This window comes from Vigna umbellata, chromosome 1, assembly GCF_029865625.1.
Source record: "Vigna umbellata cultivar VRB3 chromosome 1, Vumbellata_1.0, whole genome shotgun sequence".
NCBI lineage: Eukaryota > Viridiplantae > Streptophyta > Magnoliopsida > Fabales > Fabaceae > Vigna > Vigna umbellata.
Genome location: NC_142165.1, coordinates 602,374 through 716,249, shown reverse-complemented (window position 1 = coordinate 716,249; position 113,876 = coordinate 602,374). Strand labels below are relative to the sequence as shown.

Here is a 113,876-nt window from a genome sequence, read left to right as displayed (position 1 = left end):
CAATTCTTTTTGACCTTGTTTGGGAGTTGGGGTGTGTGGGTAAGTACAATTGGGGCAGTTTAGTTTTTCAGTACTTTGTTGAAAGTGTGTGTAGTGCTTCAACAACAATGAAGAATGAAACAAGCAAAAGCCATTTTCATGTTCAAGGATGTGCTTACCTATTGCAGGTACATGTTTTTTATGTAATTGTTAAATGAAAGAAGAATGATTGTTATTGTTTTCATCATTTTTATTGTCATTGTTGATGGATTAAAAATTTGTAGGTATGGTTTTGTCACCATTTTGTGACATCGAAGTCCATTTATAGTACACGGGTAACAAAATTCCCAAGGTTGTTGAACTGGATTGATATCAATATTGGGGAGAAGTTTATCAAAAGTGCTTTGGCAAAGGGATCAATGAGTAGTTGTTGATTAGACGAATGTGTTGGTGCAAAGTAATTTATGATTTGTGTTTTTATGAAATAAAATTTGTTAATGACATTGCAGGTTGTTATTGATGTTGGTGTGTCAAAAGAGGAGCTTTGTTATGGTATGGTGAAAGACGCTTGTGAGAAATTTCGTATTCCATTTAAGAAGCAAAATAGAGGAGATAAGGAAAAATTAATTTCTGTTGTAGAAGAACAAACACGGGTTATTGCGGACATGCAAAGTAGTATTAATGATTTAAGAAAGTTGGTTGAAGCAAAAAATAAAGATAAGGGTGAAGATTTTGTGGAAGAACCTGTCAATACCAAATTTCGTCCGGATTAACCTTTTGGACTTTACTGTAGTCTATTATACTATTTACTTATTTTATTTCTATTTCATATTTTCGTTTTTATCTTTTATTTATTTATTGTTATTTATTTATTTATTTCTTTTCTTATTTTTATTATTATTATTTTTGTGTTATCCTAGTTTTATTTACATATATTATCTTATTTTTCTCCATATACATGTATATATATTTTTCTTACATTTTTATTATTTTATTTTCTATTGTTCTTTTATCTTATTTTTTAAACTTATTTTGCTTAATATAATATGATAAAAAAAAAAAAAAAAAGAAGCTGAGAAAAGAGAGAATGTTTTCGGGTTGGGGGACAAGAAAAGAGCAGTACGCGTGTTGGAGGGGGAGGGGCAGAAAACCGTTTCTGCAGGACGCGGGGTGATGGCAGAGGCGCGATTTGGGTGTACGGTTTTGGTACAGAGAATGGCACAAAAGACAAACACAGAGAGAATTGCAAAAGCACAGAGAGAATTGCAAAAGCAGAGGGAGAGTAGAGAAAAGGAGGATTCTGGTTTTGGGACAAAAAAGCAAGGAGCAAATATACACACAGCGGGGGTTGTTTGAGGGCATCCATCATCTTCGATCATTGGTGGAGAGCTTCAGGGGACCTTCAACTTCACTGGATAATCATCCATTGCCGAGAAGGAGCCATTGGCACCTGCAAAGAAGAACAAGAGACATTATTTACAACAAAGAAGAAAGGGAGCAATCGAAGGAATAGGAGGGAGAAGGTTTTAATCAGAAGAGGAAGGTTACTAGAAATTACAAAGAGAAGAAAACTTGAATGCAAAAGGTAAGTTCCTCTTCTTAAAGCTTCACTGCTAATGGTAGACGTTTTGTCGTATGTGTATGTTGGGTGATATGTGCTCCTATTTATTTCCATCTGATGATGATGATTTGGTCTCACATCTGTTTATGCTTCGTGATGTCTGCTTTTGTTTGTTTCCCTTTAAGTTGATTTGGCCTCGTATACTGCTTGTCACCCATCCTAATAACAAAAACATGCCTCACCACCAACCTGCAAACTGATATCCCCTCACCCAATCTGCAACCGTCATCCATTCCCTGTTGCTACAGCTGCCTTTCATCTACAAGAGGCAAAGAAAACCATCCAAAGCCATAACCACGTGAAGAAAACCAAAAAAATTCAGTTTCTGAAGCCATATCGTCATTGGGATAGTATCTGGAATGGTATTTGTTTCGTTGCATTTGGCTGTGTTCTGTAACTTCGTATGGATGCCCTCCCTTGCCACTCATTCATCCCCAACTCCAACACCATGAACATGGTTTTTGCTGTACCCCATCACCTGAAAAGTAGAGAATCAATTATCACATTCCCACTCATACGCACACAAACACATTCCAATGCATATCCTGTACAATGAAGCTATAAAAATCCATTTTCGGTCTCTCCTTTTCGAAGACATGGAGCAGCGAGCTCTCTGATTTTCCATAGTCTTCAATGTTTTTGTTCATCAACCAATTCCATACAAAATCAGATTTGAACCAGTGAATAGCAGCCAATAAGAAAACCAGGACGGAGAGGGAGGAAAGTGACACTGGTGGCGCCGGTGAAGAAGCGCGCTCCAACTAGAGGCGACGGTGGCCGGCTCTGGCAGAGGCGGCGGCAGGAGGTGCCCAAGGTGGAAAAGCCTCAACCCTAGGCTAGTGCGAGAGAGAGAGGGGGAGAGAACGCCGTGGCCGGCCGTGGTTCCGGCGGTGCTTGGGGTCGCCGCCGACGCCGAGACGGGTGGAAGGTGGTGGCGCGGTGGCTGGTTGGAAGAAGTAGTGGCGTAGGTGGCGGGGCGTGCCTCCCAGCCCTAGCTTTTCCTGGTCAGAGAGAAAGAGACCTGGGTCTCGATGGAGGAAGGCAGCATTGAGTGTAGAGTGAGAGAACCCCTAGGGGATTCTAGGTCAGAAGGGCCACCCTGGGCCGGTGCTAGGCCAAGCCCAAAGGTGAACGCTCGTTTTTCAATCCTTTACGAACGCTCGTTACTCCCTCTTTTCTCACGTTCGTTTTTCAACTCTTTCCGAACGCTCGTTATTCCCCCTTTTCGAACGCTCGTCTTTTAGAATTTCCGAACGCTCGTTTTTCAACTCTTTACGAACGCTCGTTACTCCCTCTTTTCTCACGTTCGTTTTTCAACCTTTTCGAACGCTCGTTACTCCCTCTTTTCGAACGCTCGTTTTTCAATCCATTCTGAACGCTCGTCATTCGGCCCCCTTTCCCAGCGTCCGTTTGCAAACTCCCCAACGAGCGTTCGTCATTCAGCCTCTTTTCCCGGCGTCCGTTCGCGAATTCATCAACGAACGCTCGTCCCAACGAGCGTTCGTCATTTAGCCCGTTTCCCAGTGTCCGTTCGCCAATTCATCAACGAACGCTCGTCCCCAACGAGCGTTCGTCATTCAGCCCGTTTCCCAGCGTCCGTCCGCCAATTCTCCAACTAACGCTCGTCCCCTGACGAGCGTTCGTCATTCAGCCCGTCCCCCAACGAGCGCTCGTCATTCAGCCCGTTTCCCAGCGTCCGCTCACCAGTTCCCCAACGAACGCTCGTCCCCAACGAGCGCTCGTCATTCAGCCCGTTTCCCAGCGTCCGTTCAACAATCGCCCAATGAACGCTCGTCCCAACGAACGCTCGTCCCCAACGAGCGTTCGTCACTCAACCTCCTTTCCCAATGAACGCTCGTCATCTACCCTCCTGTACTCAACGTACGTTCGTCATATCACCCACGAACGCTCGTCATCCAGGCTATTTTTCTCAACGTACGTTCGTCAATTCCCCCAACGCTCGTTCCTCCTCATTCTCAACGAACGTTCGTTAATCCACCCAACGAACGCTCGTTCTTTCTCCTCACTTTCAACGAACGTTCATTAATTCCCCCCAACGCTCGTTCCTCCTCCTCATTCTCAACGAACGTTCGTTAATCCCCGAAACGAACGCTCGTTATTTCACTTCATTCCCAACGTCCGTTCATATTTCCCCCAACGCTCGTTATTTCACTTCATTCCCAACATCCGTTCATAATTCCCCCAACGCTCGTTATTTCTCCTCATTCTCAACGTCCGTTTATGATCCACCCAACGCTCGTTATTTTTATTTGTTTGTTTTTCTTATTTCATTTTATTCTATTTCATTTATTTTGTCTATCTTATTTCATTTGTTTTATTTATTTCTTTTATTTTTATTTTATTTATTATTTTATTTTCTTCTATCTACTCATTCTACATATTTACTTATCCTAAAATATATATTTAATGATGCAATATTTACAATTTAAATAAAGGAATTTATCAAAATACGTTTTAAAGGTTTAGGCACATGTGTGATCGCACGCATCGTCCTTGTGCTGAAAACCTTTTCTCTTTCTTAATTAAAATTACAAAAAATACGTTTTAAGGGTTTAGGCACATGTGTGATCGCACGCATCGTCCTTGTGCTGAAAACCTTTTCTCTTTCTTAATTGAAATTACAAAAAAATGTTTTAAGGGTTTAGGCACATGTGTGATCGCACGCATCGTCCTTGTGCTGAAAACCTTTTCTCTTTCTTAATTGAAATTACAAAAAAATGTTTTAAGGGTTTAGGACATGTGTGATCGCACGCATCGTCCTTGTACTAAAAACCTTTTCGCTTTCTTAATTAAAATTACAAAAAATATGTTTTAAAGGTTTAGGCACATGTGTGATCGCACGCATCGTCCTTGTGCTAAAAACCTTTTCTTTTCCTTAATTAAAATTACAAAAAAATATGTTTTAAAGGTTTAGGCACATGTGTGATCGCACGCATCGTCCTTGTGCTAAAAACCTTTTCTTTTCCTTACGTAAAATTAACCAAAAAATATGTTTTAAAGGTTTATGCACATGTGTGATCGCACGCATCGTCCTTGTGCTAACAACCTTTTCTCTTTCTTAAACAAAATACAAAAAAAGGTATAAAATCTTCAAAAAACCCGAAAACATCAACAATTTTAAACAACAAATAGTCTTGCTACCCAGAACTACGTGATCCTTGATTCTCCATCAAAAGTGGAGATACGTAGGAGCAAGGTTAGCCCTTGTCAGGTTCACTTTCCCAAAAATCCAAATTTATCCGTAATCATTTTCTCAAACAAATCTTTCAATCAATTTCTCAAACAAATCTCTCAAACATTTTCAAAAAGAACTACGTAACCCTGATTTCTCATTTTGAATGAGAATACGTAGGAGCAAGGTCAATCCTTGTCGGGCCCAGAAAACTAAAAAATATGTTTTGTTTATTTTAGAATTTTATTTTGGGGGATAGTTAAACATTTTGAAAATCACATCATATTCGTGCATTTAGTTAAAGGTACTGCCTTAGGGCAGGCGTTGTGGGGTGCTAACACCTTCCCCACGCGTAACCGACTCCCGAACCCAATCTTTGGTTTTCGTGGACCGTGCTTTATCGTTTTATGGTTTTTCCGTAGTTTTCCAGAATAAACTATGGTGGCGACTCCAAAGTCTCTTTTCCAAAACCGCGGATTTCTTTTTGGATCGTCGTCCCGTCGCGATTCCGGTTGCGACAGATGGCGACTCCGCTGGGGACTGTCGAGAGTCAGGCCATTTAATTAGATGCGCGAATTTGACATGATTTTTCTTTGTGTTTTTCTTCCCCTGTTTTTTTTTTCTCTATTTGTGTTTGATAGTTGGAATAACTGCATGTGAATTGTTGAATATGGAACCCTAGGGTAGACAATATGTTTATATCTGCCTGGGAATTTTTCTGGTTGTTTTGCAGGTGAGGGTTTGGGTGTGCATAATTTTCTCCCTTCACACACACACTTTCAGCATATCATGAGTGGGGCCCTATACCCGGGTCTGAGCGTAGCTTAGAATTAGAGGAGTTGTGTAGCGGTGTCATTCTGGGATGTACTTCCTGTCTGGCTATCGTGAGAACTCCAGCTAGAGTTTGTTCTCTTCACTTGTGTCTCCTCATCTAGTTGATTACTCGACTGTTGTGGAGATGCTATGAAGGGGACCATAGCTCTAGTGACCATTGACCTCTAGGTTCAGGAGACCATCCTTGTGAGATTGCATATACTTGACATCGAATCCAAGCCATTGAACCTTTATTAGGGCACAAAGGGAGAAACGTGTATTCTTGTAATCCTCACGCTGTTCGTTCTCTTTCGAAAATTATGTTATTGCATTTTCATACCATGCATGCATTTGATTCATTGTGTTGTTTTATTATCATGCATCATTTAGTAACATGTTGGTTTTAGGGGAAATCACAGGTATACACTTGACTTCACACGAGATGGATGTTGACACCAGATCCGATGCTACACTGCATACCAACTCCGCCATTTTAAGAAAGAAGTCTAGCCTAAGGACACATGTTGGAAATTCGACCGGGTTGATAAATTTAGGCCGAAGACTCAAGACCATACAGAGAGAAGCCTTCGGGAGGAAATATGGGAATTTGTTGAGTTTAATGGAGGTGAAAGTACAGTTGCCCGCTATTACAGCTCTAGCTCAGTATTATGATTCTCCCCTGAGATGTTTTACCTTCCAGGACTTCCAGCTGGCGCCAACTGTAGAAGAATTTGAGCATATTCTGGGCTTGCCATTAAAGGGTACCAAGCCATATCAGCACTTGGAGCATCATGCCTCTGTTTCTACCCTTGCTGTTATAATGAAATTACAGCCCAATGAATTGGAGAACCGGTTGATAACGAGACATCAAATTCGGGGGCTGACACAAGGTTACCTTGAACAATATTTGCACGACCTGGGCGATAGGGAAGAATGGGAGACCTTCATGGATGTACTAGCCCTCACTGTGTTTGGCATTGTCCTGTTTCCCAAGCTGGAAGACTTTGTAGATTACACTGCTATTGATGTCTTCGTGGCAAAAAAGACGAGATCAGAAAACCCCGTAACAGCAGTCCTCGCAGATGTGTATGGGACTATGAGTTTTTGCCAGGAGAGAAAAGGGAAGAGGATTCTTTGTTGTTTGCCGGCGTTATATGCGTGGATGACGGCACGAGTATTTAAGGGGGTAGTCGATGTTAGAAGTTCACCTGAGAATCTGTCGCATCAAGGAGGTAATGGGTGGGCTCTTTTCTTTGCCGGTTTGAGAGAGGGAAACGTAAAATGGCGCCTTCCTTGGCTTGAGACTAAACCATCTATCCATCATTGTGGCAACTTCCCTAACATACCTCTAATTAATTAAAATAATAAAGCAGTACGCGTGAGAAAAAACGACGACCAAATTTCCACGACATCCCTACCGGACCCGGGCAAACTCAAAAGCCATGGCAAGCTGGGAGGAGTCACAAGAGTCTCTCAAAACGGATGTTGGCCAGTTGAAGGACCAGATCGGCCAGATCTTGGCGACGCTTGACTCCATGAAGACTGCTGGAGAGTCTTCATCTACGCATGTTGGGGGGAATGCTCACCCTTATCCTCCAATGTTCAACGTTGCGAGCCAATCAGTTCCTTTCCCACTGTATGGTTTACCTCCGGGTTACGCTCCTCCTGTAGGAGAGTACTCAGAAGCTGAGCACGCTTCATTCTCGTTTCCCGCGACTGTCAATGTACCACCAATCGACACTCAGGGACCTGTCTTAGTGTCGGCTCCCATGGTGGGCACGGGAATGAATGAGACCAACACCACTGATGGAATTCGGGTGACCCCAGTACCGCCTGTGGTTGCTAGGGAGGATTTTTCAGCCGAAGCTGCACCACACGCCACGGTGGTTGGGGGATTCGGTAGCCTCGTTGGAGCTACGGGTAGGTTGGAAAGTCTGGAGGCGAGGTTGAGAGCTGTTGAGGGAGTTGAGAGCTACGGGTTTGGAGATGCGGCCAGATTAAGTTTGGTTCCGGGCTTGAAAATCCCGCCTAAGTTCAAGGCGCCGGAGTTTGAAAAATATAGGGGTAACACTTGCCCTAAAAGCCATGTGACCATGTACTGCAGAAAGATGGCTGCGTATGCTCATGATGAGCAGCTACTCATCCACGTTTTCCAGGAAAGTTTGGCTGGGGTGGCATTGAACTGGTACACCCACCTGGAGCCATACCGAATTCGTTGTTGGGCGGATCTAGCTGACGCCTTCGTAAAACAATATGTATACAATACTCATGTTGCTCCGGACCGTCTGCAGCTGCAGAATATGACAAAAAAGGACAATGAAACTTTCAAAGAGTACGCCCAGCGATGGAGAGAGTTGGCTGCGCAAGTTGAGCCGCCGTTGTTTGATAAGGAGATGGTGTCGATGTTCGTAAACACACTCCAGCCGCCATTTTATGAGCATATGGTTGGGAATGTATCTATCAATTTTGCTGACACCATCATCATTGGAGAGAGGATAGAAATTGGATTGAAAAACGGGAAGATAGCATATGGCCCACCTGCAGCTACAAACTACAAAAAGCCCAGTTTCAATCAGGGGAAGAAAAAAGAGGGGGAGGTACATGTTGCGTCGGTAATGCCTGCGTGGAGAGGACGAGCTCCCAATCCTAATTATCGACCATACTTAAACCCACCTCCTTATGCTGCTAACACCACGTTTGTTCACCAAGCTAGGCCTCAACAACAACAAGCGTATTATCCACCGCAGCGTATCCCAACCGAAGCTGCAAGACCGGTCGCAAATAACATGGGCCCAAATCTGAATGTGGGTCACAACAACAACCCAAGGGGAAATCAATTTGTTAGGTTCACCCCAATCCCTATGACCTACACTGAATTGTTACCTAACCTAGTCAAAAAGGGTCTGGTCGCCATTTGTCCGATGAAGCCTGTACAGCCGCCGTACCCTAGGAGTTATGACGCGAATGCCAGGTGTAGTTATCATGCAGGAGGCGTTGGCCACTCGACCGAAGGATGTATGGCTCTCAAATACAAAGTTCAGGCTCTGATAGATTCGGGTTGGTTAAAGTTTCAAGAGGACCAGCCCAACGTCAATACTAATCCATTGTCCGGGCACGGGAGTTCCTCGACGAACGCCGTCGAGGTTGGAAACCAGGATCTGATAAGAGATGTGGGCGAAATCCGAAGTTCTAGGAGGTTTATCTTTGAAGCTTTGTTGAAGAAGGGCCTAGTGAAGGGCGATTATGATCTGGGTATAGCGTGCGCACTCCATCCGGAGGCCGGGCACTCTATTGAGGAATGTATGGAATTCGAGATTTTTCTACAAGACTTACTTGATAGAAATCTGATGCAAGTGTGCCGCAAGGTCAGAGAGGAGGAAGTATTTGCACAAATTGGTGGAGAATCTGATGTGACTCTACCCGAACCTTTGGTGATCCATTTTACTAGGACCACCCCTGTAACACCCTAATATTTTAAAGGGTATTACTAATAGTAGAGACTAAATTAATTTGATATCTCATATAAACAATCAAACTTTATTTCAATTACTCCAAAGTACAGTACCAAACTTACAAACTTTAAACAATATAGTCTTCACCATTGAAATTTCAACTTATAAGTTTTACACAACATAATCTTCCCAATACAAATTTATTCTTTTTACAAAAATCCCTGAAAGTTTTTTCCCACATCTCTCTCATCTCTAATTTTTTTCAACCGCATCTGCAACATTATCTAATCACATATAACATGAGTTATATGATCATAGTACAAACAAATAAGGGTAAGCCAACCATATCATAAAATCATTAAACTTGTAATAAAAATATTATAATCATGTATTTCTGCAATTGATAAAATATCATTATTCCGATGTCATTAATTCATCATTATCAAAATCATCTTTTCCATTTCCATAAATCTTACAAGTGTACCATGCTTACTCATGAAGCCTTATGGTCAGACCGCTCTCTGCCTGCTTCCTTAAGCCTCACTTATATACTATGTCTTACTTTCTGAAGCCTTATGGTCAGACCCCTCTCTGCCTGCTTCTATATAACTTACGAATCATATGTTTATGTCAAAGCCTTATGGTCAGACCACTTTCTGCCTGCTTTCATAAACCTCAGGTGTTACATTGCTCATACCAAACTCTCATGGTATAACTCGAACATACTACTCCCGGTAGTAAACATCATTTCATAAGTAATGATTTCTCATATCCACTCCAACATTTCATAAAACCAACAATTCATACCCTCTTATCCACCTAACTCAATCATGTTCATTCTTTAATCATGAATTCATAATAACCCGTTTTGGTATCAATAAATTAAACATATTGCCATATATCATGCTTCATATTATAAACTCATTTTGTCCATAACGAGTATAACTCAACATATTTTCACCAAACAAAGATCATGGATCAACCAAAATATATCAACATATCGTAGGAACTACATATTAAAGTCTGGGCTCAATGTAATGATAAATAAAATATATATGAAATTTTTACCATGATAATATTATGCATCTACAATCAACTTGTTTTATTTTATTTTCATCCTAGTAGAGATTTTTCTTTACCCCAATTGGTCACCGGAGAGGACCCAGATGTCTGAACGCATCAAACTCACCTTCGACGCCAGCACATATGACTAGTCACAACTGACTGGACCAGACCAGGGCTGCTCTATGATCAGGGATGTGCCAACTCAGGTTTTTAAGGTTCCTCTATCCTACCAACAAAGGGAGGCCCTCAATAATTAATCAATTTATTTATTTAATTTATCTACCTTGTTGTCTTATGCTCTAAATCTAAAATGCCTAATTTTAATATTTTTACTTCCTCTCACAACAACCTCAAACAGTATCTGTATATCTATTTAATACTCATATATAAGCTATTACAGAACCCTTACTCCAGACCTTCTAACAAGATCAATTTCAGCCAACAAACTCATTCAATAAATTCATCACATCAGAACATGTACAATTTAACAGTTTCAGTTATAACACCCAATATAATAAAAGTCATAAAACAGTTTCGCAAGAGAACACCAGTTCAACATTCGTATATTTATAAATTCATACAAAAATAATTAGTTGCCCTTACCATCAAAATAATATTAATATAAAAATTCAGGGGAAACAAGAAGTTGAATCTGGCAGAGCCGGTTAGACAACTTCTCATCCTTCCACAAAGATGAAATAAAAAGAATAGATAAAACAATAAAATTTCTGGGGAAACAAGAAGTTGAATCTGGCAGAGCCGGTTAGACAACTTCACATCCTTCCAAAAATACAATATAAAGATATAAAAAAAAAACAACAAAAGCTTTGGGGAAACAAGAAGTTGAATCTGGCAGAGCCGGTTAGACAACTTCTCGTCCTTCCAAAAATACAATATAAAGATATAAGAAACAACCAAAGTTTTGGGGAAACAAGAAGTTGAATCTGGCAGAGCCGGTTAGACAACTTCTCGTCCTTCCAAAAATACAAAAGAAACAAATAAATGTTCTCATTCAAAATTCAAGACCATACAGCAACAAAATACTACATATTCAAGATTTAGGATTAGAGAAAAGCAAAGTATAAGAGTGGCTTCCCTTACCTCTATTAAAGACTTAATCTCCTCGCTCTCTGAAAACTTCCAGAATATCCCCTTTGCAGTTAGAAATTCTTCCAACTCTCTTCTCTCAACATTTTTCTAAGTTCTTTGGTGTAAATTTTCAGCCTCCCCCCTTGGTTATTTATAGTAAAAAATTTTACTATTCATTTGTACTATTCATTTTTACTATTCATTTGTACTATTCATTTTTTTATTCATTTTACTATTACAAAAATAATTTTTTATTTGCAAATTGGTGAATTCTGATCTCAAAGCTACGTGTAACACTTATCCTTTCCAAAAATAATTTTTTTTTTTTTTACTATTCACTTTTTACTATTTACTATTCACAATTTACTATTCACTATTTTTTTTTTTTAAAATTTTTTTTTTTTATCTAGTATCTAACTTACAAATATTTTCAAGGATCTTACAACCCCTGCACTGGTAACTGAAGGAAATCCGTCTGTGGTCATCCGAGTGCCAACTCCTTTCCCTTATAAGAACGAGAAAGCCGTCCCATGGAGATATGGGGCAACTGCATTAGACGAGGGAGAATATGCAAATCCGACTGTGGAAAACATATCAGGCATTGGTGGAATGACCAGAAGTGGTCGAATCTTTACACCACCAGAATTGGCGAGAGAAAGAACCAATGATAGGGAAGCATCAATGGCTGCAAAAGCAAAGGAGTTCTTGAGGGGGAAGAACGTGGAGGCCGAGGAGACCCCCGACACAGAGGAGAAGAGGGAAATATCTGAAGAAGAAGTTGGTGAATTCCTAAAGTTCATACAACAGAGTGAGTACAAAGTGGTGGAACAGTTGAATCGCATGCCTGCCCGGATCTCCTTGCTAGAATTACTCATGCACTCTGCCTCGCACCGAAAGTTGTTGATGAAGATACTCAGTGAGGCTCATGTGGAACAAGGTATTTCTCTGAACAAGTTCGAGGGCATTGTTGGCAACATCGTCGCTAATAATTACCTCACCTTTACTGATGAGGAGATACCCACTGAGGGGAGAGGGCATAACAAGGCTCTTCATGTCTCTGTGAAATGCCTGGATCACGTTATAGCGCGTGTCTTGGTGGACAATGGCTCCTCTCTGAACGTCATGCCAAAATCGACATTGGAGAAGCTCCCCTGTGATGGAATGCATATGAAGCCGAGCTCTATGATTGTGAGGGCATTTGACGGCAGTAAAAGGGTAGTGATGGGAGAAATTGAATTTCCCGTTCAAGTCGGTCCTTGTGTCTTTCAAGTGACCTTTCAGGTTATGGATATCCTCCCGGCTTATAGCTGTTTGTTGGGTCGCCCGTGGATCCATTCTGCAGGAGTTGTGCCTTCCACACTACACCAAAAGCTGAAATATGTTATGGGAGATAAGCTGGTGATAGTATCAGGAGAGGAGGACCTCCTTGTGAGCGGACCATCATCCTCCCGTTATATTGAAGTAGCCGAGGAAGCTCTCGAGGCAACTTTCCAATCTCTGGAGATCGTGGGAAACACCTACGTGGAGCCATTCGCGATCAGCCCACATCTGTCGCGTGCTTCTATCATGATGGCCAAAGTCATGTTAAAAGAAGGTTACATGCATGGGAAAGGTTTGGGTAGGTATGGACAGGGGCGAGCATTCCCTCTGGAGGTCGTCGAGAACAAGAATAGGTATGGCCTGGGATACAAGCCCACCAAGGAGGATAGGAGAAGGTTGATAGAAGAAAGGAGGGAGCGCAGTCTGGCTCGGATGGAAAGACGGGAGCCCAAAGTGGGAAGAATTCGTATCTGTGACCTCAAGGAGAGCTTTCGCAGTGCTGGTTGGGTTAACACTGGCCACATAGCAGCTGTGGGAGATGAAGATGGATCGGAAGGCTCCAGTTGCGTGTGGGCCTGCTCCCCGGATGCACGACTCGACAACTGGGAGATGCTGGATTTGCCCGTGATGCTTAATTTGAATAAGATGTAATAACTTTAATTAATCCTATAGCTTTACCCGGGGCTTTAGGATTCATGACTTACGGGTTGACGCTTTTAGTTTGTTATGCTCAGCGCGATAATCAAAGTGTGTTTGTTTGTGTTTTATCATCATTTTGCATTCCTCGTCGTTTTTCGTTTATTTATTTTCTTTTCATAAACTCAAATAATGCAGATATGACAATGAATGTTTTGAAAGTAATTATGTTGATATTCCTGATTTTGGGCGCCCCGTCAATAATACGGAAGATGATTGTGATGATGACCCGGAACCCCCTCCTGAACTGTTGAGACTAGTGGAACAAGAGTGTAAGGAGATGAAACCTCACCAGGAAGATGTTGAAGTACTCAATTTAGGGAATGGGGATGAGGTAAAGGAGGTGAAGATTGGTACAGCCATGAAAGCAAAAGTGAAAGAAGAATTGCGTGTCTTATTGAGGGAGTTCAGGGATGTGTTTGCTTGGTCTTACAATGACATGCCAGGCCTCGATACAGATATTGTACAACACAAGCTCCCGCTCAAGCCGGAATGCCCACCGGTAAAGCAAAAGCTAAGAAGGATGAAACCGGAAATGTCCTTGAAGATCAAGGAGGAGGTACAGAAGCAATTCGATGCAGGGTTTCTAGCTGTGGCGAGATACCCAGAATGGGTAGCAAACATTGTACCGGTGCCTAAGAAGGATGGTAAAGTTCGGATGTGTGTCGATTATCGAGATTTGAACCGCGCAAGCCCAAAGGACAATTTCCCATTACCACACATCGACACCCTGGTTGATAATACAGCCAAGTATTCACTGTTTTCGTTCATGGATGGTTTTTCGGGGTATAACCAGATCAAGATGGCGCCAGAAGATATGGAAAAGACTACTTTTGTTACATTGTGGGGCACATTTTGTTATAAAGTGATGTCTTTTGGACTCAAGAATGCTGGGGCAACATATCAAAGGGCGATGGTGGCACTTTTCCATGATATGATGCACAAGGAGATTGAAGTTTATGTGGACGACATGATCGCGAAGTCCGAATCAGAAGAAGAACACGTCCTCAACTTGAGAAAGTTATTCGAGAGATTGAGGAAGTATAAGCTTAGGCTGAATCCCGCCAAATGTACATTTGGAGTGAAATCCGGGAAATTGTTGGGCTTTATTGTCAGCCAGAGGGGGATAGAGGTGGATCCAGACAAAGTGCGAGCGATAATGGAAATGCCTGCGCCTAAAACGGAAAAAGAAGTTCGAGGGTTTTTGGGTAGATTGAATTACATTGCTAGATTCATCTCCCACTTAACTGCTACTTGTGAACCACTGTTCAAGTTGTTACGAAAGAATCAGGCTGTGGTGTGGAATGAGGATTGTCAGGCCGCTTTTGAGAGAGTCAAACAATACTTACAAAACCCTCCTGTATTACGTCCACCGGAACCAGGAAGGCCACTCATTTTGTATTTGACTGTATTGGACAAGTCAATGGGTTGTGTGTTGGGTCAGCATGATGAGGATGGCAAAAGAGAGCACGCTATATATTACTTGAGCAAGAAGTTCACAGACTGCGAACAACGATATTCATCGTTAGAGCGGACTTGCTGCGCATTGGCGTGGGCCGCTCATCGTTTAAGGCAATACATGTTGAGTCATTCCACATGGTTGATATCCAAGATGGATCCTATCAAGTATATTTTTGAAAAGCCTGCTCTTACTGGAAGGCTAGCTCGATGGCAGATGCTATTGTCAGAGTATGACATCGTATATGTCACTCAAAAATCTGTCAAGGGTAGCGCACTAGCAGAATACCTGGCTCATCAACCCCTTTGTGATTATCAACCAATGCAACCTGAATTTCCTGATGAGGATATCATGGCTCTATTCGAAGAGAGCAAAGAAGACCGAAACGAAAAAGCGTGGACGGTGTTATTCGACGGAGCCTCGAATGTGATGGGACATGGAATAGGGACAGTGCTTATCTCCCCAGAGCGTCAGTATATACCAATGACGGCAAGGTTGTGTTTTAGCTGCACAAATAACATCGCTGAATATGAAGCCTGTGCCATGGGTATTCGAGCAGCAATTGAGTCTAAGGCAAAAATTCTGGATGTGTATGGAGATTCGGCTTTGGTCATCCATCAACTGAAAGGAGAATGGGAAACTAGGGATACAAAATTAATTCCCTACCAAGCTTACATCAGGGGATTAATGGAGTATTTCGATTCCATCACATTTAACCATATACCTCGAGAAGATAATCAATTAGCAGACTCACTGGCCACCTTGTCATCAATGTTTGAGGTTGATCAAGATGCAGAATTACCAAAAATCAAAATGAAAAGCCATGCAGAGCCCGCATATTGCCACTTCATCGAGGAGGAGTTAGACGGTAAGCCTTGGTACTTTGATATCAAGCGTTATCTTAAAACCCGAGAATACCCTGAGGATGCGTCTGAAAACGATAAAAGAGCACTAAGAAGGTTGGCCGGCAGTTTCATCTTAAGTGGGGATGTTTTATACAAGAGAAAGCATGACATGGTTCTCCTCAGATGTGTGGATGCAAAGGAAGCCGAGTTGATATTGAAAGAAGTGCACGAAGGTACATTTGGTACACACATGAATGGACATTCGATGGCTAGGAAGATCTTAAGAGCTGGTTACTTCTGGTTGACCATGGAAAACGATTGTTGCATACACGTGAGAAAATGTGAGAAATGTCAGATATATGCAGATAATATCAATGTGCCACCCACTGCTCTGAGCGTGTTGTCTGCACCATGGTCGTTTTCGATGTGGGGAATAGATGTCATCGGAGCTATAGAACCAAAAGCGTCAAATGGACATCGCTTCATACTAGTCGCAATCGACTATTTCACCAAGTGGGTTGAGGCTGCTTCGTATGCCAACGTGACTAGAAAGGTTGTGGTTAGATTCATAAGGAAGGAGTTGATCTGTAGGTATGGGCTACCTAACAAGATCATCACTGATAACGCTACCAACCTGAACAATCAGATGATGGCGGAGTTATGTGAGGAATTCAAAATTCACCACCATAATTCCTCTCCTTATCGTCCAAAGATGAATGGGGCAGTAGAGGCTGCTAACAAGAACATCAAGAAGATTGTGCAGAAGATGGTGGTCACCTACAAGGACTGGCACGAAATGCTTCCTTTCGCTTTGCACGGATACCGCACATCAGTACGAACATCAACTGGGGCCACGCCGTTCTCGCTAGTGTATGGGATGGAAGCGGTACTTCCATTTGAGGTCGAAATTCCCTCCTTACGCGTGTTAATGGAAACTAAGTTAGAGGAAGCTGAGTGGGTTCAAACCCGATTCGACCAACTCAACCTTATCGAAGAGAAAAGGTTAACAGCAGTGTGTCATGGACAGCTGTATCAAAGGAGAATGAAAAAGGCGTTTGACAAAAGGGTGCACCCAAGAGAGTTTCATGAGGGCGAACTGGTGTTGAAGAGGATTTTGCCCATCCAAAAAGATCATCGAGGCAAGTGGACCCCAAACTATGAAGGGCCGTTTGTGGTGAAGAAAGCATTCTCTGGTGGGGCACTAATTCTCACAAGGATGGATGGGGAGGAATTACCGTTACCGGTTAATTCTGACGCGGTCAAAAAGTTCTACGTATGATGATTCTGTGATAGGGGTTGTCGTTAGCGAATATTAACATTGTCTTTTAAATTGTTGTAATCTGTGTTATTTCGTTCAATAAATACCGCATATTAAATTTTTGTTCATACTTTCTGAAATTATTGCATGTCGCGCTGAGCTGTTTAGGTAAATAAAGAGGAATGAAAACGAAAATAATTGAACGAATGTCAATAGAAGCATCACGGGTATTCAGTCGGTTTAGCTCGATCCTGGTGGGTGTCGTAAAAAAGTAAAAAAATAAAAAAAATAAAAATAAAAATAAAAAAAAAATAGAAAGCAAAAGAAAGGACACATGTTGAATTCGTTGTCAATGAGGTTGTCAAGGGCGTAGTGTTTTCGAAAAGCAAAAGCAAAATAAATTTTGAAAATACCAAAGTTGGGTCTTCTCCTGATGCAAGGTTTCGGGGGTAACCATCGTTCTTTTCCAGCTAGAGCATCTGCATTCATACTACTTGAACCCTCAACCTTTTCATTTCCCATTAAAACAAAGGGTTGTCATGAATACAATACTGGGGCAGTGTTCATCATGGTACACATCCCCAACGATCTGTTGATTGGGAAAAAAAAAATAATAAAAAAAAATAAAAAAAAAAAGAAAGAAAAAAACAATGAAGTCGATGTGTCAACCACTACCGAGTTTTATTCCAGGGCTAAGGTCGCGAGAAAGTAAGGTAAGCAAAGATTCAGAGTGACGTGTGGCCATTTTTTCTTTATCCAAACGTTAAAAGAAGTTTATCCAATTGCACCCCTTTTGAGCCATAAATTATATTTGTTTTCATCACCCCCAACAAGAATCATTAGCACATCGATGTCAACCTAAAGGGTACATCAAGGGCATCCGAAATCAAGGAGGGGATTTCTGAAAAAAAAAGAAGAGAAAAGTGAAAAGAAATATAAAATATATAAAGTCTCAAAGAAGTACACAACAGAGACAACGAAGCAAGCGACCCAAAAGGGGAAGAAAAGAAAGAAAAAAAAACAGCAATGAAAATAAAAGGATGCCCGAAGTCTCAAATCTTTAGGGATAGTTGACTCGACACCTTGCAAATGATTCTTGTTGAAACAATTTAACCGCCAAACACTTATTTGAGCCTTCATTATCCATTTCTTTCAAAACCCTTTGACCTTTAGCCACGGTACAAGCCAATAAAAGTCCACGCTGACTGAAGACTGTTTGTCCTAATCTTTCTCACGAATTTAACCCTGAAACGAAATGATGTGGTGAATGGCACAATCACTCAAAAGAAAAGAAAAAAAGAAGGAAAGGACAAAAAATGTGAAGTCTCCCCGTCAATCAGGAATCGCCAAATTGGGGCAATCCTTCCTACCCGAACCTTTCCCCCTCTCCAAATCAAGTTTACTATACGCAACAAAGTTGGGGCAGCCCTTGCGGGCCATGCATGTGTAGGTACTAACAACACCTCCCAATGTAAGAAAAATTCAAATGCTAACGTTACCCACAGGTAATCATTCAACCATCTACCTTTCATACTCATCTCCCGCACCTTTTCAGGTTCAAGCTAGTGCTAGAGGGAATTTGAACCCCTAGTTACGTTCTCTTCCTTTCATCAAAGAACCCACTGCTTCTTGACATTATTTTGATTGAATGCATTTCGAACGTACATCGCGTTTGACGTCAACATTGACAACGGATTCCAAGCATAGAATTTTCGCCAAAAAAAAAAAAAAAAACAAACAGAGAAAAAAAAAAGGTGTAAGAAAGGGAAAGCGAGAGCAAAAGAAGGGAACGAAACCAATGGCTCATATGCATTCATGCACCATCATAACATAACATCATTTCATAGAAAGCAAAGAAAATTGTTCAAAAATCCGTAAAGGGAAAATGAAGTGGTGAAAAAGGTTAGCAGACCTTTATATCTAAATCTCTCTAATGTTTTGCTCAGTTTTTACCAATGTTTCTTCAAAAAAGATCTGAATCCCAGAGTTGTTTCTTCGATAGCACACCTCAAGGCCTTTGTCGAGCCTATTGATCCTCATTTCATTCATCCATAGAGTTTGTACACCCTCCACAAGGTTAGTACACCTCGTATCATTCGTTCAGGGTTTGTACACCCTCCACGAGGTTAGTACACCTCATAGCATTCATACATAGGGTTTGTACACCCTCCACGAGGTTAGTACACCTCATAGCATTCATACATAGGGTTTGTACACCCTCCACGAGGTTAGTACACCTCATATCATTCGTTCAGGGTTTGTACACCCTCCACGAGGTTAGTACACCTCATAGCATTCATCCATAGGGTTTGTACACCCTCCACGAGGTTAGTACACCTCATATCATTCATCCATAGGGTTTGTACACCCTCCGCGAGGTTAGTACACCTCACATCATTCATCCACAGGGTTTGTACACCCTCCAAGAGGTTAGTACACCTCATATCATTCATTCCACAGGGTTTGTACACCCTCCACGAGGTTAGTACACCTCATATCATTCACCCATAGGGTTTGTACACCCTCCACGAGGTTAGCACACCTCACATTATTCACCCATAGGGTTTGTACACCCTCCACGAGGTTAGCACACCTCACATCATTCGTTCAGGGTTTGTACACCCTCCACGAGGTTTGTACACCTCGTTCCCCTCAAGCACGGTTTTGGTTCAGCGTTTCAAGCCCAGTCTTGTCTGGCGCCTCTAGCTTTTCTGTGATTTTAGGCCCTCTGCTCGGCAATGGTCAAACCCTCTGTGTTGCATCAAGACACTTTTCTTTGAATTCAATTATCGTATCTACTCGGATAAGTTTTTTTTATTCTTCCTTCATTTCGCCTCCTTTGAAATCCAGACGAAATTAGTATTTCTATCTTTACTTATCTTTTACAATATAATATGAAAACATCACTTTGTCATATTATCTAGTAAAATTTAAGTAAAGAGGGGCAGCTGTCAATACCAAATTTCGTCCGGATTAACCTTTTGGACTTTACTGTAGTCTATTATACTATTTACTTATTTTATTTCTATTTCATATTTTCGTTTTTATCTTTTATTTATTTATTGTTATTTATTTATTTATTTCTTTTCTTATTTTTATTATTATTATTTTTGTGTTATCCTAGTTTTATTTACATATATTATCTTATTTTTCTCCATATACATGTATATATATTTTTCTTACATTTTTATTATTTTATTTTCTATTGTTATTTTATCTTATTTTTTAAACTTATTTTGCTTAATATAATATGATAAAAAAAAAAAAAAAGAAGCTGAGAAAAGAGAGAATGTTTTCGGGTTGGGGGACAAGAAAAGAGCAGTACGCGTGTTGGAGGGGGAGGGGCAGAAAACCGTTTCTGCAGGACGCGGGGTGGTGGCAGAGGCGCGATTTGGGTGTACGGTTTTGGTACAGAGAATGGCACAAAAGACAAACACAGAGAGAATTGCAAAAGCACAGAGAGAATTGCAAAAGCAGAGGGAGAGTAGAGAAAAGGAGGATTCTGGTTTTGGGACAAAAAAGCAAGGAGCAAATATACACACAGCGGGGGTTGTTTGAGGGCATCCATCATCTTCGATCATTGGTGGAGAGCTTCAGGGGACCTTCAACTTCACTGGATAATCATCCATTGCCGAGAAGGAGCCATTGGCACCTGCAAAGAAGAACAAGAGACATTATTTACAACAAAGAAGAAAGGGAGCAATCGAAGGAATAGGAGGGAGAAGGTTTTAATCAGAAGAGGAAGGTTACTAGAAATTACAAAGAGAAGAAAACTTGAATGCAAAAGGTAAGTTCCTCTTCTTAAAGCTTCACTGCTAATGGTAGACGTTTTGTCGTATGTGTATGTTGGGTGATATGTGCTCCTATTTATTTCCATCTGATGATGATGATTTGGTCTCACATCTGTTTATGCTTCGTGATGTCTGCTTTTGTTTGTTTCCCTTTAAGTTGATTTGGCCTCGTATACTGCTTGTCACCCATCCTAATAACAAAAACATGCCTCACCACCAACCTGCAAACTGATATCCCCTCACCCAATCTGCAACCGTCATCCATTCCCTGTTGCTACAGCTGCCTTTCATCTACAAGAGGCAAAGAAAACCATCCAAAGCCATAACCACGTGAAGAAAACCAAAAAAATTCAGTTTCTGAAGCCATATCGTCATTGGGATAGTATCTGGAATGGTATTTGTTTCGTTGCATTTGGTTGTGTTCTGTAACTTCGTATGGATGCCCTCCCTTGCCACTCATTCATCCCCAACTCCAACACCATGAACATGGTTTTTGCTGTACCCCATCACCTGAAAAGTAGAGAATCAATTATCACATTCCCACTCATACGCACACAAACACATTCCAATGCATATCCTGTACAATGAAGCTATAAAAATCCATTTTCGGTCTCTCCTTTTCGAAGACATGGAGCAGCGAGCTCTCTGATTTTCCATAGTCTTCAATGTTTTTGTTCATCAACCAATTCCATACAAAATCAGATTTGAACCAGTGAATAGCAGCCAATAAGAAAACCAGGACGGAGAGGGAGGAAAGTGACACTGGTGGCGCCGGTGAAGAAGCGCGCTCCAGCTAGAGGCGACGGTGGCCGGCTCTGGCAGAGGCGGCGGCAGGAGGTGCCCAAGGTGGAAAAGCCTCAACCCTAGGCTAGTGCGAGAGAGAGGGGGGGAGAGAACGCCGTGGCCGGCCGTGGTTCCGGCGGTGCTTGGGGTCGCCGCCGACGCCGAGACGGGTGGAAGGTGGTGGCGCGGTGGCTGGTTGGAAGAAGTAGTGGCGTAGGTGGCGGGGCGTGCCTCCCAGCCCTAGCTTTTCCTGGTCAGAGAGAAAGAGACCTGGGTCTCGATGGAGGAAGGCAGCATTGAGTGTAGAGTGAGAGAACCCCTAGGGGATTCTAGGTCAGAAGGGCCACCCTGGGCCGGTGCTAGGCCAAGCCCAAAGGTGAACGCTCGTTTTTCAATCCTTTACGAACGCTCGTTACTCCCTCTTTTCTCACGTTCGTTTTTTAACTCTTTCCGAACGCTCGTTATTCCCCCTTTTCGAACGCTCGTCTTTTAGAATTTCCGAACGCTCGTTTTTCAACTCTTTACGAACGCTCGTTACTCCCTCTTTTCTCACGTTCGTTTTTCAACCTTTTCGAACGCTCGTTACTCCCTCTTTTCGAACGCTCGTTTTTCAATCCATTCCGAACGCTCGTCATTCGGCCCCCTTTCCCAGCGTCCGTTTGCAAACTCCCCAACGAGCGTTCGTCATTCAGCCTCTTTTCCCGGCGTCCGTTCGCCAATTCATCAACGAACGCTCGTCCCAACGAGCGTTCGTCATTTAGCCCGTTTCCCAGTGTCCGTTCGCCAATTCATCAACGAACGCTCGTCCCCAACGAGCGTTCGTCATTCAGCCCGTTTCCCAGCGTCCGTCCGCCAATTCTCCAACTAACGCTCGTCCCCTGACGAGCGTTCGTCATTCAGCCCGTCCCCCAACGAGCGCTCGTCATTCAGCCCGTTTCCCAGCGTCCGCTCACCAGTTCCCCAACGAACGCTCGTCCCCAACGATCGCTCGTCATTCAGCCCGTTTCCCAGCGTCCGTTCAACAATCGCCCAATGAACGCTCGTCCCAACGAACGCTCGTCCCCAACGAGCGTTCGTCACTCAACCTCCTTTCCCAATGAACGCTCGTCATCTACCCTCCTGTACTCAACGTACGTTCGTCATATCACCCACGAACGCTCGTCATCCAGGCTATTTTTCTCAACGTACGTTCGTCAATTCCCCCTAACGCTCGTTCCTCCTCATTCTCAACGAACGTTCGTTAATCCACCCAACGAACGCTCGTTCTTTCTCCCCACTTTCAACGAACGTTCATTAATTCCCCCCAACGCTCGTTCCTCCTCCTCATTCTCAACGAACGTTCGTTAATCCCCGAAACGAACGCTCGTTATTTCACTTCATTCCCAACGTCCGTTCATATTTCCCCCAACGCTCGTTATTTCACTTCATTCCCAACATCCGTTCATAATTCCCCCAACGCTCGTTATTTCTCCTCATTCTCAACGTCCGTTTATGATCCACCCAACGCTCGTTATTTTTATTTGTTTGTTTTTCTTATTTCATTTTATTCTATTTCATTTATTTTGTCTATCTTATTTCATTTGTTTTATTTATTTCTTTTATTTTTATTTTATTTATTATTTTATTTTCTTCTATCTACTCATTCTACATATTTACTTATCCTAAAATATATATTTAATGATGCAATATTTACAATTTAAATAAAGGAATTTATCAAAATACGTTTTAAAGGTTTAGGCACATGTGTGATCGCACGCATCGTCCTTGTGCTGAAAACCTTTTCTCTTTCTTAATTAAAATTACAAAAAATACGTTTTAAGGGTTTAGGCACATGTGTGATCGCACGCATCGTCCTTGTGCTGAAAACCTTTTCTCTTTCTTAATTGAAATTACAAAAAAATGTTTTAAGGGTTTAGGCACATGTGTGATCGCACGCATCGTCCTTGTGCTGAAAACCTTTTCTCTTTCTTAATTGAAATTACAAAAAAATGTTTTAAGGGTTTAGGCACATGTGTGATCGCACGCATCGTCCTTGTGCTAAAAACCTTTTCGCTTTCTTAATTAAAATTACAAAAAATATGTTTTAAAGGTTTAGGCACATGTGTGATCGCACGCATCGTCCTTGTGCTAAAAACCTTTTCTTTTCCTTAATTAAAATTACAAAAAAATATGTTTTAAAGGTTTAGGCACATGTGTGATCGCACGCATCGTCCTTGTGCTAAAAACCTTTTCTTTTCCTTAAGTAAAATTAACCAAAAAATATGTTTTAAAGGTTTATGCACATGTGTGATCGCACGCATCGTCCTTGTGCTAACAACCTTTTCTCTTTCTTAAACAAAATACAAAAAAAGGTATAAAATCTTCAAAAAAACCCGAAAACATCAACAATTTTAAACAACAAATAGTCTTGCTACCCAGAACTACGTGATCCTTGATTCTCCATCAAAAGTGGAGATACGTAGGAGCAAGGTTAGCCATTGTCAGGTTCACTTTCCCAAAAATCCAAATTTATCCGTAATCATTTTCTCAAACAAATCTTTCAATCAATTTCTCAAACAAATCTCTCAAACATTTTCAAAAAGAACTACGTAACCCTGATTTCTCATTTTGAATGAGAATACGTAGGAGCAAGGTCAATCCTTGTCGGGCCCAGAAAACTAAAAAATATGTTTTGTTTATTTTAGAATTTTATTTTGGGGGATAGTTAAACATTTTGAAAATCACATCATATTCGTGCATTTAGTTAAAGGTACTGCCTTAGGGCAGGCGTTGTGGGGTGCTAACACCTTCCCCACGCGTAACCGACTCCCGAACCCAATCTTTGGTTTTCGTGGACCGTGCTTTATCGTTTTATGGTTTTTCCGTAGTTTTCCAGAATAAACTATGGTGGCGACTCCAAAGTCTCTTTTCCAAAACCGCGGATTTCTTTTTGGATCGTCGTCCCGTCGCGATTCCGGTTGCGACAGAACCGTTGTGGGAAGTGAAGATCGTTGTCAAAGTACACCGGTTCAACATGAGCAGCAAACCCCGGTGTTTGAAGGTGGTTTTGAAATGAAACAAAGTACAATGTATGATCGTATGAAAGCGCAACCCCGAATACGACTTAAGAGTGTCGTAAAAAGAAGTCCTTATACTGCAGATGGTAGAAGAAAACAATGAGTCCTTCAATAAGTTGTATTACAATAGGAATTTAAGTGTTAGATAATGTTATGATGTTTGGAATCCTGTTCAATAACTTGGTTGATTTTTGAAAACATTGGAATCCTTTTTTGAATTGTCATGATTTGATTTTTGTTGTCTGTAATGGTTTATGACAGAACCAGGGAGTTGAAATGAAGTGGGATGAACATCAAATATACTTATTTCAAATGAAGTTTTTATGGTAATGATGGTGAATTTGAGGCATGACTTTGGAGTTTTTGGCATGGTTGTTGAAAGAAATTAGGTTTTGGAATTGGTTCTTGTTTTTGTTAGACCGGAAATCATAACAAAGGAATTAAATTGAAATATATTGTTGGTCATACAGCATCGTTGTTCAAACTGAACATTAGAAATTGATTACGTTGATGTAGAAATGAGGTTACCGTGCTGAGCATAAGTAATGACGTTAGTCCCCACTTAATTGAACTATGATCCCATTTGTGTTTTGATAGGTGCATGTGTTTTTGTTAATGCAGTGTACACTGGTGTGCATAAGTTATAAAACAAGTACCCAATTATATGAACTTCGATCCCAGACGTTATTGGAACGTACATTTGTTCTTCCTGCACAAAATTTGTACAAGTTGTGTGTTTTTCATTATGAAGTACCATCGATTTTGAAATGTAAGGTTTATAGGGATATTTGACCTTATTAGTAGTTGGAAACCTTGATGTCGAATTGAATCTACCGTAGTGAGCATAACTGATAACATAAGTACCCACTTATTTCAACTGTGATACCGCATTGTATTTCACAGTTACATTTGTTGTGTGTTGATTATTTGGTGACTTAGGGCGTATGTTACCATTAGTGCAATGCCTTCGTGCCTTAACAAAATGTTATTAGACATGGAAGTCATTTTTGTGAGGTTGGAAGTTGTATTTACAAGTGAACAAACCCTTGTGTGCAAAACGGTTAACATAAGTACCCACTTATTTTAATTAAAGTCCCAGTTATGTACACAAGTTATACATCTGTTGAACTTTTTTCACACAAAGATCAACTACGTACACCAAACTCATTTTGGAGTGCCTTTATAACAATAATCTAAAGTGGTGTTGTAGTGTGATCGATTTGGGGTTCTTGAATAATCTGACTTGCTTGAGTGGGGACTAGTGTAGCTTCCTGGTGTTGTTGTTGACTTGGTTGAGTGGGATCTAGTGTAGCTTACTGGTGTTGTTGTTCACTTGCTTGAGTGGGGTGTGGTGTAGCTTCCTGGTGTTGTTGTTGACTTGCTTGTGGGGAATTAGTTCTTCTATGCCCTAATTGTCTACATATGGCACATCTCTTTGGGATTCCAGTTTGTCCAAGTTGTGTATCATCCCTCTTTTGCTCCCAACTCTCCAGTCTTCTTTTTTTTCTTGGTCTACTTGGCAGCACCCTATTCGGTGGAGGCAAAATATCAGGACTTAAAGTCCTTTGCCATAGATGAGGTCCATTCACAGGGAAAATAATTGGAATGTAAGTTTCTTCATACGTGGAGGTTATAAACCAATTTGGGATGTAGTCTTCTAGATTGATGTTTAAAAACCTCATGGCTGTGAGTGCATGACAACAAGGGATTCCTGTTACAATCCACTTTCTGCAGCTACAATCCCTTTTGTCTACATCAACCACAAACTTTTCAGCAATATTAGATGTTTGGAAGATCTCAAATATTTGCATCCTAGACCAACTGCGAAAGTAAAACAATGAATATTAACAACAAATCTTAAATGGAAACAGTTGAATGGAAACTTTAAGAAGATCAGTAGTTTACTTACTTAGGTATCCAATATTGTGTGTTTTGTAACTCCTTTTGTAGTGTCTTATGAATTTTGGGGCAAATTTGATGGGTCTCTCCTCCCCTTCTTTTATTTTTTTTGCAATCATTTCTGTTTTCCCTAAACCCCCACACAACCACTCATTTCTCTCTTTCCTCCCTTCCTGCTCTCCTTCTCTTTCTCTTTAATTTTTCATTTCCTTTTCTCTAAGTTGCTTCCATTATCATTGAGTTTCCTCCATTGCTTCCATTGTGATCAAGGTTTTTACAACAAAGCTTTTATAGAGACCTCACGTCAAAAATATAAAACACCTCTCTAACCCTCTAATCAAATATAGGTAGTACTATAACTAGAGTAACAGCAAGAATCTCCTCTCCTATTGTCTAAACCCTTTCAGACACCTATCAAAGTCAAGAGCGTCGCACGCTCTTCTTCCTGTAGTCACAACAGGGAACCTCAAACCAATATTCATAAGATTGTAGACTCTGATCTCGTAGTTACACCCAAATGTGCAGAATTGATCAGCCCTTTGAATACACAGCAAGCTTGCTCTTCAAGAAATCACAAGGAGATGATCACCATGGTCACTTCTTGATTCTTGGATCTCTTTTCCTCTTTCTACAAGAAACACCTTCTGAAAAATATCACAAAAACTGTTAGATTCACAAAAGTTCTTACACAAATCAAATTTGTGTCTATTTATAGTATAACACATCTCTGACACATTTTAATCGACTATGCTACTAATGCAGTCGAATATAACAATTCTGTTATAGCAGTTAGCAGCAGTCAAAGCAATTAATTGAATTCTCAATTAATGCAGTCGAATGACATTTAATGCTTGGTCAACATATTTAAAAATATGACCGTTAGACTATTATATCAAGCATTAACAGAATTTCAAAACAGTAATAGACTTAGTCGAATGCAACACGCATATAATCGACTGTGTAACAGTGTAAATCATAGTTTGGAAAAACTTTCTCTTTGAAAAATCTCACAGCACACTTTGGAAAAGGTTTGTACAAAGACACGAGTTTTAATCGACTCACCCCATAATGAAATCGACTTAAAATTGTTGTTTTGCCACACAATTAAAATTCAACATTAGTGTTTGTGGTTTTTTTCTCATCCAGAAACATGTGTCATGCATTCATGTATAAAATCACATATATAACACAGTGAAATGCAGTGAAATTCAATGAACAACACAACAAAACACAATCATGTTCTCATATACGTATATAACATGTAAGCATAGAACATGTAACACATAATACACATGTGTTATTTATTATTTGTTGTCATCATGAAAAGCTCAGATATTACTGAGATTCTGGGTTCAGTTAAACTAGTGCTCCCCCTATCAACAATCTCAACAATCTCCCCCTTTTTTGATGATGCAACACCATGATTAATAATCAACCATGTTGCACAACTCAATACAGATTATCAATCAATTACCAATCAACATAATTCTCTCCCTTTGGGCATTAACAAAAAAGGTAAGCACAATGGTATTGATATACAAATACTCAAGCATACAGAGATGCATCAAATAATCATCAAAAAACAAATAATGATGCTCCCCCTGTCAAAGATATTCACATGATTTAATATATACTCTCCCCTTAAATGTAGGCATGTGAAACATCTCAATGTATATGCAATCCTCCCCCTGTCATTATGGATGTTTTAATCTCAAAACACAGATGCACAATACAATATTCACAGTATATATCAGAGCATATATCAGCATATGTCAAAATTGTATCAGATCAGAAACAAAACAAAAATATCAATGTAACAATGAGACAATATCATTCATCAAAAGCAATATAATCTCTTAATCATTTCAAGTCAACTATAGAAAAGAGATATATTGAAAGTAAACAGTTAATAGCACATATATCAATAGTTAAAGATATCAGATATCCCAATATTGGAATGTTTAACCCTTGTTGATATACAGTTGTTAAACCGATTTTTGTCGCCTAAAATCAGAACAAACTAAGTTTCCCCACTAATGAAGTATAGGGACAACCTAGGTATCAATCCAAAGACTTGGCTAAAATTAAGCCTAAAGTGTAGAATTAAATCTTGTATTTATTTACTATTTATTAACTACTAAAGCAAAGTGGGGAAAAGAAATATGAACAATGAAATTAAAGAGAAAAGAATGAAGGAATTAAATCTGTATAAAAGAAAGAAAAGAAAAAAATGAAGAAAGAAAATGTAATTTGAAATAAAAGAAAAGAAATGAGAATAAAACTCTAAACTACCTAAACAGAAACAGAAATGAAACTACTATGAGAACTTAAATGCAACTAAAATGATCCTAAACTAATGAGCATTATTACTGCCTAATAACAGAATCTAAAGATTATCACTGCAATAGGTAAATGATGCAAGAAAACAAGAAAATAAACCTAACTAAGAATGCTAAGAACAGTGGAACATATAACAAAACTTAAATGGAAGGAAAATAAAATCATAATCAAAACTAAGACTATTCTAACATCAAGTCAACAAAAATACTGAAAATGAAGAAGAAAACTAAAGATATTGGATAGAAAGCAACAACAGAGGCAAATGTGCAATAAACTGAATGAAAGAGTCTCAATTCCTCTTCGGAAAGACATTCCGAGAAAGTTAAGCCCTCCTTGGGGTCTTTTGAGTTCGTATTTCAGAACTTCAAATGGAAATTCTCACTCAATTATTCAATCAATACACATTTCCACAAGAACAGGATTACAACACTGAGATTGAAATCACACATACTGGAAAATAGAAAGAAACATAATAGAAACAGAAAACCGAATGAATCTTTAGGCATTGGATTCAACTCTAACTCGAGAAGACTTCTCGGAAAAAAATGCTCAATACAGAGTCATTTAATTCCAAAAGGAATTATAGAATGCAGAGATACAGAATCCAATTCATTTTCTCAGAACATAACAATGGCAGAAATCAAAATCACAGAACAAAATCAACACAAACGAGAATAGAAAAAAAACTTTTATTAATATGAAAAGAAGATTACAACTATATCAGAAGTCACCAAGATTCGTGCGGCTATCACTCACGCACTTGTCTCGGCGAAATCCAGAATCAAGAACAGTATCCTATTATAAGAAAAGCGAATAAAACCCTAAACTCTAGAACAGAGAACTGTAAAATGAAAAGGTAGAAAGTGTATGAAGAAGTGTTCTCTATATATATTTACATGCAGAAAAACCCCTTTATATAGGGTTGGAGAACGAAAAGAGAAAATGAAAAAAATGGGAAAAGGGGAACCTTGCTTTACTTGAACGCTTCAATCTTCGCCCTCCACGTGGCATCTCCGGTCAGCTCCATTTTCTCGCCGGTCAGCTTCTCCGGGCAAGTTCTTCTCTGACTAAATGGCGAGAACACAAGCTTCATGATCTGGGTCACCATCAAGAGCTATATAAGCTCTCTTTCTCTTGCGCTCTCTGGAACCAAGCCCTAGAGGTTTTCTTTCTTTTCCTCCAAATGAATTTCTCGAGCATTGCAAATGAAAATGAATTTCTAGACCCCTATGGCAGCAGCAGGTCCAGCGCCAAAACGGCCCAATTGCTTTGCATCTTTAACCCAATTTTTAGGGCCTTTCTGCAATAAGAAAATGAATTAATGCCCAAAAGAAAAATAAAAGAAATATTTCAGCAATTCAAAAATTAAAAGAAAAGTAAAGAAAAAGATTTTTATTAAAAGATTTTCTCAAAAAAATATTAATATCCTAATTATTTACAAATACTAAAAATTACATCTAAAAACCTATTTTTAACTAGAATTTTATAAAACTAAAGAATTAAGAGAAAAACACAAAACTAGCCTAATTCTAAGAAATTAAGAACTAAAGAAATCTAAAAAATGACTTTTAACAAAGAAAAATATGTAAATTTAGAGTGTTATCAACAGTCAATTTGCCCTTAGTCATAATCGACTTTATTGCTTCCCCGTGAGTTGATTTTCAAGTTTTATCCATCTAGTAAGCAATGTTCCTGCAAAATCTTTCAAGATCTTTCTAGATAAAGCATTTTAGTATCAATATGATATAGGAATTAACACAAGTATAATATAAGTATGCAAATGTATGAATGTAATAGTAATCAACAGTTCATTAGCATACAAGCATAACATAATCGATTTTAATCTGTTTAATTCATTAAAAACAACCATAGAATACAATCAGATAAAGCCAAGACAAAAATGGCATATAAAGCCATCTATTACAAAAGAAAACAAGCAGCTTAAAAACAAAAACATTCTAGATTGATTAAAATTTTAGATTTTCTTCTTATTTTTCTTCAAATTGGTTCTAAGAAGGAGGTCACTATTGCTCTCTTTAGCGACATCATCATCTTCACTTTCTTCCTCTTCCATAGCAGCAGTTTCAATAGGTGTTCTCCCTTCCTCACCTGAATCATCTTCATTTTCCTCTTCCTCATTTTGGTTTTGAAACAATAAATGCTCTTTCATTTCAGTCACATCAACCCTGGTCCTTTGACACATAATCTTGAGAGATCTTATTTCTCTTAGCAGAGTTCTTTCAAATTCAGAACGAGCCCTATATGGAATTAAAGATGATTGTCCTACTTCTTCATCTTCTTCAACAACTTCATTCTTGAACTGCCAACCATCTGGAGTATGTTGCATACTCATCTTGTGTAGAGTAGACTTGTTAATCATGCTTGTTCTGCTGTAGGACTCGCTTGACTCACCAATGCAGTCAATTCCAAAATGAACAAGAATCTGGGAAATGAACAAACAATAAGGCAGCTTTGCTGATTCCAATCTGGTTACTTTCAGCATGTTGTCTGAAATAGTTGCAGGCCAGTCTACTTGGATATTTTCTTTGAGTGCTTTCAGTAGATACAAGTCTTCAATAGTGGTTTGTGCATGGTTGCTTCCTCTAGGCATTAATATCCAAGAGATGACGAAAATAGCCAGTCGGTCATCCTTTTTCATTCCACCAGTTTTGTAATGGGAGTAATCTTGAATATCCTTAGGATTTCTTAGGCTGTCCTGATATACATAGAACTTATGAAAGCCTTCCATACCCAGATGACATCTTTCTCCTCCCAGTTTGAGATCGGCTATCTCAGTCCAAATTTCATTTGTGACTTTGATGTTTATTCCTTTTACCTTGGAGCACAGCGTCCCTTCACTAATCCTTAGATTTCAGTAAAACACTTTTACTAGTTCTGGATACCAAGGATCTGCCATCTCAGCAAATTTCTTTAGCCCTTGGCATTTCAACCAACTTTGAAATTGAAAACCTTCGTTTTTGAAGAAACTGAGTTTTAAGAATTTATGCGTAGTAAGACTTCTCATTTTCCAACCGTCTAGAAATTTTGATTGCGCTTCATCGTCGCTTATCCATCCTTCAAGTTGTGATGGTCGGCTCATGTTTTTAGTACCCAAGGTTTTCGCTCGTTTCCTTTTAGATGAACTAGACGCCATTGCTATACCGAAAAAATATTGCTCACAGAGTGCTAGAAAGGAAAGATTCAGATGTTTGCTGAGAAAGTTAATGACATGCTTTTGTGTTTTAGGCTTTAATGTTACCAATAAGGAGTATTGGTAAATCTTGAAGAAATTTGTTTTGATGATGCTACAAGAAGTTTTAGTTGCAGAAGATATTAGAATTAGTTAAAAGCAATTTGTAGAAATTAAATGTAGTAGGAAATTCTTGTAAACCTTGTAAACTTGCATTTTTAACTACAATAATCGATTATGATTAAGCAATAATCGATTATCACAAGTCATACTTGAATAATCGATTATCACTTCATATAATCGATTATCACATTTTTGAAAACCTATAACGGACTTGAATAATCGATTATCACTTACAATAATCGATTATTCATGGCAGTTGGGAGCTGACCTTTGGCACTCAGTATACTTGGCTATATATTTTGTTTTGGAGAAATTAGAAAGTAACGTTTTTGAACTGAGAAAGCTTAGAACACTGTGTGTCAGAGGAACGTTCTCAGAAAGCTTTTTGTTCATTGTTCCCTTGCTTGGTCTTGTGAAAGGAGAGGCTCGCGTATCGTGTGTCGATAGTCGGAGCAGACTCTCTTCAAGTTAGCAAGGTGCTCTGCCTGGTCTTGTGAAAGGAGAAGCTTGTGGATCGTTGGTCGATTGCTGAAGCGGTTCTCTTCAAGTTGGTAGAGTGGTTCTATTCATTTTATTCTTGTTCATTATCTTGTAATCTGTTAAACAATTTTTTAGTGAAAAAGGTTAATCACTATTTATAGTGATTAACGACTGGACGTAGAATCTTTTGATTCGAACCAGGATAAAAATTCTGTGTTGATCTTCTTATTCCCTACACTCATTTTATTTTACGTATATCAACTGTTTGATTAATTTTCTGAAAGAAAATTATTTTTACTAAAAGGACCAAATTAAGTTTAATTGTGATCGAATACGCTTTCCGCTCTCTGAGTTTTAATTCCGCTGCGCTATACTCTTCGAAAAATACCCCCTCCGATACCATCAATTGGTATCAGAGCTTGCTTTGATAGTTTTTCAAAATTTGCGAAAATGGTTGGTCACAATCAAAACCATGTATATGCTGAGGGTGCTTCCATTAACAGACCTCCATTGTTTACTGGTGATAAGTATGCATTTTGGAAAGTTAGAATGGAGATTTTTATGGGGTCTGTTGATAGAGGTATTTGGGAAGCTGTACAAAATGGCCCTTATATTCCTATGAATACTGTTGATGGTGTAGAGACTGAAAAACCTTATTTTAATTGGACTGCTGAAGAAAATAGACGAGCTCAGTTTGATATTAAAGCTCGCAATATAATTTCATCTGCTGTTGTACTTGATGAATTTTATAGAATTTCAGTGTGTAAGACAGCACAGGAAATGTGGGAAGTCCTCAGAGTCACTCATGAAGGAACAGAGGACGTAAAGCGTGCTAGGAAGAACACTCTCATTCAGGAATATGAGATGTTCAGAATGCAACCTGGAGAAACGATCTCTGATGTTCAAAAACGATTCACTCATATTGTGAATCATTTAAAAGGGTTGGGTAAGACTTTTGATACTGATGAACTTAATGTGAAAATTCTGAAATCTCTGGACAGGTCTTGGCAACCAAAGGTGACTGCCATCTCGGAATCTCAAAATCTTACTCAGATGTCAATGCCAATCTTGTTTGGAAAGCTCCGTGAGCATGAACTTGAGCTGAGGAGATTGACTGCTGAAGAGGATCAAGGCAAAAGGAAAACTCTAGCTTTCAAGTCTGAAATTTCTAAAGGAAAAAGCTCTAAGAGGATCGAAGAAGATGATTCTGATGATGAAGAAAATATGAGCTTGATGATAAAGAAATTTGCAAAGTTCATGAAAGCAAAGGGAAAGGACAAGTTTCACAAAGATAGGAAAGAAAGTCAAGAATCTCCATCAAACGTAAAGTGCTTTGGTTGTGGAGAAAGAGGGCACGTAAAATCTGAGTGTCCAAAAAGCAGGAAAAGTGAAGACAAGAAGGAGAGAAAATTTCAAAAGAAAAAGAAAGCATACATAGCTTGGGAGGATAATGCCTCTAGTTCAACAAGTTCAAGTGACACAGAAGAAGAAGCCAATATTTGTCTAATGGCTGAATCAGAAGATACTGGAAGCCAAGTAAGTGATTCCAGCTTTGAATCTAGTGAATTAGACTTGCAAAAGGCTTTCTATGAATTGTTGATTGAATCTGAAAAGCTTGATGCTGCACATAAAAAACTTAAGAAAGAGCACAATGAATTAAAATTGAATTATGAAAAATTGCTTGATGATGAAGTTGTCTTAAGAAATAAAGTTAGTTCTTTAGAAACAAAATTATCTGATGCAAATGCTACTGTTGAACCTGTTGAATGTTTGTCTTGTAAGAATCATATGTTTGATATTGACATACTTGAAAACTTACTTGCAAAGGAAACCAAGACTAATTCACATGCTAAGACAAACTTTAAGAGAAGAAATGTTAAAAATAGAAATATGCATCAAATAAATAAGTCCAAAGTAAGAAGAACTCGTAGAGTTTGGGTTGAAAAAGGGACCTTTAATAAAAACAAAGTAAGCAATGCTTGTTGTTTTTACTGTATGAAGCATGGACACACATCAAACAAATGCAACATTAAACATTTTGGTGTTCCAAATGGTAAATATGCATGGGTTAAAGTTGTAAAATGATTTATACTTGCATGAACTAACCTTAAGGACCCATAATTAGATTGAAGACCTAAAACTCTTGCTAATTTGTTTTGTAGGAATCTACTAAGTCAAAGAAGTCATTGTGGTATCTTGACATTGGATGTTCAAGACACATGACCGGTGACAAGAAAAGATTCATTTCTTTTGAGAAGAAAAAGCAAGGATTTGTGACTTATGGGGATAACAACAAAGGTAGAATCAAGGGTACCGGAGACATTGGAGGAGGAAATACATTAACAATAAGAGATGTGCTATATGTTGAAGGACTCAAGCATAACCTCTTAAGCATAAGTCAATTATGCGACAAAGGTCTTAAGGTAACTTTTGAAAGTGATAAATGCACTGTTTACTTCAAAGATTCTGCTGATATTGCTTTGCAAGGTGTTAGGCATAACAATATTTATTTGATTGATATTGAAAGTGCATCTAATCATAGTATAACATGCTTAGTTGCTAAAGAAGAAAATCCTTGGCTATGGCATAAAAGAGCTGCACATATTCATATGCAACATTTAAATAAATTGATTTCAAAAGATCTTGTGATTGGTTTGCCTAAACTGAAATTTGAGAAAGACAAATTATGCACTGCATGTCAAAAAGGTAAACAAACCAAATCTTCATTTTCATCCAAAAGCATGATTTCAACATCAAAACCTTTAGAACTTTTGCATATGGACTTATTTGGTCCATCTAGAATTAAAAGTTTTGGTGGAAATTACTATGCTCTTGTAATTGTTGATGATTACACAAGATTCACTTGGACTTTCTTTTTAACTCTGAAAAGTGAAGCTTTCAAAGCATTTAAAATTTTTGCTAAACGTATTCAAAATGAAAAAGATTTGAAAATCAAAACTTTGAGAAGTGATCATGGTGGAGAATTTGAAAATGAGTCATTTGATAAATTTTGTGAAGAATATGGCATAGCACATAACTTTTCTACACCTAGAACTCCCCAACAAAATGGTGTTGTTGAAAGGAAAAATAGATCATTAGAAGAATTAACTAGAACACTTATGAATGAATCTAATGTGCCAAAATACTTTTGGGCTGATGCAGTAAGTACTGCTTGTTATGTGTTAAATAGGATGCTTATTAGGCCAATTCTAAAATTAACTCCATATGAACTGTTGAATGGTAGAAAACCAAATATATCCCATTTGAAAATTTTTGGATGCAAATGTTTTGTATTAAATAATGGAAAAGATAATCTTGGAAAATTTGATGCAAAATCTGATGAAGCAATTTTTCTAGGATATTCTTTGACTAGCAAAGCTTATAGAATGTTCAATAGAAGAACACTAAAAATTGAAGAATCAGTACATGTTGTCTTTGATGAGATTGTAGACCTTGAGGTAAATCCTCTTGAGTCAAATAGACCCATTGCAGGTGATGAGGATTACTTAAAAGAAGCCCTTGAGGAGATGTATCTAAATGAAAATTATCCTCCAGAGCTTCAAGAAACACCACAAGTCGTTGTTTCCAAAAGCTATCAACAACCAAGAGGACTATCTTTGGACAACATCATAGGAGATATATCAAAAGGGGTAACTACTAGAAATAATTTAAATAATTTTTGTCTAACTGTTGCTTTTGTGTCTCAAGTAGAACCTAAAAATATAAAAGAAGCTCTTCAAGATGACAAGTGGTGCATTGCTATGCAAGAAGAGCTAAATCAATTTGAAAGGAATGAAGTTTGGGAACTTATTCCAAAACAAGAAGAATTCCAAGTCATAGGAACAAAATGGGTATTCAGGAACAAGTTGGATGAGGATGGAAACATTACAAAGAATAAAGCAAGGCTAGTTGCTAAGGGATACTGTCAAGAGGAAGGTACAGATTATGATGAAACGTATGCACCGGTAGCCAGGTTAGAAGCAATTAGATTGTTACTTGCTTATGCCTCTTTGATGAAGTTTAAATTGTACCAAATGGATGTGAAAAGCGCATTTTTGAATGGTTTTATTAAAGAAGAGGTATATGTTAGTCAACCTCCTGGTTTTGAGGATTTTAAATATCCTAATCATGTTTATAAGTTGAAAAAGGCCTTGTATGGTCTTAAACAGGCACCTAGGTCTTGGTATGAAAGACTTAGTACCTTCTTGATTGAAAATGATTTCTCTAGAGGAAAGGTTGATTCCACCCTATTTATTAAGAAAGTAGGAAAACATATCTTGATTGTTCAAGTATACGTAGATGATATTATTTTTGGGTCTACAAATGATTCATTATGTGAGGGATTTGCACAAATAATGCAAGGTGAATTTGAGATGTCTATGATGGGTGAGCTTACCTTCTTCTTAGGGCTGCAAATAAAGCAAATAGATGGGGGAACTTTTGTCTCCCAAACTAAATATTGTAGAGAAGTGCTTAAGAAGTTTGGTATGGATACTTGTAGAGAAGCCAACACACCTATGGCAACGTCTTGCTATTTAGATAAGGATGAATCTGGTGAAGGGGTAAATGAAACCATGTTTAGAGGAATGATAGGATCCTTACTGTATCTAACTGCTAGTAGACCAGACATTATGCAAAGTGTATGTGTGTGTGCTAGGTACCAAGCTAATCCTAAAGAATCTCATCTAATTGCTGTCAAAAGGATTTTGAAATACCTAAAAGGAACCATTTCTTTTGGACTTTGGTATCCATCTGATGCTTCACTCAGTTTAATAGGTTATTCTGATGCAGACTATGGTGGCTGTAAAATTGATAGGAAAAGTACTAGTGGCACTTGTCATTTTCTGGGTTGTTCTTTAGTGTCTTGGCATTCAAAGAAACAAGCTTGTGTAGCTTTATCTACTACTGAAGCTGAATACATTGCTGCTGGCAATTGTTGTGCCCAAATCTTATGGATGAAACAGCAACTGGAGGACTTTGATATTTTCCTTGATCACATTCCTCTGAAATGTGATAATACTAGTGCCATCAACCTAACTAAGAACCCCATCATGCACTCAAGAACTAAGCACATTGAAATTAGACATCACTTCTTGAGAGATCACATTCAAAAAGGAGATTGCCAAATTGAATACATTGACACGTTACATCAATTAGCTGATATCTTTACTAAAGCCCTACCTAAAGATAGATTCTATGAGCTTAGAAGAGAGTTAGGGGTATTAGACATATCTTAGACTCCATATTTATGGTTCTTTGCAAGTTTTCGTAAGATCAGCGTTAATAATCGATTATCATCAGGTCATAATCGATTATTACAAACCTGGGCAACATCCTCTACACTGAGATAATCGATTATCCCACCCAATAATCGATTATGAATCTTCAAATTCAACCCTGGAAAATCATGAGCAAATAATCGATTATCTTCATACATAATCGATTATCGCACAATTTCTGGAAAGTGATCAACGAGCAGATAATTGATTATCACTTACGATAATCGATTATCACGCTAACAGTTTCGAAAATAAAGCCGTTGGAGCCTCCCATAACGGCTCAAAACGGCCATAAACGGCTAGTTTTTCACTTCTTCTTATAAATAGGCCCCTATAATCGATTATTAGCCATCTCTTTGCACCCAGAAACTGCTGAAATCAAAATCTTGAGCTTCCAATCTCTCCAATTTTACTCACTTTCTCAAATTATCTCTCCCTCAACCTTTCTCCATGGCAGATTCAAGGAGACATCGCCGCAGAGCTGTTGGAGCATCCTCTTCTTCTCAACCACGTCTTGCAAGCATAGATGGATGGATTTCAGATCAAGGGAAACACGTAGACTTTGTTAATTCTTGGCAAGAAAGGAAGATCATGGCGGTAAAGTTTATTCGTCTTGACTTTTTCCGCTTCTATGGCTTTCAATTTCCAAACACTTTTGCTAAGCAGGGGTTAACGCATCTGTTAGAACAAAAAGGCTGCATTTATCCTGATCTGATAAGAGTCTTCTACTTCAACTTGCGCTATCGAGATGGGATAATATCTACTAAGGTCAAGGGAGTACGCATCATTTTAGATGATGACATATGGACCAATGTTGCTCAACTTCCCATCTGGGATGATGCTGTCAAAGTCCACTTAGGACTTGAAGATTTCAACAGGATGATGACTTTTCAATCCTTCCTACGTCATCCTGAACGACAAACAAATAGAATGCAATTACTGGTTGGAGGTTTTAAAGTTGAAGAAAGGATGATCCACTACTTGATTGTCTGGATTTTATGTCCTAGAGCAACCAACCATGCTCAATGCTCTGAGCAGGATTTACTTCTATTGTACGGGATTCTAAATCACATACACATCGACTGGCCTGCTCTCATTGCTGACACAATGGTAAAAGCCAAGAAATCCCATTCATATCAACTTCCCTATGCTCTTCTTATCTCTAGGATTTTAGAATTCAAAGGTGTACCTGTTGAAGGAGAACTAGTTCAAAATATTGAAGCTGTGGGATCAGAAATTGGAGATACAACCTTTCGTCAAATGGGATTCATTACTAGAGGAAGAGTCCTTATTCACAAAGATGATGATCATCCTGATGTAGATGAAGATGATGACATGGATACTCATATGGCTGACCCAGTAAGTGCTGCTGCTCCGTCTGATGCTGGACCATCCAACATACCCTCCTCTTCCTCCACTTCTATGGAAGAACATTTTGCAAGGTTATCTAAACAATTGGAGGATATGAGTCTTGCACAAAAGACTCACTTTGAGGAGATTTATGAGTGGCAACGATCTGTTGATGAATACATGGTTGATCAATTTCTTGATCTTGATGTTCGTCTATCTAACATCGAGAATCATCTCAACATTCAACCTCCCGAGAGATCTCCTAGTCCTGAGTTTTAGATATAGGTTCTATGTTAGACTGTTTTGTTGTTTACTTGCCATTTCATCTATGTTATAATTCTGTCTGTTGTGTGTCTTCTTATAATGTAATCTTTATTTTCATAAATAAAATGATCTCTTGATTATATGCATCCTTTGATTAATTGAGGGGGAGATCATATTTAGGGGGAGCCTTTAACATTCGATCTTTTTGCTTCTGATCAAAAAGGGGGAGAAGAATAATACAAGGGGAGAAGTAAAAATTATTACAGGTATTGCTAACCTTGTTGTTGTTTGTTAGCTTGTATGTTTTGCAGGTAAGCCAAACTTGCTTTTAAAATTGAATTTTTGATCATCATCAAAAAGGGGGAGATTGTTACCAATAAGGAGTATTGGTAAATCTTGAAGAAATTTGTTTTGATGATGCTACAAGAAGTTTTAGTTGCAGAAGATATTAGAATTAGTTAAAAGCAATTTGTAGAAATTAAATGTAGTAGGAAATTCTTGTAAACCTTGTAAACTTGCATTTTTAACTACAATAATCGATTATGATTAAGCAATAATCGATTATCACAAGTCATACTTGAATAATCGATTATCACTTCATATAATCGATTATCACATTTTTGAAAACCTATAACGGACTTGAATAATCGATTATCACTTAAATAATCGATTATTCATGGCAGTTGGGAGCTGACCTTTGGCACTCAGTATACTTGGCTATATATTTTGTTTTGGAGAAATTAGAAAGTAACGTTTTTGAACTGAGAAAGCTTAGAACATTGTGTGTCAGAGGAACGTTCTCAGAAAGCTTTTTGTTCATTGTTCCCTTGCTTGGTCTTGTGAAAGGAGAGGCTCGCGTATCGTGTGTCGATAGTCGGAGCAGACTCTCTTCAAGTTAGCAAGGTGCTCTGCCTGGTCTTGTGAAAGGAGAAGCTTGTGGATCGTTGGTCGATTGCTGAAGCGGTTCTCTTCAAGTTGGTAGAGTGGTTCTATTCATTTTATTCTTGTTCATTATCTTGTAATCTGTTAAACAATTTTTTAGTGAAAAAGGTTAATCACTATTTATAGTGATTAACGACTGGACGTAGAATCTTTTGATTCGAACCAGGATAAAAATTCTGTGTTGATCTTCTTATTCCCGACACTCATTTTATTTTACGTATATCAACTGTTTGATTAATTTTCTGAAAGAAAATTATTTTTACTAAAAGGACCAAATTAAGTTTAATTGTGATCGAATACGCTTTCCGCTCTCTGAGTTTTAATTCCGCTGCGCTATACTCTTCGAAAAATACCCCCTCCGATACCATCATTTAAAACTTAGCAAGATTAAATTTGGAGGGAACAATTAAAATTCATTTTCGCTCCAAAATTTCAACTTAATCGATTTAATCCATAGTTAAATTTTTCTAAAACACACAATATACGAAACAAAGATTAACAATCGATTTTATTAAGTCAAGAGTCGACTCATGTTTGACAGAGTGTTTTTAGAAACAGAGGCATACATACTTCAAACATATTCGACTTTATACTTAATATAATGTGTTAAAACTCGAGCGAGTTGTTTTTCACAGAATACAATCACTCAGTCAATCATTCAACAAACATGCATTCATCAATCAATCATACAAACAATTATTATGCATGATGCAATGAAAATACAACAGTTACCACTTTCAAAATCTCAAGAATTTTTTATTTCATCATGGTAATTCATCCTTGAGTTGAATACTGCTTCAGTAGCAGCTACTACCCTGCAAAACGGTTAAACATTTTTTATGCTGGTACCCATTTGAATTTAGGTCCTGTCTTGTCAGTTTCAGAGAGTTGTTCCTTAGGGATCCTCCTATACTTTCCTTTTGGAACACCAACTTTTCTATAATAACAATTTCTAACATTATGATCAATATTGTTACAATAAAAGCATGCATGAGTAACCTGTTTACTAAGATCAACAAATTTTTTGAATTAGACCTATTACTTTGAGCCTTATAACCAATTCATTGTCTGTAGACAGCTCTACCAGAAGCTCTTAGAACGACATCTAAGTTTTCTCTTCCCTATGTGAATTTTGCTAGGGTACTAGCAAAGTAATCAATTTTTTCAATATGAACATGACATTTTTCACATTCTTTTTCAACTATCTTTGTTTGAGTTTGACTATCTTAGTAGACTCTAAGGCATTTTTTAACTGCTTTCTCAATTTTTCATTTTTCTCTACCAGATTATTGATTCTATGTTCATAATCCTTTCTGTCAGAGGTAAGTCGATTTACCTTATATTGGAGTCGCATAGCCTTTGCGTGTATTTCCTCAAATGCATCTAACAGTATGTCATACTTTACTTCTATCGACTCATCTTCAAATTCCTCATCACTGCCATAATTAGTCCGTGCAGATCCAGCCATGAGGCAAATATTTGACTCTTCTTCAATGCTGCAGTCCTCATCGCTTGAAAAATCTGAATCACTATTTTCCCAAGCAATGTATGCACTCTTTTGCTTCCTTCCCTTCTCCTGTGGAAATTTTTTGTTTCCCTTTTGTTTGATCTTCAAGTCTGGACAATCTAGTTTGATGAGTCCTTCTCTTCCATACTGGTAGCATTGGACAACACTAGTTATTGAACTTTTCTTTCCTTTTACAAGACTTGCATAGTCTGTGGTGGAACTTTTATTTTTCATAAATCAATTAAACTTCCTTACCACCATGCTCATTATCTCTTTGTCATGCAGTTCTGTTTCTAAGTCAGCTTCAGGTTCAAGATTCTTTGCAGCTTTCTTGCTTGTGGCCTTTAGAGCAATTGATTTCTTTTCTTCAATTTCTTCTTCCTCCTTTAGCCTTCCAAGCTCCAATTCATGTTCTCTGAGTTTTCCAAATATGGTGGCCATGTCCATGTTGGTCAAGTCTCTTGATTCAAATATTGCAGTGACTTTCGGCTGCCAGCTTCTGTTGAGGTTTTTCAATATTTTGATGTTGATTTCCTTATTGTTAGACACTTTTCCAAGAGCCATGAGGTGATTGACTATGTGTTGAATCGCTTATGTACTTCATAGATAGTCTCCCTTGCTTTCATTCTAAATAGCTCATATTCCTATATGAGAGAGTTCTTTCTGGCTCTCTTTACTTCATTCGTTCCTTCATGTGTGACTTCAAGGACTTCCCACATCTCTTTGGCGGTCTTGCATTGTGATATACTGAAAAATTCATCCATTGTTAGTGATGATGCAATCACATTTCTAGCCTTCACATCATATTGAGCTCTGCGATTCACATCTTGAGTCCAGTCAGAAAAAAATTTCAAAACAACTTTTCCATTTAAAACATGAGTGGGCTCATATGGACCGTTTAGAGTTGCATCCCAAACTCCTTTATCCACCGATTCAACAAAGATTTGCATCCTTATTTTTTCCAAAATGCATAATTTTCTCTAGCAAATAGTGGTGGTCTATTTGTCGAAGCACCTTCACCAAAGGTTTGAGAATTGAAAGCCATTTTTCAGGATCAGTGGATTTAACAAAAATAGTATTCGACTAGTTTTTCAAATATTTTATGAAAACCAGCCCTGGTGTCAATTGTTAAAATAGAATGTCTCAATTTCTCACATGAAGAGGGGGGTGAATTGGTGTAACATAAAAACAAAGTCTTTTAAAATATTTTTCGCAAAAGCTGATGCCTTTAAAGCTTTCTTGAAACGCAAGGTAAAAGACTTTCTAATGCAGCAAAAACTTAATCGAATAAGTACAGAGTACAGTCGATTAAAAGTAAAAGAGTAGGGATCAAAAAATTCAAACACTGCTTTTTATACTAGTTCGGCTAACCTGCCTACATCTAGTGTCCTTCCAAACACGGGAAGTAAATGCGCTATAATGATCAAGGTTTTTACAACAAGACTTTTATAGAGACTTCACGTCAAAAATATAAAACACCTCTCTAACCCTCTAATCAAATATAGGCAGTACAATAACTAGACCAGCAGCAAGAATCCCCTCTCCTACTGTCTAAACCCTTTTAGACACCTCTTCAAGTCAAGAACGTCGCACGCTCTTCTTCTTGTAGTCACAATAGGGAACCTCAATCCAATCTTCACAAGATTGTAGACTCTGATCTCGCATTTACACCCAAATGTGTAGAATTGATCAGCCCTTTGAATACACAACAAACTTTCTCTTCAAGAAATCACAAGGAGATGATCACCACGGTCACCTCTTGATTCTTAGAGCTCTTTTCCCCTTTCGACAAGATATAACTTTCTTAAAAATATCACAAAAAATGTTAGATTCACAAACATTCTTACAGAAATCAAATTCACGTAAATTTATAGTATAACACATCTCTGATGCATTTTAATCGACTAAGCTACTAATGCAGTCGAATATAACAATTTTGTTATAGCAGTTAGTAACAGTCAAATCAATTAATTGAATTCCCAATTAATGCAGTCGAATGACATTTAATGTTTGGTCAATATATTTAAAAATATGACCGTTAGACAGTTATATCAAGCATTAACAGAATTTCAAAACAGTAACAGACTTAGTCAAATGCAACACGCTTATAATCGACTATGTAACAGTGTAAATCATAGTTTTGAAAAACTTTCTCTTTGAAAAATCTCACAGCACACTTTGAAAAAGGTTTGTGCAAAGACACAAGTTTTAATCGACTCATCCCATAATGAAATCGACTTAAAACTGTTGTTTTGCCACACAATTAAAATTCAACATTAGTGCTTGTGGTTTTTCTCCTCTAGAAACATGTATCATGCATTCATGTATAAAATCACATATATAACACAGTGAAATACAATGAACAACATAGCAACAACACAATCATGTTCTCATATATGCATATAACATGTAAGCATAGAACATGTAACACATAATACCATGTGTTATTAATTATGCGTTGTCATTATCAAAATCTCAAATATTACTAAGATTGTGGGTTCAGCTAAACCAGTGCTCCCGCTATCAACAATCTCAACATAACCAATAATGTAATCGACTTAAAACTTGTTGTTTTGTCATACTTTAAAACTCAAATAGCCGAAGCTAGGTGCTTGTGGATTTTCATTTCCAAAAATTCATATTTTACATACACAAATAAAATCACATATGAAATATAGTGGTATGCAATGATCAACACAACACAATATGCTTGTACAAATATAACACAGTAAGCATAAGCATAAGTATATAGCATGCATAACACAGTATAACACAACATAACATGTGTAACACAGTATAACATGTGTTAATATTCATTATGTGTTGTCATCATTAAAAACACAAATATCACTGAGATTGTGAGTTAAGCAAATCTTGTGCTCCCCCTATCAACAATCTCAATAGAAGTGATGAATATGTGCACAAAATAATAAAAAGGGTAAAAAAGAAGATGAAAAGTCAGAGTTTTGAAAAAAAAGGAAAAAAAGAGGGAAAAAGAAAAGAGAAAGGGAAAAAAATCTTCCTTAAAAGAGAAAGTAATAAAGTTGTTTTTGAAATCAAGTGTCATTACTCTTTCTTTATCAATTTCATAAACTCAGAAAATCCAAAAAAAAAATTGTACCTTTGCCTTGGCCTAACTTTAAAAAACCCTTACGATCAATAATTGTATGTTTTCTAAAGTAAGTCAATGTTAGAGTCTTGTTAAATATCAAGGGTGTCTACTAACACGGGTATTGTGAGCGTAAACACAAGCCAAAAACATTTGAGAGAGTTTGAGAGAAATAGATACATTATTACTTGAGTGATATCTTTCATATTTGATTTTCTTGAGAGTTCAAAAGGTCAACTCATGTGTGAAATAGAGTGATTTCATTTGCATGTCCATGACAAAGTGATGCATAAATGATTGATGTATGTTCGGTGTTGTTCATTCTTTTAATCCAAATGCAAATATGGAATCAAATGACCCAGAACAAAGTCTTGAAAATAGTCAATTTTTCCCAGTAATGCAAAAGGATAAGTGTGGAGTTGTGATTAGTGCATATTTATGCCCAAATTTTAGACTTAATTTCAAAATTTTAGTCGATTTATTGTGCTTAAATGATTGATTTTAAAAAGATTTGTGAAGATTGATTTTATCAGGTTTGGGAATTAAAGAGGATTAAAATGTGATTTTAGTTGCATAAATTATTTTGAATAGTCTAATGTTTGTTGATGCATCTAGAATTAAAGTTTGAATTGAAATTTTGAAAAGAAAGAAAAGGCTAAAGTGCAACTAGAGGAAATTTCTGAACTTCTATGCAATTTTGAATAAAATAAAAAGGGTTGAAATGTAATTTTGGGCAAGTTTATATCTATTAGATATTTTAAAAGATAATTTGGAGAAAATATATCTTAAGATATTCTATCTGATATTGTTAAATAATTACCTTATTTAACTATATCAACAAATATCAAAAGATAATATTTGCCAAATCTTTTTAAATCTAGAAAAGATATTATCAAATATTATAAAAATCCGATTAAATCTTTTGAATGTTTGGAAAATATTATATATAAGATAAAATATCTTATCAACAGAAGATTCAAAGTCCAAACCCAATCAAGCCTATATAAAGACACCTAGGAGAGGCAGAAATCAGAACTCATTCATTCACTCAGACTCCTCTAGTGGAAGCATTCATCCACCACTCCTCTCACTTTTATTTTACCATGTATTTCACTCCATTCAGGGAGGGCTAAGCTTCTAGGGCTATTACACTCTAATTTCATTATGGATTCTAAGGTTAAGTTGAATTAATGAATTTGTTTATTTTGATTATTGATTTGAGATATTCTTCTTCTTTGTCTTTCATCTCTCAATCATATTAAAAGCAATGATTTTTGCATCATAAGGTGTTTGAATTGTTGAGATTGTTATCGCATAGTGGAAAGGATTTAAAGAGCGTGTAACAGTCAAAACCCAAGAAGGAAAGGGTGAATTAGTTCTTTTAAAAATTTTGATTTTCTTTTACAACTTTCGTCAAACAGTTTAAGTGCTAAAGTTGCAGAGTTAAAGAAAATCAACACAAATGATTTTATCTCGGTTCGAATCAAAAGATTCTACATCTAGTTTATAATCACTATAAGCAATGATTAACCTTTTTCTCTAAAATATCGTTTCAGATTACAAACAGATTAATACAAAAATTAAAAGACAGAGAACACCTTCCTTCGACACACGAATGGAAGAACCTGCTCAATCAACTTGAAGAGAACCACTTTGACTTTAGAAGCACTTTAAGATTTGAGAACTTCCTCAAAACATTTATGTACTCTCAAATAACTTAGTTTCCTTTTCACACACAGAGAGTTTCCCTTAGGCACTCAACTCTAATACTCGCAAATGAAAAGTTACCCTCTAAGAAATAAGGAGAACTCTATTTATAAGCCAAGGTTCGTGTAGGGTCAGAAACTGAAAATACATCTACCAACTGTCAGTGATGATCGATTATCGTATGTGATAATCGATTATTTACTACTGTTATGGGGTTTTCAAAAACGTGATAATAATTATCCTGAGTGATAATCGATTATTGTCTAACCCTAGACAATATCAAAACTTGCAATGATAATCGATTAATGTCGCGACAAACCTTTATTAATTTTGCATGTGATAATCGAGTATGCCTTGAGATAATCGATTATTGCCGCAACATAGCTATACTAAAAATCAATTTACAAGACTTATTATAATGTACAAGTGAAAGCAAAAGCCTAATACAAGCTTTTCTGCAAAAATGTTTTAACTATGTAAGTAAATAATTCTTCAAGACTTCAACTGCATCATCATCAAAATATCTTCAAAGCATCAATGCTTCTCATTGGTAAAATGAAGCTACAAAAAATATTAATCATATGAGTTCAAGGGTTTCTAGGTTTGATTGAGAATTTACTTTGGTTGATTTAGGAACTTTCATATGATTAAATGGGTTTTTGCTAGTAATTGAGAATGTAATTTGGTTGGTGATAAGAATTTCAATTATAATTAATTGAGAACTTACTTTGATTAATTAGCTTTTATTTTGGTTAGAAGATTTAAAAATAGACATGATTAAACACAATAGAATTTGATTGAGAATGTACTTTGGTTGAATTCATTGTGAATAATCTAAAAAGGTCTTGCATTTGATTGAGAATCTACTTTGGTTAACTGCATGATCACCTTCAAATTAATTAAGAATGTACTTTAATTAATTTGAAACTTGAACAATAATCAATTAAACAATGATCTATGCATAACCGATGATGAATCTATCTTGGAAAAGTAGTGGAATTAACCTATTTCATCATAATTGTTTCAAAGTTTCCTATTTGTTCTTAAAACATTCTTCAAACATTAACTTCGTTAGCATAGTTTCTCACTTTTATTCTTGAGCATTGCATAACATTCATGAGAGTCAAATATTGAAAAATAATTTTGTATTCACTAGGAGACAACTCAAGGTTACTTTAACCCTATCTACTTTCTTGAATATTACTTGACAATACTGAAGTTGCCTTGAAAAGTAGTATTAATTTAATAGTTTCAACAACAGCATATTAAGGCCTAACTAGGTCCAAACTGAACTAACCACAACCAAATGTTGCTAGAGCCACTACGACACCCACTAGGCGCACCCATTAGCTTCTCCATTGCTGCAAACTTATTCCACCACTATCAAACACCATAGGCAACCCCAAACGCGAGAATTAGAAACCTAAATCGCAGTTTTAGAAAAATGAGAACAGAACTCCAAAAGAGAATTCCCAAATCAAAGACCCCAAAAACTCTACAATCACCACGATCATCATCTTCATGGCTCAACTCACGTGAGTAGCGAGCCAAATCACCCGAAATAAAAGCCCCAATTCGAGCCTAACCTGTAGAGAAGAACAAAATCGCAACTCAACCGAAATAGAAAAGAACAAAGGACTTCCCAAAACAATTTGAAACGAAAACCCTATATACCAATTCACAAAAATCAGATAGGAAAATAGAAACCCCCAATTCAAGAGGTGAATCCCAAATCGCAGCCATCAAACTATAGAGAAGCAACAAAATCCCAAAAGTTTCGTCAAATCGAAACCCCTGCGCTGCAAAGTCATAGGAGGACAAGATCACCAAGCCCTGAACTGTAAGCCCTGGTCTTCTTCCCCAAGGAAATGTTGTCGAACAGGGGCCTTCGCATCGTGGAAATGTCGGAAGACCAAGCCCTCGTGTCGCGGAGGCGTCGACAAACAGAAACCCTTGCGTTGAGAAAGGAAAAGTGTTGCGCGTGAGCCACTGTCTCACATCTCCCACCCTGCAACCAGAACGAGAAGAAGGAAAGAAGAAAGGTTCCCACTACACAAACCGAGCCACATCTTGAAAGAAGGGAGAGGAAGAAGAAATGTTCCCCTACAAGTAGACTAAAACAGAAAAAAGGAAGGAGAAGGGCGACTCCCTTTTCTCCCTTACAATTTCCATGTCTTCCCATTAATCTAGACCCTTGACCACATATTTAACTTGACACCTTTAATTCAAGATGCACACTAGAATAGTGATCAACCAATGTTTATTGGTCCAATAATATAAATTAATCATGACTATAAAGCCAAAACTTGAAGAAGCATCCACGAAAAGCTTAAGCATAGTTTAAGCATTAAACATTAAATTCACAACTACATAAATAAAAAAGATAACTATGGTTAGATTCTCATACTCCACAAAAAAATAAAGAATATCCTACATTCATCATACAATACAAAAATAAAAAACAAAGGTAAGCCTCTACATACCTTGGTCAATCCTAAGGCTTTATCTACAACTCCAAAACACCACCTTTTTTCCTCTTCACTAAGGGTTTCTATTGCCCTTTCTCTTCTCTCCCAAACGTCTCTCCTATGTTTTTCTCTTTGATTTTGAGTTTTTAGGGTTTCTAAACACAATTAAACCTAGGGATGGCAACGGTTCGGGTCGGGCGTGGACAGTGCCTACCTGCAACCCAACCCGCAAAAAAAACAAAATTCACCCGCTACATGTCCGCTACATGCCCGCTACCCACACGGATATTCGCAAATATTTAAATTAAATTAAATATAAATTAAAATTTAATTTTAATTAAATTTAACCATATAAAATATAAATTAATTATAATTTTAATTAAATTTAACTTAATAAAATATAATTAAATTTTTATTTTTAATTTTTGTGGGTAGCAGATATCCGCGGGTATGGATAGTATATTACCTACACTCGACCCGTTTATAAGTCGATATTAAAATATGCACTACTCATAACCCGCGGGTATCAACTATTCATTGCAAATTTTATCCACTGTGCAAAAAATGAATTCCTCTCTCTGTATCTTAATATTTATAAATTAACCCAATTCCATCTTTAATATCTTAGTAGTTATAATAATATATTTTAAAAACAAAATCTATCTAAATCTTTATTCTCCTTAAATCTTAATTTCCATATCTTTTAATTTATTTAATTTAAACTTTTTTACTTCCTATACCTCCTTATTTAATTTTCACACCAATTAAATAAAGGTAAAAGACCATTTCCCCCTAAGCAAATTACAAATAAAACAAAGGTTTCCCTTAACTCTCTTTCTCCTCAGAATTGAACCCACTCTCATTCAATCCTAAACCACCCTTCCATTAAGAAGTGAACATATCACATTGATAATATCACACACACATAAATCACCAAATTACCAACATACCATGTTGGGAGGAAACTTTAGAGGCTTGAAGGAAGTGTTTGAAATTTGGGAGAGGTTGGAAGATTTTGAGAGAAGGAAAGGCTTGTTGTATTGAATGCTTATAATCTTTTTGGCTTTTATACAAATGATACAATCATCCCCTATTTCTACTAGTGGCACCTCCTTAACCAATGGTTAGGATCTTGCCACCACAATACTCATCTAAGGGCTATAATTCATTCTCTATAACTTTCTAAAAGATTCTTATAATTCTAAACTTATCTAGATACATCCTATGGATAACCATCCTTAGATATTTTTGTAGATCATTCTAGAATCCTTCTAGATAGGATTTTCTAGAATTCTATTTAGGCCTTTTCCAATACTGGGCTTTTATCTTTTAGGCCCAAAACACAAAATCAATTTACATTTCAACACCCCCTCTTAAATTGATTTTGTACTCTAAGCAAACTTCTCAACTTCATAAAGACTTCTTTCTTCAGCGGTTTGGTGAAGATATTTGCTACCTGATCATGCATCTTCACCTATTACATCTGCACATCCTTGTTGTTGATGCATTCTCTAATGTAATGATAACAAGTGTGGATGTGCTTACTTTGATCATGGAAGACTGAGTTTTTTGCTAATTCTATTGCTGACTTGTTGTCCACGAAAATCTTTGTTGGCTCCACTTGTGGCAAGCTTAACCCCTTCAACAGGTTTCGTATCCAAATAGCATGGCAAAAACATGAAGTTGCAGCTACATACTCTGCTTCACATGTAGACAGAGTAACAATAGGCTGCTTCTTGGACATCTAAGTAAAGGTTGTGTATCCCATGTAGAACACAAATCTGCTTGTGCTCTTTCGGTCATACATATCTCCACTCCAATCGTTATCACTATATCCAACAAGCTTGTAATCATTAGAAATTGAGTAGTATAGGCCAAAGCTTATTGTACCTTTGATATATCGAAGAATCCTCTTCGCAAACTTGAAGTAAGTAGTTGTTGAAGCTTCCATGTACCGACTTACAACTCCAACGGCATAGAGAATGTCTAGTCTTGTACAAGTTAAATAATGCAAACTTCCAACAAGACTTTTATAGAGGGTTGGATCGACTTTTACTCCCTCTTCATCCTTACTCAACTTAATGTCGCATTCCATAGGAGTACCAACTAGATTAGCATAATCCATCTTGAACTTCTTAAAGAGGTCTTTGGAATAGCTTTCTTGAGTAATAAAAATTCCTTTATATCCTTGCTTTACTTCAATTCCGAGATAATATGCCATAAGCCCCATGTTAGTCGTTTCAAATTCCTTGGTCATATCCTTCTTGAATTCCTTAAACATGCTTGGATTGTTCCCTGTAAAAATTAAGTCATCGACATACAAGCATATAATCAAAATATCTTTATCTTGAGCTTTGATCTTGAGTGCATGCTCATATGGACACTTGATGAAATTGCTTCTTTGAAGTACTTGCCAATTCGAATATTCCAAGCTCTAGGGGCTTGTTTGAATCCATAAAGGACCTTCTTTAATTTCAAGACTTTATCTTCTTCTCCTTTGACTTCATATCCTTGTAGATGTTCAATGTAGACTTCTTCTTCAAGAACGTCATTTAAGAAGGTGGATTTGACATTCATTTGATGTATCTTCAGATTATTCTGACCTGCTAATGATATAATAAGTCTAACAGTTTCTAGTCGAGTGACTAGAGCAAATACCTCGTCATAGTCGATGCCAGCCCTTTGACTATAGCCTTTCACCACCAATCTTGTTTTGTATCTCTGAACTTCTCCTTTGGAGTCCTTCTTTGCTTTGTAGACCCACTTGACATCAATTGCTTTGTGCCCTTTTGGAAGCGAGACTAGCTCCCAAGTATCATTCTTCATTATTGCCTCGATCTCTTCATCCATTACATTTCTCCAACTCTTGTTTTCAATTGCTTCTTGGAAGTTCATGGGCTCACAGTCTGCAAATAGACAAAATAAGGTAACATTGTCTAGATTTTCAGTTACCTCATATATTTCTTGGAGACTTCGAAAACATGGCGTTCTTTCACTTGAGCTTTCATCGTCTTGAAGGGTTGTATTTGGTGAAGTGGGTGGAGTAGCAAGCGCCTCTTCCGGTTTTTGTTGTTGTTCCTCGTCATCTTCTTCAACGCACAGGAAGAAGGTATGATTCTCACATTTTCTCAATCAATCCCATTCTCCTTCTTCATCAAACATTACATTCCGACTAATGACTGTTTTCCTTGTATTAGGATTGTAGAGTTTGTACCCCTTTGGAGTTGGCGTCGTAACCAATGAAGATGTATTTTTCACTTTTGTCGTCAAGCTTACTTCGTTTCTCATTTGGTACATGCACATGAGCTATGCTTCCAAAGACTCTAAGATAAGATATACTTGATTTTCTTCTGCTCCATGCTTCTTCTGGTGTTTTTCCACTAACGCTTCTTGTTGGAGAGCGGTTGGTTAGATAGACTGCACATGCAACGACTTCAGTCCAAAACTCCTTTGGAAGTCTCTTGCTTTTAAGCATGCTCCTTGCCATCTCCAGGATTGTTCTGTTCTTCCTTTCTGCCACTCCATTTTTTTGAGGGGATCTTAGCACTATCAACTGTCGTCTGATTCCATTATCTTCAAAATATTTCTGAAACTCTTTTGATGTGAACTCTCATCCACGATCGGATCTCAAAGCTTTGATCATAAGGCCACTTTCCTTCTCAACATGCGCTTTAAACTTCTTAAAGTTCTCAAATACTTCTGATTTTTCTTTTAAGAAATATACCCATGTTTTTCTTGAAAAATCATTAATAAAGAGAAGGAAATAATTACTCTTACCGAGTGATCTTGGCTTGATTGGGCCGAACACATCTGTGTGTATGAGTTCTAATGGCTTTGAGCTCTTGAGTCCGACTCATTTGGAAAACTCAGTCGAAATTGTTTTCCAAGTAGACATCCTTCACAAACTTGGTTGGGGTGAGTAATATAAGGAAGTCCTCTCACCATTGCCTTCTTGGAGAGCAACTCTAATCCTTTAAAATTAAGATGGCTAAATCGAAGATTCCAAAGCCATGATTGGTCTTTATAGCACATCATGAGACATTGTGGGCCATCACTTTGAATGTTGAGCACAAACATTTTATTTCTTTTCATTGACACCTTTGCAATGGATCTACTTGTATTATCTCTTATAGAAAGATTATTATTCTTAAGTTGAATATCATAACCTTTCTCTAAGAGTTGTACTAAGCTCAAGATGTTGCTCTTCATACTTTCACATAATATACGTTGGAAATAAATTGATGTTCTCCATTCTTTAGTCGGATGAGGACATTACCTTTTCCTTTCACCGCCACCTTTGATTCATCTCCAAAAGTCGCGTTTCCCTTTACTGATTCATCAAGCTCTACGAACATGCTTCTTTTCCCACACATATGGTTACTTGTTCCACTGTCAAGGTACCACTAATTATCTTCGCCTTTATCTTGGCCCTTGTAAGCCAGTAACAAGGTACCATCTTCTTGAAGCCTTTCTTCAGCATAATTGGCTTTCTCTTCTACTTTATTTTTGTTAAGGGCTCTACATTCAGAAGCATAATGTCCAAATTTATCACAATTGTAACACTTGATTTGTGACTTGTCATACCTTGAATTCGGATTTCCTTTCCCACGACCTTTGTTAGATCTTTCTCCTCTTTGGTTATTGATGTTAGGCCTTCGTCCTTGTCCACATCCATATGCATGCCCTCGTCCTTGTTCTTGACTATAACTTCGCCTTGATTGGTTGTGTGCATTTTCTTCTTTTCTTGAATCAACGTGTGCCTTGAGGACTTGCTCCACAATCTCTTCCTTCTTCTTTTTCTTTTCTTCATAAGCTTGCAACAAACCAAGAAGTGGCTCTATTCACATGGCCTCCAAGTCTTTTGTTTCTTCGGTAATGGTGACAATAAAAAAGAATACAATAGGTTTTCTTAGCTTGTATTTGCCTCTTTTGTTTTTCGTTAATTCTAGTTGCAAAGAAGCTTATAAACTCTTCTTTTCTTTATAGTACAAGCAATGTGGGACTTCACATAGCTTAGACTTAAAAGAAAAGAAGAATAAATAGGCTTTCTCTTTTTGTTGCTTGCAGTGCAAGTAAACATGCATAGTTTGTATCTTTTGAATTCTAGACTTGGTAGGAAGCTTATAAACCTTTTAGGAATGGAAGATTTAAGAGATGTGCGACTAATATACACTAGGGACATTGGTGGACAGCTTGGGAAGCATTCCAAGTCCCACATCCTTTAAAACTCTCCACTTAGTTCATCCTAAAGGTTATATAAGAAGCTTAGGGGTCTTCCTTTGGTAGACACCTTTAAATGAATCAATTTTAAGAGTGAATTGCATTCTTGCATTTCTTCTATGAGATAGCAATTTGTCTCATAGTCTTTTTGAGGATGTTATCTTGAGCAAATCAAGTGGTGATCCACCCATTGCACTTATCTTGGAATCCTTTTCAAGTGGCGTGTGTACAGCTCATAAGTTTTCCTTATCCTTTCTTTTTTCCAATTTTTAATTCTTTCCATTCCTTAATTGTCATTAAAATAGTTCTCTCTAAGCATGTTATTCCCTATCAAGAAAGGTTCAACCAAAGCATGAGATCTATGGAGCAATGATTCATAGAGTAGCTACAAGAGCAAAAAGAAATCCAAAGAGCTCTTGAGAAAAGTTGCATTCGATGAACCAGGGCACCATGGGGTTGCCCACTAAAGCTCCAACAAGACCTCGGGTGAGCATAAGAAGATCATGCTCTGCTATAGACCCTACTGAGTATAGTGGTCAGTATCAGTTGTTTGTTGATCGGGATCCCCCACGCGTAATGGCTGTCGGGCGAGTACTTGAGGGAGGGAAGACTATTCATGGTGCTCCCTTATTACCCCACCATGTGCGTGTGACAATTGACGAAGTTCGTGATCCCTAGGCTCAAGTGCATGTACTAACTTCATAAATTCATTTTGTTGGGGAGGCCATAGGAACATTTATAGCTTGGCCTAAAGCATTGATCATGTCGCACATTGCCACACAACAAATATTATATTTCTATTATTAGTATTAGTTTAATCATTTCAAACATCCCTATTTTTGTAGGATCATCTCAAATAGGTTATCGTATTGTAAATGCTCTCAATTAGCTCCCTTATTATGGAAAATTGAATCAATTTAGACCTCGCCGTTAGTTCCGTACTAACATCGTTAAAGGAGATGACACATGACAGTTCGTGGTGTTTTTGAATTTTTTAATTATTTTATTATTTTTTAATTTTTTTAAATAAAATTAAAAAAAATGTCATGTGTCAAACTGATATTGTGCCACATGGCAATGATAGTGTGACATGGCAATGACAGTGCCACATGGCATTGTTAGGTCATGTGTCTTTGCATTAGTCTCAATTTGGTCCCTGTATTTTTATTGTGTCTCAATTTGATCCCTGTATTTTTATTTTGTCTCAATTTAGTCTTAATTTTAAAAATTAAACAATTTTGTCCCTCCTCAAATTCAAACAAAATTTAAATTGTATATAAATATTAACAAATATTTTTATTCAAATTGATATTTTTATTAAATATTTTAACAAGATTAAGTTTAATTATATTTATATTACTTAATCATATAAATGTTAATTGTGTTATTTAAATATACCTATAAGGGTTTAAAAAAAGAGTGAGATAACATGTTGGTGTGAATTTTCGTGGAAAAAGTTTCCATGGAAAATCATGAAAGAAGAAACTACCTTTAATTACCGTTTTCACGAAAACTTTATCCATTTTTTTATTTAAAAAAAAGTGAAATTTCACATCGATAATTTGTTCAATGAGCTAAATCTTTGGAAAATTCACATTATCATGTTATCTCTCTGTTTTCTTTAACTCTTATAGGTATTTAAACAACATAGTTAACATTTATATAATTAATTAAATAAAAATATAATTAAACTTAATCTTATTAAAAATATTTAATAAAAATATCAATTTTAATAAAAATATTTTTTAAATTTATATACAAATTAAATTTTGTTGGAATTTGGAGAGAGACAAATTGTTTAATTTTTAAAATTAAGACTAAATTGAGACAAAAATAAAAATACAACGATCAAATTGAGACACAATAAAAATACAGGGACCAAATTGAGACTAATGCAATGATATGTGGCCTAACAATGACACGTGGCACTGTTAGTGCCATGTCACATTGTCATTGCCATGTGGCACAATATCAATTTGACACGTGGCATTTTTTTAATTTTATTTTGTTTTTAAAAAAATAAAAAATAAAAATAAAAAAATAATTCAAAAAAACCATGAACTGACACGTGTCACATCTAATGGTGTTAGTACGGAACTAACGAAAATGTCTAAATTGATTCAATTTTTCATAATAAGGGACCTAGTTGAGAGCATTTACAATACGAGGACCTCTTTGAGACGATCTTGCAGTAATAGGGATGTCCGAAATGATTAAACCTATTAGTATTTCTATGTTAAATTTATAAATATTTATGATAACTTTGAAAATTTTAATTTCAATTCACATGTCCTCGTAGGCAGATCATGCATGAGTCAGTCATAGATGAAGATGATGACATGGTTGAAGTGGAGAATGATTCTCTAACAAAGCTCATGACAAAATTACCTAAGTTGTATGAAATTTAAATATATTTAATATGTTATTCTAACATTATTCATTTTCATTGTTTAAGGTATTTACATCGGTTGAGCATTGAGAGGAAGAATTATCACATTTATGGATTTATTAACCCTATTTTCATTCAATGAGTTGAGAATAAACGTAAGGAGGTTCAAAAGTATCTTTTGGAGGCCTTTCAAAACGAAAAAAAAATAACAAGTGTACTTAGCACCTTATTTGTAATAGTAAGTATGCTTATTTTTATTAATATAATTCTATTTATATAAATCTTATTTCACGTTATTATTGTTTGAATCTGCATAGGTCATTAACAATTGCTATTAATTCTTCCTCGATAGAGTCTTATGGTTCTCTTGTGTTCCTTAATAAGTTATTTTATAAGTACACATATTTAATTTTACTAAGTTCCATACTAGGCAGTAATTTCGATGTACATTTAACTTTTACAGAGTGGTTGAGACTTATTCGAGGGTGTAGGAAACACATATGACCTATAGAAATAAGTTACAGTTCATTGCACCAATTGTAAATAATTAATCGTTCAAACTATTCAAATACAATTATACAGTTTATGATACTTTATGAATTTAACTTGTAGTGTTCATGTCAACTAGAAAGCTTTAAGTGCAGATATTATGTCATGAGACACATACAAATAATCATATCTGCAAACATTGTTGACTCATGGAATTTAGTAATATCAACATTTTATAACTAACATCTTAACTCATTATCATTATAAGTTGACTCAAAATGTGTCTTGTTTAGATATTTGGTAATGTGTTTCTAATGGAGCAATGTCCTCAAAATGTGCATTTCTTTTAAGTGTTTGTAGATCATGTTAGATAAATAATAGATATATTTATTATAAATTGAGGTTAGAAACTATATATTCATATATATATATATATATATATATATATATATATATATGTATATGTATGCATTGTATTATGGGACTATTATCTTTTTTTTCAAATTGAATTTTATGTAGGTTTGTATGTGGATGGTAGCACATATAGATCTGATATTGAAAAAAAATCACTTTTTATACTGATTTTGACCTTAATCAATATATAAATTAACTTTTTATACAGGTGTTATAGTAACCAGTATAAAAAGTAAGACCTTTTATAGAAAGTCAAATACTTTCTATACTCCTTACTTTTATACCAATTCAAAAATCAATATAAAAAATCATTTTTAATCAGTATAAAAATATTTTTTTACATAGTGAATGAGCTTCATGTTTCTAAAACTTATTTAATTAGTTGTACAATAAGTGTGCAATTGCTCAAGTATTTAAAAGAGGTTGCATTTAGTGTTTGAGCAAAAGAAAAATAAAATCAACTACACTTTTTGAAATATCACTAAAGTAGTGTGAAATAAGTGAGGAAAAAAAACAACTTGAAATGAGAGGAGCTTGTTGTAATTCTTAATGATAATAATGATATTAATGATTTATACCAAATGTTATATGTGTATGAGAGTGTGAATGTGAGAAAGGAGACGAAATGATGTAAATGAAAAAGAATAGAAATTATGGAAAAAAAAGAGATGAAGGAATAAGAAAAGTTAAAACAAAAAAACAAAAATATAAAGAAAATAAAAATTCAAAATACAAACATGCAGCATCTGAAAGAACATTACGTGATTTTAAATAAAATTGTAAAAAGTATCAAAAAAAAATTTAATATTTACCTACATTATAAGAACTACAATAAATTAAACTTTTTTTTTGGTTAAAACTTTAATGACAATTTATAAAGTTGATGGATTAGTGTAGTAATTTGATATCCTGTAATCATATATATAAAAGAAATATGTAACTGTAAATCATGTTCAACATATGGAAAACTCTTTTAATCAGCCACAGTTACACTATTGCCCTTAGGTTTCAATGTGAAAAAGAAAACTCAGTATACCATTTTAAATTTTAATTCTTTAAAAGAAAAGTAAGGTAAAATATTCTGACTGTTATAGTTTACAAATTCGAATCCGCCACGAAAAGAGCGCCTATTTTCATAATATTTCAGAATCTTCTATTTATCGGAAAACGCGACAAACAATATCTTATTGACTTTGCTTAGTTTTTAAAAATTCTTGGACAAAAGTTTGAAAACAATTTAACGATTAAATTATTTCTAATAAGGTTAAATATGGTTTTTAATTTTAAGTAAAAAATGAAACTAATTCACCGAAACTTTAAGTTAATTTAGTTAAATTTTATTAAATTTATTTAATGTGTAAACATGTTTTATAATATAATATAAAGTATGCTTAATATAAAAACTAGCAGACAATTTATGATATAATGTTTGAGAAAATATTGTCATTTACTTCACTATTTCTTTTCTCACACAAAAAATTCAAAATTTAGTTTGTTATGGGTAAAAAGTAATATTTTATGTTCTAAATTTGTTTTCTTTCTTGATTATACCCTCAATCTAATTCTGAATCGCATTTATAAAAATAAAAAATAACATACATATTGATTAAAGAGTATGAATGAAAAGAAAAAGAAAATTGACAGAAAAATAAGAAAACATAGAAGATATATTGTAAGAAATAGACAAACTATTGTATTTCTTTAAATAAAATATTTAAATGAACTAGGAATAATTTTTTCTCTTAAATCTAAAACAACAACCAATGCAAATAGAAGAGAATAAAATATATTAAAACATTTTTCTTCAAAAACCTTTCAAGAATTTCAGTTTCAATGATTTGCATTTAATTAAAAACATTACTTATTGCTAAAATAAAATTTTAAATATGATTAAAAAAACACCTACAATGAAAATAGTCATGGAAAATTTGTTTATCTAATTCCTTATTTAATAAATGTGCAAGTAAAATTATTTTTACTTATGACTTTTTTAATTTTTTTTATCATTATTTTTTATATTTTAAGTATTTTCTTATTATTTTTAATTTGTTTCTATTAATTATTAATCATTTCTTATATTTAATATAATTATATTTAGTATTTATTAAATCATTTTTTAATTTTTATATATTTTAAATTAAAATATATTCAATGTTATAAATTGCACGAACTATAAGACATGTACCCGATTAATTCATTTAGAAATGACTGATAAAATTTAGATTTAGTTAATTTTATTACATAAACTCTTCTAAATAAAATATCTAGAAAAAATATAAAAATTTATGTAAAATTCTAAAAAATTATTTAAAAAAATAAATCCAAAATTATATAATAAAATATTTTATTTATATACATAAAATTATATAATTATACTTGTTATAACATTTCACATTTACAAACTAATTTGTCAATTAATTTCATTAAATAACTCTAATGTTCAGAAACTATAAATTATGATTATATCAGTTAACTTGTTTGTTAAAACACTTTTTTAATTTATTATCTATAAGATTATTTATGAAGTATAAGCTAGTTTTTTGTTCCATGAAGACCTAGTGTTAAAAGAAAGCAAAAGCCAGCAGGGTATTTGATAATGATAGGATAAGAAAACCTAATCTTCATTAAACAAAATAAAAGTCAAATGGTGGGACCCACACACAGTGCCACGTAAACGGTTGGTGGTTGGTTTGTTTGGCTCCGCTTTAAATGGAAACAGCGCCGACTCTTAAACCCCCTTCGTTCCACTGCTGTCTCTTTCCTTACTTCTTCTTTCATCACTTTCTCAAACTAAAACAAACACACCACAGTTAACACACAAAAACAGACACCAATGACCATCCAACTTAGATTGTTTTTGCAGCCACAAAACATCTCAAGAGTTGACCGAACCAACGCAAACGCAATTCTTTCATAATTCACTGCAGCTTCCCTCTCTCTCTCTTGTTCCGTGGAACATTAAAAAAAAAGCCTGCGGAAAAAGATAAAGCTTCTAGTTTTCTCTCTGCCCCTTCTTTCCCGCCACCTTCGTTTCATTCACCCTTTTCGTTTAACTTCAATTTCTCCCCCTTTTCTTTTTTTCTTCTTTATCCTTTTCCTTTCCTCTCTCTCCACATACCTTCTGATCCGATCTAATATGCTAACTGAGGTTGCTGCGTACTGGGCACCCTGATTCTCGCGGTGAGGGTCTCTCTTCTTTCTTTCTAATGATGTTTTGCTTAAAAATCGGTTTTTGGAGAAAAATATTAATTTTGTTTTCTATTTTTCTTTCTGGGTTCGTGGGTTCTGAAAGGTTTTTTTTTTCTTTTCACTTAATGGGTGCGGATACCTTGATTTTTCTGGTGATTTTTTTTTGTTGTTTTTCATAAACATCGTTTATTGGAGGAAAAAATAGTATTTGTTTTTGTTTTTGTTTTTTCTTTGTGGGGTTGTCTATTGTGAAGAGTGTTTCTGTTTTTGCGTGATAGGTGCGAATGTTGATTATATAGTTGGTTGGTGTGGTGGGCTTCTCTTTGTTCGGCGAAATTTTCTGAAAACCGCAAATTACGCTATAAATCAGCTTGTTTTGTGAGAATATTTAACATATTTTTCCCAATGATTCGTGATTCCCTTTGTGTGAGTGGTAATGTGAACTCTAACTGTCCATTCTATGAAATTCAACTCCATCTTCTGTTTTTTATTTACTTTTCCTTTTTTTTGTTTTTGTTTTAGTTTTTTGGTTGTTGTCACTTTTAGACCTAAAAACTTAATTGATCTTACATGATAATCGTGTGCCGATTATTAGAACTCAGTCAAAATGGTAAATAATTTCTCAAATTGCTAGTTAAAATCTAGTTTTGAGGTTGAATACTACGAGCTATGAGACTACCTCTGAAGAGCACGTGTTCGATAGATAGATTCTGAGAATTATGTATTTGCTTTCTAAATTTGGAGCATGCTCCTTTTGGAGTTTATTTACTAATCCGAAAAGATTTATTTCGATAGTTGGTGCATCTTGGTGGTAGTGTGGTGTTTGTTTTGTTTTGCTAAATTAGAGTTGGTAGAGTTAACTGATTTAAGACCCATAAAGTCACATCAAAATTTACTAAATATGAACCAGGCGCTTTTATTATCTCTATCTCCTTGATTTTCTACCTCTTGCTGTTTTTTCTTGTTGTTTCATTTTCTTCAACACCATGCTCGCGTCATTACATAATTTAGGAGCCAGCTGTCTTTTAGAATTCGAGCTAAACTGCAATCTTATTTGATGCAGACAGTGAAAGTTTGGGAGACCATTTTTTTCCAGCCAGAATGCTGTGAATGAATTTGGTTTTTCACTTTTGAGATCTACTGTGGAAAATCTGTTGGTAATTTGTTAAAAATTTTGAGCAAGATGTCTGGTGAATCAGCTCCCATACCCAAACCCCGATTAGTGTTATGCCCTAAATGCTGGCAACTTCTTCCAGAGTCTCCAGACTATGATGTGTACAAGTGTGGTGGATGTGGCACAACACTTCAAGGTAAAAATTTCATTTTATATGGTTTTACCTTTTGGGGTATCTAGAGAACCATGATGGAGTAAAAGTTTTCAACTGTGAAATTTGAGGCTGTTGCACTTGCTGTCTGCTGAGCTCTTACAAAATGTTTGGGTTGTTATTTTCTTGTAAACTTAGGCAAACCAAATTGATTTTTCTGATATGATTTATGCTCTCTGATAGATTGAAATAAAAGGATTGCTAGAATAGCTGTTTCCCACTCTAGGAAGCAAATATTGTTGTTCCAATCTATTCTTATTACGTAACTGAAATCATTTCATGCGCCCCATACAGCTAAGAAACGAAGAAGTAAGGCTGTGAACTCAGAGTCTGGTATGCATGAAACGGATGCAGCTCCTAGAAATGCAGTGGATCCTAAAGCTGATGATAAACAATACAACAATGAAGAGAAGCTACTTAGAGATCAGGAAAATGGTGTGAGGGAAAAGTTGACAAGTTCATCAGGAAAATGCTCTTTGGATGGATACGATAGAAGGAATCAAATTGAAAATGGTGAATGCAATGGAGAGCAGCTAGTTGCTTCTCGGGTGAATGGTTTCAATGAAGAAACAACTCGTTCTTCCTCTGGAGAATGGTCTTCGAGTGAAAATGGTGGTAGGGATCAAATTAAAGATGGTGAATTCAATGGAAAGCAGTTAGTTACTTCTCTGGAGAATGGTTTTGGGGGAAAAACATCTAGTTCTTCCTCAGGAGAGTGTTCTTTGGCTGGAAATGGTGGAAGTTATCTAATTGAAGGTGGTGAATGCGATGGAGAGCAGCCATTTATTTCTCAGGAGAATGGTTTTAGTGAAAAAGTGGCTAGTTCTTCCTCACAAGAATGTTCTTTGAATGGAAATGTTGAAAGGAATGAAATTGAAGATGGTAAATACAATGGAGAGCATCTAGTTATTTCTCGGAAGAATGGTTTGAGTGAAAAAGCAGCTAGTTCTTCCTCACAAGAATGTTCTTTGAATGGAAATGTTGAAAGGAATGAAATTGAAGATGGTAAAAACAATGGAGAGCATCCAGTCATTTCTCAGGCTAATGGTTTGGGTGAAAATGCAGCCAATTCTTCCTTAGGAGAATGTTCTTTGAATAGAAATGGTGGAAGGAATCAAATTGAAGATGGTAAATACAATGGAGAACAGACAGTTATTTCACAGGAGAATGGTCTTATGGAAAAAGCATCTGGCTCTTCCTTGGGAGAATTTTCTTTGGATGAAATTGATGGAAAGGATCAAATTGAAAATGGTGAACGCAATGGAGAATGGATTGAACATGTTAATTTGCCAGATGAGACACTGGAAAATGAGATGGATATCTATAAATTGTCAGATATGAGAAGTCAAAGTGGTTGTTCAGATGAGCTAACTCATTTTGAAAATGAAACCTCAGCAGAATTGGTGGCAGAGTGTTCGATAGAAAATGCTAAGAACACAAACTTGCATCTAGAAGGAGAAGAGCTAAGTAATGGAAATGTGCCATTAGAAGGAGCAGGGGAGCAATTAATTGGTGCATTGGATAAAGAAGATGCCAATGATGAGAAATCAGCTTCAGTACAGGTAAAGCCTGTAGTGGACATTGCAGGAAATGATTTACAAGTAAATGGAAACCTGATTGTAGAAGGGCCAGAAGAAGATTTATTTTGTGGATCAGGTGAAGAAGAAGTCAATAATGACAGATTGGAGCTATTTGGTGCAAATCCTAAGGTGGTCATTAATGGAAGCAGAGAAGCAAGATCAGAAGAGTTACCTGACAGAAACTTGTTATCGGAGGTAACAGAAGAGCAGTTGAATGGTGAAGATCTTAAACATCTGCAATCAGATCTAGTGGGTGCAAAATCTGAAGTGGACAATGCAGGAAATACATCTACTGCCAAAAGGTTAAGTACTGAAAAAGGAAGCATTTCATGTGCCTACTCCAGTGAACTTGAAGAGGGTTCATTCGGCAACCATGCATCTTCCAAAACCATTGCTCATAGCTTTGATCGTGTAAGGTCTGTGGATACATTTGATAACACAGAAGTGATCAATCCTGGTTTTGAGACTAGTGGTACTCTGGGAGGATTTTCTAAATCTTCAACCACTCGAAGCTACCATGCTTATGATGGAAGTGTCTCTTCAAATGATGGGGTGGATGACCAGTTCCCTAATCAATATTTAGATTCTTTTGAGAACACTTACGCTGTTGCTAGTGGGGTTTTTGAGGGAGGATCCAGAAAGGGTAAAGGCGTTGCTAACAGCATGCTACATGGAGATCTTGAAACAATAAACCGTTATTTTCACGAGGGAAGGCCTTATGTCCAAAGAGACAGCAGGGTGAATATAAATGATGAAGTTCCAGAGACTACAAGACATGATCATGCACATTGGATGAGAACAAAGAGAGATGAGTTTCCTCCCAGAATACCTCCTCATCGAAGTGGTTCGCAATCTGGCTATGAAAGTGGAAGCACATCAAATCAAATTATTGATGACTTCTACTGCGGCTCAAGCTATCTTTCACATGACTCATATGATGACCCTGATCAGGAGAAGATGAAACTGTTGAGATTGGTTTATAAATTGCAGGATCAACTCAAGAGAACTAGCTATGTAAGTGGTGAAACGAATGGAAGACTGTCCATGGGAAGTCACATGTCTGCATACCAAAGCCATGATCTTCATGAAAGAAGATTTTATCATGGTTTGGATTACCCCAGGCATGATGGAATATGTAGTCATGGAATCAACTGGTGCCAAAAGCATAATTTTTCACGTGCACCTTATTCAACTGAGCCAACATGCAGCATACACCATGTTGATCCTTCTTGTTTCAATTGCTGTCCCCAACAGTGGCAACACTCGGCAGAGTTGCCTCCACGTGATCTTTATCAGCATGAAGAGTTATGTAGGCATAATCCAGGTCACAATTGTTGTTCACCTCATCATTCTTATCCTGCAAGTCCGCAATGGTCCATGACCTCTAACCTTCAAGCTCATGCCCATGAAACAATGTCATGTGATCAGATGTACAGGCCTGAGGTGAAAAAACATTTTAGGGAGAAACCAGTCTTGACCAGGCGACATTACCGGCCCGTGGCCGGTGGAGCACCGTTTGTCACTTGCAATAAGTGCTTGAAACTGCTGCAACTGCCTGCAGATTTCCTCCTTTTCAAAAGGGTGTTTCACCAGCTCAAATGTGGTGCATGTCAAGAGGTACTCAAATTTTCTCTGCACAACAGAAGTCACATAGTCTCTTATGCATCAAATGATGTAGAGCCGTCCCTAAACGAGGTGATCTATGGAAGCAATCCACCATCTGAGCCTCGTGACAACTACCATCATTCCCCACATGCAGACCATGCTTCATATTCTGATGATTATGGAAATTCCGCTGGTAAGAGCTACTCCTCTGAAGGAGATCCCATACCGTTAGATCCCTTGCATGGCAGTGAATATGATAAACCAACTGTATCTTCTGGTACCTTGGAGACTATAACAGAGAAGGAGAAAACTGCTGTAAGAGGTCCTGGTACCAGTGAGGCTTCAGTTGAAACAGATAAATCAAATATGACCTCCTCCAATATTGCACCAGAAATTGAAGAACATTTACAGCCAAAAAGTTCACCTCTTCATCAACTGATGGGTTATTCCTCACCAAGTCAAGTAGTAAGAGGGATTCCATAATTTGTTGAAGGAAAAGATCACATACTGTTAGGTTCTTTTAGGCAAAGAGCCGTAACAGATAATTCTCCCTTCTCACAACACTCAAACAATAACCAAGAAATTAAATGTATGAGTATTTCATTAATTCTGTAAAGTATGTCAAACAGAATGACAAGTAAGAATCCCAAGGAAGCCTCCCTTCCTCCACTGGAAAATGTCCAGTCTAATTTCCCAAGAGTAAAATATCTCATAAAAAAAACCCCTCTCCACTTATTCTACTACTATTTATACTATCTTGCCCCTCTAACAAACTTCTAACAGACTTTCCCTCTTAACTTCCTTTCCCGCCTTTATTTCTCCTAACATACACTTTTATTCCTCTATCAATACCCCCCTCCATCTCAGCAACCTTGTCCTCAAGGTTGAAATCCGGAAACTGGTGCTTGATGTACCGTTCCTCTTCCCAAGTTGCTCCTTCTACTCCACCCTCCTGCCACTGGATCAGAACTTGGGACACCTTTTCTCCTTGTTGATCTTTGTCTCGCCTCTGCAATACCTTCAAAGGTCTGTATAATGGACCTTGCACCTGTAATTCTTCCGGCAATTCTCCTTCCACCTTATTCTCCCCTACAGCTTTCTTCAATTGTGACACATGAAAGATCGGGTGTATTCTGGCTGTTTCTGGCAGCTGCAATTTAAAAGCCACTGGACCCACTTGTTTTTCAACCAAGAAAGGTCCGTAATAACGAGCAGACAGTTTGGGATGCAACTTGGTTGGCATTGACACTTGTCTATGGGGCCTTATCTTAAGGAAGACCCAATCTCCTTCTTTCACACTAGACTCCTTCCTCTTTCTATTCGCATACTGCACCATCCGTTCTTGCGCTCTAGCCAAATGATGTTGCAATTGCTTGAGAGCTTCATCTCTCGTTTGTAAGTCCTGTGCCACCGCTTCTACCACCGTTTCTCCTGGAATGAATCTGTTTAGTGTAGGTGGGGCTCTGCCATAAACCGTCTCAAAAGGAGTGCATTTTGCTGCTCCTTGATAGCTGGTATTATACCAGTATTCAGCCCATGCTAACACGGTGTTCCATGCCTTCGGTTGTTCTGAACAGAAACACCGTAAATAGGTCTCCAATATCCTATTCAATACCTCAGTTTGGCCATCCGTTTCCGGATGGTAGGCAGTACTCATTCTCAATTTGGTGCCCTGAATTCGAAACAGCTCCTTCCAAAAAATGCTAATGAAGAGAGGATCCCGGTCACTAACAATTGATACGGGTATCCCGTGCAATCGCACCACCTCTCTTACGAAAATTTCTGCAATTACCTTTGCTGTATAAGGATGCTTGATGGGGATAAAGTGCCCATATTTGCTCAACCTGTCCACCACCACCAGTATCGTGTCGAACCCCTGAGATTTTGGCAATTTAACCACAAAATCCATACTTACTTCTTCCCATATTGCCTTGGGGATTGGCAATGGTTGTAGAAGCCCCTGGGGAGATGATGCCATATATTTGTGTTGCTGACAGATCAAACAAGCAGCTACATAATCGGTCACCCTCTTCTTCATACCCCTCCAGTGAAAAGCCTGAGCGAGTCTCCTATATGTTCGATATACCCCTGAATGGCCCCCTATAGTCGAATCATGGAATTCTGCTAAAAGCTTGGGTATCCATTCAGACTTCTCTGAAAGCACGAGCCGTCCTTTAAAATGTAATCTCTCGTTCTCCATGGTGTAAGCGGGATGGGAGTCAGGATCTTGTTTTATCTCTTCCATTATTTTTTTCAGTCCTTCATCATTCTCTACTTCCTCCAAAAGCTCTTGAAAATCAGGCCAATATGGCCTGGATATACCTTGCAGCATCTTATCCCCTTCTCCCCCATCTTCACCTTTTCTAGATAATCCATCGGCCACTCTGTTTGAAGCTCCCGTTCTATAATAGATATCAAACTCATACCCCATGAGTTTTGCTAACCAGTTCTGCTGGTTTTGAGTGGTTATGCGTTGCTCCAACAAATGTTTCAGGCTTTTCTGGTCTGTAAATACACTGAAACGTCTTCCCAGTAAATACGGACGCCAGTGTTGAATGGCTAGCACCAGTGCCATCAACTCCTTCTCATACACCGACTTGCCCAATGAGCCTTCTGACAATGCCTTGCTGTAATAAGCTATGGGCTTCTTGTTTTGTGACAATACCGCTCCTATTCCTTTCCCGGAAGCATCACATTCCACTTGAAACGCCTGTGAAAAATCAGGCAGAGCTAGTACAGGAGCAGTAGTGACTGCCTTCTTCAATGCTTGCATGGCTGCCTCCCCCATTTCCGTCCACTCAAACTTCCCCTTTTTTAAGAGATCTGTGAGAGGTCTCGCGATCTTCCCATAATCTTTTACAAATCTTCTATAGTAACCGGTGAGTCCTAAGAAACCTCTCAGCTCTTTGATACATCTGGGCGCTGGCCAATCAGTCACCGCTGACACCTTCTCACCATCCATCTCAACTCCTTGCTTTGATATCAGATGACCCAAATAGCGAATCTGTCTCTTACCAAATTCGCATTTTTTCTTGTTTGCAAATAGCCTATGTTGCCGCAGCACCTCCATCACTTGTCTGAGGTGATCTTCATGAGCTTCCCACGATTTGCTGTACACAAGGATGTCGTCAAAAAAGACCAACACACTCTTCCTCAAGAAAGGTCTCAACAGTGAATTCATCATATCCTGGAAAGTGGCCGGAGCGTTTGTGAGGCCGAAGGGCATTACGAGGAATTCGTAATGTCCCACATGAGTCCGAAACGCTGTTTTTGGGACATCGTCTTCCTTCATCCGTATTTGATGGTACCCCGATTTAAGGTCCACCTTGGAAAAAAAATCTGCTCCATGAAGTTCATCTAATAATTCTTCAATCACGGGTATGGGGTATTTGTTTGGGATGGTAACTTTGTTTAAAGCTCTGTAATCAATACAGAAACGCCAGCTCCCATCTTTTTTTTTAACTAAAATAACCGGGCTAGAATATGGGCTGTTACTGGGCCTGATAATGCCCAAGCCCATCATCTCCTGTACCTGTTTTTCTATTTCAGCTTTCATCAGATGAGGGTATCTATACGGTCTTACGTTTACAGGTTCGGTGCCTTCTTTAAGGGTTATCTGGTGATCAACCCGCCTGACAGGAGGAAGTCCCTGCACTTCCTCGAACACTACCTCGAATTCCTGCAAAATTTCCTCTAAATTTTGTTTTTGCATGATGGTTAAGTCTTCTTCCCTTAGCTGTCCCTCTGCTGTTTCAGCTTTATACATACTCCATACCACCGCCACTGTCTCTATCTCAGCTTCCTTTTGCAACATTTCAGGGGTAATTAATTTTTTCATTAATGTGCTGTCCCCCCTTAACACCACCTCAGCATCTGCTGACCCATACTTCAATGTCATCTTCTTCCAATCCACCCTTATCTCTCCCAATTTTGCTAACCACGCCACTCCCAACACTACATCCACTCCACCTAAATCAAATATGTAGAAATCCTCTCGCACTTCCGCTCCCTCCAACGCCACCGACAGCCCTTTGCAACACCCTTGTGTCTCCTTTCTCTGGCCATCTCCCAAACATACCCGATAGGGTGGCGTCTCCTCTTTCTCTAACCTCAGTTCGTCGACCAAGTGAGCTGAGATAAAATTATGACTCGCCCCGCTGTCGATTAATACGATGATCCTCCGCTCTCGAACCCATCCAGCCATCTTCATGGTGTTGGATTGCGTCACCCCCCCGGCTGAATAGACCGACAGCTCCATGCAACACTGTTCTGCTTCTTCCATCGTCTCCGCATCTTCCTCGTCGTCATCGGCTCCCATAATCATCACCTTAAAACTCCTCTCTGCGCAGCGATGCCCGGGACTATACGGTCCGCCACAGTGAAAGCAACGGCCCTCCTCCCTCCTTTTGAGATATTCCGAATATGGCAGTGTTCGCACTCCGCGATTCGACCCGCCACCACCGGACGTACTTTCGACTTTCGAACCGGCGGTTCTGGTCGTTGCCTCTTTCTTCTGACCCATACCTCCATTGCTGCTTGTGCGTCCCTCCGATGGCCCCCGATAGATCTCCGTGCTAGCCACTGTTCCCCCACTGACAGCGTATTTTCCCCACGTTGGTCCTCCTTTACTCCCCGCGCCTCCTTTGATCACCCTCGATATCAGCCCCGATTGTTCTACGTCTCGTGCCCTCTCCATTGCGGTTAATAAATCGCGAGGGTCGTATGGTCGGACAAGATCCCTTAATTCCTCTTGGAGTCCCGCAAAGAAATACCCCAGCAACTGTTCCTCCGTCACGCCATCCGCTTGAGCCACCAGGATTTCGAACTCCCGAACATATTCCGCCACCGATTCTCGTTGTCTCACTGCCGCTAATTTTTCGAAGATCGTTCCCCGGTGTCTACCTCCAAATCTCCTGACCATCGCCTCCGTTAACGTCGCCCAGGTATGTTTCTTAACTTTCTTCCGCCAAAAACGAAACCAGTAGTTCGCTTCTCCCTCCATGCAAATGTACACCAGTTTCATCTTCTCCTTTTCAGTTACACTCTGTATTTCAAAAAACTTCTCTGCTCTCGCAATCCATCCCGTCGGATCGATCCCTTCGAAAGTGGGTAATTCCACTCTCTTCATCCAACTCTTCTGTACATCCGCCCTTTCTTCCTCCGATTCATCCTCCGATTCGTCCTCCTCCGTCTCTCGACTTCCATTAACCGAATGACTGCCCTCCGAACTCCTTCCCTGGTTCCTTCTTCTCTCATGTTTCCCCAATCGTCTTCCACGGTCGCGATTCCCGTCTCGAGCCCTTCCTCTCATCTCCTCTCGAATCTCTTCCAACATGGCTTCCATGGACTCGAACTTTCCTTCCCACCTTTCCTCCAGTGCATTCATCTTGTTCTCCATCGCGCAACTCCTCCGATCTGGATCCGGCAGGTCGGACCAAATCTGTTAGGTTCTTTTAGGCAAAGAGCCGTAACAGATAATTCTCCCTTCTCACAACACTCAAACAATAACCAAGAAATTAAATGTATGAGTATTTCATTAATTCTGTAAAGTATGTCAAACAAAATGACAAGTAAGAATCCCAAGGAAGCCTCCCTTCCTCCACTGGAAAATGTCCAGTCTAATTTCCCAAGAGTAAAATATCTCATAAAAAAAACCCCTCTCCACTTATTCTACTACTATTTATACTATCTTGCCCCTCTAACAAACTTCTAACAGACTTTCCCTCTTAACTTCCTTTCCCGCCTTTATTTCTCCTAACATACACTTTTATTCCTCTATCACATACTTAGTTGAGAAAATGGTCTAGTCATGAGTCTCAACAGTCATGCTGCACTGGCTCAGATGACAATTCGGTTTTTTCTTTATTATGGTGAATCTAAAATGAAGCTTGAACGATCAAGAAATGGGTGAGTTCTTTTCTCCAACTTTGGGATGTGGTGATAAGGCATTTACATAATCAATTATTTTGTTTAATTCTATTGAACAAGGGCAGTAAGATTGACTTGTTCCTCTAAGATGTGTATCAGTAATTTTGTGGAACAGTTTGGCAATGTATGCTGAAAATGAAAATATATTTAATGTAAAAATGTAATTTTGGCTTGTATAGATCTAATTATTATGTGATTTTTTACACTTTTATTTCTTTAAATCAGTTAATTTTTGGTCCGCAATGTTTTAAGATCAATGCATGCAAATGCCTTGCCGAATTAGTATTTAGATGTAAGATCTGGACTGGTCGATTCCACCATTTGTAGCAGTCCTGTAAAAATTATAATTTTAAAAAATTATTTAGGTTTCTCCTTAAAAATAAGAAATAAAGCATTTATGAGTTTCTTTTCGAGAAACTTACTATTTGCATATAAGTCTAAACATTACGAAATATTTTGACTTTTACGTGTTCTTTAAATATTAAAACTTACAAAATATGTTTTCAATTTTAGTATTATGTATAATTTATTTTTGTAAAGGGGCATCATTTAATAAATGGGACAATCCTTTCAAAGTCTGAGAACAGTTCTTTGCAAATTTCTTATTTTTATCTGAAAATTAAAATCAGTAGAAGAATATATATCCATAGCAAGTGTCATGATTATAAAAAGGAAGGAATACATATCCTTTTTCTTCTTGAGGGAGATGAATTAGAATTATATATTATATGACATTAAGGATAAGGATGTTGAATTCCATCCTAGGCTGTCTCACATGACAACTGTGGACTATTCTATTTCTATACCAATGTAATAATACAAAGTAAATCTTTTGAACGAAAATGGGTACATATAGCTTTTGTGTTAATAATTGTCTCTGTACATTCTTCTTCGATTGGAGGCAATGGAAATCCTCTGATCTTGAAGCATGTTCAAATTGGGAGCCAACAACCGTGTGTAGCGGTCGAAGTACAATAGCTGTTTCAGGAGAAGAGCAAATTCACGAGGAAACTTTAATCCATATGATTCGCTAACCCGAACCTGCAGAACACACATAATCAAACAACCAACATAAGAAATTCCCACAGTAGTGGAGGATCACTGTATAATGGAACATTGCAATGTAGTTTGACTTATATTAGTATGAAAATTTCTCATGTTTATCCAAAATCATATTTCAATACCATTTCTAATTGGAGACTTTTGGGTTTATGGCTTAAAAATTGAAATATTATCTGCTGCCACGTGCTGTATTAGATGGGGTTGATACCAAACTATGAGAGTACAAACTGAGCAATTTTGAAGCGTCATCTTAATTTGTAAAACTGAAAGAAAGCATTACTAATTGTTGCTTTATGAGTAGCAAAACTCCATACATGTATCAATTCAAATACCGGTAGTAAGCAATGACAATTTGAACTTTTTACGTTGACATAAAGAGTTGTCTTTGCGATCTTGTTAGTTCAATATAAAATAGCTTACCACGTCAAGAAAGAGGGCATTCATCTGCCTTTCATCGAAAACTATATTAGCTGCAACAGTGGTCGAATTTGTGGCTGTTCCACTTGTAGTAGCAACAACTATTTCAGTGTCCAACTCCTGCAGTCACATAGTGGCCACAAATGCAAAAACGTAAGCAATAACAGTAACACTCAAATGATTTCTGGGACAGGTTATATGTATATAATGTTGCTCTGATGGAAGTACTCATCTACAATAACCATCTATAATAACGTGACACTCTTTGCCTATTAGATAACTAATATAATAAGACATTTTTATATTATTTAACCCAAAACCCAAGAATTTAAGAGGCATGAATATATACCACCTAATAAATGAGATATCTTAATTTTTTTTCCTCAACTAGAATGCTAAACATTGTTTACAATCAATTGTATATTCACGCATGGATACAGATATACATACATACTTATCAAATCATTAATTTTCTCAGGACCGTGTATGCAATGCAAGGAATGATAGATTTACGGAAAACTGCCCAGGTTCTACACATTTATCACAAGTATGTCCCAACTCTCTCTCTTCCCTCACAACCCTGTCAAGTGAAACTCTAGTATATAGGATCCAAATTCATAAAGGATTCATTAAGTGAAAGCACCGATATATCCTATTTTGAGTATGTAGGAAAATCCCAAACATTGGATTTTGTGCAATTGGTCAAAGCCGAAAGACTAAAAGCATGTGTGTAAACTCTTAAACTGTAGACTTTAAGTCTGATTCAATCTCATAAAATAGACTTGTAAAATAAGATTTGCATTCACTTATATATTATAATTTTATCATATTTTTAATTGATGTAAGACCTCAAATTAGCAAAGTACATACACATTCACTTATGTAGTCACATATGGCTGACCAGTGGGTATAAGTGAGTTACAATACTTGCCTTAAGTGATGAGAATACTTTTTCCAAATCTCTGGCAAAGGCTTTTGTATCAATATCCTTGTTTGTAGCTCCCATTTCAATTAAGGCAGATGCCATGGAGTCATAATCTTCAATAGCAATTGATCCTAAGAAGACTTCCATAGCAGCCCATGTTTTAGGGGATATACGACCAACAATTCCTGCAGATAGAATTTTTTGTAGAATGTAGGTTGAAACTTGTAGCACACAAAATCCCAAATAAATGTGTGCATAACACTACTGTATACTGTGAAAATCGTAGGTTTTAGAAAGAAATGGTAACCAAGCTCATGAAAATATTAAGCAAAGTGACAATGATTAGAGTTTAGCTAAAGAATAAACTCATTGACAGGACCAAAAAACACCTTAATTCCAAATAAAATGTATAGACTATTTTGAAACTTTAGAACATTTACAGATGACAAATGTGCAACAAAAAGTTAAAACCATATCTGTAAATATGCACAAAGACAAAGCTGAAGCATACCAAAGTCAAGAAACCCAATACGCCCATCACGAAGAAGCCACAGATTTCCTGCATGTACATCTGCATGAAAAGATTCACATCCAAGCAAACTTCCAAACCTGCAACAACATTTTATACCAAGATACAGAAGGTTCATGTTAAAAGAGAAGATATAGAAATGTTAACTGAAAATTAGAATTTCAGAGTCGTACCAAACATTGAGAGCAGTTATAAGGCTGGTTTCTGGATTAGAAACTAACGAACTTATGGAGTCCAGGTCGGTAAGAGGCACTCCATACAGTCTTTGCATAGTTAAAACTTTCTTTGTACTGCAGTACTGATATACTCTGGGAGCTGTTGCATTCCCTGTTAGTCCCATTGCTTCTAAATATCTCCTGAAAGCTTCAATATTTGCAGCTTCCTTGTAAAAGTCAACTTCTTCAAGCATAGACTCACGTATATCTTTGACTATACCAACCTACTAAAAAATTGCTATCATTACAAGGAAATTCTGAGCACTCCCATTTATTTATGTTAGGTATCCTCGTATAGAAACACAAGAAAAAGGAGAATAATACTGTTTTATATATTCAGTAATTCTGAGTTCATACAATTCAGAATAAAGAGTCAAAATCAAAGGAATGTAAGTCTCTTTGCCCTTCGAAAGTTCCCAGATCATCCTTTTCTCCCCCCTACGTAATTCTTCTCTCATTCCCCTTATTCCCTCTCTCCTCTAACAAAAAGATACTCCCGTGAATTCACATCTGCCACATCAACCATTCTGTTATTTCAGAGTCACTGGCCCCCAAGTGATAGGTTTTCACTTCTTCCTCCATAAACCTGGTGGATTTTCCTAATCTGCCCTTGCACTCCTCCTTCATTCGTGTCAACACCTACCCCTCGAAAATTCACCTTGTCCTCAAGGTGAAGTACAGATTCCATCAGCTTGTGCAGAGGTTCCCATAAATTTTCACAAGCTGGAAAACTCTTCCACCTTACTAACACTTCCATGGTCTGTTCTGTTTCTCCTGACTGCTAAAGACTTCTTCTGGGTGCACTTCGAGCTCCAAGTCTTCAGTCACAAAAGGGAATAATTGCTGGACAACAACGTCATCTGCCACCGCTACAAACCTTTCCATGATCTCGTAAGGACCATAGTACCTTGGGTTGAGTTTTTGATTCACTCTCTTAGCCAATTTCTTCAACTTATAGGGTTTTATTTTCAATTATACCATATCTCCCACCTTATACTCCACCTCCCTTCTATTTTTTTGGCTTGCTATCTCATCCTATTTTGAGCTTGCACCAATTGGTCCTGCAAAAGCGCAAGCATTTCATTTCTCTCCTGTAACATTACAGCCAACTCTTCCAAAGGGGTTGCTGGTACATCACCTCTAACCACTGGAGGTGGGTCTCTCCCATATAAAGACTTGAGTGGTGTCATCTTAGTGGACTCATGATAGGTTGTACTGTACCGAAATTCAGCCCAACTGAGCCATTTAAGCCACTGCTTGGGTCTCACTCGGTCATGCACCTCAGATACGTTTCAAGACTTCACAACTTTAGTCTACCCATCTGTTTGTGGGTGATAGGCAGAACTGAACTTTAATTTGGTTCCTGCTAGCTTGAATAACTCAGTCCAGAAAGAGCTCATGAAAACCCTGTCCCTATCCGACATAATTGACTCAGAAAACCCGTGAAGCTTTATCACTTCCTTCAAGAAAAGCTCAGCAACTTCTTTGGCTGTGTAAGGGTGTGTCAGGGCAATGAAGTGGGCATATTTAGTGAAACAATCTACTATGACCAAGAAAGTATCTTTGCCACCAGATTTTGGTAACCCTCCAATAAAACCCACGGAGATATCTGTCCAAATCTGTTTTGGAACGTGTAGGGGTTGCAGCAGCCCTGCAGGGTTGAGGATTTGATACTTGTTTCTTTGACATACCTCGCATTTCTTCACATACTGTTTTATGTTCTCGCACATTCCATCCCAAAGAAAAAGGCTCGAGATCCTTTCATAAGTTCTAAAGAAACCCAAATTCCCTGCAAGGTCTTGGATTATCTGCTTCAACTTCAACCTTTCTTCCTGCTCAATTTCTGCCTCAATATCTTCTGAACTCCAAGAATTTGACCGTGTGGATGGCTGCATATTGCATTCAGAAAGGGCATCAGCTGCTCTATTTTCTTTTCCTGGTTTGTATTTAATTTCAAAGTCATACCCAAGCAACTTGGAGATCCACTTATTTTGTTCCTCCCCCATTAGCCTTTGATCCCTTAAGAATGGTTAATAAATGGACTTTAAGCTTAACTCAACCTCACAAAACCGGCTTGTAAGGTGAGGTTGGCACCCACTTATATATTATAAATTGGTCTTATCTCTAGTCGATGTAAAATTTCCAACACACACCCCTCACGCCGAGGTACATCTCGAGCGTGAGACTAGACATTAATGACTAGTCCGATAACGGCCTGATAGCGAGTGAAACAATATGCCCAACAAACAACAAATATCGCTAGGATAGGCTCTAACCATAGCTCCGATACCATGTTAAGAAGTGGACTTTAAGCCTAACTCAACCCCACAAAACTGGCTTATAAGGTGAGGTTTGCACCGATTTATATATTATAAATTGGCCTTATCTTTAGTCAATGCGAGACTTCCAACAAGAACTTCAAACTTCTTTGATCAGTATGGATTACGAAATGCCTTCCCAGTAAATAATGTCTCCATTTCTGTACAGCCATGACCACTGCCATCAATTCTTTTTCATAAACCGACTTGTTCAAGCTCCTGCAGAGAGTTTTGGCTCATGTACACCACTGGTTGTCCTCCTTTCATTAAAATTGCACCAGTGTCGTGACGTGAAGCATCAGTTTCTATCACAAAAACCTTTGTAAAATCTAGCACAACAAGCACAAGCACTTGTGTCATTGTTGTCTTCCGCTGATCTAAAGCTTTTTGAGTTGGTGCATCCCATTGAGTCAAAGGCCACGCTATCTTTCCATACTCCTCAACAAACTTTCTATAATATCCTATGAGGCCGAGGAAACCTCTCAATCCTCTCACATCTTTAGGAATTGGCCAATCTACCATAGCCATTATCTTGTTAGGATCAGCAACCAGTCCTTGGCCTGACACAATATGGCCTAAATACTCAATACTCCTCCTTTCAAAAGAGCATTTCTTTTTGTTCACCACAGACTGTGTTGCCTTGGTGCATCCAGCACCTGTCAGACATGCTCATGATGACAATCTACACTCTTGCTAAAATAAGGATGTCATAAAAAGAACTAAAGGAAAACTTTCTCCAATAGGGGTGAAGTACCTAATTCATGAGAGCTTGAAATGTAGAGGGTGCATTAGTAAGTCTGAATGGCATTACTAAGAACTCATAGTGACCCTCATGCATCCTGAAAGCAGTTTTGGCTATATCTTCTTCCCTCATTCATACTTGACAATACACTGATTTCAGAGTTAACTTAGTCTGAGCTCCACCCAGTTCATCCAACAACTCATCTATGATAGGTATGGGGAACTTGTCTGGTAATGTGAGCTTGTTTAAGGCCCTGTAGTCGACACAAACCCTCCATCCTCCATCTTTCTTCTTAACTAAAATAATTGGACTACTATAAGGGTTGGAGTTGGGTCTTATGATGCCTGCCACAAACTTTTCAATCTCAGTCTTTTGATAATAAGAATACCTATACGGCCTAATATTTGGAAAAATGGTGTTTTCCTTAAGATATATGGCATGGTCACAGTCCCTTTTTGGAGGCAATTCAATAGGGTCTCAATATAGATCTTCATAAGTTACTAGAACCTTTGCTAAGGTCGAGCTAATAGGACCTTTGCTCCTTGTATTTGTCATCATATTGGTTGGACAACATAGCACATACCCTTCTTCCTGATTGGTAAGAGCCTTCACCATCGCCTTCCATGATGCTTGAGATTTGCATAAAGAAGGACCACCTCGTATGCTTGTCTTCTCACGTTAAATCTCCAAGTAAGAATTAAGTTTCTAAAATTCTCTGACATTCCCTAGGCTAGCCAACCAATCCATTCCTAACACCAAATTTGTCCCTCCTAACTCCATAATAAAAAAATGTTGCACAATAGGAATGCCTTGCACTACAACTGCTTAGTGCTTGCATATGCCCCAATTCCTCACTTTGGCACCCGTTCCTACTCCCACCTCATAGACCTTTGTGTTATTCACTTTCAAGTTGAGCTGCTAGACTAATTTCATGAAAATGAAGTTAGTCGAATCGAAGCACTATAATGCATCAATATTAGCACCTCCTTGCCCATAATCATTCCCACCACCAAATCCTTATTTGCTTTTTAGAGAAATCTACAATACTCTGTTGGCCAGAGGTACTCCCTAATCCTCGTCATTATCACTAATTTCTGATTCTTCACCTTGGGATCCTTCAATTAATACAAATTGAAAGTGTTTCAATTTGCAAATATGATCACGACCTCAGGTTTCACCACACTTAAAGCAGAGCCCCTTTTGACTTCTTTCTCTCAATTCGGCTTGAGAAAGTTTTCCTCCAGTCAAAGATTTCTTCTCCCCATGATCTACCTCATGCAACTTGCTACTCATTCCTTCCTTATTTCCTCTTCTCTCCCACCTAGTGGACCCCCGAATATGTATGCCTATTGTCTTCTCCAGGGATTTCTTTTCGTAATTCATGAGTCTCGCTTTGCGCAAAATGATATTATTATGTTTCAGTAGCAAGCCCTATCCATGAGCTCCTCAAGAGACCCTATCATATACAGTTTCAATTCGTCTTGAATCTCTTCCTTCAAGCCATTGAAGAAGATTCCCTTCAGCATGATTCTCTCTTTTCTCCAACAGTGCGGATTCACATTCAAATTGCTCCCTATATTTCATCACAAAGCTGGTCTGTTGCAGACTCAACAATAGACCAAAGGGATTGTGTACCAGCCCTGGTTGAATGCGTTGAATCAATGCACCTTTAAACTCCTCCCAACTAGTCATTTGACTTGCTATGTCCATCATTGATACCAATGCTATCACTACAACGTCCAATTTTTCATCATCTTCTACCAAATTGAGTTTGAAATACCTTTCCGCCCTTACTATCCAACCATAAGCATTATCTCCTTGAAATATTGGGATCTGAAGTTTTCACCCTCTGAAATCATGTGACGACTCACGGCTACTAGTTTGTGTCGTGTGGCTAGCATCGTCTTCACTCTCGAGTTCGCCATCATTGGCATTGGATGTCACCTCCCTTCTCCTCAAACAATGCTTGCGAGGCCGCCCCTTCATGACCTACTGCGAGAGATGATAAGATTTTTCAACTCCGCTAGTTGTTGCTCAAGCCCTTCTATGCATTGCTCTATTGCTAGACGAGTTATTACCATACACTCCCAGAAGAGAGTGGTCTGATACCAATTGTTAGGTATCCTCGTACAAGAAACAAGAGAATAATATTGTTTTATATATTGAGTAATTATGAGTTCATACAATTCAGAATAAAGAGCAAAAAATCAGAGAGAATGTAAGTTTGTCTACCCTCCGAAAGTTCCCAAATCCTCCTTTTCTCCCCCTATACATAATTCTTCTCACTCCTTTTATTCCCTCTCTCCTCTAATGAAAAGCTACTCCCATGATTTCACACCTGCCACATCAGCCATTCTGTTATTTCAGAGTCAAGGATGTGTCCTTGTGGGCCCCCAAGTGATAGGTTTCCACTTTGTCCTCTCATAAACCTGGTGGATTTTCCTACTCTTCCCTTGCACTCCTTCTCCTTCATTCGTATCAATTTGCAATCAAGAAAATAACAATAGAGGATTGAGAAAAAAGGTTATAAATATCCCTTCTATGTAACAAACTAGAAAGAAAAATGATTTTAGTAGAATGGATAAGAATAAAGGAGGATATAGGCAGCATAGTTAAGAATTTTACTCTGTGTACCAGAGAAGATGCCTGTGAAGAAAAACATTACTTTTCATGTTACAGCAAAAATATCCATGTAGAGGTAAAACGTTCCCATATTACTTACAAGAGATGTTCGACTTATTTCAGGACTCAAGAACTCCAATATTCGAGCAACAACATAAACAAAATTAAGATCTGCCACTAATATGTCTTCTATTCCTGGTTTTAAGACCTTTATAACCACATCCTCTTGGGACCCTTTTAGCCTTGCGCCATGAACCTAGATGTAAAATATTGCATTAGCAGCCACATAGTAATCCTAATAAAAGTTTTTGAAAGAGAAATATATGTGCACAAGATATACCTGTGCTATAGAAGCAGAAGCAATGGGTGTTGGGTCAATGTATTCATAAACACTTTCCAATGGTTTTCCTAGCTCCTTACGCAATATAGATTCAATGTCCTCAAAAGGAACAGGAGGAGCTCTATCAAAACAATTTTGGAATTCTTGTACATACTCAGGTGGAAACAGGGTTGGAGCAGATGCTATGAACTACCATAGAGAATCAAATATAACCATCAGTACGAAGTTGCATTGCATGTCATAAAGAAGATCAACTACCAAATTAGAACTAACCTTAGTATTGAGAAAATGATCATATCACATGGCTATAAATTATAAATTTTATCTGCAACTAGCACTATTCTTAAAGTAAAGTTAATTAAAATATTAAATACTGATGATATAGCCATTTTAGACTGAACACAAGTATAATCGTTTTGTACTCAATATTATGAAATATAAACTGGGAGGAGGAGGAATAAGTTGGGGAATTCTCTCATACCTGACCCAATTTGATATAGGTTGCGCCCATGCGCTCAAACAACCGCCTCAAATAAAAGGGTGTGAGTAAACCAAGCTGCATTTCAGTCTGTAATCCAGCAGATGTATTTGTCGACTACAAATGATGCAAGAGTTAATAACTCTGTCCCAAATTTTGATAACAAAATATTAAGATAGAAATAGAGGAATATTAACTATTTTCATAAGGAAACAAGACAACAAGAGCAGGTTCTTAATTTGAAAAAGAAAAAAAAATGTTGGCAATTTATACAACAGTAACATATCTCAGAGCTCATCTTACACCTTCATAATAAAATTATATTTCCAACATTTATGACTAGAAGAAATATCCTCCTTTACTTTTCAACAAGTGTGGACGGAGGTGGTAACTTAAGTAAAATCAATTCCATAGTCAATACCAAATCAATAAATGGACTTGACCAGCTTTAAAGAACAAAAACCCATTTTCCCACTAAAATAAGTTTATGCAATGCAAGAGATGAATTTGAAGAAGTTATATCATATTACCTGATCTAAAAGCTGGTTTAAACTAATACACAATCTAATTTTAGTTTATGGAGGATTATTTTTTTCATTTTTCCATCTTAGTTTCTTTTCCTATAAGTGCTTCGGAAGAGCTTTTCCAAATAGACCCATAAAGTATTTCAATGAGCTTCTCTGCTAAACTCATCAGGATAATCTTTGATTGAATTATGCACTTACGACAAGCTCTTCTCGAACTAAGCTGTCTACCAAACCCTGTGATAAAGTGTTATGGTTACCTTAGAGATATCAGTTAACCACTCCTGACCAACGCCAATGAAGGCCTGAACCCCTTGAGCCAACCTAAGGACACCCCTCGGACCGGTGTTTAAGGATGTCTCCACAATGTCCTCCACCAGCTTCGGCAGCTTCTCCATGCTATCTGACGCAACAAAAACACCCAACTCGTTCAATTTGAAAAGCGAGAGAGCGTGTAGAAGTAAAGTGAAGAAAAACGGAACCTTGAAAACGACGAGAGGAGAAAAGGTCTCGCGCTTGTGCATAGCGAGCGAAGACAGTGAACCCCTTCTTCGACTTGGAGCGAAGAACGTTGAATTTCGCGAAGGAAGGAGGAGATTGAAGGAAGCGAAGGTGGTGACAGTTGTGATGGTGGTGGAAGAGCGGTAAGCCACCGCTTCTCAACCCCGAAACCGCCATGACGATGGATGTTGAGAAAAGGAACAAATTTTATTAATTTTTTTGTTGGTCGATGGAATTTTCCTGTGGTAGTTATAAGAAATGATTGTGTTCGCTAGTGTTACGATCATGACGTGGATGGTTTAACGAGTATACATTTTTAACAATTGAATTCAATTTTTCTATATACGAAAATTTTCCACCAAAAGAAAATACCAGTTTTATAGAATAGATATTTTACTCGAATTGTTAGCTCTCACAAAGAAGTTTCAATTAATGAATAGGAAAATGACACTTGAACAACCATTTTTGACAACATTTAGACACGCGCACATGTGTCAAAATCTGAGTGGTCCAGTTGGAAAAATTAAATGAAAATGGACCACTCAGATTTTGACACGTGTGCGCGTGTCTAAATGTTGTCAAAAATGGTTGTTCAAGTATCATTTTCCTAATGAATATAAGAAAAAATTGACATGCTCTAAGTGTCACGTCCCATTAATGTATGTGCTGAGTCACCACTGTGCTGCCATAAATGCGCCCACGCCCCACGTGCAGTGTCATTAAAACGCACTCACATTCCCTGACCCCTCTCTGCCATGTGTCAAATTAGAAGGTTCTGAATTTAATTTGGAAGCCAGGTGTCATTGCAGGAGGGATCGTCCGTTTGACTTGGGAAGAAAAATTAAGTTTTCTGAAACACTCTTCCCTTTCCCTGCGTGCACCTTCATCTTCCTCAGAAAAATCCAAACCTCCATTTTCTCCTCCTTCTCTCCAGAACCCCTCCTCTTCTCTCTTCTGTAACTCACCATTCTCTACTCCGTTCACGTTTCAGCACCATGAGAACGACCACTGCGACGTGAGCTTCATTTTGGACCGAACCACTTCCAGTTCTGGTAAGTTTCCTTGGGCGATCGTTTCTGGATTTACTACAAAACCTGATCCAGCTGCATGCACGGGTGTAAACTCAGTTCTTCCGTTTTCTTTTTGTTAATTTTTAGTTGAAGAGTTTAAGAGGAACCTTGAGAATAGAAAGCCACCTTTGGACGAGTAGAAACAACTCACTTTTAGAACGCACACTGCTAAATCCGGGTAAGGGAAGCTTATTAGATTTAATTCATGTGATGTCTGTACTGCATGCGCGTTATGTGATGCTTGAAAATATGATTTCTGATATTTGACTTTTGAGTATATGAATATGATTCTGAGATGTTATATGAAAGTGTGGCATGTATGTACTGGGAATTATATGCTTGTGTGTATGAATGTTCTGTAAATTTGTATGCAGTATGATTTTGATATTTGATGTAGGTATATGATTTTGATTCAAAGCTTGAGAAGTATAGAATATACTGTGATATGATTAATTGAATGAATGTAAGTTATACTGGAAAATGAGTTACTGGAAGAGAAAATTTTAATATGAGAAGTATATGAAAATGAACGTTCGTTATCGATACGGTCATTGACCGTACGGTATTCATAGTAAAATTCTTTGAAGTAGTCGTACCCTTTCATTTGGAAAGGATTCCCTTTTTGAGGACGAACGCCCTCTTATATAGCTTTACGTTGTGCTTTCGGCCAAACGTAAACATCATGAGTGCTGTGTAGGAATTGAGAAGCCTGATAATATCCCTTTGAACTCTTAGTCAAATTATTAAAACAGAGACTTTAAATATCTCATCTTATATAAATCCCAATTTTATATGAGTTTGAATTCAGCTAAGAGTCTCGACCTAAAAACGTACGTCCTAAGTGTCGCTCGGTAAGTTCGAATACAGGTGTGAATTAAGTAAATCAATGGAGAGTCTTGGTCCTATTGAGAATACCAGTCTAAGCGAAGAACCCAAAATTTTAACTGATATAGATAAAAAAATTCAGAGGTGGGATGATCGTCATAATTCTAGTTATAATTATTTTGATTATTTAGTAGGTGCTGATAACATACAGGATTTCCTATCTGATAAAACTTTTTTAGTTAGGGATAATAAGAGGAACAGTTATTCCATATATTTAGATATTGAAAAGAAAACTTTGGAGATTAACCACAATCATTCTTTTCTAAGTGAACAAGAAAATTTTTTTACGCTCGTCCTAAAAATGTAAATGATAAGTAGCACTCGGTCTGATACCGAACGCTCGTCCAAATATGTATGTGGAAAAAGAACGCTCGGTCATATACCGAACGTTCGTTTCTTCTTTAATTATCAACGAACGGTAATAGCGTTCGTCCTGAATTCTCCTAGCATTCGTCCTAAAATCTAAATAGCGTTCGTCAAATAATCCTAGTAAAGTTCGTCCAAGATTTCAGTGACGTTCGTCCAAAAGTTTCATTTTAACGCTCGGTCATTGACTGGCGGTTGACTCTTGAATTAAATCGTTTCGGATTCTTTATCTAAACAATTTGTGATATATCTATCCATTTGATTCGTTCCAGAGTTATTGAATTTAAATTATTCTAAGTATTATTCGGGTCGTACTAAAGTCATTTCATTTAACTGATTCAAAGGAGTCTTTCTCGGTCTCGCTCTCGACGTTCGTCCTCGTTATGAAGGGGAGTGAACGTTCGTCTTTTTATGCAAGTGGAACATAGAATGAAAATGTATTTAAGAGGAAGAATTAAGATGTGCGAACACCATGAGAAATGAAATTGTGATTGTTGGTTTTGAACGAGCGTTCCAGGGAGGAACGACTCTTGGTTGGAAATTGAGATTTGTAAGTATGAACGTGGTAAGCTTAGATGGTGGTTCATCCTGATATTCCGTGAGTGCTCGTTCTCAAGTAGAGAGGAGTATGTCATGCGTGGGAATGGCAGGAGGTCTAGTCCATAACTGTAACTTGGACAGAACAGACTAACCTCAGGTGGCTACTGATGAGCATTCCAGTTACCCCACCTGAGTGCACGGACGCCTTAGCTACACAGGATTCATACAGTCCGGACGGTCGGTCTAGTATCAGGATTTTGGATGAAATTTATGTATGAATTGAATGTAGATGTTGTGAATGTACTTTCTGAATTTGATAAGTATGAAATATCTGTTTGACTTGAATTAAATTCAATAAGCTTACCCTTGCACTTTCCATTGTGTTGTCTGTATATGTATATCCGTCATGTCCTTGCAATGATCATCCGTGTGGATGTGAGCAGATGGAGATGCTTCCCTGGAGCAAGCGCTTGAAGAAGACATCTTAATTGAAGAAAATCTAGTAGACGTGGAAGTGAAGGCCGAACAGTAAAGGCGTTCGGTTATTTTAGTTAGTGTAGTTAGGATAGCGAGCGGCTGTGAGCGAGCGCTCTTCTTCTGATTGTAAATATTAGGACGTTCGGTCATTGTTTTGTAAACCGTTCGTCCTTATGCTTTTGTGAACGTTCGTTATTGTGTGTGTATATGTAAGGCCGTTCGGCCATTTTTGCACACTGCTCCCTTTATAAATTAAAACTGTTTTATCATATTAATACATGTTAATATTCTATTATATAGTTGCTGACTGTATAATTTTGGGATGTTACAGTAAGTAAAGTTGAAATGTTGAAAGATATAATTAATATGAATTTAACTTTTTCGTTATCAATTTATTTTTTTCTTAAATAACCTTTTAATATTTATATATAGTTTGTGGATTTTGTTTATGTTTTCTAATATGAAATGTTCTTTTATTTTTTATTTTGTTTAATTGTTAACCTATGTTAATTGATGAGGTGCCTCATGAGTCGCACCACCAAATATTATTAACATGTGAAAAAAAATTAAATAAGGTTTTCACCCTAAATAAATTTGTAGATTTTGTTTTTTATTCCAATTTTTCATCTTTAAATTTTTGTAATACCTTTTTGTATTTATATTCTTTAATTTAAGTTTTTAATTGAATCACATAAAGGAAAAATAAAAATTTAAAAATAAGGTTATTTAAAGGCTTAAATGTTTACTTTGTCCCCATGTTAAGAGCTGATTTTCACTTTAGTACTCGGTTTTAAAAATGAAGACATTGGGTTTCTATGTTATGAAAATTATATGACTTCAGCCCTATCCATTAAGTTGGTAGAAATGGCGTTAAATGTTAATTGATGTGACAAATTACTTATCCAGCGTGACAAAAGCACATTTTTTTAGCAATGACAAATATCAAAATATCCTTTAATTTTGATGGTTTACTTTTTAGCAACCACAAAGAAGTGATATGTCCCCTCTGTGCGATTTCTATAGGGCCAGTTTGAAGAAATAAGATGTATGGCACTTCTCATCATTCATGGTGACTTGAAGGGTAAAGGGAGGCCATTTGGTGTCAAGCCACAAGTGGTGTATAAAGGGGTATAAAACCATTCAACCTCTTCTGGATTACGGGTTCAGACAGGGCTAGATAAGAGAAACTGGTGCATAAAGATTTTAGCAGCAAACATATGGTTGAGGCATCTCGGATCTTTTTGCAGAATTTTCTTATTATACTTACTTGGAAGCTCATATACAAAAACTTTCAACCTTCCCACTAGATCATCTTCCAACGCTACCGGAAATAGTATTTTACAGTCGCACAAAGTGTCGTTAGGGATTCCGGTAAGCGTTCGCGACGGCATGAATCAGTATCACCGTCCTCAAAGGCCGGCGCAGCAACAACAACCGTAGCCGGTTCCGTTGAAGAACCAGAATATTCAATTCCGACGCCACAGTTCACCGTTGGAATCAGATTCGGACGTGAGCTTCGAGCGACAGATTTCCCCCGGAGAGTTTCGAGCGAAAGAGACTATGGGTGATGAGTTCGAACATAGGGAAAGGAAGCGAAGGAAGACAGAGGGCGAAGGGTTGGGAAGTGCGGTGAGGGAACTGACGTAGGCGATTCTGAAATTTCGCGAGGCGTATGAACACACAAAGAGCTCGAAGCTACAACAGGTGGTGGAGATGGAGAAGAGAGGATGAAGTTCGTGAAAGATTTGGTGATGCAGAGGATGCAGTTTTTCATGAAGACACAATTGTAGATTTCACAACTCAAGCTCGGAAGAAAATCCCCAATTTATGACCTAAATTTCCTAATGTTTTTATTCCCACGATTAAAAACCTTAATTATTTAATTTTCCCAATTTAAAAACACGTAATATAATTTATTGGCTGCCACGTCAACTAATTTAGTCCAACTCATTGCCACGATGACATTTTTTGCACACCTCACATCCATAATCAATTCACCATTATTAATTTTAACGTAGTTAAATGGATATGACTGAAGTCATACAATTTTTATAACATAGAGACCCAATGTCTTCATTTTTAAAACCGGGTACTAAACTGAAAATCAGGTCTTAATATGGGAACGAAGTAAGCATTTAAGCCTTATTTAAATTATGTATGAGTGAAAAAGACATAAAAATGAATAAAATATATAAAATAAACATTCGTACACCTTTAGTTTAGTGTAATAAAAAATGTATCATTTTAATATAAGTTTAAGTTTGTAACATCTAATAATATAATACTACTAAATAAAATTAATGTAGCTTATAATTCATAACTAAACAGAGACACATATAATTATATTTTTATAATTATTCAGAATAATCATATTAGCACATAAGAGATTCAACGTTAACAACTTCAGTGAATTAAATGTTGATCATCACGCTACAAAGTTTTCAATAGACAAAAGTTAAATCTAACTCTTACGGTCTTATATCGATACAATTGCATCAACATTTTCCTCTTAAGATAATCTCATACTTATTTCTTTATTTGCTCACACCAATAAATATGGTTATTGCAAAAGAAAAACAATAAAAACACAATGCACAAGCACAAAAGATGGTAAGTTGGTTTACAAAAGAAATAAGCACATAACAGTTAATTTAATGTACAATTAAAAAGTTTCTAGACTCAATTATCCTAATACATGCATTTAATGTCATAATCATTGGAGATATGCACTTGTGGTGACATTTACTACTCTGCAAAGTCAATGTCAATGAGTTTCACTCTATCACTCACAAGATTAATCCCCTTCTAATTTGAGGTCATTATCTTACCTTCAAACTAGAACTATTACTATCACCACATAACTCATTTTATGTACATAAGTGTGAATGGTTATTAGAGTATCAGGATGTCTCCTTACTTGAATCCTTAAATCAATGCATACACTAAAGGAACACCACCATAGAATATCCCCACGAGATTTCCAAAACTACGCCAAACACATACCAAATAATCACCCATATTTGTATTTATCCATACTAGGTGATATCATGTTTATGGTCAATTACAACCAATATATATTTTCATACATATCACATCAATTAGCAAGTCCATCATCGTCATAGTTTTATACATCAATACAAACATGAATATTCATTAATAATTTCATAAACAACCATATATCAAAGATTTAAACCACCAAAACTATAAACAGCGTATCAAAACACACAACAGAATTGGAGCTCAATGGCAAAGAAGGCCACTCAGCATTGTGCTTCTAGTGGGTTTAGAGCCCAATGACAAGAACTGGTGCTTAGTGCCATAAAGTTAGTGGCTCCGTATAAGTGGTGCTAATGGTAAGGTTTAATGCTCAACGATTTGGAACGAAAATGCTCCCTGACTTGGAAAATGAAGTTGGCGCTTAGCACCACCAGTTGCCGCTCAACATCATCTTAGCAACCAAAACTAAATGGGAAGGTTTTAGCTTGATTCATTGAGTCTAATTGGTACCTTTTTCATTTCTTCCTTAGTTCATATAGATTTTAAATATTTCCTATGTGGTACCAATGAGGCCAATATAATATTAACACAGAAATTCAATATAAATAAATATACAGTAAGCATTAACAGTATTCACACAGAATTTCAAGATATGAATAGTAATAAAACAATACTAAATCAGAATATAAAAGCTTAGAAAGGTTAGCTCCCCTACCTCTATTCCAGACTTCTCTTGCTCCGAATTGGTTTCCCCGAAAACTCTTCAGAACCTCTACTCTAAAATTTCTTCCTACTCCAAAAACTTCCTAATTTCTTCTTTTCTCATAATTCTCTCTACTTCTTGGTGCAAAAACTCCATTCCTCTGATTTCTGTTTATAGGCCAAAATTTTGGCACTATTTGTTTTTTTTTACTATTCCTTATTTTATTAAAAATATTATTTTAATTCAAATTCTATATGATCCTCTTTGCACCAACGTGGCTTTCTTATCACTTTGGCACTATTTTTTTTTTTTACTATTCACTATTCACTATTCATTTTTTACTATTCAATTTTCTTAAAAAAAATCCTAAATAAGTTATCAAAAATTTGAACCTCTCCTTCTAGAATTACTATAATTTTATATCCAAAATTTACATTTTTCTATCCATTAAAATTATTACTAATAAAATGCTAAAATTTACTATTATAAATATTTTTCATGGATCTTACATTCTCGCCAACAACAAAAATTTTCGACCTCGAAAATTCTATACATCAAGAAAATAGTTGAGGGTATAATTGCTTCATTTCTTCTTCTAACTCCCATGTAGAGTCACCTGTTCTCCTATCCCAAACTACCCTAACTAAATTGATAGTTTTTCCTCTAAGTTCCTTTGTTTTAGTATCTTCTATAGAAACAGGTTGTACTTCTACTGAGAAGTCCTCTCGGATTTGAATCTCCTCTATTTCTATAATGTGAGAAGGGTCAGGTACATACTTTCTTAGTTGGGAGACATGAAAAACTGAATGAAGATTGGCCAACTGAGGGGGTAGCGCAATCTCGTAAGCGACTGGCCCAATTCGTCTCAAAATTTGGTATGGACCAATGAACTTAGGAGAAAGTTTCCTGGAGCGGAGGGCTCTTCCAACACCCGTGGTTGAAGTTACTCGCAGAAAAACATGGTCCCCAGCCACAAACTCTAACGGTCTCCTCCTTTGATCTGCATACGATTTTTGTCTACTATGAGAAGCCTTCATTCTTTCCCGTATCAACTTTACTTTGTTGGTGGTTTGTTGTAGTAGCTCAGGTCCTATTAAAAGTGATTCACCATCTTGATACCAGCACAACGGAGTTTGACATCGTCTGCAATACAGAGCCTCATAAGGTGCCATACCTATGCTTGCTTGGAAACTATTGTTATAGGTAAATTCCACAAGAGGAAGTATTTCATCCCAACTACCAAGATGATCTAATACACAAGTTCTCAACAGATCTTCTAATGACTGGATAGTCCTTTCAGATTGTCCATCAGTTTGGGGATGATATGCGAAACTCATTCGTAATTTGCTGCCCATAGCTTCCTGTAGGGTTTGCCAGAATCTAGAAGTAAATCTTGGGTCTCTGTCTGACACAATGCTAAAAGGTATACCGTGCAATCTCACTATTTCTTTTATGTACAATTGTGCCAGCTTAGTCATTGACATTCTCAGATTTATTGCCAAGAAGTGAGCACTTTTTGTCAATCGATCAATGATGACCCAGATGGCATCATTACCCCTCATTGTTCGTGGTAAATGGGTAACAAAATCCATAGCAATGCTATCCCATTTCCACTCAGGTATGTCTAATTGTTATAGCATTCCTCCAGGCCTTTGGTGTTCCACCTTTGTCTTTTGGCAAGTCAAACAAGCTGCTACAAACTACGCTACTTCCTTCTTCATTCCTGGCCACCAAAAGGACTCCTTAAGATCTTGATACATTTTAGTCATGCCGGGATGCATGCTAAAATGACTCTTGTGTCCTTCTTCAAGGATTAATCTTTTTATCTCTGCATTGTCTGGTACACACACTCTACTTCTAAATTTTAATACTCCATCAGGTCCTAACCTAAACTCTTTAGTTGATTCTGTTTTTATCAGTTCTGCTATCTCTTTCAGGTTAGGGTCCACCAATTGTTTCTCCTTGATTAAACTTAAAAAGTCACTAGATATAGTCAAACTACTACATCTAATGAAATCTACTTCATACTCCATCTGTAGCTTCAGATCTCTGAATTTCTCCACCAATTCCAATTCTTTGATCATCATATGAGAAATATGTACCATCTTCCTACTCAAAGCATCAGCTACTACATTCGCCTTTCCCGGATGGTACAAAAGTTCGAAGTCATAATCCTTTAAAAACTCCATCCACCGCCTTTGCCTCATATTTAGCTCTTTTTGGTCAAATAAGTACTTCAAACTTTTGTGATCGCTGAATACTTGGAATTGAACACCATAAAGATAGTGTCGCCAAATCTTCAGAGAAAATACCACTGCTGCCAATTCTAGATCATGAGTAGGATAGTTCTTCTCATGAACCTTTAATTGTCTTGAAGCATAAGTCACTACCTTCCTTTCTTGCATGAGCACACATCCTAACCCCTGGTGTGAAGCATCACAGTAAATCTCAAAAGATTTACTTGGATTTGGGATGATCAATATTGGTGCACTTGTCAACCTGTGCTTGAATTCCAGGAAGCTTTTCTCACACTTATCCGTCCAAACAAATGGTTGATCTTTGCGAGTTAGCTGTGTTAAAGGGGTTACTATTTTAGAAAAACCTTCTATAAATTTTCTATAGTATCCAGCTAAGCCTACAAAGCTTCGGATTTCCGTCGTAGTCTTTGGTCTCTCCCACCGTAGCACTGCTTCCACCTTGGTTGGATCTACTGCTATGCCTTGAGCTGATATAACATGTCCCAAGAATTGCACCTTATGTATCCAGAATTCACACTTTGACAACTTTGCATATAGTTTCTTTTCTCTCAAGATCTCAAGCACAATTCTTAGATGCCTCTCATGTTCTTCTCGACTTTTGGAATAAATAAGTATGTCATCTATAAAGACTACGACAAACTTATCTAAGAAGGGTTGAAAGATTTTGTTCATGTAATCCATGAACAAAGCTGGAGCATTAGTTACCCCGAATGGCATAACTACATACTCGTAATGCCCGTATCTTGATCTAAAAGCAGTCTTCTGTACATCTTCAGCTTTAACCAAAATTTGATGATATTCAGACCTTAGATCTATCTTTGAAAATACTTGAGCTCCATGCAACTGATCCATCAAATCATCAATTCTAGGCAAAGGATACTTGTTCTTGATGGTTAGCTTGTTCAACTGCCTTTAGTCGACACACAATCTAGAGCTACCATCTTTCTTCTTCACCAGTAGTACCGATGCCCCCCAAGGTGATACCCTTGGTCGGATGAATTGTTTTTCCAATAGCACTTCAATTTGCTTCTTCAGCTTTGCCAACTCTGCTGGGGCCATTCGATATGGAGATATCGATACGGGTCCAACTCCAGGTATTAAATCGATGGAAAATTCTACTTCTCGTTGAGGTGGCAATCCTGGTATTTCTTCTGGGAATACATCACTAAACTCATTAGCTATGGAAATATCAAGATTTTGTTCATTTTTCTCAATTTCAACATGAGTCAAGATAATGAAACATAGAGATCCTTCTTTCATTTCCTTCAACACTTGTTGTAATGACAACAACTCTGCTTCTTCAGGATCAGGGAAAATCAACTCCTTCTTGTTACAGTCTATAAGGATACGATTGGTAGATAACCAATCCATTCCTAAGATTACATCTAAACCTTGTAAAGGTAAAGATATAAGATGTACTTTGAACCTACGTCCTTCTACAATGATTGGACATTGGGGACATATCCTCGATGTTTTTATCAATTTAGAGGCCGGTGTAGATACTATAAGATCATACTGCAGCTCTTTTACGGGTAGGTTCAACTCTTGAATAAGAGTTTCAGACAAAAAGGAGTGTGTCGCTCCAGAATCAAACAACACATTCAAGTCTCTACCAGCTATATTACAACATCCAATGATGAGAGTACCTGATTTGGCAGCTTCTGCTCCCGTTAAGGCATAGACTCTTCCAGTCGCTTGTGGTCTATTGTCAGTCCTTCCCTATTGAGGCGGTTGTTGAGGTTGAGTTGTTCCTCTTCAATTAGAGGGACAATCTCTAGCAAAATGTCCTTCAGCTCCGCAAAGAAAACATTTGTTGCGTAGATTAACTTGTGGACAGACGCTCTTCAGATGAGGTCCTCCGCAGACGAAACATCGGATTATTCTCTGTTGTGTTGTTGCTGATGAGGATTCCTCTGAGGCTGCGGTCTGTCATAAGGTCGATTCCTTACATGTTGTCCAACTCGTGACCCAGATGGTCCTCCCACCCTTTATAACTTCTGCTGAACTTCCATCTTCCTCCTTAACCTTTCCGCAACTTTGGCATGTTCAACTAAAGCAGAAAACTCTTTAATAGCTAAAGGGTTCACGGCTAGTTGTATGTCTGCTCTCAATCCATTTTTAAATTTTCTACACCTCCATTCTTCATTTGAGGGTTGGGTGTAGAAACGTCCCAACTATTTGAATTTGTCTGCATACTCAGCCACCGACTTGTCACCTTGCACGAGCTGCAAGAATTCCACCTCTTTTGCATGTCTTACACTGTCCGAAAAGTACTTAGCGTAAAACTTATTCTTAAAAACTTCCCAGGTAATAATCTCACTACCTTCCTGTAATACTAGCTTCATGTTGTCCCACCAGTGTATTGCTTCTCCGAACAGCTGATACTCGGAATATGCCAACCTAGTTTCTGATGAACAATTTTTCGCATCAAAAATATTTTCCATATTCCTTATCCATAAATCAGCCTCATCCGAACTAGTTCTCCCATTAAAAGTAGGTGGACGGTGTTGTAGAAAGTTTTCTAAGGTCCATTCTCGAATCCTTTGAGCTTCTACAGACGTGCCATTCGCAGATAGTTGCCTTAAGGCTTCCACATGTTGTCTTTGACTGGCTTCATAACTTAACCTAATTGCTTCTAATTGTTGTAGAGCAGTTTCGTGCTGTTGCACTAAAGCAGCGCCTTGTTGTTGAAGAGCAGATGCAATAGTCTTCAAAGCTCTTGCCAAGCTAGGCATATTAGAGAATTCACCGTTGGGTTGTGTGCGAGTCATTTCTCTGTTCACACAGAGAATTATTGTCATTATGATTCATAATATGAGTTCGTAGGATAAATCCACAACTCTTAGGTCATCATAAGGACGAACCGCTCTGATACCATTAATGTAACATCCCAATATCTCACACTGGATAATTCATAATTTATATATTGTAACATTACATTTACGGTAACATTCCGTAATCTCACACTTAAAATTTCATAGTTGATATATGTCTATACATATTTTAAACTCAAATTTCAACTATAAACTCCTAAATATAACTTGAATTCTTCTAACTTATTCTTTGATCTCTTTCTTCATTGGTACTGGATCAGACGGCATTCCTTCATCTACTCCCGTATAACGAATTATACGATCATCGTACATACCCAAACACAAACAAGTAGGGTGAGCTAACATGCAACAAATCATTTATAAAACATGCATAATTGCTTTGATACTAACATCATATAATAATTATGTCATACACCCTCAAACCATCATACCACAATTCCTATTAGACACTCGTTCCACAATACCCAATGAACACCACAATACCCAAAAGACACTCATCCGGATGATACGTTGATGAGCGGTCACGGGAGGTTATGCACTTGTGATGACTTCTACTTTTTCTTACAAATATACTTCCAAAATACTCTATACCATTCACAAGGTAAATCCTCAACACTATGTCCAAAACCGACACATAGACCAGGACCTCCTGCTCCTCTCACCACATAATTCATCCCTCTCTACTTGAGACTAGATGATTATTAGAGTATCAGGATAACCTCCAACTACAGGACCCTCAACATCAACATATACACAATTACCACATCATTACAGAATCTCTCCACGTGATTCATACAATGCTCACATTCCTCAACTCATATTATACCATTACGAAATCTCTCCATAATACTCATATCATGTTCAGACGCATAAATTTAAATCCAATATAATAAATTACAATCATCACAGTTAAAATTCATAATTTCGTATCTACCACAATAACATGAATTCATTCCAACGAGATATATTGCACAATAGTTTAACAGTACATAATCTGTTCAACAAGATTTAAGTTAAAAGCTTGTCGAGTAGACTTCCAGGAAAGAGAGGTGCGTCACAATGGACAACTTAAGTACCAAGTCTTTCCTTAGCCAAAGTGTTCCTCAACTAGTTTTAACAAATTTCTTATTTACAGATTCAAATTAACAGCATATAATATTAACACATAAATTCAATATAAATAAATATACAGTAAGCATTAACAGTATTCACACAGAATTTCAAGATATGAATAGTAATAAAACAATACTAAATCAGAATATAAAAGCTTAGAAAGGTTAGCTTCCCTACCTCTATTCCAGACTTCTCTTGCTCCGAATTTGTTTCCCCGAAAACTCTTCAGAACCTCTACTCTAAAATTTCTTCCTACTCCAAAAACTTCCTAATTTCTTCTTTTCTCATAATTCTCTCTACTTCTTGGTGCAAAAACTCCATTCCTCTGATTTCTATTTATAGGCCAAAATTTTGGCACTATTTGTTTTTTTTTTACTATTCCTTATTTTATTAAAAATATTATTTTAATTCAAATTCTATCTGATCCTCTTTGCACCAACGTGGCTTTCTTATCACTTTGGCACTATTCATCTTTTTACTATTCACTATTCACTTTACTATTCACTATTCACTTTTTACTATTCAATTTTCTTAAAAAAAATCCTAAATAAGTTATCAAAAATTTGAACCTCTCCTTCTAGAATTACTATAATTTTATATCCAAAATTTACATTTTTCTATCCATTAAAATTATTACTAATAAAATGCTAAAATTTACTATTATAAATATTTTTCATGGATCTTAAATTGCGGCTAACTGCTTTAACTGAATTGTGATATTCGACTGCATTAGTAGCTAAGTCGACTAAAATGCGTCTGAGATGTGTTTATCTATATATTGACGCGAATTTGAATTCTGTAAGAACTTTTGTGAATTCTAACATTTTCATATTCATTACAAAAAGGTGTGATCTTATAGAGAAGAGGAAAACGCTTCAAGAATCAAATTGAAAGTGTGAATATCAAGTTGTGATTTCTTGTGAAGCAAGATTGCTGGGATTTCAAAGAGTTGATCAAATCTGCATAGAGAGGTGTTGTTGGAAGATCAGAGTTGACAATCTACTGAAGATTGGGTTATTTCCCTATTGTGATTACAGGAAGAAGAGCGTGCTGCGTTCTTGACTTTGAGGGGTTTCTCAAAGGGTTGAAGACGGCAAGAGAGGGGACATCTTACTGCTGGTCTTTGTGTGTTGTATGCCTATATTTTGATTAGAGGGTTAGAGAGGTGTTTTATATTTTTCACGTGGAGGTCTCTATAAAAGCCTTGTTGTAAAAACCTTGATCATTATAGTGCATTTGCTTCTTGGCGAGGAAGGACACTGTATCTAGGCTTGGCCGAACCAGTATAAAAAGTAGTGTTTGATTTTTCTATCCCTACACTTTTACTTAATCGACTCTGTACTGCGTTTAATCAACTTTATTTCCCCTGCACTTAAAAATCTTTTTCTTTGTGTTTCTAGAAAGTTTTTATAGTGATCTACTTTGCGAAAAAGATTTAAAGAAAACATTATTTTTGTATTTCACCAATTCACCCCCCGTCTTGGTGTTGAAAATTAAGTCTTTCTATTTGAACACTTACTGTGAAATACGCACATATTATGACTGTCACATATGTTGAACATATAATGTGTTGAATGATGCATACCTTGTTAGTATAGTGATTATACCTGTGTATGCATACTATATGTTTTGATTTTATGGAATTCACATGCACATAAGCACATATGAATGACTAAATCGATTACAGTGGTGTGATAATCAATTCAGGTCATCAGATAACTTGTGTTTTTAAACTAAGGCAAAACAACTTGTTTTGAATCGATTATAATAGTTGGGGAATCAATTGAAACATGTGTGTTTGCACATATCTTTTTCAAGTGTGCTGTGATGTGAATTAGAAAGAAAGGTTTTCAAAAATATGCTAAGTGTTGAAGCTTAATCGATTACATCGATTTTGTATTCAATTAAGTCTATTATTGATTTGAAAACTATTTCATGCTTGTCATAACTGTTTCAACGGTCATATTTTTAAATGTGTAGACCAAGCATTAAATGGAAATCAATTGCATTAATTGCGTATTCAATTACGGAGCTGAGTTAGTTATAAATTTGTTACAAGTGTTTAATGTAACCGATTAGATTAAAAGAGTAATCAATTATATTGCATCTAAAATGACTAAAACTATATATAGACGCGTTGATTTGATTTCTGTAAGAAAATCGAGATTAACATTTTCATATCTGATTCAGATTGAGTTGAAAGGTTTCACAGAGGTGATCAAACGCTCCAAGAAACAAGAACTTGTCGTGGTGGACTATTCTTGAAGATTTCTTGAGAGACAAGCTTTACGGATTTGAAGAGTCTGATCTTTTTGCACAACGGAGGTGCTTGTTGTGTGATCAGGAGAAGTTCTGAAATATTAGGGTTGATGTTTCTCTATGCGTGTCATGAGGAAGAAGAACGAGAAGTTCTTGTACTTTGAGAGGGTTCTCAAAGGGTTGACAGCAGGAGAGGATTGTTCTTGCTGTAGGGTTGTTGTATTTGGATATATTAGATTAGTGAGTTAAAGAGGTGACTTACATTTTGATAGTGTGGTCGCTGTAAAGCCCTTGTTGTAAAAACTCATATCTCTATAGGGCAAATTGGCTTTCAATCTCAGGTTAATTGAAAGGACACTAGATGTAGGCATTGAGGCGGAACCAGTATAAAACTCAGAGTTTGATTTTTCTTGTCCTTATTAGTCTGCATTAATCGATTACATATTGTCATCTTCGAATATGCATATTGTTACATTGCATACATATCTCTTACTGTTCAAGAAAGATTTAAAGATTCATTCATTTTGCGAAAAAGATTTGATAAACAAGTATTTTTATAAAACAACAATTCACCCCCCCTTTTGGTGTATAGAAACAAAGCTCATCAATTCTAACAATTAGCACTAGAGCTAGTTTTCAAAAATTATTTGAAAAACAAATCGATTAACCTTTTTGTCTAATCGATTATTTGATCCTGAAAATGGCTTTTGTTTCTCAGACCTTTGGTGAAGGTGCTTCCACAAATAGACCTCCCCTATTTTTTGGCAAAAACTATGCCTTTTGGAAAATAAGAATGCAAATTTTTCTTGAATCAGTAGACAAGGGTGTATGAGATGCTACACTCAATGGTGCATTTGAACTCACTCATGTGATAAATGGAAAAATTGTTTTGAAAATCTTTTCTGAGTGGACTCAAGAGAAAAATTGGAGAGCACAATATGATGTTAAAGCACATAATGTTATTGCTTCTGCTCTCACAATAGATGAGTTTTTCAGTGTTTCCCAATTCAAGACAGCTAAAGAAATGTGGGAAGTTCTTGAAGTCACACATGAGGAGACAAATGAAGTCAAGCGGGCCAAAAAGAATTCCCTGGTGCAGGAGTATGAAATGTTTAGGATGAAAGCAGGAGAGACCATTTATGATTTGCAAAAAAGGTTCACACATATAGTCAACCATCTGATGGATCTCGGCAAGTCTTTTGAAAAGGAAGAAATCAACATCAAGATTCTGAAAAGCCTAAACAAAAGCTGGAAACCTAATGTAACTGCCATATCCGAGTCAAAAGATTTAACTAACATGAATATGGCAACTTTGTTTGGCAAGCTTAGGGAACATGAACTGGAGCTTGGTAGATTGAGGGAAGAAGAGGAGATTGAACAGAAACAATCAATTGCGCTCAAGGCTACAAACCAAAGAACCTCCAAGAAGGCTGAATCTAATGCTGAGTCTGAGGCAGAGATATGTGAGAAAGAGGTCATGAGTATGATGGTAAAAAAATTTACAAAATTCATGAAAAATAGAACTGCTGAAACTGACCATGCAGGTTACACAAAAAGAGGAAGAAAGAACTCCAAGACCAAAAATGTGATGTGCTATGAATGCGGTAAAGATGGTCACATAAAGACGGAATGTCCAGAGTTGAAAAACAGACAAAAGACTGACTCCAAGTATCCACAAGACAAGAGAAGAAGTAAGTAGAGAAAGACTTACATTGCCTGGAGAACAGCGATGATGAAACATCAAGAGATGATGACCAAAGTGTTGAGGAGGAGTCAAATTTGTGTTTCATGGCTGTATAGTAGATTTAGAGGACAATGACAACGACTTCAAGAGTGAGCCTATCGAAGTAAAGTATGACTTGTTGCTTGACACATACCAAGAACTGCATGCAGAAGCTATGAAATTGCAATACAAGGTAAATCGATTAAACTCTGAAAGAAGAGATTTTGAATATCGTATCAATAACCTTGTTAAAGAAAATGAAAAGCTCACACAGGAATTGGAAGATGCTTTGCAATCTGTTAAAACTGAAGTCCAAATTGTAGAGAAAAAATGTGAAAACTGTCATGCTCATTTAGAAAAGATTGATTACTTGACAAGTACGCTATCTAAATTTACTCTAGGAAAAGATAATTTAGATGTTGTTTTAAGGTCAAAAGGTAGAGCAATAAATAGACAAGGAATAGGTTATAAGGCTAAGAATAATAAAATTAATTATAAGAAATTCATTGATCTAAGCAAACCTGTTATAAATGCATGCTTTTATTGTAATACCATTGGGCATACTGTTAGGAACTGTTATTACGGAAAGGTTGGTGTTCCAAGAGGAAAGTACAAGTGGATTCCAAAGGAACAACCTCCTATAACTAACCATAAAGGCCCCAAGTTTATTTGGGTACCTGCATCGGAACCGTTTGATAATCTTGCAGGAAAGTAAGCTGCTATAGAAGTAGAGAAGTTCTCAAGGATGGATTGCAGTGGAATATATCAAAGATTCTTGAGTAACTCGATGTGGTAACGTAAACTATTAATTTCATGCACTCATGCATTATAAGTTTTTGTATGTGAATGTATGGTGTGTGCATGATTGATGATTTCTTGTCTGGTTAATGTTTTTGTATGAAAAACTGTTTTCACGAATTTTAATCGGTTATGTTATAATCGAAATCGATTAGTGTTTCTTTGTGTTATTTTCGTGTTTTGGTTGAATCAGTTAAAATTGAAATCGATTTAAAATTTAATAAAATCGATTTTGAATTGTACAAATGGGCTTTCAATGTCTGTAATGTTTTTAAAAGACACTAAAGTGATCAAAGGGTTTAAACACAAGCTGGTGAGTGAAGTGAACGAGAGACATTCGATGGGAAATGCGAAGCGCCGAAAGGTGAGATTTTCTTTCCCTTTCCCTTTTCCCGCTAGTTTCTCACCCTATAAAAAGGGGTTTCTCTCTAAAAAGAAGGAGAAGAGACATCATTAGACATAGTAGTTGAGGTGGAGAAAACATGTGAGTAGCGAAGGGTAGAGAGAGGGTTCATAGTAGTTAAGTTTTTTTGTTTTCATAGAGTCGAGAGATTTGCTTGCAATGGATTTCGCTTAGGCTCTCGCGAGAGTGACAGACCATGGGAGTTCTTGGTAATTTCTAGTATCAATATTGTAATTTCATTTTCAAGTTTTAATGAATCTTTACATTTCCAGTTTATTGCTCTTGTTTAATTTTATGATTCAGATTACTCTTTCAATTCTTGCATATGGACTTTAATTTTCAATACTCGTATATGTTGATTCCATTTGATGTTGAATATTGATGTTGGATTCTTACAGATTTCCTTTATGTTTCTTGTATTGATTCCTTCTAATTTCATATGCTTTAATGAGTTTGAGAAGTATTTTTTTTATTCGTTTATTCAATTGTTACTTGATTTTGTAGGTTTAATTAGAAACTAGTTTAGGTAGATAATGATTTCATTTTGATTGCAATGTGTAGGAGTTAGATGTTGTTCTGTTCATTTTGGTTTGCATTTTTGATTTCCTAAATGTCTAGCACATGTAGTTGTTTTGTTTTTGTTCTAATGATTGGTAGGGTTAAAGGCATGTTTCTGAATTGAACACACATAGATTTGTTAATTGAATGGGAGTTACCAATTTAAGTTCTGAAATATGAACTCAAAGACCCCAAAGTGGGCTTTATTTTACAGAAGGTTTTCCTGAAAAGTGCATAAGACTCTTTTCATGCAATCAATGCTTGTTGAAGTCTGGAAATTATCTTTACCAAAGTTCTTTGTATGATTCTTTGCTTTATTTGATTTGATATATGATAGACTTAGGATAATTGTTTAAATTCAATTTTGTTTTAGTTTAAGTTTCATGTCTTGTTCAATATTGTTGTGTTCATTTGAGATTTGTTTTCATGCTTTAGATGCATTAGTAGAATTAGGATTCATCACTTGTATGTTTCATTCTCTACATAAACAGTTTACTTTCCTATTTCAATTTTTAGCATATTGGATGATATTTATTTCACTAGTTAGGTTCTTATTTTCTTTCCTTATATAGTTAGTTATAACATTTAGAAATTGATAAAAATAATAGTTATTTTAGATTAAATTCTGCATCTTTGTTCCTTTTAGGAAGCATAACATCTTTCATGCATTCATTTAAGCATTAGCATATCATCTTTCATGTATTGCATCCATTTTTGTTAAGCAGACCATTTCATTCTCATTTTTTTCATACATGTACTAGTTTCAAATAGATAGGATTATGCATTATTTGTTAAATTTCCTTTCTTTCAAATTGAATTTCTTTCCCCACCTTGTTTTGTAGTAAATAATTAGTAAATAAAATAACAGGACTTTACTTAACACTTTAAACTTGATTTTAGATGAGTCTGAGGATTTATACCTTGGTTCCCCTTATGCTACATTAGTGCAGACCAAGTTTATTCTATTTTTTCCGATAAAAAGACAGTTTAACACATCAACACAGTTGCATCCTAGCGGTTGGGGTTGTATTCAAGCTTTCAAACTGATTTATAAGGTAGTATAATTGTCTTTGTCTCTTGAATGCTTTACGTACTTTTATTGCACATGTTCCTGGGGGTTGGCTCTGAAGTACCTAAAAACACTAAAAGGGGTGGTTGAATAATGTTAATGAAAAAAATTCTATTCGCAACTCTTCTGATATAACATGTTATAGAGCTTTATGCTTTTATTTTAAATGCTTAGACGCTCTACCTAATGAAAGATTGTTTCAAGAAATGCTTTTGTCATGCTATTCAGAATGTACACTGTAGAGTTTATAAGAACTTCCTTTGTTTAATAGTAACCGTTTAGCTTGGGAAGTTTGTTCGTTTAGAAATAAAAACTCAATTGTAGGTTTTGTAAGAGAAGCATTCAGGCAAGAGAGAAAAATAATTGCACAAATATTTTATACTAGTTGACTTCAACTGAGCTACGTCCAATCTCCTCCGTAGAGGGTTCCACTATAATCTCCGTAAGATTACACTGAGTATTCGCACCACTCCTGGTCTTCTCAGTCAGTGAGTAACCACCTATTACCCTAGACTAGATCAGTATTCTCACCACTCTTAGTCTCCTTAGTCAGCGAGTAACCTCCTGTTACCCTAGACTGAATGAGTATTCACACCACTCCTGATACTAAGCAACCTTGCCTAGTTCCTTAACTTAACCAAGTTACAACAAATGTTTTAATTCTCTTCAGAATTGCAATCAACGATTGCTTACATGTCGTTCAGACTATTACTCTCGTAGACAGAATGTAATTACAATACAATGCAGTCTAAACACCCGCAGGTGTTTATCTCTTTTCTCTATTTCACTTTATTACAAATAGTAAGTAGTATATCAATGAAGCTCGAGAGTTTTTCTTTTATTCTCTTTTCTCTTCTCTTTTTCTACTCGTATGTATTTTTTTCCTTGAGGTCTTTCTTTCTTTTTGAACGCTTCTCATGATGAATATTTGGTTGTAAGCTTTTCTCTAACTTACCTCTTGATTCTTCATTTGAAAGCTTTTTATTTATAGGCGTTTGGATAAATGTCTGTTAGACTAAGATTTTGGCCTTGATTCTTGTACTTTTTCTTTCTTCATGTACAATAGTCGTTGGATAAAGTCAATTTGTCAGAACATACTTGCTTTTTCAATCATTTGCTTGAAGTATGTTTGATGAATCATTATTTTATACTATTCACTTAACTTTTCGCACCAAATCTTACTAGTGAATTGTGTTTAATTCTTCATTATTGTCTTATTTTCACTAATTGAGCTTAATTTGATCAGTAATTCATATTTTTAATTAATTTGGATTATCAGAATCTAATTATTCTCATTATTATGTAAGACAATTTTGGAATTATGATTAGAACTTCAAGAGGGCTCCCACATCATTTAATTTCGTTTTGTAGTTTTAATTATTTTAGTTTTGGACAAATTTGCACCTTTGTACCCAATTTTATCTCTTATTTTGTAAGAAGCCCATATGGAGGGCATTTTCGTCTTTTGGGGTTTTAAAACCCCAAATCAGATTTGAAACATTTCATTCCCTCATTTTACTTTTTTCTTTCTTAGGTTTTGGAGCATTGGTGCATTTTCTCCCCCCTCCCCCTTTTGGGGGTTTTAGGTTTTGCCTCTTTTCCTTCTTATGTCGAATATCTTGGTCTAATTACAATTTCGTTTTGTTCTTTTGCTTCAATTTATATTTCGTTTTCCATTGCTATTTGGATTTACGTTTTCATTGCAATTTCGTTTTGCCCATTTGCATTTAAATTTTTGTCACATATTTGCGTTTTCATTTATGTTTTTATTGGGTTTTTGAGATGAATTTTGTTTGCTGCAATGTGTGTTTTAATTTCTTTTCAATGAAAGAGTGAAATTGTTTGGGTTGGTAATTGGGGATATTGTAATGCTTGCTTTAGATTTCCGGTTGGTAATTACGTTTCTATTCTTGCCTTGCATGATGTCAATTCGAGATTGTGCTTGCAATTAAGTATACGCTTAATTGCCTAATTGATGTTTGATTTTCGCTTAGTTAATTGGACTGTGGGTGCAGATTTGATTGGGTTTGTGCAATGTGTTTGCTTAATTCATGTTTTTGAAGATCGGATTAACCTTCGCTTAATTTATTTCACTACACAAAAATGTCCAAAAACACCCCCACCAAGTGTTCGATCTAATGACTGAACCAATGTTTGGTCCTTCAGAAACGACCTAGGAGTCACTTCCTAGTCTATATTACACTTTAATTGCATATTAATTTGATTCGGATACGATCTCGATAAAAGTTGTACGTTCTTTTAGACATGACTTTAAGTGAAGAATAGTATGTGAATATCTCTTTTGTCTCTAACGTTCACTTTTGAAGTTTTGTGGATGCATGTAGAATAGCTCATATGAAAATAATAGAGTAAATTGTGCATGCAACATATATGTTATTTTTTAACATTGAGCATTTAATATCATTTAATGTTAGCTTAGAACAACAAATTGCTTTTTGATTTTCTACAGTTGAGGTAGCATTTGGTAATTACGCTTTTCTTGTAAAGGTAGCAAGCTTGATTAAAGACTTCATTGTTTGACGAAGTGATGTTTTAGCTCATGGTATTGTTTAGGCAGAATAAACACTTTTGTTATTTTGACTTTACAGACAGACAACGTTTAGCTTGTTTGTGTTTTCTCTAATGTCTTAAGTTTTAGTCTTTTAATGTGTTTTTTAATGACATCGTCTTTGACATTGTATTGTGTTCCCAAGAGATAATCTAAATACCCTTTAGGTATGATAAGCTTTATGCTTTTAGCTTCAACTATCTTAGACGCTTTTGACTTCTTTTATCATTGCATCTAGGTGTTTTACTTAGCTGTTTTTCTGTTTCCTAAAATCCTAAGTGTTTTCCTAAGATTTTCTGCGTTGGAGATTTTGGTTCTAAGTCTTTGTATTTTCACCCTATGTTGTTTTCAGATTATTATTTTTTGTTTAATGTTATTTTGTTAAACTTCAAAACATGAGAGTGTTTAAGCACATAGAAGATTTAGTCTTAACAGGCTATGTGGGTCTCTTTAATAAAGAAGTTAAAGGCTTCACTTCTAGGATCATATTGGGACTCCTTCAAAAATTTCAAGGAAATATTCTTCAGAGTTATAGTCAACCAGAGTGGTCGACCACACTTCTATAAGAAAAAAGGGAACAAGAAGTTCCCCTTCTATTGGACTGATAACCCCTTCTAGTAAGTCATACATCTTCAGACATAAGTGGCGTAATCTCCCTCCATCGTCACCTAAAAGTATGCGACTTTAAGGGTTCGAGCCATCATTGTGCGTGCCCTAAAATGGTAACTGCATATCCTTTCATGCGTCTCCTGAATGATGTAATGGGTTTGCTCTAAAGTTACACACGTCAATAGAGGTCGACTATATCCTCTCCGATAAAGCTCGTCCCTAACAACGTGTAGCGAGCGACTTTTCTCACCCAATCCTTATCCTCCCCTTCTAGAACATATTCAGGCTTTAGATAACTTATGTAAGGCTGCATCTTTGTTGCCTCCCCCGAGTCGACGATCTCACATTCAATCATTGCAATGATGGATGGAAACGATAACACTTGTTGCAAGAGGGACTTGTACCTCCCTTTCTTCCTGGTGCTGGCTAGCTTAAAGAGCACCTCAACTCTCATGTTGTCCCCTCAAATTATGTGCTCGAGCTTGACCTCAACGAAGGTGTTGAACATGTTTGTCAATATATAATAATACTATAACAGGAGTGGATCCTTCACTTGATAGTCACCCATTATGCGTCTGACCATTAGGCGCGAGTTTGTCCAGCATATATGGAGTGTTGCATAAATTCCCTAATAAAATTAGAATGGATTCAAATAATACCTATGATTGTGAGTTTATTTGTCATTCCTATTTGTAAGTGTAAGTAATTAATTTATAGAATTGATTTATGACTAATATTCTTTATAAAAAAATCTAATTACACAAAAAAGAATTACTTCTAACTTTTAATTAAACATTGATTACTTATATATTATATAATTTATGGAGTGATGTAAAAATTTCTATTAAGATTAGAATGAGTTTGAATAATACCTACTATTATTTATAAGTATAAGTGATTAATTTATAGAAGTGAAAATGCTCTTTTTAGACAAAATCCAAATTATTGTGTTCTAATAATATTAGCCAACTTCAACAATGAAGAAAAACAAAAAGACATTGGAAATGGAGGGACTAAGATGGATCTTATGAAAGAAAAATGGTCATTTTAGACTTTTTTTCTTTTATGAATTGTCTTTCTATTATTATTGTTTGTCTTTTCTTTTAGAGCCAAAAAGTTGTGACTCCTCAAAATAATCATAAATTCTCAACAAACATGTATAAATAAACTACCCCAAACGAGTCACAATGTTTATCTATTTCATTATGAATTATATTTAGGAATGGTACTTAAACAAAATAGGAGCGAGTTTGACTATATATGTCTTCACCTAAAAAAATCATATTCGTCCTTATTTATATTGGGTAACAATTGTAACCATACTCACATTCACACTTGGTCTCATTGTACTACCCTATATTAATTAAATGTTTTTACAAAAATTTACAATAAAAAAAATATTTTTAATAACTTAACAAATAATTAATATCAAAGAAGAAATTATACCTGCACAAATCTTACAATATAGTAACAAACAACAATTGCATGCATGTCAAGAAAACATAATAAAAATATAGTAAGTGTTACTATGAGCTTATAGTTGACCGATCGAATACGGTGGTGACAGACTGGATGGACATGACCGAGTGATTAATGCATAAGAAAGCGTCTCACGACCGCTTCCCGACAATAGTTGAGCAGAATTAATGTGCAGTTAATATTACAACGACTACTGATGTGGTTAAAATTTGCATCAATGACTATTAAGATTGCATTAATGACTATTAAGATGTAAATTAATTGGTCAGATTCTTCTAAACTCAGTAAATAAGAGTTTAATTTCAAGGTAAACTCACTTTTAGTCATTATTGAATTACTAAAGACTTGTAGAGAAAAGATTCTGACTTATTATTTTTCTAATTGTCGAGAGTGAAACTATTAGAAATATAAGCAAACTTGATGGAGATCAAATGAATCAAATTAGAGAATAAAAATTTCTAAAAGAAACTTAGTATACCAAAGGAAAAAAATATAAGTTTTTATTTTTATTTTTTTATGTTATTTAATAAAGTATGAGTTACACGATTGAATACTAAAAAATGAGACTTTATGTACAATAAAATTAAACAACTAGAAATCATCAAATTTCTTCTATTATTTAGTTTGATGAAATTGAGATTTGGTTTTTTGAGATACAATAAACCATTTGAACTTATATCGGTGAGGAAAAATACATTGATAACATGGGTGAACACTGTGGATGTCAAACTTATTGGACAATTGGGCGATAATGAAGATTTGTGTGGCAATGGGAAGGTTCTTCAAATGAATGAAACTAAAGTTTTATAGGTTACCTAATAAATTAAAGTATTTTAGGTTATTTACTAAACAAAAAGGTTTCATGATTTAACACTTGAAAGTTATAATTAAATATTCTCACGTAACAGAAAATAAATAAGTAAAAATGACTAGATGTTTAATTTATTAAAGTTTTAGTTTCTGTTTTCTAAGATACAATATATATTTGAATGAAATTATAGTAAAGAAAACACATGTTATTGGGATTATGATGTTTTAGAAATAAATTTGACACCTATCAAACAAGTCAAACAATTCAAAAAAGTTAAAGACGGTGTAGAAAAAAAATTAAAATGAAATTAAACCAGTGACAAAAGATAATGAAAATAAATTTTTAAGTTACCTAATAGTTTATAATGTTTTATTAATTAAAAAAAAATGTATAATGTTTTATTAATTAAAAAAATAAAAAATGTTACGAGGATGTGTGAGGTCTCTTACCTAATTTTTAAAATCAACAATTTCGTATATATACTTATTCTTAACCCTTATTTCATCAATACGAGTATTTCACCAACTATAATAAGTTTAAAGAATATTCATAATTCAAAATGTATTTATCATCCATATTTATATCTACTATTTCTTTATTTTTCTTATAAAATAACTAACGAAGTTAAAAAATAATAAAGATAAATTTATATTCAATTTTTACTTTTAATTTCCTTATCTTTCTCATTGTTTTTGAATTATGTTTTCAAATAACCTTCAAACTTAGTGTAACCTTTAATTATACAAGTTTTATTTTATTTCAATTCAATCTCAAATTTAACATATTAATTTCAATACCATAAAAATAATTTATTTAATTAAAATATATAAATTAAAAATAAATACTAAGAATGAATTGAAAATTGTGAATTTCCAACATTTTAAAATAATTTACAAAATAACAGACAATCAATATCCCGAATAAAAAAATAAAAAGACTAAATCATAATTTAACCAAACAATTAAAGATGGGTAAAATTTAATATAGGAGAGGGGTTGAAGGGTGATGTTGGGAAGATGAAAGCGGATCCAAGATCTCTGGATTCGTTGCAAACAACGTTTGCGGCTGTAACAACAACAGCGTCCAACACTTTCACTCACAGAAACATAGACAAACACACTTTTATTTTGTTTTCGCATTCTATTTATCTATCAATCTTTCTGTTTCTCTCTCCAGCTTCATTCCCAATTTCGCAAACTCGCGCGTGTGACTCACTCTCTGCTGCATGCTCTTTCTCGCTCGCTTCCCAAATTCATGCTCTCTTCACTCTTTTCAGGTTCCAATTCTAACCCCCTTTCACATTTTCCCATGCAAAAATTCACGTGCAAAACTCACTGCTCTATAGGTCTCTCAAAATTATCTCAAGTTTGTGACTTTCTGTATTAGGCTATGGCGGTGCAATTGATCACTTGCTTTTACCCCTTTGATTCAGTTGACCCTCTGTTCTTTCCAATTTCTTGTTCCGTAGTTGCGTCCACGAACTCCTGAATGTTTATCATTCAATCTTCCTTACTTTGCCTTATGATATGCTTAATTCTTGTTAATTTTGTTCTTGACTTTCTATTATGACAAGGTGTTTCTTTTGTTTTTCTTGATTGTGTTGTTTTCATAACCGAAGTGTTAGAGATAAGAAGTCTTTGAGTTGTTTGGCTCCATGTTGAGCTTCATTTTCAAGTCTGTAAAATCATGAGTCATCTTTGTATTGTATTATGTTAAGAAATATAGCTTAGCAACTTTTGTTTTTGCTAGTGGTGAAAAGTGATGGGTAGGCGAAAAAGTAAACCACATCGAGCAGGTGGGATAATACTAGACCCAGATGCTTCTGCCGAGACAGAATTGAATAAACAAAATGCTGTAGAAGGAGGGGAAGAAGCAAAAGGTAGTTCTGGTGGCATTGATAAGCCTTATTTTGTGGAGGTTGCTCGGTTGGATTGGTTGTCGGGTGAACACCTTGATATTTCTGAGGTTGTTTTGAGGGATTTAAAATTGAGTGAAGGTTTTTCTGGTTTTGAGTTGGCTGAGGATTTTTGTCGGGATCAGCAGTACTTGTTAAGATTTCGAGTATGTAATGTAAGTAATGTTCTTGGTCGAATTAAATTAGGTCATTGGCCTGTGTTACCCTATACTGATATTCATCTGGAGTTTGCAAGAAGAGTTACCGTTGATCATGAGGAAACTTATACAGTGTTGTTATCTGGTGTTTTTGACGGACCTGATGAAGGTGTTACTGGGCTTCTTCACTTGGCAAGTTTGAAGTTTGTTACACTGAGGCCAGTTCCTGGGGTTGGGCTTTCTGAGGAAATTTCCTCCCTCAGGGTAAGGGTTGAGGTACTAAAGAACGGCTTCAATGCATGTGAGTCGCTTCTTGATACTTCTAGACAACTATGGAAAAAGAGTATGGTAAATGTAATGTCTTGGTTGCGTCCAGAAATAATGACTTCAGAAGTTAGGTATGGGTTCTATAGCTGTATGAAAATGGATGGTGATCCACAGACAGAGATGGTAGATGACACTTGCAGGTCAAGGAAACATGCAAGGTTTGATCCTGCAGGTTTATATGAAGCCATTAAGCCTTCAAAGTAAGTTAAACATTCTCTTTGGCCTTGGATTCTAATTTAAGGATAGAATAGTTGGTACAATGGTCATTTGATCATACAATCATACTTCAATCTTCACCGAGGTCTAGTGATAGTCAATCTCATCTCAAACATTCTGTGTAGCCTTTTTGTTTATCTTTCATATATCTTGTGTACAGAGCAGAGCCAATGATTGAAGATGACATACCAGAGTTACTTCCTAAACTGAGGCCATATCAAAGGCGTGCAGCTTTTTGGATGGTAGAAAGAGAGAAAGCAGTGGAAGAAAGTCAGGGTGAAAGAGAAAGAAATCAGTTTCATTCTCCACTATGCATACCTGTGGATTTTCTGGACACCAGTTCTCAAATGTTTTTCAATCCATTCAGGTAAGTTTTGTCTATGAGTTTTCAAAATATAATATCCACGCATTCTTTTTTATTGTATTATTCATGAAAGGCTGGTCACTCTACCCCCCAACTATTATGAATTCATTCTCTCTTCCCTTGTGCTTATTTGAATTACAATGGCTTCAGTGGAAATATTTCATTGTACCCAGAGACTTCTTCGCCTTATGTATTTGGAGGCATTCTTGCTGGTAGGTCCCAACCTATGTTGCATATTTCATTTTTTTTCCTCACATCATCTTGTAGATCTTTGCTACATTCTAGTTTGGATAGGTTCTAGATATTTACTACTGTAGAGAAACTACTGTTTTATATATAAAGAAAGTCCTTTTTCTTGTTGGCCTCTTTTGACATATTGAATTGACTGTTTACAGTCAAATTTATTGCATAATGAATAGTCCATTGGATCTTGTGGCTTTAGGATCACGAGTCCACTGATAGAATCTTGCTGTTGAAATTCTATCAATTTCTGTTTATATCAAATGTTTTTATGAACCATTCTTTGCCATCCACCAATACCTTAGATTTTATGGAGAGGTTGGTCTTTGACTTAGTATCATATTATAGTTGGTATTTATATATGATATTATTGACAAACTATGTGGGTGTTTTATGCATATAGTTTTCCATTTTCCAATACAATTGAAAATTCAGTCTTCTATGACTAATTTATTTTGATGCAACAGATGAGATGGGCTTGGGAAAAACTGTTGAATTGCTTGCTTGCATCTTTACTCACCGTAGATCAGCATCTGGAAGTGACATATTTTTTGATTTAGAGCCACAAATTAACACTGACCAAAAGGTCACTTTGAAGAGAGTTAAAAGAGATCGTGTGGAGTGCATATGTGGAGCTGTGAGCGAAAGTCTTAAATATGAAGGACTGTGGGTTCAGTGTGACATTTGTGATGCTTGGCAACATGCGGATTGTGTTGGTTATTCACCTAAAGGAAAATCTTTGAAATCAAAACAAGGATGTGAAAGCAAGACATATAAAACTACAGTGGCTGTGAGGGATGGAGAATATGTATGTCATATGTGCTCTGAACTAATTCAAGCTACTGAATCTCCTATTGCCTCTGGCGCCACTCTCATTGTCTGCCCTGCTCCTATTCTGCCCCAGTGGCATGATGAAATTATACGGTATAAGTTTTTCTTGATCAAAACTACGAATGCTCTTTTTTTTTTTGTGTGTGAGCATGTGTGTTGCCTTTAGGAGGACTTGATCCTCCTACCTTATTTAATTCTGGGCAAGGTCCTGCTTTTAGGTCTTACAAAATGGTTTAAGGCCTAACTCAATTTTACAAGACTAGTTTGTAAGTGAGGATTGTTCTCACTTATATATTGTACTTTGACACTGTTAGGTTTCTGAGTTTCACAACTCCCACTCACTCAAAGGCAATCAAACAAGAAAGAACAAAGGAATAGTATGAATTTCACTGTGATTGTATGTATTTGCTGTAACGTATAACGAAATACAATAATGGGAGCCTAATCCCCCTCAACAAGGTCCAAGACCTGTTTACACAAAAGTATATGGCTAGCTGCCTTCTAACAGTGAATAGAACTCTATTTATATAAGATCTCCCATCCTGCCTTTCCTAATCGCTCTCTCATTTTTCCGCCTTTCTTAAGTGCTCTCTCATTTCCTCTTCCTTCTATCCTCTTACCTTAGATCCTATCAGATACTGTCTATAGTCAACTTGGGACTTGGGTTTTCTGCATATCCTGTGTGGACTTGGAAGTAATGTGCTTGCTCCATGCTTTAGTATGTTCTGTGAAGTATGATTTCAAACTGTAACACCGTTTTAGTTTTTTAATTTGTTATAGTAAAAACGTTCTCATTAACTTTGTTTGTCATTATAGCCATACGCATCAAGGCTCCTTGAAAACTTGTGTCTACGAAGGTGTGCGAGAAACATCTTTTTCCAATGCGTCTGTGATGGATATCAGTGATCTTGCTAGTGCTGACATTGTATTAACTACATATGATGTGCTTAAAGAGGATCTGTCTCACGATTCTGATAGGCATGAAGGTGATCGACACTTTCTGAGGTTTCAAAAAAGGTTTGCCCTAAAGATTGCCATATTCCCCCTTTGCTATATATTATATGTAGGATAATTTATCCATACATTTCAAGACGAGTTTATGAGTTTGGTTGATCTTTTCATCCATCAGGTTTTGACTGTGTCTTTGAGGTGTTATATTTTGTTTATGATTTCTAATTTTAAACCTTTTCACAAACCATCCTCACTAATGTTATATTTTAGAAAAAATTTAGATCTCAGTATGTCTATTATGGTCCCAAGTTTTTTAGTAGCCTCTTTCTTCTTGTAGGTACCCTGTCATCCCAACTCTTCTTACGAGAATATACTGGTGGAGGGTTTGCTTGGATGAGGCACAAATGGTGGAAAGTAGTACTACAGCTTCCACTGAAATGGCTCTAAGACTCCATTCAAAGTATCGATGGTGTATTACTGGTACCCCAATTCAGCGAAAACTTGATGACTTATATGGACTTCTAAGGTTCCTTGTAGCTAGTCCTTTTGATACATACAGGTGGTGGACTGATGTTATTAGAGATCCTTATGAGGTATTTTCTTTTTAAGTTAATTTTTATGAACTGGTGCTGACTGACTTTCCTTATTACTAGTTTTTTTTTTTCCTTCTATTTTATACATAAAAAAATTGAATATCAACTTGGAGTAAGCTATATTTCCGTATGGTCACCTAATTACCACAGACAATATAATAATCTTGGACTCTTTGCAGGTAGAGTGAATACAGAAATTCAAGTCCAAATTTTATTCTCATTTGACATGCTATAAACCTTACGTGTATAGAGACAATCAATATACCTTTTTGCAATTTCATTTTAGTTTAGACATCTCTAGTTTTGTCATGTTCTGCATCTCAGCAGAGTTCAGAAAGGTTTGTGAATTTGTCTTACTTAGCTTAGCTATCACTCCATACTTATGCAGAAGGGAGATGTGGGAGCTATGGAATTTACACACAAAGTTTTCAAACAAATCATGTGGCGTTCTTCTAAGCAACATGTTGCTGATGAATTGTACCTTCCGTCCCAAGAGGAGTGTCTCTCTTGGCTTACACTCTCACCAGTAGAGGAGCACTTTTACCAGAGGCAACATGAAACTTGTGTTAGAGATGCTCATGAAGTTATTGAAAGTTTGAGAAATGATATTCTTAATAGAAAAGGCCAAGGTTTTTGCCCAGTGCTGTGTAATTTCGTTTTATAAGTCCTTTGAAAGAAAATGTGTATCCATGGTAATGATTGAACTTGCAATATTTGATGCATATTCCAGATTCTATCTCTTTGCAAAGCTCCTCTGATCCTTTAATCACTCACACCGAGGCAGGGAAGCTACTGAATGCTTTGCTGAAGCTTCGTCAAGCTTGTTGTCATCCCCAGGTTGGAAGTTCTGGGTTGCGTTCCCTACAGCAGACACCAATGACTATGGAAGAA

General features: G+C 36.7%; 4 protein-coding genes across 5 annotated transcripts in view; 2 read left to right on the top strand and 2 right to left on the bottom strand.

The window, feature by feature from the left end:
• Positions 1-60,381: 60,381 nt before the first annotated feature.
• On the top strand, positions 60,382-65,905 carry LOC148204347 (uncharacterized). 2 transcript variants are annotated; one of them, XM_088116710.1, is made up of 3 exons: positions 60,382-60,770; positions 61,843-62,089; positions 62,399-65,905. In XM_088116710.1, exons 2-3 carry the CDS (start codon positions 61,963-61,965, stop codon positions 65,770-65,772), a joined length of 3,501 nt encoding a protein of 1,166 aa, XP_087972836.1. In that variant the 5' UTR covers positions 60,382-60,770; positions 61,843-61,962; the 3' UTR covers positions 65,773-65,905. The 2 variants fall into 2 exon arrangements, with proteins under 2 accessions (XP_087972836.1, XP_087972841.1); XM_088116715.1 differs by lacking the exon at positions 61,843-62,089.
• A 5,974-nt stretch (positions 65,906-71,879) lies between these two features.
• Positions 71,880-82,120, bottom strand: LOC124841404 (putative aarF domain-containing protein kinase At5g05200, chloroplastic). The gene is made up of 10 exons (XM_047317669.2): positions 81,872-82,120; positions 81,650-81,792; positions 80,869-80,982; positions 80,388-80,576; positions 80,148-80,303; positions 74,324-74,589; positions 74,133-74,230; positions 73,628-73,806; positions 72,700-72,816; positions 71,880-72,258 (listed from the first exon to the last, which is right to left on the bottom strand). The coding sequence occupies exons 1-10, from the start codon at positions 82,065-82,067 to the stop codon at positions 72,082-72,084; spliced, it is 1,635 nt and encodes a 544-aa protein (XP_047173625.2). The 5' UTR covers positions 82,068-82,120; the 3' UTR covers positions 71,880-72,081.
• A 9,978-nt stretch (positions 82,121-92,098) lies between these two features.
• LOC148204346 (uncharacterized) lies at positions 92,099-93,957 on the bottom strand. Its single transcript, XM_088105583.1, has 3 exons — positions 93,362-93,957; positions 93,155-93,221; positions 92,099-92,905 (listed from the first exon to the last, which is right to left on the bottom strand). The coding sequence occupies exons 1-3, from the start codon at positions 93,955-93,957 to the stop codon at positions 92,099-92,101; spliced, it is 1,470 nt and encodes a 489-aa protein (XP_087961709.1).
• Positions 93,958-108,432: 14,475 nt separating this feature from the next.
• The window catches only part of LOC148204345 (uncharacterized), a 22,679-nt gene continuing 17,235 nt past the window's right edge, over positions 108,433-113,876 (top strand). Inside the window, exons 1-9 of the mRNA XM_088116696.1 lie at positions 108,433-108,687; positions 109,161-109,990; positions 110,167-110,373; positions 110,521-110,582; positions 111,078-111,534; positions 112,258-112,458; positions 112,730-112,985; positions 113,374-113,614; positions 113,716-113,876. The exon at positions 113,716-113,876 is cut by the window's right edge and continues 9 nt beyond it. Coding sequence (XP_087972822.1) covers positions 109,173-109,990; positions 110,167-110,373; positions 110,521-110,582; positions 111,078-111,534; positions 112,258-112,458; positions 112,730-112,985; positions 113,374-113,614; positions 113,716-113,876 — 2,403 coding nt within the window. The 5' untranslated portion in view covers positions 108,433-108,687; positions 109,161-109,172. The remainder of the gene's footprint in view (positions 108,688-109,160; positions 109,991-110,166; positions 110,374-110,520; positions 110,583-111,077; positions 111,535-112,257; positions 112,459-112,729; positions 112,986-113,373; positions 113,615-113,715) is intronic.

Excerpts from the sequence above, each read along its gene's own strand:
- LOC148204346 (XM_088105583.1), bottom strand. The coding sequence starts at position 93,957 with ATGACTCGCACACAACCCAACGGTGAATTCTCTAATATGCCTAGCTTG. Across the intron at positions 93,222-93,361 it reads TATGCAGACAAATTCAAATA|TTGCGGAAAGGTTAAGGAGG; the intron begins GTTGGGACGTTT and ends AACATGCCAAAG. Across the intron at positions 92,906-93,154 it reads AGGGTGGGAGGACCATCTGG|GGAAGGACTGACAATAGACC; the intron begins GTCACGAGTTGG and ends CCGCCTCAATAG.
- LOC124841404 (XM_047317669.2), bottom strand. The coding sequence starts at position 82,067 with ATGGCGGTTTCGGGGTTGAGAAGCGGTGGCTTACCGCTCTTCCACCAC. Across the intron at positions 80,983-81,649 it reads GGTTAACTGATATCTCTAAG|TCGACAAATACATCTGCTGG; the intron begins GTAACCATAACA and ends CATCATTTGTAG. Across the intron at positions 72,259-72,699 it reads ATGCCCTCTTTCTTGACGTG|GTTCGGGTTAGCGAATCATA; the intron begins GTAAGCTATTTT and ends TGTGTTCTGCAG.
- LOC148204347 (XM_088116710.1), top strand. The coding sequence starts at position 61,963 with ATGTCTGGTGAATCAGCTCCCATACCCAAACCCCGATTAGTGTTATGC. Across the intron at positions 62,090-62,398 it reads ATGTGGCACAACACTTCAAG|CTAAGAAACGAAGAAGTAAG; the intron begins GTAAAAATTTCA and ends CGCCCCATACAG.